The following is a 144,179-nucleotide window of genomic DNA, read 5'->3' as shown; positions in this document are numbered from 1 at the left end:
AGGGAGATCATGAGCAAGGAAGTCAGGACCGTGAGGAGTGTGTTTACCCATTGACACGGTGAGACAGATCTAACGGGAGACCACCAAGTCCAGTTGGAATGGGACTGATGGAACAGGGGACCAAACCGGACTCTCTGAATGTTTCTTCATCTTATACAAGTATTTTGCTAGTCTGAATTTTCAGATAAATAACACTATGTATTTATTGACAATGACCACTTCTTTTCAGCTTTTTAATACTTGCTCCAATGTAAAATTTATGAATATCTGCATCAGGCTTGGGATGTAAACTTAAAAGTGTACACAAAGTGGGCGAGAAATTTTACTATCATACTAGAATTACTTTAAGTGTTTATTACCAAAAGAAGTTAGTTTTGCTTTTGCTTTAAGTTTGTATAAATCAAAAGAAAAGAGGAAATCTGACAAATAAGGTGAGATACTTCAACAGGTGTGCTCTTCTGGGAAATCTTCCAGAGAAAGGAAAGAATAAAAGATGCCAAGAAAGAGAATGAGGAAGAGTGGGTTATAGGATCATAGGAAAGTTAAATCAAGATGCAGAAGAACGGCCATAAGTGATCAAAGCTGAGAAGAAAAAAGCCTGGAAAAGGAGCTATCCCATGGTGCGCTGAAGAGCTCATGGTGTGGTGAAGGCCAGGGCAGGTGCTTGACGGTCCACCCCTTGGCAACAGGGTTACCGCTGTTTCACCTCTTCCATCACAGGATCAGTGTATGCTTTGCTGTCCCTAGAAATTAAAAAGCTAGTGAAATAAGAGGGGCCTCTCCCCAGAGAGAAAAATGCTGGAGGCCAGAGAAATTAAAGAGAGGAAGGTGCCTGCGACATTGGGCTTCCATGAGGCACCACGTACCTGCAGATGAGTTTAACAGTTGGGCTCCTTAGAACGCGGACCTTGTATTTATAGGGATGCAGCTGGAGGCACAAATGCCTGGGGATCGAGAGGGTTTTAGGAATGGGAACGACACTGACAATAAGTTGGCTGGAAACCACACTTATCTTTTAGTTAATCTAACTGTCATGGATGAACCCTATTGGAAGGAAAATGGCAGAATCAACTGATGAGAAGAAAACTTGGGGAAGACCATAAGCTGTCAGCGTTCCATGGCGCAAGCCTTCCACCCCACTTCTCTCTCCAATGTCCAAAAGCCACTTTGTGGTAATTCAGCATGCCAGAAGTCTTCAGGTCCACTTGAGTTTTCCTATCCTTAATAGCCAGGAATGAACTATTAGGATCATAACTAAAATTAATATGTAGTATGGATAAGCAAGACTCTGGGGGAGTCATTATCTGTCTTCCAGATGCTGGGCTAAGGGAAGTACAGGAGTAAGTGCGCATCTTAAAATATTCATATTCTCTTGGCTCCAGTCCAGATCCTGACTAATAATTTTGAAATGCTGAGGACAGAAGTTAAACAGGCAAGTAGATCCTTGTCCACTGGGGAGCCCTTGATCAGTGCGCCGTAGACCAGCAGTGAGAAAAGCTAGGAATCTTGAAGCCAGGCCAAGAAAATAAAGCCCAGTGGATCTGAGCTTATTACAGGTACTAATGGAGGGTGAGTATAGCAACAGCAAAGGCCAGAGTATAAGAAGCACGGGTTGACTGAGATGCCCAACAACTGTGAGAATGCAAGGTGCACAAACTTAAGGTCATCACTGTTAATGGTACATCAGCCATGAAGACCAAGAGACATGACCAGAAGCCCCAAGAGTAACTCTACTGCTCCCATATAAGTGCTGAGAAAATAACGATGGGAATAAAGGTGGAGACAGAAAAATAACGGGTCAAGAGTCAACAATTTGGAGTCAACTGCTGCAATGTTCAGGCATTTGGGAAGGCAATCCATAAGACAACTAACATTCTATTTGCTTGAATCTTCAAGTCTTTTCTTAAGCCTTCTCTAAGTATCATCCATTGAGGCTTGTATATTAAATGTTCCTGCTTTGTTAAAGACTTCGTCCCCAGCTGGCAGTAATATTGGCAAGTAGTGGAAAGTTCATAAAATGGGGACTAGTTGAAATGAGGCCACTGAGAATGTGCTTCTGAGGCTCTATGCTGCCACTGGTTCCCATGCCTCTCCCTGTATATTTCCACCATTAAGTGTGCAACTGGCCCCTGGTACACACTTCTGCTGCAAGGTACTACCTCTAGGAATGGTAAAGCCAAATGACCCTGGGCTGAACTCTGGAAACTATAACCTAAAATAAGCCTTCCTTAAATGGTCGCCTCCTAAGTACTTTGTCATAGAAATAGAAATCTAGCTGGCACATCAATTGTAGTATAATTTCCCAAAGGACACTTGGTTTCTCACTTTAAAATGAACATAGTTGAATACATGTCCTTGTGGTATGATAGAGCATCCTTTCAGAATATACCCAAAAGTGGTATTGCTGGGTATTAAGGTAGTTTGTTTCCTAATTTTCTGAGAAATCGCCATACTGGTTTCGAAAGTGGCTGTACAAGTTTGCACTCCCACCAGCAAAGGAGGAGTGATCTTCTTACCCCACAACCTCTCCAGCATAAGCTGTCATCATTGCTTTTTATCTTGGCCATTCTGACAGGTGTAAGATGGAATCTCAGAGTTGTTTTGATTTGTATTTCTCTGAAAGCTAAGAATGTTGAGCATTTCCTTAAGTGTCTTTCAGCCATTTTAGATTCATCTGTTGAGAGTTCTCTATTAAGGTCTGTACCCCATTTTTATTGGACTATTTGTTCTTTTGATGTCAATTTTCTTGAGTTCTTTGTATATTTTTGAAGTAGGTCCTCTGTCTGATGTGGGGTTGGTGAAGATCTTTTCCCATTCTGTAGGCCGCCATTTTGTCTTGTTGACTGTGTCCTTTCCTTTAAGGAAGCTTCTCGGTTTCAGGAGATCCCATTTATTAACTGTTTCTTTCAGTGTCTGTGCTACCGGGGTTATATTTAGGAAGTGGTCTCTTGTGCCAATGTGTTCAAGTATACTTCCCACTTTCTTTTCTATGAGGTTCAGTGTGGTTGATTTTATGTTGAGGTGTTTGATCAATTTGGACTTGAGTTTTGTGCATGGTGATAGATATGGATCTATTTTCATTCTTTTGCATGCTGATATCCAGTTATGCCAGCACCATTGTTGAATTCACTTTTTTTTCATTTTATACTTTTAGCTTCTTTGTGCAAATTCAGGTGTTCATAGGTATGTAGATTGATATCCAGGTCTTAAATTTTATTCCATTGGTCCTCCTGTAATGTAGCAGTATACAAAATTAACTCAAAAATATCAGTAGCCCTCCTTTATACAAATGATAAATGAACTGAGAAAGAAATCAGAGACGCATTACCCTTTACAATAGCCACAAGAAACATGAAATATCTTGGGGTAACTTTAACCAAACAAGTGACAGAACTGTATGACAATAACTTTAAATCTTGGGAGAAAAAAAATTGAAGAAGACACCAGAAAATATATAGATCTCCCAGGCTCTTTGGTAGGTAGAACTAACATAGTAAAGAGGGCAATCTTACCAAAAAAAATATACATTTTCAATACAATGGCCATCAAAACCCCAGCAAAATTCTTCACAGAGTCAAACAAACAATACGTAACTTCATATGGAAAAATGAGCAACCCAAGATAACCTAAACAATAAAGCAACAATCCCATACAATAAAGGAACTTCTGGAGGCATCACAATCCCTGACTTCAAGCTCTACTATAGAGCTACAGTAAAGAAAACAGCTTGGTTATTTTTGATTATTATTAATGTTTTTAAATACTCTAAAATCAAATTATATTTTAAACATCATAAAAGAGCAAATAATACCAGAAAATACCCAAAATAATATGAAAAAAATAAAAAACAGAAAAATAAATTATTTGAATGTTCTAGAATCTTTACCTTTTTCATTTACCCTCTGTATATGTGAGATTAATTTTAGAAAGTAATATTGTGTTGAGAATACTGCCCAGAAGCTACTTTCCATTGTATGTATCTTGTGCATGTGGTTGTGCAGACATAAACACTCCTCCAGTTTTCAGAGTTCATGGCATCCCATGCAGTGCTAACCATGCCTATCAACCTGTGTTGTTTAATTTTCTAATTCTGTCATTATGTAAAAAAGGGACCACCCACTAAACTACGTTTTTCACATATCCCTGTGATGACAAATTAATGTAAAATGGCCTAAACCAAATTTCCCACCAAAACCATAAATGACTTACAATTCATAAATAAAATATCAAACTAGTCATTTTCATGCAGGAAAGGCAGTGAGCGTGTTCTACTTAATTCTCTGCGCTGTGATAAAACTTTCTGAACTAAAACAGCTTGGGGGAGGGAAGAGGACTTTACAGCTTCCACTTCCAAGTCAGAGTCTGTCATTGATGTAAGTCAGGGCAGGAACCAAAGCAAAAACAATGGAGAACCATGGTTTACTACCTTGCTCCCCTGCCTCAGGCTCAGCTAGCTTTCTTATAAACCCGCCCCCCTCCACACACACACACACACACACACACACACACACACACACACACACACTACAGTACTCTGGCCCCTCCCAAACCAATCATCAATGAAGCACATAAAAGGTGACAGGCCAGTCTGCTCTGGGCAACCTCTTAAATGAGGATCCCCTTTCCCAGGTGACTCTAGGTTGTGTCAAGTTGACAATAAAAGCTTGGTGCATTGTGTGCCTTTTGAGTCTTTTGAGAAATTGGTCAACTTTATTTCGGAATCTAAGTTCTTTCTTCTACTTAGCCTGAGTAGAAACTTACTGATTTGATTGCCCTGTTTAAAGAGTCAGCCCTTTCTTATTATGGTTTCAGCGATTTTCTTTTTAACTGATTCATTGTTTATAATTTCATTGATTTCCACTTGTTTGTTCCTTTTCGTGTGTTTGCTTTGAAATGCAATTACTCTGTTGCTTTGTTTGCTAAGGTTGGACCTTAGCTTTTCTGAGCTGGTCACCCCTCCTCCAAGTTCCAACTATCCCTGTCAAGCTCTGTTTTGATTCCTTTACTGAGGTAGGTCTGTACCCTGACTTGGGTATTCTCAATGGACCGCACTATGCCAAAGCCAGAGTGTTCCTTACACTGACTGGGCATCAGCCCCCTCTGCAAGGGATTAACTCACTCTCTTCCTCTAGGTCTGCTCCCTCTCTGCCAGTGTCACCAGTGGCTTTGGACTTAATTATCCAACGAAAGGAAAGAAACTGGGAAATAGCAAAGTCAGGAGAGAGAATGAGAGGAAACTAGGCAAGGATGAGAAAGAACAAAAATGCCATTAATTCTGCTTCAGCAAAATTTCAGACTGAATAATTTTGCTGTCAGTATGTGCTACCACATGTTTTCTGATCTCATATCCTTGGGTGATTTAATTCTAATTCATAAAACTACAACATGGTTTTTATTTTGTGGAATTCTGTAGTCATAAAAAGATTTCAAGAAAAAAAATGTGCCCAGTCATTTATGACTGATACAACAAAGAGAGAAAAATTAAATTTTGTTTTTTTAAAAAAGAAACTTGTATAAATTTGATATTGTCCTTTACATAGAGGATTCTGATAAACACCAGTTTAATTTCTGTGATATATTCACAGGTATTGAAGTTCTTTTGTACCAAAATACAAAAACTGCAACTATACAATGTGAGAAAATAGTTTTTATAATATCTATTAATGGCATACATTTTCATGTACATGTATATTATTTAACCTAAATTATAAATTTTTATTACATGTACAGCAAAAAGTTTTAAATAAAATTTCTACTCTACTTTAAGGTAAAATATCAATTTTTTCTTTTTTCTTTTTTTTTCTTTTTTTGGTTTTTCGAGACAGGGTTTCTCTGCAGCTTTTTTAGAGCCTGTCCTGGAACTAGCTCTTAAGTCAGTGCATATTTTATCTGATTGTTAATGATCAGAGATGACAAAGATACATCCACGGTAATTGACAAACTCTTGAAAATTTACACAAAAGTAAATCTTCCTTTTAATTGTGGCTTTGAGCACAAAGGAGAAACTCAGTGTTTAGGACAAGAAGATAGCTCAGGCAGTTAAGTTCTTGCCATGCAAATATGATTTCAGACACGAGAGCATATATAAAAGGCCTAGTTTGATTTCCCTCTCTGCTTCTCTATCCTTTGTGTATAGGAGGGCTACTGATTTTTTTTGAGTTGGTCTTGTATCCTGTCACATCACTGAAGGTATTTATCAGCTGTAGGAGTTCTTTGGTAGAGTTTTTTGGGTCACTGATGTACACTATCATATCATCTGCAAATAACGAAAGTTTGACTTCTTCCTTCCCAATTCGGATCCCCTTGATCTCTTTATGTTGTCTTATTGCTATTGCTAGAATGTCAAGCACTATGCTGAAGAGATATGGTGAGGGTGGACATCCTTGTCGTGTTCCTGATTTTAGTGGAATGGCTTTGAGTATCTTTCCATTTAATTTAATATTAGCTGTTATCTTGGTGTATATTGCTTTTATTATATTTAGATGTGTATATGCACATGTATAAATAAAACTGTGCCACTTGGGGCAATCCCCTCAAGATTCATAGATTATTTAATAAAATAAAAACAGTAGCAGAAATGAAAAACTTTCTTTCAAGTTTTTGGTCAGAGGAACCCAAGTAACTCTGAAAACAGTATAGGCTACTGCTGTTGCCCTTGGTTACCTAACACAAGTTAAAGGTATTTCTTTTTTTTCCTTTCTTATTTTAATAATTTATTTATTCCTATTTTATGTGCATTGGTGTTTTGCCTGTGTGTGTGTGTGTGTGTGTGTGTCAGATCTTCTGGAACTGGAGTTACAGACAGTTGTGAGCTGCCATGTAGATGCTGGTCATTAAACCCAGGGTCTTCTGGAAGAGCAGCCAGTACTCTTAATTACTCTTATGTTTTGTGAATGTGTATGTGCTTGAGTGAACATATGTGCACCACATGTGTGCATGTGCCTACAGAGGCCAGAAGAGGGCATTGGATTCTCTAGAACTACAATTTCAGGTGGCTGTAAGCCATCATGTGGCTACTAGGAACAGAATTCCAGGTCCTCTGGAAGAATAACAATGATGTTAACTAATGACCCATCTCTCCAGCCTTAATATTTATTTCTCTAAACACTGTCAGCAAAATTTCAGAACACCTCCCTAACTCACACCAAGAATTAGGTCATTGAGACATATCATTCTAAGCCTACCATGCAAAGTATGTCTATTGGAATGCAATTTAGGAACTCTCCACTGTTCGGAAAACTGGCCAGAAATGAACTTATATCTCTAAGAAAATTCCTTTTGCCGCTGCCTGCTGCTCCTCCATTACATTCATGGGCGAGATTGTCTTTGAACAGATTTAACCTATAGGGAAAAAAATGCTAAAGATGGTTGACACTTAAAAAACTAAAGTACTTAAACAAAAAGGTAATAGGGGAAATGAATTGTGTGAGTGCTAGTGTGTGAGGAAGATTTTAGTGAATAAAAATTGTACGGAACAAACTGGAAAATTATTCCTGTTGATAAAATCACAAGGATGCTCGTTCTGTGGTAAGACGTTGCATGCCACCTCAGATTACTTTCTGGGCACTCTTTTCCATACTTTGTTTTCTAAAATCTTTGTTATTCATATCAGTGTTATTCGCGCAAACATTTATAATAACGAAATAAACTGAAATGTAGCTTATAGAGCCTGCTAACCATGACAAATATATCACAAAAACATTTTGATTTGAAAAGTCAGTTTTTCTTTCCAGATTGTTGCACCTTTATTTGTTTATTTTAGTAAGCCGTGAATCATGAATGGTTGCGTTGATTTTTACTTTCTTATGTTTTTCTGTAGTGTTTAACTTCTGTAAAATGTGAGACTGTTATTGGGAAATAATAACCATTTTGTCTCCTAGTTATATTGTAAACAGCACATTTATCATGTATTTAGTAAATGTCAGGCATTTGGAGTATTTCTCTTTTTCCTTTCAACAACATTTTGTGGTCCATGTTGTTGCTATTCCCCATCTTCGCCAAACAGGAAAATTAGCTTGAGAGGAGTGACAAACTCTTTGTTTCACTGTTAGAACGTGGTGAGACCACAATTAAAACGCCAAGTGCTTGATTCCCAGCCTCATTAAAAGTACTAAAGTTTTCCTGTAACCTACATAAATGATTTCTCTGCAGGCAAAAAGGGCAATGTGTGGACTTAAGAATTCCAATAATAAGGACCATGGCTGTAGATATTCAGAATGATTACCATGACTAAGGTTCATGGTACACAGTGCCTGAAAGCATGTGTTCCGTGCATGCTTCTATACTTTCCCGCTTGCAGGGTGAGCAAGGAAGACTGTCCATGGCCCTTTGAGGCCCTTAGATGAAACTGCATCAGACAAGGGTGAGAAATTCATGGGGTGCTGGAGAGTTGAGAAGCCTCCTGCAGCCTGATCTGGTCTCAGTACTTCTGCTTCTTTTCCCTGTATTACTTCATATGTACACCATTCTCAGTACATCTGGATATGTTCTCTAAGCTGGAAAGATGGTTGACTTGGGCTTCGTAGCTCCTTATACTATTCACTAATTTCTTTTTCCAAGGGCTAAAAAAATAATTGCCTCAGTTACTGTCAATTGTTTCATGAACATAAGAAAGAGATTGTTTTTTACCTTTCACAAGGCTCATGGTAGAGATATCTGTAATAAAAGGCAAAGAAAAGTAAGCATATAAATGTGTTTAATATAAAATTACCATGCATGACACAGGAACCTTCAGAAATGAAGACACAAATAAATGGAGGATATTAAACATAAATTTGGACATAAATACAATTAAAAGGAGACAATATAAGAACAAACTTGAAGGGCTGGAGAGATGGCTCAGAGGTTAAGAGAACTGACTGCTGTTTGGGAGGTCCTGAGTTCAATTCCCAGCAACCACATGATGGCTCACACCCATCTATAATGAGATCTGGTGCCCATAACACTATATACATAATAAATAAATTAAAAAAAGAACAAACTTGAAGAAGCAGAGGCCAGTCTATTCAGAGCTCCTGTATCTCTGTGTCTTTGAAAACAAAGACACTCTTTTCCTTTTGGTAAAAGGAAGATTACTCTGGAATGGAGATTTTACGGCCTCAGAGGTCAGAGATTCATGGTCTGTTTGAGGAAAGAAATGAGAGAAGAAGTAGAGATGACTTTCCTGCTTCTACTGTTCCTCAGCTGCCAAGAGCCCTACTTTGGGTTCTATATCTTTAATTCCATGACTCTAATACGCTTTGAAACAAATATCCTTCTAAAAGTCTATTATTGATCACACACTGAACATCTCCTCTCTTCTCCCATTTCCATTACATTTTGTGTTTCCTGTTCAGAATCAAAGACGTCAACACCTCTATTTTAGAATCTAAGTGCATTGCAGATCAAAAGGAAAGACTTGGCCAGTATATATTTGGAAATGTATTTTATGTAGCCTTTCTTAACAGCACTATCATAAAAATGGTGCATGCTTCATAGGTAAATTTAAATGTCCTAATACATTCATTTAAAACTTAAGAAAGGAGTTTGATCAATAACAAGCTTTATTTAGCTCAACACATCAAAAGCATCATTTTAAATATGTGTTAATTAAAAAATAACAAATAAGATATCTTCTCTGGTTTCCATCTTATGTCTTCAAAGTCTAGTGTGCATTTTTAAATTACAAAGTTATTCCATTCACAGCAACTACATTCAAATGTTCCATAATTCATGACACTTTTGGCTTCCATATTGGAGAACATAGGTCTACATATACTTAGCTTCAATGGACTCTCTCAAGTAACTAACAAACAAAATAGAAATTTCTGATAGAACTTTTGTGTGAAACGTCCCCTACAAGTTCATCTGACTGAATGCTTGGTTCTCAAATGGTGATGTTATTTTAAGCAGCTGTAGAACTTTTGAGAAGTGGGGCCTTCCTGGTGTAAGGTGACTGCTGGAAGATGGGGCATAGCATTTACAGCCTGGTTGTGCTTCCAGTCTCTCTGCTATCTCTAAGACATGGGGAAGGTTAAGAGTCACAGGTTCAAGACTTCCCTACTCTGATAGACTCTATCCTTGAAATTATAACCCCAAATAGACTGGATCTCCCACATTATACTGATTTGTGTGACAGCAACAGTAGCATGATATAATAAAAATTTTTACTTCAAGACATGCTGAAAAAGTCTTAGAAACAAAGGAAGGCACAAAATAATACTCTATAATGATATCAAAAGTAAGTGAAAAGAATACAAAGAAAGGAAAAATAGAAGAGAGGAACCAGAAAGAAAAGAGGCCATTCAATAAGTTTTTTAAAAACAGCAAACTAAAACTAAAAAAGAAAAAAGTTTAAAGTGAAAAATTAGAAAAAAGAAACAAAAGAGAAAAAAATGATCTAATTGAAGTAAAACTTGGATCTGGTTTCCAGCACCCACAGGACAGTTCACAAAAGACCACCTGGGACTCTCTCTAATCTGATACCCTCCTCTATCCTCCACAGGGTCCCCCAGATGCATGGCACACATAAAATACACAGCCCCCCCCCCCGTACACGCGTATACACACACACACACACACACACACACACACACTAAGTAAAACTTCAAAATTTTTATATGTCAAAAAGTCTTGATAGAAAAATGAGCAAATTAGCAAACAAGCAGCATAACATCAGGGAAAAGCAAGCAAGCGAGCAAACAAGCAGAAAAGCAGACACTTCTGCTGCTGCCTCTGAGCCTTACTAAACAGCTCGGCCCTTGGGAAATAGACTTCTGTCTATTCTGTCTATGATCGCTTTGACTTTGCGGGTTTTTTTTTGGTTTTTTTTTTTTTTTTTTTTTTTTTTTTTTTTTTTTTTTTTTTTTTTGGTGAGAGCAGAGACTGTTTGGCTTTTTCCTTCTTCTTCTTTTTTTAACTTGCATTTCTTCTTAGAAAATTTCACACAGAGTTTAAAGGCTAAATAAAAAGGAAAGAAAAAGGCTCATCTATCCCGCTGTTGTAAAGTCTTGACTTTGGAGGTGGAGCGTGCTCTGTTCTTGCTTGGTCTCCCACCACCATCTCAGAAGCCTTGGACGATTTGGAATTTCTTCTCATCTCCTTCGTTCCATTCAGAATCCTTGAGGATGTTTACAACAAGTCTAACCAGACTGTGCTTAGCAATGTTCACTTCCCGAAGCTGTCCTTAGAACGGATCCTTCTTGGGGTGGGGATGCCAGGCTGCGGTTCAGAGCTAAACTGAAAGCGAAACCAGCGCCCTCTGCTGGGTCAACATTTAGCGTCCTTTTAACCTCAAGTCGGATTTTCCTGAGCTCTGAAGTGTTTTTTGACAAGCTGATAAAACAACACTGTTAATACTGAAACCAGCTTTTCAAATGGAATCTGGGTCCTAGGTTACACGAGCAACATATTTTAAATTTTACTTTAGAACAAGAGATACTACTACATATCTGTGGAATATGTTCACAAGAGTAACTCATGTATTTCCTACAGCCATGTATCTGTATGTACAATGAGTCTTGCTTTCTTTGTGATTGCTTCAGATGTTGCTATTATTAATTTAAACTCTCTTTAGCAATAATTAGTAATAACCCCTACAGTGATTGCAACTTCAAGGTTATCTTTACTGTTCCCATTTCATGTTTTATTATGTTTAGCATAGTATTTTACTTATTCTTCTTCTTCAAAAATGTATTTCTGGATATTGGAAGTAGACAAGATTGCCGGACAAAAAATGGGGGGGGATGGTATGGGGGGATGGGGGGATGGGGGATGGGGAGAGAAAAGTGTGAAGTGGAGGATGGGGAGAGCTTGGGGGAATAAATAGGATGTTTGGGATATAGGAAGGGTGGATATGGGAACAAGGAATTATATATCTTAATTAAGGGAGCCATTCTAGGGTTGGCAGAGACTTGACTCTAGAGGGGTTCCCAGGTATCCAGGAAGATGCCCCCAGCTAGTTCCTTGGGCAGCTGAGGAGAGGGAGCCATAAATGTCCAGATCATATTGTCATACTCATGAATAACTTGCATATCACCATAGAACCTTCACCTGGCGTTGGATGGAGAAAATGACAGAGCCCCACATTGGAGCACTGGACTGAGCTCCCAAGGACCTGATGAGGAGCAAAAGGAGGGAGATCATGAGCAAGGAAGTCAGGACCGTGAGGGATGCGTTCACCCATTGAGACAGTGGAACAGAACTAACGGGAGACCACCAAGTCCAGTTGGAATGGGACTGATGGAACAGGCTACCAAACCAGACTCTCTGAATGTGGCTGACGGTAGAGGAGGACTGAGAAACCAAGGACAATGGCGATGGGCTTGGACTCTTCAGCATGGATGGGCTCACTGTGAGCCTTGTCAGCTTGGTTGCTCACCTTCCTGGACTTAGGGGGAGTTGGGAGGACCTTGGACTTAACATAGTGAAGGGAACCCTGATGGCTCTTTGACCTGAAGAGGGAGGGAGTGGGGGTATGGGTGGAAGGGAGGGGAGGGAAGGGGAAGGAGGAGGGGAGGAGATGGAAATCTTTAATAAAAAAATGAGAAAAGAATAAAATAAATAAAATAAAAAACAAAAACAAAAAAATGTATTTCTGTCATTGACACTTGTTTAAGATGGAATTCATTTTCTACAGAAAAGGTGATTCCTGGAATAATAGATTTCATCACTCAGGGCAGCTACTTTTCAATTTCCTTTGGATTCTGTTAGTGACCCACAAATGGCGGTCACAATTTCTCTAGTAGAGAAATAGTGTCAATATTAGTTGAAATTTGAAAGACATGAAATTATGATTTTCCTTTTAAAAAAAGATGAAGTTATGAATCTCATAAAGGTTAATTTTAAAAGAATTTGGAAATAAATATTTTTCATTTTCAAACTAATATTAAATGAATTAGCAGAACCTATCAGAACTGACAGAACTTGTCTCTCTGAAGCATGCTGGCTTGACTTAAGTGTACAATTCCTCAAAGCTAGTGTTTTTGGGCTCCCTGTGCCTTTAGTATGGACCATGTGTGATGAGTCCCCTCACCTCTGTACTGTGGAAAACAGAGCATCCTTCCTCTCCATGACTTTACTCAGGAACTTCACTGCTAGTGCATTTTCTCAATATGGTTGTTTATTCTAATGGAAATTTGTTACAATGAAATAGTCATTTCTTAGCCAGCAGCCTTATTGATGAGCCAGAGGATGATGGATGGCCGTCAGTGACGAGGATCCACCCTTTATAGACACTCTACTCTGGCTCTCAGGATGTGAAATGTCAGGAAGCAAATCTCCCTGAACAACGAGGCTGAGTCAGGAGCATCAAGAAGAGCCCTGAGAGGCCAGGGAGTGAGACTTTAGAACCAGTTTATAGGACCTATAGGACTGATAAGGTATATGCACATGAGGAGCCTCTTCCAGGATAAGATGCCAGGGATTGAGCTGAGTAAGACATGAATATTCTCACACTTATTTTAAATGAGAAACAAAGGCAAATTTTCCACCTACTTGATAGACAGGAAAGGAAACAGAATTTAGTAACCTGAGAGGAAAGCTGGAGTTCTTAAAAGAAACTTAACAAGCTGAGAACAGAGTATTTGAGGAGAGAAGCAGCAGAACAGGAGACTGAAGGGTGGGAAGGACCTTTAAAACTTCATTATTTTACAAGTAACCTGGAACTGGAGAGATGGCTCTGTGGGGAAAGGTTCTTGCCTATGACCTGAGTTCCATCCCTAGGATCCACATGTTGGAAAGAAAGAACTTACGGCTGCAAGCTATCTTCTGACCTCCAATGTGCACCGTGGCCCATGTGCCCACGTGTGTATGCTTGCCTACACAGACATGCACTAAATAAATAAGGAAAAGAGAATAAGTGGATTGATATTAGAACATTAGTCAAAGAATCTATGCAAATGGGATTTGTCACCGAAATATCATCTATAATAGGAAAAGCAAATTATAAGAAAGACCTGACAATAAAAGCCAAGGATTCTCCTGTGGATAATGGTCCAAACTAACAATCATTCCAAATCACCATGCTGCTTGGACCAGCACTTCGTGATTCATTGAATTTGGGGAGGGGATCAATGAGCTATGCTTCCTGGAGTTTGTTTGTTTGCTTCCTTGAATTAACAGAGGGATGCTGATGTAAAGAGAAGCAAGAGCACATCCAGTGCTGGCAAGGAAGAAGAAAGAAGCTTAGTTGTTACAAGTTAGGCTGGAAGTGTTGGTGAGACACTCAAGAGTCGGGATCCCCAAGATACTTGGCAAACACAGTGAGATTCCTTAACAGGAGACATGCCTTGTAGACATGTTGTTAATACATGTTATTAAGGATCACCTGACATCCCTTCTCCAACTTGTGTGAGCCGGTTGTCACTTCTCTTTGAGAAAACACCACTACTTTTCTGTCAGTTCATGTTATTCACTGTTTCTGGTCAAATTCAAAGGCTCTCAGGGGAACACGTAAAATTAAAAAGTTCATAGATAAATTGATACGGCAAAAAGCAATCATTCTGAGTGAGGTAACTCAAACCTTTAAAGGTACAGAGAACAAGAGACTGAAAAATGTTCAGCAGTAAAGGAACAGTTATATCCCATACCCCTTTTTAGGCTCAGTGGTTTTTGTATAATAGGGAATAGAGGCAGATACAGTGGTTGACTACAAAAAAAAAGTGTCTTCTGAACACACGAGGAAAGCTGTCCTTGCAAACTCAGAGTAGTTGGGACAGAGTGTACAAAATGTGTACAAGCCCAAACCAGGCCAAATCCCAGCATGGAGTGAGCATGGGCGCACAGTCTTATTCCTATCTGTGGAACTATTGGTAACTGTTGGTTACTGACCAGTCCCTGGCAATTTGAACACCCTCCAGTGGAAGACTGACTATCTAAGAATATTTGAGTGCACACGTTGGTCTTGAAGGATTAAAAAGGGGGTGGGGACACAAAGTTGGGAAGAAAAGGAAGGAGGAGAGTTGTTGGAGGAGGGTGAATATAATCCAAAGATATCTTTGACTGTCTCAAAGAAATAATTAAAGAAGGGATTAAAAAGCCTTTAAATGTAGCAATTTAAATGATTTATTTAAAGAAAACACGCTATTTGCTGTTCATTGGTCCCCATCTGTCCCTCTCTACCCTGCAGTCTGACTCTTTTGCTTCTTCCATCAACAGTCAAAATCTTCCTCTGCCTAGGGTTCTTGTTAGTCTTGTACCTTAATTTGCCTATCAGAATGTGAAAGTGTAGAGCATCCCCTGTGTGGGTGGAATGCAGGTGCTTTGTGTATGCTACTCTGTCTACTGAAACCCTCTTACTATCATGTGGAAACCTCATACCTGACTGTAAGGCAATAAACAAACATAGAAGTGAGATCTCCTTTGTACCAAGGCTGACCATTCAAGCCCAGCTTATGGTTTATCAACTTAACAAATTTGGAGAAATGATATAATCAACAGAACATTTCAGCCAACAACCCACTGAAGAGAGCTTGGCCAAGATGAAGGAACAAGGGCATCTGGATGACCTGAAAGCACCTGCATGTGAGTTGATGTGTATAGTTTTAAGATTTCAAGTTTAGTGGTAATACACTCATTAGTCTAGGTAATTTTAACTTTTCTCTATTTGTTTTAGCCACTATAATAATCACATCAAAATATGTTAGGATATAGCATGCTTCCTAACAAACATAGATACAGCTTCGATTTCATTCAAAATAAAAAGCAGTGTTCTTATAAAAGCCCACAGTGAATGCTGGCAGGTACTTTGCTTTAGCATCTGTTACTCCAATAGTTATATTCCTGAAATGGTCCTGGACCATTTGGCACTTTCTTAGCTTATTTTCAGCTCAAAATCTGTGTTTGATGCTTCCTTTACTCATCCTTCTCTGGCAATCCTATATCTCTCCTTCATCCCCTTAACCTTTTCTTTGACTCAAATATGTTCAACGAGGTATGTTTCTACGTGTTAAAATTAGTAACATTCACCTATCCCAGCCCAACTCACTGTCTTCTCTCTCTCTTTTTTTCTCTATTTGTGTCCCCGTAACTCACCATAATCTAACACACATTTTATTTGCATACTTAAATTTTATGCATGTATCTTATTGGAAACCACTTATGTAATGGCACCAGGAATTGTTAATCAGTTCTCTTTTCCATCCTCAGTTTTAAAATAGTCCCTGTTTCAACAAGTCTTCTTTAAAATACAAACTGTTTAACAAATGGAAACAGTGAGAACCAAAATGTGCTTAAAGCTAGATTTTTTTTTCCAGAAGATAATCCAATAAATATCTGATTTTAAAATTAAGTTGTTTTTACTTGAATTGGTGTTATTCAAATATTACGTATTCCTGATCAGGCAAGAACTTTTCATCAAACAGATGGCCAAACAGGAGAACAGGATTCCTTTGGACAGTCTGCAGAGTGGGAAGAAAAATGCTCCATGAATCCTTAAGATACTTCAGGGTTTGGAGGAAGAACAGAAGCTTGCACAGGAGAAGCGAATACTCTAAGACAAGACACCCCAAATCACTCCAACTGTCCCAGGAAGTCAGATAAGATACATTTACAAATCTGAATGACCTTCCAGTTCATAATTTCTTGTTCAGTATACGATTTTTCTTTTATGAAAATTGTCTAGAGGCCTTTATTCCTCTCTACCGTATCTGTATTTTATTTTTGTTTTCTAATTAGCTGCACCCTTCCACACTGGTTATAAACCCCATCAAGAAACCTTTGATATTTTCCCTATTCTCTTCATATAATGTGCTTGAGTTGTCACATTGGTGGAATGATAGAGCCAATTACAACTTCGCCATAACCTAGCTTGCAATATGTTAGAGGCAGAGAGTAGGGAGGAGAGACTATCAATGAATAGGAATCGTTCACACCAGCCGCTTTCAAAGACTTCGGGGAAGAGTGTCTTCTTTTAGAATTTTAATAACCACAATAACCACACAAGAATTCTGTAGATGAAATCCATGAATTAAAAGGAAAGAAAACCCCTGCAGGGAGGGAGGCACTATAATGGAAAGTGTGACTTTTTAAAGATGAGCAGCTGGAATTTCCATATCAGGCAATCAGAGTTAGACCCCTGTGTATTAATGCACTAATGCATTCTAAAGATTCTCTGAAAGTGTTTTAAAGTTGGAGCCGTGCATACTCTCTCACTCTGTCTGGGAGATTTCAGGTGCATAGCTTCTAATAAAGATGAGTACGGCTCCCTCTCCCCCATACCCAAGGGGATAGTTCTGCTGAATAAAATTTCTCAGCTTATCCATCATATCTCCTTGAGGACTCTGATATGAAGGCTGCACATGTAATCAGTCTATCTTCCTAAGTGATAAATTTTATATTTCATTATGCTCCCCAAAGATAGCACCAGATCTTATGAAGGACGTCTTCAAAGTTAAGTCCGCAATAACCTGGGTCAGACTGAGACTAGGGTCCTGGCCACCACTTCTCCAGAAGTGACCACTGGAGTCCCCTTCACTCATTCGGAGATGGGCCCTGTCAGTAAGAAGGAAAAATTGTGTCCCCATAGCCCATTTCCAGGCTGAGTCTTTTTTGACGGAACAAAGACTGCCATTTGGGCCAAAGCTGAGGTCTTTACTAATACACTGGGAGCTTTCGTTCTCTGGGAATAGTGCCAAGACCACCAGACGCATTGAGCTCGCAGTTTTCCCATCACATCATCAGAATGAGCTCCAGTCCCTCTGGCCAGCGTTGGATTCTGACCAACGTGAGTCAGGTGAAAGGTTACCAACTTCAAGAATGCCTTTCCCCCGCCTCCACCTCCCTCCATCTACTTCCCATTGTCCCAGTAATTAAATTGTGTTTATCACTCCTTAATACAAGTTCACGTTACTCTGTACTGAATTTCAGGCTACTGGTTGACAAATGACTGCTCGGTACCATATGTCGATTTAACTTGAATTCTTACAGTCTCATTTAAAAGGGCTTATTTTATGAGAAACTTTCAAATTAGAATTAAATGGTAGCTCGAAAATCGAACTCCCATGTTTTACTCTATTGAACCTTGTCTTTCTGGGAAATGAAATAGACATAGTGACCTTATTACTCTAGCTAATTTCAGTAATGCTAAAGGGATTAAAATGTCTAATTGAGTTTAAAGATGCTCTAGAACAGTGGTTCTCAACCTTCCTAATGCTGCGACTCTTTAATATAGTTCCCTCATGCTGTGGTGACCCCCAATTATTAAATTATTTTCATTGCTCTTTCATAACTGTAATTATGCTACTACCATGAATTGTAATGTAAATACTTTTGTAGATAGAGATTTACCAAAGGGACCATGACCCACGGGATGAGAACCACTGCTCTAAAGTCAATAATGGCATCTGCATCTTTATGGGTATTAACACATCTCAAAATATTTTGTGTCACTATCAAATAGTCCTTTAGTGTCTTGTGAAATACTACTACTCTGTACAATGTGGTTTTTCTATAAACTAAGTGTAGGACAGGAACATCCCTCTTAGGCCTGGATTTCAATAGTAATTTTTATTGTAATAGTCCACAAATATTTATTGACAGTCTATAATTAACTGTAAGTACAGATGGAAAACAAATCATGTGAGACTGTGTCTCCTGGAAACAACAGGAAAGCTACACTCATGATATCTCAATTGTATGGCTTCCTAAACAAGACATGAACAATGATAACTTCAGTACACTTGCTAAGGGGGAAAGAGGGAAATCTCAGAGAGCCCAATCCCTAAAGAAAAACATACAGGCAACTAATGACTTCTGAGATGTGGAAGCTATCCTCTCCCAGGGATGAGCCCCACAACAGGCCATTCAATATAAAGTAGCCATCCCTGGAAATATATATACACAAGCTGCATTAAACAGTCTCAGAGGTTGCATTTGTATATTTATGCATATGTATTTATATATTTATACATTTATATATATACATGCAAAATGAATATCAGAAATGAAACCATCAATTTGAGAGGGAGGGAGGGAAGGGTAATGGGAGGGATTGGGGAGGACACAGGTGATGAGGAAAAATGATATAAATATATTTTAATTAAAAAAGAAAAATCAAATAAAAATAAATAATTGTAAAGATAAAATAGGTAAGTGCTGGAGTGGATGTGGAGTAAGGGTAAATACTAGATTTATTTACTTTATGTGTATAAGTGTATGAAGATGTAGGTTTGGGCATCTCATGTGTGCCTATTACCAGAGAACGCCAGAAGAGGGCATGAAATAGTCCAGAACTGAAGTTACTGATGGCTGTGAGCTGCCATGTGAGTTCTGGGAACTTACCTTGGGTCCTCTGCAAGAGCAGTCAGTGCTCTTAGCCACCAAGCATTTCTATTCTCTCCATATTTATTTTCTTTTTTGATTTGTTCTTTTTGTTTTGGAGGTGAGAGAGTGCGTCTGGAAACTTCTTAGGGTGACACTTTTTCCAGCTCTTGCTATTCTTTTGTATGTGTGGTTTGAATCTTGCATTCATATTTCTCTTTTCAAACACTGAGTAGAATTGTCCTTGTCCTGAGACCCACCTATGAACCACTGTGTGGGTGTCTGAAGCGGGGGTCTAAGGCAGAGCTGGTGAAGCCTGACTATGGTCCCCTCAGGAAGATCTCTCATCTATTCTCAGAGAATGCTTCCTTCCCCCGGGAAAACAAGTTGAGTGTTTTCTAGCTGGGATACATTAACAGGAGATGGGTTCTCTGGTTTCTATTCTCACTTGCATCATCAGACAGAGTCACCTTCTGTATTTCAACCCCTCTGGGACCAAGCTAATGAGAAGCAGAAAAGAGGACACATGCTTAATGCTCAGTCCAAACACCGTGACTGAAAAGCCTAAGCACTTGAAGAGAGAAAGCTCAGCACATGATGTCACTGCTTCCATCATCTATTCAAATGTCAGAAAAGGAGGCTAAGGAAAGCAGCAGGACTTGCTGGAGGGTAGTCTCCAGTACTGAAGAAGGGGTGAGCGGATAACTAGGTGGCAGACTATTTTCCTACCATAAAATACAACCTTTGCATCGTGTCATTCGGACAAGGAGGAATTTAAAAACTATTTCTAGCAAGATGGGCTGTGCATTGGGAATGTTTGATGAAAACATGGGGAAGTGATTGGGGACCTGGAAATATGGACTTGATTTGAACCCTTGGATGAAAATCCTCCTTTCTGGGCCATTTCCATGACGTGTATCATTACAGTGATGACATTTGCATTCTCCAGCCCAAGATTATCTGGAGGGGAAGAAGTACTCCGTTGAATTGCTTTAGTGAATGCATAAACCATGACATCTCCTGAAAGATAATTCTGATTAAAGGATCGTAAACCCTAAGTCCATTTGCCTCTCAGCATGGGCAACAGAATTATACACAAATGCAACATTTGCCGAAGTTGAAAGAGGAAATTCTTCTTCATCATCGTCTGCATCCTGGTTCTGGGTGGAGGGAAGCCATAATTTTCAGATGGTGATGTCACAATCATTCCCACAACAGAGATTAGACCATACCACAAACACAGATTTATGCTTTCATGGGAGAAATCTTGTGTTTTCAAACATTTGTCTTTAACAATGGGCTACCGGCAGGAAGGAAAGCTACCAGTCACACATAAAAGAATGTATTGCATTGTCAATGATGAACTGTGCACGGACACAGGTACTGGCTTCTTATGTGAAATCTGCTTTCTGTGATGTACATACATTTAGCTATTCTATTCGAATCCTAACATAAGCAGTGTTATATCTCACTTTGGTAGGCTAGTTATAAAAATGTTTCTCACAATGAATGATTAAATTATAATTAAATATAAATAAATGGAATTTCTGTCAAAAACCTTGAGGTACAATTTTTAAAATCCACATTTAATAACCGAGGGTATGTGTTGGAGCTGCTGAAAAGATAATTCAATTTTACCCCTCTCTGTAAAAATTCAGTTGGATAAAACATCAGAACTCTTTCTATCTTTAAGATTATTGTATCACACATGTTTTTCACTGTGAAAAGTTACAAATTTTTGATAGTATTATCATTAGACTTAGTTTCAGAATAAATTATCTTGGGAAGTCATTACCCCCATTTTAGCATCTGTTGATGTTTCTGTGTTTATTATTATTATTATTTCCTTTTCTTATTGTTTTGGAATGAATAAATATGGTGTGTTTTGTGTGCATCATTTAACATGTGTGCAGGTGTTATTGTACTTGTGTGCAATGCCTGGAGTCAATGTTAGGTGTCTCTCTAGTTATTGACCTTATTTGTTTGAGACAGAGTTTGCTAATTATCTTGTAAGCTCACTACCTGGATAGATTGGCTTGCCAGAAAGCCACAGGGTTCGGTCTCTGTTGTTCAGGTCTTACCCAATTCATGTTAGAGCACTCAGTTTGCAGATGTGGGTAAAATGCCAGGAATCCAAATCTCAGGTACTTATCTTGCATAGCAAACACTTCATAGACTGGGTTATTTCCTCAGACCTTGATGCTGCTTCTTTCAATCATAAATTCCATTTAACTCTAAAAAGAAGATAAGTAGACTTGTAAGTAAGTATACCATATAGTTAGATGAAATAAATGTAGAAGAAAGGAAAAAATGCAGACAGATATTAGTGAAGGTCTCATGCTCTTCTTTCCAGAAATGAGTCTCACATTTGAATCTCATCTTCCCCAAAACAGAAACAAATGAGAAAACACTATCAATGGCAAGATTTCATTTATTCATTTAAACAAAACATTTATTTATGTTTATTTATGTGTATGGGTGCTTGCCTACATGCATGTGTGTGTGTGTGTACCACATGAGAACATCAGATCCCTCGAAACTGTAATTACAGACATTTCTGAGCCGTTATGTGGGTGCTGGAAACAAAACTTGGTCCTTTGCAAAAGTAGGATGTGCTCTTAGCTCTCTCTAGCCTGATTTTATTTTCTTTAAAACTTCTAAGGTGCTCCTGAGAATACTGAGATTACTTGGATCCTCCAGGGACTATTGATTAGAAAAAAATAGGACAAAACCGTGATTGTCTTTTAATTCTCACTCCCTCGTAATTGTAGAGTGAAACTCTCCTGAAGACACACGGCATGTGGTGGTACCATAAGTCTACATGTACTTGACGTATGTGCTGGTGTCTGAACTTTTTTACAAGTTTTCTATTTCAGTAGCCAATGCAAATAAAACCACTTTGAGGGGTACAATCGGTTTTAAAATTAAACAAATAATTATCATGTGTATATAAAGATAAATGTGTGTGGATGTCAGAAGACAACTAGGAACTCTTTCTCTCCTTCCACTGTAGATTTAGAAATCAAACTTGGGTTATCGATCGTGTTTGGCAAAGGCCTTTCCCCACTAAGCAACCCTTCTATTCCCCTTAATCATCTTCGAGAGTGTAAAAGTGCTTTCCAAATGTATGAACATTTTGCTTATTTTCAATTTCTTGACAGAAAAACTTAAAGCATTACTTTCATAGAGGTTGAATATTAGGTTTAACAAAGAACACCCAGAATCCTGAAAAGAGCTCCATAGTATTTTAGACTCTGTAGGAATTGTTCACATCAGAGGTCTGAGAGCTCTTCCACGAGAAAAGGAAACATACGTGGATATCATGGTCCTGAGAATCATTTGCTTAAATTGTATTTAAACAGTTTTTAATTTTTTAAGTTTTGATGTTATAATGTGTAGTTGGACTTTCCTGGATATATATGTATATATATATATATAAGAGAGAGAAACAGAGAGAGAGAGAGAGAGAGAGAGAGAGAGAGAGAGAGAGAGAGAGAGAGAGAGAGAGAGAGAGAGAGAGAGAGTCAGGCACACACACAAACATGTAAAAGAATTAAGCTTAAAGCACCAACAAAACTGCTTTCTTACTGCCTTTCTTGGCATAAATTAAGGTAAAGCATTTCATGTAACACTGTTGGTTAGTTATTCTATGGCAGAAAGCAATGATGCTTCCAGTTACCCTCACCTGTAAAAGGCTTGGAAGGTTCATTTTTTTCTCCATTGGATCTGTGCTTGCAATAATCCCATGATATTAAAATACAGACACAAGAGTTTCACAGAAGGGTGAACTGGTGTGCAGCAGCAGAGACCCTTAGGAAAGCTGTGAAATTCCGACTACAGCTTCTAACATCACTGAAGTAGATTTATTGTTTCCTGGAGTATAGATCTGAACACTGTAGGGGTTAAATTGAGGATGACATTTGTCAGAGATTCAATAAATGTAAGATATCATTAACAGATGAAAGTAAACATTGTCTACACTTGATTTACAATGGACTTATGTATTTATGAAATCACTGTGAACTGCAAATATTATATCAAAATTTCATTTTGTACTGGAGTAAGGCTCAAAGTTCAAAGTAGGATTTTTACTGAATTTGGGCTGCTTTCATGCCTTGGTAAATCAGAACTAGCTTAAACTGAACAATAGTTAGTGAACAATACTTAGATCAAGCACAATGTGTACACGAGAAAGGACACTATGACCAAAGTAATCTTCCAGAGGGAAAAGTCTCCAGATTCTGAAACCTAAGTGAGTGCTTTCATTTACTAATGTTGCTTCAGCAGATATGTAAAATCTTATCAATTGAGCTCTCAGGAAGAGAATGTCACACATGTAATTATTGTCAGAGTTAAATGAATGCACACACACACAAAGCACGTTATAGAACAAGTACTCGGCAAATGTCACTACATCAAGAGCTGCACAATGTGCTCCCATGAGAGACAGAATATGAGCGCAGAGAGAGAAGGCTCACCGGGGTCAGCTTGGAAGAGTTTGCAGGGGAGTTAAACATTCAGCTTTGGGGCTACTAAGTGGAGTGGGAAGTTATAAAGTTCTCGGTGAACCATAAATTTAAAATCTAATGGATGAGGGAGGATCAGCCCCAACTTCTATATGCACAAGTGTCAGAAACATAGAAGGAATGCTCGGGTCTCTAGAGACGGACATCGAAGTGCTAAAATGTAGGAAAATGAGAAGTATAAGGGGGGGTGTGGGTTATTCACGTGGCCCGAGTGAGGCTAAGTACTTTGCACTACTTATGGGACCAACTTGCTCTGTTCAACCCTCCAAATTAAATCTCACTTTCCTCAGGGGAATCTTTTGAGAGTAATGTTCCAGAGGGAGGATTCGTCTTTTGTTTTATTTATTTTCTTTTTTTATAAAATATACATTATGAACATAGGAAACACACATGACTCTTTCAGACACACATACATAGATAAAAATCGCAATAACAATTTTTCAAAATTATGTCTATGTGTTTGTTAAGACATTTGTACTTTTTGCCTCCTCATTAAAAGAACCAGAAAAATTCAAGATTGTGAAAGAGAAAGGCTCACAAATACATTAATGGAAATGGGCATTAATCGCACAAAAGATTCAAGGATAATCAAATGCAGTAGCTTTCCAGTTCTCTGCATTCCTACTCTGTCTCTCACTGCAGCACACTGTACTGCTCTTGATGTAGTGACATTTGGCCAAAAATTAATAATAATTTGCTTCATTATCACACTTTTCCTGGATACAGAGCATCATTACTCTAAAATAGCATCCTTGGTTTCCATGGTGCACGATGATTCCTTATCCCCCCAAGCAGGGGAGAGGGTGAAATTTAAGGAGGCAGAAAAATAAGCATGGCTGGAGGGGCAGAAAAGAGCAAGACTGGCAGGAAGTAAGATCAGGAAGGCTGGTCAGGGTGTGCAATACGTGGAAGCCAGTTGAAAGCAATGGGAGACATCGGGGTACTGGTGGCAAAAAAATGTGACAATTCTTTCTTTTTTTTTCCAGTTTATTTATTTTTTATTAAAAATTGCCATCTCCTCCCCTCCTCCTCCCCCTTCCCTCCCCTCCCCTCCACCCACATCCCCACTCCCTCCCTCTTGAGGCCAAACAGCCATCAGGGTTCTCTACACTATGTTGAGTCCAAGGTCCTCCCAACTCCCCCCAGGTCCAGGAAGGTGAGCAACCAAACTGACAAGGCTCACACAGAGCCCGTCCATGTCGTAGAGACCAAGCCCATCACCATTGTCCTTCTTAATAATTTAAAAGGAAAACACCTGCATTGATAAAAAAAAAAAAAAGGAAAGGAAAGGAAAGGAAATTGGCATGGGGGATAACAGGTGCTGGAAGGAAATAGAACGGTAAGGGAATGCGGCTCTCTTGGCACTAATTAACATCAAGGAGAAATTCAGGGCCAGAATTTTCCTATTTTGTTTTGATTTTCTGTTTTGCTTTGTTTTGTTTTGCTTTTTCAGCACACCTAAAAATCACTATTTTATAGAATAAACATGTAGTTTCCAAACTATTGTCAAATGATACAAAGCTTCTTACAATTGGCACATAAGCCAGCACACTGTAGACAAAATTGAACATTCTTGGAGGCCAGACAGAGCCCTGGTTTTGATTATTTACCAAACCAATGAATTTTATTGTATCCTGACTTTCATAGATGGTGAAGGAGAACAATGAGAGGGGAAAGGCCGGAGACTCAGGTTTCTGTGTGGTATCAAGCAGAAGGCATGTGATAGACAGGGACACAGTGAGTGCAGTGACCACAGAACTGTTTATATGATAGGACCGTGTTTGGGAACAAGGAGCAAGGGAGAGTTGAGTTATCAGGACTGAGAATGCAGGAGGCACCACCCCTGGATCTGGATGAGCCCTTGCTGAAACCCAATCTGTTCTGAGATGGAGTACAGCTTCCACCAAACTACACAAGCCAGGGCTAAAACTCGGGGAAAGGCTTCTAAGTCCTTGCTTCTGACTCTCGGAACTTCCAGACGAAGCTCGAGGAGCAGGGAGTCCTGAACAGGAAGCAGGTGTCTCCATTAATCTCCCAGAATGCAGGAGACAAAGGTAGATAATCCACCACAATCAGATGTCTTTATTATTTCCACATTATTGTTTGTTTCAAGTATAAGTGGTTTCAAGGATACTAATGGCTTTAAAATGATGTCAATCGAATGAAGAAGAAAGAGCCTTTAGAGTTGGGACTTTTTTTTTTGTTTAATAAAATTTAATTTCTTCATTTAATTATTTTATTTGGTAGAGAGATTATTCAGTGACTTCTTTTTTTATTTAAAAAATTTCCATCTCCTCCCGTCTTCCTCCTCCTTCCCTCCCCTCCCCTCCCCCCATACCCTTCCTCCCTCCCTTTTCAGGCCAAGGAGCCATTGTGGTTCCCTACTCTATGTTAAGACTAAGGTCCTCCCAACTCCCCCTGGTCCAGGAAGGTGATCAACCAAGCTGAGAAGGCTCCCACAGAGCCCGTCCATGCAGAATAGTCAAAGATCAGCGCCTTTGTCCTTGGCTTCTCCATCAGCCTCCACCGTAGGCCACATTCAGAGAGTCTGGTTTGGTCTCATGTTCCATCAGTTGGGACTTTTTTTTCCCCTTTGGCTTTATGGGGAGGTTCTCTGTGATCCCTCATGAAATCCTGAGTTTACATCCTGAGAAAATCCCCTGCTTTATTCTCCAAACAGCCTTATATATCAAAACATAAACTGAGGGGGAAAATCATTAGCATTCTGTTTCCTAGGTAACCCGGTGAATGGCTACTAGTCACATCCAGAAACCAGCTATAAACTGGCCAAAATCAGCTTAGAGAAGTGCTCGATTAACATGCATATTCTTAGAGAAGGCCCAAGGCCTTTTTCTTTACCAAAACGGATTCTTCAAGTTTTTCCTGTCTTTGAAAAAAAAAAAAAAAACCTGCTTTTGTATACACCTTTCAGAGTCCAGTGAAAAGTAACCTTCAAATATATTTCTGAAAAATTTTAAAGTTCTAAAATTGAATGTATGTACTGTCTCTATGTGGGTGTATGTACAAATGGGTGCATGTACTCACAGTGGCCATCAGAGGGCGCCAAGCCCTCTGGTCCTGGAAGGTCCGTGTGCTCAATGGCCATCAGAGGGGTCCAGGCTCTCTGGGGCTGGAATTTATTGTAGTCCCAGCTGCCTGATGTGAGTGAGGGGACTGAACTTGGGTCCTCTGTAAGAAAGAGCACCACATGTTCTTAATCACTGAGCTATCTTTCTAGCCCCACCCACTGCTTTTAAAGAAGCATCACTGGAACTGATGAAACAGCCTCACTTCCTCTCTCTTGGGGCTGAACTGACTCTGTGTTAGTGCCTGATACTATGATACCAACAAAATGCTGAGATGAGAAATCATCAGCCTTCCAGAAATTGATGGCTTTCTGTAGTGATATTTTATTTGTATTTTTATAAATAAAGCTTGCCTGAAGATTGGAGCATAAAACAGCCACACTGATCAGCCATGCAGACTAGGCAGTGGGGGCACAAACCCTTAATCCCAGTAGCCACACCAGTTTGCCATAGAAGCCAGGCAGTAGTGATGCACACTTTTACTCCCAGCACTAGAGAGGAGAATAAATAGGAGGGGAAAGGTTTCAGGCTCATTCTCATTCTGAGAATTTCTGGAGGAAGGATTGCCATTATTAGACTAAAGTAGAGGTAAGAACCAGTGGGTGACTGCTTTGCTTTTCTGATTTCCAGGTTGAACTCCAATTTCTGTCTCTGGGTGTTTATTAATGGTGCTACATGTTTCTAACCACACTATTCAAAGGAATAGGAAACAATGATTTTAAACCATACAGAAGAGAAATTAGCCTTAGGTGAAGCATGAGTGTAGAGTCCAAGCCTTACAGGTCATAGTTAGGGTACATGTCCATCTCTGCTTTCTCCTATCCCAAGCCAGTGACCTTGTCAAGTCATTTTGTTCTGTTTCCTTCAAAGAATGGTATGATTATAATTATTTTTACTATGTTTAGCTAATTTGTGTGTTCCCTAAACAGATAGTGATCTGAAGATAGTCATAGGACAGAGAATGAGGTCAGTGGAATCTCAGACTGACTTTTGAAAAATATTGTATTTTCTGTTTTTTAAGAATTGTTTTTATTGAGCTATACCTTTTTCTATGCTCTCCTCCTTTCCCTTCCTTTCCCCTTCTTCCCTCTCCCATGGTCTCATGCTCCCAATCTACTCAGAAGATCTTGTCTTTTTCTACTTTCCATATAGATGTGATCACATATGTCTCTTTTAGGGTCCTCTTTGTTGTCTGGGTTCTCTGGGACTGTGGATTTGAAATTTTCTAAAATAATTTCAATTAATATTTTTAAATTTCAAATTTGGTTTTCTACTGAATTCTCTGTCCCACCAGCAGACTGTGGTGGGCTTGAGATTCGGTGGCTGTCAGAGTGTCTTGGCCTTAGTCTGTTCCTAGCTACATACTGTAAGTCCCATTTGAAAAGTTCCTATTTCTGTTTTTCATTAGCTTTGTGGAACTTTCAACTTTTGGAGTATCCTCCAATTGCCTTCATGTCAGTTGACTGCAAGGTGCGCAATATTAATCCCCATAGCCTGCTTTTGTTACCACTGTCCAGAATACTGACAGATGGCTCCATTTGTCCTCTGAAATGAAAGCACCAAGAAGGAGTATCTACTGGGTGATGGGAAAGAGGGAGGCATATTTACCATCATTTCAGCTATGGCTGCTCTGTTGTTGAAGAAAGCTAGAGGAGATGCTTTGGGAAACAGCGATAGTGCAGTGATTCTGATGGCCCAGGACAGCCTTCAGCGTCTGGCCCAGTGCTCACATGACTTTGCGACACCACAAAGGCCTCCTGAAAGTCCCAGTTACTTCAAGTAGAAACAGCTTATGCTACTGGTTAAGAATGAAAACCAAGGCCTCAGAGCATCATGGTTTCAAATCCTGACTCTACTTCTCTTTGCTCCAGAGTCGTTGCTGTGGAGAATCAAATGTGGTGTTGCAGATCATCCATTAACCCAGCAGTACAGTGCACAGTAAACAATCTTCGGGAACAAGGAAAAGCCAATTGTAAGCTCTAGTGTAGGGACACTCGTGTAGGGAAGAATTCTGAGGCAAAATACAAACATCTAGTAAGTGTAGGGTTACTGTCACTGCACTGTGCCTGCTTCCTACAGATGCGTCCTTAGGAACAATCCTTGTTGCTAGGAAGTTTAAATGACCACAGTAAACAGAAAGACACGTGAATTATAGCAATATTGCTAGGCAGCCCTGAAGTTACTAGATGTCCTAGAACCCCAGCCCTGGTAGCCAACGTTTCCCTGGTCTGTCGTCTTGAGCACTTCCTTCATTTGGCTTGTTCAAGATTACTGATACTTTGTCCCGATGAGGAAATTCTTCACACTTGATTAGTTTCTTGGATCACCTTTGTTTACCCTTGTGGATGGCTCACCTTTTTGGCTTGTTTTGCTATTAAACTGAGTACGTTTGCTTCGGGGCTTTTTCTTTTTTCTGTCTAAAGTATCTATTCTTTTTGTAACCTGAAAACAGTCTTATGAGTGATGTCATACTCTTAAAGAAATACCATTTACTTGTATTCTGCGTGCATGTGTGTACATGCTCATACCTCTTCATAGCCAAAGTTAAATTTTAAATCTCAAATGGAATCCCAGAGTATAGCGAAGTGTTTACTACCATGAGAATTCCAGATCCCTTGGAACATGTAAAAGAGAGTCTCTCTGAGTTTTCTTCTCAGACATCATAAAAGGATCTTGAAAACTTGCAAGGCATGAATGTGTGTTAAACCAATTGAAGATGATATTCCCTTAGACATTACTTGGTCTTACTGATGTCTAAATCAGGCTTGAGAATGGCACACAACTGGGCACCGAATCAAGGACTGTTGGAACAGAAAGAACACAGCTGGCAGAAATGACAGACAAGGTAGAAAAAGAAATGGAAGACAAAATGATCTCAATTTCAATGTTCGCCTAAAACGCTTAAGTAGGACTTCAAATATCTTACATGTGTTAGACCGACCTGATGTTCTCCATCTGTTCCAAGGCCCCAGAGGCTGACCGGCCATTAAACAACAGGACGATGACTAGTGGAACAGGTGCAGTGAAGTGGGAAGGTGTGGAGCAAATAAAACAAGTTCGTGGCATCTAGAAGAGATGGTGGCCCCCAGGAAATTTTAAAAAGTTGTGTGCTGCGGTATTCATGACGTATGTGTGAGAGGCATGATGGCAAGTGGATCTCTCACGAAAGTACTTCAGTTACTTGCATATTGTTTTATTTCTTTCAATTTCCCAGGCCCGGCACTGTGCACTTACTTAATGCTCAAAGAGAGCTATGACTTGCTTTGACAAATTGGCCTTTAATGCAATTCACTGGCCCGATGTCAATGGGAATGTTGCCTGCGCTACACCCTTTGCTAAAGTGATTTTCTAAACCTACCGCTGTGAGTCAAGCAGTCTCTCTTCGTGAGTTTTCCTTGACACCCTTTGACATCTGTATCAAATTGACATTCCTGATTAGCACCCTTCAGGAATTCCAGCCTTAGTCAAAGCGTTCCTTTTATATATCCTCACTTGAAGCTCTGCTGGGCCCATGCTCTGTCTTAGGCTTCTTGTATCCCTTTATCACCCTGCCCCTCTCACACCAGTCTATTTTCCTACCACCAGTTCTTCCGGCGTATCTAACAAACTGTTTCTTGATAATATAATCCACTCTGCAGAGAACCTTTGAAGATAGCAGGATGCCTAATACACGATTTAGTAAGGGCAGATTTCTAAGCATTTATTTCTACTGATCTAAGGCTGTTATTATATATTAAACACATAGACTATTCATATACTAAATATAGAGTAGAGAGGATTCTTTTAAGTTCCTCTTAAGAGCAGTTTTCTTCCTATATTCTTGAATATCATACAAGACTCGGAGATTCCCTTCTTTCATTAATAACTGTAATATAGACTAACAGTTAGTTCAGGTAATTCTCCATATCCAGCCACTTCTCACAAATTCCTCCTTTCCTCACTAATATAAGCAGCCATGAGATCCTGCCTCGGGGTCCTACTGTCAAACCTCTGATCAGCAGCCTGATCCTTGCAAAATATGCCAGTTTTTGCCACCCGCTTCCAAAATCATTTTCAGCTCCATCTCTTTCAAAATAAAACTGATGGTGGCAACAGAGCTCTGTACCATTTGACCCTAATCTTTCTCTTTGTTTCATTCATCTCCTCCCAGCTTGCCCCAGGCAATTGCATCCCATTGACAGAAATATGCATTTGTTCCTCTGCTTTCTCATCTTGCCTTTAGATCTTCAGCCATCTCCCCTTCAGCTCCTTTTAGTTCACTCAAGTTTGTGCAAACTTTATCCTGAGAGGCATTCGTTGACAAGGGGATTTAACATGCCAACACCAATAATTTCCCTTTTCTTTTCTCCCTTACTCTGTCTTTGTTGATAGTGCCCATTGTTGTCTCCTATATTATTAATATATTTGTTAATTAGTTTTCCCCCTACATATCTTTATATTAATTGTAATATAAAGATGAAATCATTGACTTCATTACATGGTGCCTCTATCTATTTAAAGACCTTATGGTGAAGGGCAGTTAGAGATGGCAGAGTCCCTGACAGAGTAAGTGTCCTCCGGAAGACACAGATCTCACAGTCCCTTCTGCAGGGCATAACTTCAAGGCCCTAAGGACCTCCAGCTAAGACTTACCTGATAATGGCCCACACCACCACCTTAAAGACCAAATTCCCCAACATATAATCCTCTTGGGAACACAAACCATATTTAACTACAGAACGAGCATCCCCTGAGATTTTTGGAGAATATAATTTCTGAAAATATTTTTCCAAAATATCAGTAACAGTTTTAGTTCAGAGATACGCTAATGAGCCTTACAATGATAACAAATGTAGGGTTGATGGAATGCATGTTTCAACAATATGGGCCGCTGAAAGTTCACACAGAGACGTGGAACTAAAGACGTCAGCTTGCAAGAGCTTATGGAGGCTGTGCCACTCAACAGAACCTGTGTCCATTTAAGCACTAGTTGGGCTCTGAGGATGGTAGGCATAGGAGAATAAAACACTAGTATGTTTCATACCATGGCAAATCCCTAAACTTGACCAGTCTTGTATAAAGAAAGGAATCACTTAAAGACTACACATTCTTTAAAGAAAAAAAAAAACTGTGTAGGTAGAGTCTCATGCCATGTATTCAAACATAGAGCCATCATGCTGGTTTAAAAAAGTGGCAGTTATACATTCTCCTCCAAGACCCATGACTTCACCAAACTGGATAATTGGCTAGGTTTCCAGTACCTAGCATTATTTCCCTTGTGGTGAGAAGGTCTTGAGTCTAATTAGAGAGCTGTTGGTTACTGACTGGCATGATATGTGTGCCACTATTGCATATTTGGGGTTATCATTGCTGTTATGGATATAATACTATTTATAGGTTTCATAGCAAGATAGGATGGTTGATTATTTCTGCCCTTTAGAAGCTTGCCCGGCACTTTCTAGTACCATGAGAGCTAATCTTCACAAAGACGGTTTTCAGCTCGGAGCCAGTACAGTGACAACCAAAGAATGCCAAGGGCAAAAGAAATAGTCTTCCCCAGGGAAAAGCATTGTTGATAATCCAATATCAAATGTTCATTCCTGAAAACATATACATATATGCAACATTATACAGATTGAGCAGGTTGTTTTTATGGTTTTAGGAAAATATTATATTTCATAAGATAAATAAAAATGTAATCAATACCATATATCAATTAATATGTCACAGTTACAGATACCTACTTTAGATCAGTAGGCAATTTTACAAAGTAAAAAGGAAGAATTATATTCTATGATACAAGTGCATTATCTTCAATCAATCCCATGCATCTCTACTGGGGCCTTTGAAAACTCTTAAGCTCTACACATGTTGAGTGGAATTTGACAAAGATATCAGGACTAAGATTCAAAGAACAGCTTGTTTCCAATGTGGTAACACTTTTGTCTTAGTATTTTGTGTCCTCAAAATTCATCAGACTTTTTTAAAGGCTAGCAATGCCAGATAATGAATGAATAAATCCTTGATGTCCTACTGGGTCCACAGTCATTAAGAAAACATCTTGGCCACAGCTGTTCAAGGAGTTCTGGTTGAGACACCAGGAACCCTTCAGAAGACAGAGTAATGAAGAGAAAATTTTGTTGTTAATTTGGAGATTTTAAAGTTTGGTTGTGAGTGAGTACATCCCATGTTCATCTTTTGGGGTCTGGGTTACCTCACTCAGAATAGTGTTTTCTATTTCCATCCATTTGCATGCAAAATTCAAGATGTCATTGTTTTTTACCGCTGAGTAGTATTCTAGCATGTATATATTCCACAGTTTCTTCATCCATTCTTCCACTGAAGGGCATCTAGGTTGTTTCCAGGATCTGGCTATTACAAATAATGCTGCTATGAACATAGATGAGCAAATGCTTTTGTAGTATGATTGGGCATCTCTTGGGTAGATTCCCAATAGTGGAATTGCTGGGTCCTGGGGTAGGTTGATCCCGAATTTCCTGAGAAACCGCCACACTGCTTTCCAAAGTGGTTGCACAAGTGTGCATTCCCACCAGCAATGGATGAGTGTACCCCAAAGATGAACATGGGATGTACTCACTCATAATCGGTTTCTAGCCATAATTAAAGGACATCGAGCCTATAATTTGGGATCCTTGAGAAGATAATAAGAAGGTGAACCCCCCAAAAAAGATATAGTAATCCTCCTGGATATTGGAAGTAGACACGATCGCCAGGCAAAAATTGGGAACTTGAGGGTTGGGCGAGACACGGCCAAGGGAAGATGGGGAGAGAAAAGCGTGAAGGGGAGAATGGGGGGGAGCTCGGAGGAATGGGATGCTTGGGATACAGGAAGGGTGGATATGGGAGCAGGGAAGCATATATCTTAATTTAGGGAGCCACCTGAATGTTGTCAAGAGACTTGACCCTAGAGGGGTTCCCAGGTTTCCAGGGAGACGCCCCCCAGTTAGTTCCTTGGGCAGCTGAGGAGAGGGAACCTGAAAAGGCCAGTTCCTATAGCCATATTGATGAATTTCTTGCATATCACCATAGAACCTCCACCTGGCGAAAGATGAAGAAAATGACAGAGCCCCACATTGAAGCACTGGACTGAGCTCCCAAGGTCCTGATGAGGAGCTGAAGGAGAGAGAACATGAGAAAGAAAGTCAGGACCGTGAGGGAACCTCCACCTGGTGATAGATGAAGAAAATGACTGAGCCCCACATTGGAGCACTGGACTGAGCTCCCAAGGTCCTGATGAGGAGCAGAAGGAGAGAGAACATGAGAAAGAAATTCAGGAACGTGAGGGGTGCGTTCACTCATGGAGACAGTGGGACAGAACTAATGGGAGATCACCAACTCCAGTTGGAATGGGACTGATGGATCATGCGACCAAACCCGTCTCTCTGAATGTGGCCAACAGTGGGGGCTGACTGAGAAGCAAAGGACAATGACGCTGGGCTCTGATTCTTCTGCATGGACGGGCTCTGTGGGAGCCTTCTCAGCTTGGTTGATCACCTTCCTGGACCTGGGGGGAGTTGGGAGGACCTTGGTCTTAACACAGAGTAGGGAACCCTGATGGCTCCTTGGCCTGGAGAGGGAGGGAGGGGGGTATGGGTGGAGGGGAGGGAGTAAGGGGGAAGAGGAGGGGAGGGAAGGGGGAAGAGGAGGGGAGGGAAGGGAGAGGAGGAGGGGAGGGAAGGGGGAGGAGGAGGGGAGGAGGTGGAAATTTTTAAATATAAAAAAAAACCATGAAAAAAATTTAAAAAAAACCCTAATCTATATATAGAACAAAAATGATCAAACAACTGAAAAAAAAAATAAAGTTTGGTTGTTTGGGACTCATTTTCAAAGTAAAATAATGATTGCACAATTTAACTCCTTTGAACCTCAGCTTGTTTTGACTTAGTTTAACATGCAAGATTATTTACAGTTCAGTTTTTCTCTAATGACTTAATAGAAGAGGTGCTGTATTCAAATGTGGGGTTTCTCTGCATTATCATTCTATTATTACTGAAGTACGCTTGCTCATTCTATTATTGGCTACTGAATGTGGTAGTTGTTATTTTTACTGCAAAAATAGGCTCTGTTAAATGATATGACAGACATGGTTGATATTGTAAAAAAGAAAGGGGAGTTATTCTCCAGGTTTGAAACAAACTAATCTCAGAACTGATTTAATTAACAGCTTACATCCATTCTGCAAGCTGAAAGCCCAGCAGTATAACACAAGCCTATGGTGAGGAGTCTTTCTGGTACTTTGCCTTGTGACATTGATAATAATGGTAGGTGCACATCTGGAAACAAGTTGGAGATTTGGGTCCTACTACACTTCCTGAAGGCATGCCTTCAGTGACTCATGGGTATTTCCACTACATCCATCTTTTAAAAGGTCCACACCATCAGCCAGTGCTGCCCCTCAGGCCATCAAGTTGCCTACACATGGATCCTGGATGGGAGACAAGTCATCTTCAAGCCATGGTACTGCATTGGTAGATAGCAGGGCATATTATAGTTTCATAGGAATGGTTTTATACAATGGGATGCGATAGAAGATAGTGTATTTGGTGTAGTGGTCTTGTTTTATATCTTGAAGACTCAATTACTATGGAGTCTAGTACTAATTTCTGCTTTACTTCATCGTTCATGTCTCAATATGAGTTGTTCGGTTTAGGAGAAATTTGAATAAAATTCTTGAATGAGAAATGTGTAACTCACTTAGTCCTTCCTTGTCCTTTGGTGCTAACTGTGTAAGGAAGTGTGTCATTGAGCTCAGTCTGTGCATGCTGGAAATTTGAAGGGAAAGTCCACACAGCACAGAATCATGGGGTTCAGTATAATGTGTTCGCAGTCTCACACCAATGCTTAATTTTTGTAAAGACCCTTGTCCATAGATGTATGTTATATTCTCTAATGTTAATTTTGTATACAACAGAGTACTGGCAGATTATTTGGCCCTTGGAAAGGCCTTTGTTCCTACTAGCCTGAATTTGAAGAAAGAAAAAAAAACATAATTAAATAATTGTTCCCCAAATGATAGAAGGCGGCGGTTAGGTACTTTTTGGTTAAAGAAAGAAAATGAGGACATTTGTCACTTCTCAGAGCATGTCACTTAGTGTAGTGGGAAAGAAACAGAATGTCACTCATATGATTGTTAGAGTCTAAAAATACATTTTCACAAGGAAATACAAATGGTCTCAATTTGAGGGAATGAATGACTAGGAATACCCAAAGTGGCTGATTAAAATGCTGTGGAAATTGTTCAGCCGTGCTTCAGGGATCTTTAACTCTTTCCTGTAGCCCTGGGACTATTCTGCCTTCATTAAGCTGTGAGAGCTGCGTATGCTTTCTCCCACTTTGTCAACGAATGTCTGCCTTTTGCATTTCCGCACACAATGTAACATGGACTTTTCCATCCACCCCAGTCTCATTTCCCATCCACCCCAGTCTCCTCATGCTGAGCATTGCCAGCCAAACACTCCCAACCCTTAAGGCTCAAAAAGCAGGCAAAAACCAACTTGCCAGGAAGTAGGTTTGAGTTAATCAGGCCCAAATAAATGGATTGATTTCCCTCCACAGCTGGGGCAATTTCATAGATCTTGGAAATGAACAAGTACACTAAACCTATTGGGCCTCTAGTTTGGAAAATTTCTCCCAAGAGAGAAGGTTGTAGGGACTAGGGCACCTGCCTTCAAGTGTTTTTGAAGAAGTGTGTGGAAGCCTCTTCCTTAAAGAGGGTCCTGAAGGCAATGGACAAATGAATGGGTGGAAATCACAGGTGAGACTCTGCCGGTGTTCTTTATAATAGCAATCAGAGCCATTCTGTCTTGGGAACAATAAGCTGGGCCACCCCATGATGCTGACTTTTGGGTTGCTTCCAACTCAGGTTGAAGACTCCTACCACACCCAGTTGAAACCCCAAGAACTTGGGATTCTGTGAGCTTTTACCCACATAAGGAGACACAAGGCACTTTGCATTCAATTTTTTTGAAAGAAAAAAATTTAATATATTTTATCTTATTATACATTTCCCCTAAATTACAAAGTCGACAGCTGCAAATATATTCTGCTACAAAGCTTTCTGTAAGAAACATCTCTATAAGAAAATACATCTCATTAACATTTCCTGTAAATAAATTATTTCAAATAATCATTTTTGAGAGGGTGGATATAAGGGAAATAATGTGGAAACTAGATTGTAGGTATCATTCCTATGTAGGAAATTCTGACCAAACTGTGCTGTTTTCACATCACCAAGCTCATATAACAAACGTTGGCTTTTGGATGAATTAGCTTATGATTTTTTGCACAATCCATCATCATCCTGGCAAAATGCATGCTGGAAGTTGAAACTCCTAAGGGGCTGTACGAGATTGCGTGTGGGATTTAAGTAAAACAAGAAAGTGGTGTGACTCTCTAAGATCTGGCGATGGCATGGTAACCTCTTTTTGTCTCTTATGCTCTAGACATAATACTTAGAACTGTGTTAAATTAGGAAGTAGTAAAAAATCTATAGATTAGAGATATGTTGATTTCACTTGTCGATATTTTTTTCTAACTCTCAATAGTTGCAGAAAACAGAAACTATGTCTTTGGCAGTGAAATTCCACTGAGAGGCTAGTACAGAAATTTCCGTAGATATCATCAGTCCAAAGCTTAGGGAGGACATTGGTTTCTCTTGTACCAACTGGCTTAAGAGAACCCACTCTTAAAGATCCCCTCATATTTGATTATTTTACAACCCCCAAACTATGAAACATTTTGAGGCTAGGGAGGGCAAGTTGCACTGCACCGAGTTCCTCTGCATGTTAAATATCACAAGAAGAACAAACCCTCTGGAGAGCTTGAAGCTCCTTTGTGGAGCCCCCAGGGTCAGCCATGAAAATTCAGCTTGTGCTTCAGACATGTGATTTTAGAGCCTGGACAAATGACGAGGTTTCCTCTACTTCCCTGCTGTGCTCCACTCAGTATAGATGTCACTCCAATCTCTAGTGTCAGCTTCACCCTACCGGTCTCCAGCTACGCAAAGATAAATGTATTAGCAGATTGGCTCTATCACATACAGGGCATGTCAAAGCTTTGGCCAAAGAGTGCTCACTCCATTATTCAGCTCCCCACATGTGCTGGACACCTTTAATGGTTTTGCAATCTGTGAAAGCTCTGCCCTGTGCTTGTACTACACAATGAATAGCTCTAGCTTAGGTGGGCCTCTCATTTGAGATACAGTGGCATTCCTTCACGATGCAGGGTCTGCTTTTGTCTTACAGTGGTCTTTATTAATTCAGGTGAAGAAATGAGTAGTGTGAGGAGGCACATGTTTTTTTCTTCAGATGTTTAAAAGACATGCCGGCACCTAAGGTGATATGGAAAATATTAACAGCTTTCTTCTCTTGCCTACCAAGGCCTGTATGTGAGAAGTTGAAGCTGAGTTCCAAATTCAAAGGTGATTTTTTGGGGGGCATGTAAATTAATAATGTTCCATGCTTTTACTTCCTATTTATCATCTTCCCCATGTTTTAGAGATTGTCTTATTCCAATGGACAGTGAGAATGACGTATTAAACCATTACTTTCAGTAGAAATAGGGCTTTAGGTTATTTTTATAGTCATTGCCAATCTGAAGGAACTGTTCCCTCTAACTCAAGCCAAACTCTTGGAAAATCTTACGGTATTTGTCAGTAATTTCCACGGTGTGCTTTCTTTTAATATTAGCATTTTCACAAATGTGTACATTATTTACATAAAGAAGTTGCATAATGGAAACACTGGTTGTGCTTTGGTTGTCACTGTCTCTATGTCATTCAGTCCCGCTGCTTTCCTGTGCTCCAAATCCTCATCACGTTCCATGTTCTTCCATGCTCCAAACTGGATGTTCCATCATGCCATAATGCATGAAATACACAAATTCACAGTCTGCTAGTGATAACTCTCCCAGTGTTCATCAGATCTTCTGGCACACGTGGAGTCTGGCTTTGGAGGAGTAGGTAGCATCTTTCCAAACTTTGCAGGACAGGCCCTTTGCACAGTCACACCTCTGGAAAATCTCCAGCCCGTGGGAACCTTTCTTGCGTTGTTTGGTACAAACTTCCCCCTGATGGAGCACTGGTTTGCAGATTTTGGTCCAGAAGTGGCGAGCACAGCAAAATCCATCAATGCAGTCTGATGATCGTAGACAGGGGTCACCTTCATGTCCTACAGAAAAAAAAAATACATAAAAAGGGTTACAGGAGTGCTTGAGAGAAATTTCTACTTTACAATCAGAATCACAGAAAAATGCTTTCGCTTATATTATCTTGTCACTGATAATTAAAAGTTTTGGATTCATACCAATTTGTTAGCTCTTTAGTCTCATAAGTCTGCCTATGGCATTTAATGAACAGCTAGACTATTCATCTTCAATGTGTCTTAGTCAACTTTTTTCTGTTTCTCTCTGTGTGTGTTTATTTGTGTAGTATACATATAGGCATGATTTTTACTTGCATGTGAGTGCATGTGTGGGAAGGTGTGCAAGCACATGTGTACATGTGAACATGAAGGACCAAAGGAGACGCTGGGAATCATCTTCCATCATTCTCCTACCTTATTCTTTGAGCTAAGATCTCTTGATCACACCTACAGCTAGCTGATAAGGCTAGATTTGCCAACCAGCTTGTTGTGAGGATTTCCTATTTCAGTGGCCTGAGACTGGACTCACAGACAAGCTGCCATGCCCCATGCCACATTTATAGGGACTCTGGGGATTGGAACTCCTCTTCTCATGTTTGCATGGCACGCAATTTAACCATGGAATCAACTTTCTAGTCTGTAGTCTAACTTTAGATATTTTCCTGATGATTTTCCCCCGTAGGGTGAATTGGGAGGGGGGAAGGTTGGTTTCAAGCTAATTAACTTGATGCCTTTTCAACAGGTCTCAACAAAGCTGTGAATCAAGAGAGCAGACATTTTCAGGGACTCTTGACATCATTTATCAGTTGAGTCCAGCTGTGAAAGCAGCATTATTCGCACAGGTTATTTAATGCAGAGAATTGATCGCATGTGCGGTGGTTGAATTATAAGAGGTGGAGCAGCTGCAGGAATTTACTACCACATTTAGACCCCCCAAGGATAGGTGATGTCAGTATCCAGAGGCTAGATTCACTAACTAGAACCTAATGGCCCCACCTGGAAGCAACTAGAGATCGAAAGAAACACAGTTACACCAGAATACCATTGGAGGCAGCGAGAGTAGTAAACGGTTTAAACCCAGCCAATTGCATCTGACAAGGAGTGGTAGGAATACAGCCTACCAAAAGCTGTGAGACAGAACAGAGCAGAGAGATGACAGTCAGCTGTCAGAGCCACCATGCTCAGGAGCAACCAAGCGCTTCCTTAAAAACCTGTGAAATTACAAATCTAGGTAGTGTGTGCACACACAGAAGGATTAAGTCACCAAATAACACTCTCCCCCACACATCCTTGCTGCATGCATCTGTGTTTCAGTATAAGGCAGGAGTCGTCAAACTTCTGTGTTACTTGCCTGACTGCAAATCTGTAACAGCTCCTCAGTTTTGCTGTCCTGTAATACTCAGCCGTAGAAAAGGCCTATATGAATGGGTAAGTCTGTGGTTTTATGAGTTATTATTTAGAAAATCTGGTGATGTAGATTAGGCTCAAGGTTCATCATGTGGCTACCTGTGGTCTAAAGGATTCTCTAGCATCCTAGACCTAGCGACTTCAACTGTAAAGTTTTGGTGTAACTCAGTAGTCATGCAACACAAGATCTTTTTATATTTGCACTCAGTACATTTCGAATGTAGTCGAACTGAAATAATTGGTAGATTTTGAATAGTGCTGTGACTTAGGAATCTTCTGGAATGAGGAAAGACACACATAATGGCAATTATATAGGAATTGGTTGAAATTAGTTGAAAGTATGGGAAATAATAAGAGATATGGAAAAAATTAAGGATCTTGGTAGATAAAGCAAAATGATGAGAAAAATTGTCAACATCTTTAGCATCATATATATGACCACTACCAGTCCAAGGTGCACCAATGGGGCAGTTAGTTCTCCAGGAGACTGACTGTTTAGAAGATGAAAATGTGGGTAAATGGTTTTATGGTGAGACAAGCTATGGAAATAACGTGTTTAGAAAAGGAAGCTAGTTTTATGAATCATGAATTCCCAGAGAACTGCAGTTCATCAAAAATTCCCCAAAACGGGGAGATGCTCTATTATAAATTTTTATACCACTATGGATTTTTAATCACATACATCTTGAAAGAGGAACACTTCACAGATCACATGGGAAGAGCCTCTTTTGAGTATACATGTGTTTTATGCTTTCAAAAGTTTCCTATTAGTAAAATGTTTTCACACTCTTCAGGTTTGTTGTTGGTGAGCAGGAGGGAGAAGAAGACTATAGCGATGAATAACCCCATATAAACCAGCTGTTTCTCATAGACTGGTTATGGATAACATGTTATCTGATTGCCTAGTGAAATAGACTTCCTGAATCTACAAAGCTGAGAAAAAATGGGCATGAATATCATTGCCAGCAGCAATATTTCCTCATGTATTTTCCACAACGTGTTATTCTCTGATAGGTTTGGACCATACAGGTTTTCTTAGAATATTGCTGCTCAGTTTTCACAAGAAAAGGGAGACATGCTTAGAAAATAACATGGCAGGTCAGGCTATTGCCTTTCTCATAACATATACTTTGCAATAATTTCATGAACTCTCTAACATTTTCAAAATAAATATCAATAAATCCAGTTTAAAATTGCCCATTAACAAACATTTCATTAATGGATTCATAGAACCAGAATGAATTAACTATGTTTGTGTGGTGGTTGGGAAGAAAATTGCCCCCAAATGGAGTGGCACTACTAGGAGGTATGATCTTATTGGAGTAGGTGTAAGTCTTGTTGGAGGAAGTGCATCACTGTAGAAATGAACATTTAAGTCTCATATATGCTCAAGATACCATCCAGTGTCAGGCCACTTTCTGTTGCCTGTGAACCAAGATGTAAGAACTCTCAGCTCCTTCTTCAGCACCATGTCTGCCAGCATGCTTGCATGCTGCCTTGCTTCCCACCATGATGACAATGGACTAAACCTCTGAACTGTAAGTGACCCACCACAATTGAATGTTTTCCTTTATAAGAGTTGCCATGGTCATAGTGTCTCTTCATAGCAGTAGAAACCCTAAGACACTATTTTTTTTACATTTTTAGAGAAGAAATAAAGAGTAAACAAACATGGGAATATAGATAGTCGTACCTTTTATATGTGACATCTTGGTGTGTGGCCTTCCTAGATTCTGCCATCCCAGGTCATGGTTGGAATAGTGACCATGGTTCCGCTCTCTATGCCGAGTGCCATCCAGAGCTGGAATATGAGGGGTCAGGATGCTCTCAGTGACCGGGATGCAAATGCCTGGAAATGAGGTTGTAAACAGATCACTTTTACTAGAACCTGTGATGTTCATCTTGAGCTGTGTTAGAAGACATTTGTGTGTCTGTTTCTTAAGCTACCTATTACGTATCTATTTTCCTATCCATTGGTTCAGTCCTTCATTCAATCACTAATTCATTCACTTACTTATAGAGGGTAGACTACTTTGGCTCTGCAACCAAGCTTCCTAGCTCTGAATTTTTTCCTTTTTAAGATGAAATGACACTATGCAAACCACAACAAATTAGGAATAAAAACAGAATTAACCTCATCCAATTACTGTATACAAAGTACTTAGAATGGTGACATGGTGAAGAATTAAACCAGTGTCCAGTATTTCTTACTTTAGAAGCCATCTGCTAAGTCCTTTTTGTTTATGAGCAAACCAATCTGGTCAAGCCTACACACTTCTCAAATGGTTGTGAGGTCATTCTCTCCACTTCTGGTCCTCTTTATGGTGCTCATAGCAAGTTTATGCCCAGAGCCTAGAGAAGGCATGACAATATGAGCTTGACTGTGTCATTTTCTATGGCTAAACTTATGCTTCTAACCACTTTCTGCAATTACTTAATCATATCATATCTGTGATTGTTTTCAGTACATTATTAATGCTGAATAAATGTCTGCCTGTCAGTTCGTTAGGTTTGAGTGCAGTCGTGCTACAGGTTAGAGTCCTTTGCACTTGGTAGATCAGTCATCCATTCTAGGACATCTTTAATATAATAACTATAATATAAAACTCCTGATCAAGGGACTCACAACTACACTACTTGTCTTGGTACTCATATATTCAGCAAACGGAACATTTAGCAATTTTGCACACAACTCTTCAATTTCGCAGTAGGAAATGGCCAGATCCCAGGAAGCCCAAGTTTGGAAGGTGACTCTGGTATCTCATACTACACAAAGACCCAAACCCTCCCAATCCTAAAAATCTTATAACTCAGTAGTATGGATAAAGAGGCATTGAAATCACCTTTACACAAAAACTTCTGAGAAAGAAGAGACTGTTTAGCCTTGACGAGATCTCTTACCATTATTGCAGCGGGTACCAGGGCAACACATGCCGTCTCGATGGCAGCGTTTCTTTTTCCTCCGACACACCATACAGGCTGACGATCCTTGGTGGGGACTGTGACAGTATCTTCCAACTTCACATTCCTTATCACTGCTGCAAGGGTAGGCCTGTCACCAGATAGGACAACACAGGAAGCAATGGGTGAGGTCCTTGGACACTGAGAAGGCATTGAGGGAGCAAACCTTAAGGGAAACTAAGCCACGTTTGCAGTGCTTGGATGAAATACATCTTTGTGCACTGTTCTGCACATGGGCTGACCCTTAGCTGATGACTTCTGATGGTTTACAAAGATGAAACTGGCAATAAAAGTTAAAGTGAAAGAACACCGTGGAATTAACATTTCCCATGCATTTTCATGACCACCTTTGGATTCAGGTTTTATACTTCATGTAGATAGGCACCTGCTGTAAGTGACCCTGGAGGCTCAAAGAAAGGTGACTGTCGTATTGCCACTAATTTCAGAACTCACCAGCACCCTCACCACTCCATTCCCTCCTGCTATTGAGAGACGAAGAAAGAATAAAACAGACAAGCGATTGGATTCGACGTTTAAAGTGTCATCTGCCCAATCAGGGAACAAACACTCCCAATCCCTGATGCGAAAGGTAAGGAGAGACTCTTCCAGGATGATCTGAGAAGCAACTGATATGCACACAATGCACAAAACAACAACAAACCCCCAAGACAAAGCAAAGGGCCCTGCCCTCCTTCCTGCTTCCCTCACAGAGCGACAGCAGTGTCCACATAAACAGAAGGACACCGGGCTTCAGTTACTCGAGTTCTCAGGAAGCCCAACGAGGCTCTCATCACACCATCTCCTCTCAGCATCTACAGCCACTATGCCTTCAATTTGTTCAGAAAAGACTGGTTAATGATGCATTTCTCCACCAGCAGTAAGTCCTGAAAACTTCTTGAGGTGTGTGTGAGAGTAACTCAAAAGGTAAAAGTGAGACATCATACACAGCTTGCCTTTCGGGAGATGGTGGAGCATTTAACATGTACATGTTCTGAGACTGTGATGTCGCACGGCACACTCAGGCATAGAGCATTGAGATGGGTCCTTTTTTTTCTTCTGAAACAAACTCTAACTTCAGCTTGTGTTTCTTGGAACTCACCCTAGACAACTTTGGTCTTGAACTTTGATCTTGTGACAATTCTTTTGCTTCTCTCTTTACATAGCGGGGTTTTGAGCAAGCATTACCTCATTTTATTTTTCTGATTTTTAGAGAGATGCATTCATTTTTAATAACAAATGCAAACCGTATTTTTGAAAGCTTTGGTTTTTGCTTTGAAGTTTGCATAAATGATATACGGACGAAACTGTGGATAAAATGTTTGTGTCTCTAAAATAATTATTTCGGTTTGGGTGTTTCCATTATGAAATCCCACTTGATGTTCTGACCCCACACATTGCTTATTTCCTTTCTCCTTCTGTCTCTGTCTTCTCTCTTTCTCTCTCTCTCTCTCTCTCTCTCTCTCTCTCTCTCTCTCTCTCTCTCTCCCCCTCTCTCCTTTACCCTTTATTTTTGCCATGTATGTCTGATCATCTTCAATTAGAAAAAGGAAGTAGAGATGAAGTTTATGTATGAGTCTGGGGGGAAATAGATTTTATCATCATTACAACGTCTTATTTACCCTTGAAAGAATAACCGTGGGAACCATTCACTTCACATGATTGCACAGTGGTCGGGTTCCATGTATACAGAAGATGAATTTGTATTGGTAGCTCACTTTACACGTTGTCAGTTTACCTTCAAGAATCTGAATGAAGCTGGATTCACGGTAGTAGGTTGTTTTTCAAGAACCCAAGACTGATGAAAACAAAAGAAATGTCACTTCCCGCCTTGCCACACTCCTTCCCCCAAGCAGTTCACCATCTTCCTATTTAAACTCATTAATTTTAATTGAAACACAATTCACATGTTTCTGATTCATTTACATTCATTTCATCAAATTGTTTTGCAAGAAACATTTGATGTCTTACAAGTCTTTCCTTTCTCAAAAATAGGACATGTTCTCTCAACAGAAACAAACATGTGCCATATAAAGCATCATGTGCTGTTTTCAACTCAGCAAATTCTCAAACTGTTCTGAAAAGAAGTAAGACTGGGTCCCACCCATAAAGAAAAATTTAGTTTATTTTAGAAATGCTTAGAAAAACATTGAAGAAGCAATGACACGGGCAAAGACAGTATTTAGGACATCTTTAGCATAAAATGTTTTAAATACTGTGTGCTTGGAACTGAATGCCCATACAAAAATTCAAGAAGGAATAGTTAGAAGTGATTTTAATAATTTTAAATAGAAATATGGCTTCTCTTCAGCTCGTAACACTTTTGACTATTGTACACTCTATGAAGTAAAATATATGAACACACACACATATATTTTTAAAGAAAGCATAATAAATTGAATGAAGCAAGTTTGAGGAGAAGCATGTGATATTAGGAGACAAATCTTACTTTCAAAAATTCATGTCCCCAGCCCAGATTGACTGAGGAATAAGTCCTTTTTAGCCCATTCATTATCAAGAAAACAAACATCAAATGGAGGTCTAATATATTAACAATACACATGCATCAGCTTTGATGCCTCGCATTTCAGTAAAGCATTCTGGACAAAGTATTTCGCCACCAACATGAGGGCTTGGCCACCTGTCATCTCAGTGGCGCTTTTCTGGGCTTGATGCTCTGTTGTTAAACTGTGTCATAGGACAAGAACAGGGAGAAAAAGGCAGACAGAAAAACAGGAGGCCTGAAAGACCAACAGACATAGGAATGAATGAAAGAATGTTTGGTGAGAAAAATAGACATAAATCAAACTGCCATTTGGAAAATTTCACAGACATATCTTCATTTCCCATTGGCTTTGTTCTCAAAAGGCTCTTACTTGGTTCCCACTTGAGGGAAGCCTTCTTGCCAACATAAAGTAAGCTTTCAAGCCTTAGCCAGAGTTTTTATTTAATATTAATAACATGCTCACCTGGTACCTGTTTCAGAGAGTTAAAAGTAAAAGGCTGATATGCTTCTTACTACAGAAATTAATAGCAGTGGATTTTTATGGCTTTCTTGATACGGTCTTTAAGTGAAGTCTAGATAATGATAGTACGAGGACCAGTGGGAGTTTACTAAGCCAATGGTCAAGGGAGAGACCTAGAATGCAGACATCTGCATTCTCTCTCCACTAAAAACTTCCAGAACTGATTAGAAATCCCACTTTGTCATCGTTCACAACCATTCATTACCCAGACTCAGGCATGGTTAGGATGTAAATTAATTAGGGATATCTAATAAAGGGAGATGATTAGCCATAAATTAAGAATGTATGAGAGCTGTCCAGGATCAGGCCAAAACACTAAGACATTCTTCTTGCCCCTTTCTAGTCTAAAAATAGAGTCGTTTCTACAAATAGTTACACTGGCGATTATTATAACCAACACGAGCTTAAAAAAAAAGAGTAAACACATTGAACACAGATTGAATTAAAGTCTATCAGAAACCAACATTTCTCTTTAGTACAGAGAGTTTGAAGTACATTTCCACTATGCTAGTCTGGAATATATATATTTTTTAAGTTTTAGCATTGGAATGATGGGAAAACAGCATGTAGCTTTTAGAAATACATAGTGTGATCAGTGGTAGAGACTGGGTGTCCTGAACTTGCCTTGGCATTGGGCCGCATCTCGAGGTATCAGAAGCAAGAATGGGTCACGGTGAGGATTTTACACCCATAGAGAAAGGGTTGGGTCTTGATGACCTCTGTGCTGAATACAGAGATTACAAAAGTAAACTTGTCCACATCTGTCTAATGCCAACAGCCTGTCCTGTAGCAGCTGTTGGAGAGACCGAAAATGGGAGGGAAAGGGAAGCACAGCCAAAGCTAGGACAATGATTCCAGTTCTTGACAGCAGTTCTGACTGACTGTAGAGCAGATTTATAAGCTGAATCCCACCATGCATATAACGATAAATAGAGTTCTAAGGAGCAAAGCAAAATGAAATGTACCCATTCCATCTTACTACCAAAACTTCTAGGAGAAATGGTTTATTCATTCAGTTTTATATATAGGATTGAGTTTATTACTGTTTTGTTTTGTTTTTTAAAACAATAACAACAACCACAAAAAACTCCCCATCCCTTTGAACTGTAACCACAAGATCAGTTCTCCGGGATCATGAGGAACATTGCTTCAGGTTTCTCTACAACACTGACCAATGAGTAGACCTTTGACCACAACCAAGCTTCCCACATTCTCAAAATAATGATATTTTTCCTGTTTGATGATGTGGGCTGGGGGGCAGAAGAGAAAGAAACAGAAACATCACTTGCTTATGTGGGATGGCTGGCCACCCATCCGGATTCTTGCAAGACCGACCTACTTTTGTTGTTGCCTCAATCTAGACAACCCTTTGTCCCCTTGAGCACTGTTTGCAGCAAACACGGAAGTTGGCTGGAGCCAGGAAAACATCATCAGCTGGGCAGGCAGAAGACAGCCTGTGGGGGTGGAGGGCAGGGTGGGGGACAACCCAGCTGTGTGAATGAAAAACATTTGAGTGGATAGAGGGCGTGACAGTGAAGGGCAAGGGACCGGAACATGTCTTGGGGCTCTACAGTCAAAGCATGCATGAGCAGAGCAAGGCTGGCCATAACACTTGGGAAACCATAGCCTTTTCCTGACTCCTTAGAGAAAAGGTGAATTGCCCAGGTTATGACACTCCACCTGGTAGATTTGTCTTTCCACGAGTACATAAGGTACAATACCACGAAGGCATGCATTTCAAAACTACACAGGAAAAATTGCACCATGGGAGTGTTGTGTGGACTCTACCCCAGTTTGGCTATGGGCAAAGTTCTCATCAGCATCTTTGTCCACAATGACCTCCAGGCAAGCGCCTTTGAGGACTCACGAGTCATGCTGGGAAGAATGAGCTATATTAAATTTGATAGTGTCCAGATTCTCATGGTGTACAGGATATGAACGTTTGGGTCCTTTAAAGCAGCGGTTTGGCTATGCGCTCAGCAGTCAGCTGTCACTGAGCCCTGGTGAACTAGTCAGTCCAGGTAACTGCTGGTTATCTCCCAGGTGCTTTTACGAGCTATATCTGTATTCTGCAAATGTTTGGCTGGCTACTCTAAAGATGTTTTTGACAAAAATATATATGCTCTTACACATGTAACATCTAAAAGTTGTCAACATGTGTCTGTTTGCTTTGTTAATATAGTGGTTAATATTAAATAGTTTGCAACATTAAGTTCACATCAATTCAATATGGCTCAACAAGATAGATGTAAAATAGCATATTCATCATAAAATTGATTGCAGTGTATTTTTTCCATGAACATTTTCTCTTCAGTTAAATTCTGGGGCTTGTACTCAGTTAATTTTGAAATGCAGAAGTCATCATCACAACTTTGAAGGCTTTGCTTCCAGATTTTCCATGATTTCATTTAAGAATTTAGGATAGGGGCCAGCAAGATGTCTCAGCCTGTAAGGCACTTGCCACCAAGACTGATGCGCTGGGCCATCCCTAGTGGAAGGAGACAAAGACTCCCCAAAGCTGTTCTCTGACCTCCACAGGTATGTGTATGATATGGCACATGCACCCCCATTCACACACACACACAATAAATAATACATAAATAAATGACAAACATAAGAAATATTTTTAAATCAATCAATGATAACACAAAAAATGTAAGATTTTAAGACAAAGTACTAAAAATAAAATCACTCAAATCAAAACTTCAATCAGGTGATACATGTCTGTAATTCTAGCAGTAAGGAGACAAGACAAAGGGATTCCAAATTCAAAACCGACCTTGGCTACATAATGAGTTCAAAGCCAGTCTGGACTATATGAGATCCTATAACACACACACACACAATGCAGAACATAAAAGTGTTTAAGAATTTTGCCTATATTTTGATCCATAATGTGTTAAAAGATGTGTGAACTTAGTTGTAACCCTAGGTGATTTCAAGAAGGAAGAACCACAGATGTTGAGGATCTGGAAGCAAATTTAATCAGATAGCAGTGTTGTACTTCCAACACTGCTAGGAGACACAATCTCACAGCTAAGACCCTTATTTTCTGGCTCTTATAATCTTTCTGTCCCCTCTTACACAATGTTCCTTGAGCCTTGGGTGCAGGAGCCGTTTTGTAGATATGTCTATTGGGACTGGGATATGCAATTGTGTGTTTTGCGTGGTCAGTGTTTGCTTGGTTGTAGTTTTATATAACGCTCTCTGTTAGAATGAAGAGGGTTTCCTTGATGAGGGTGGAAGGCTACACTTACAGCTAAAGATTTGGAGCTATCCTGTAAAGTCTTACCAACATAACAGCCTAAATATGAGATGAACAAGGGCAATTATAGACATGTCCAAGTGGGAGAGGGAAAACCCACAAGCCTTCAACCTTACACAAGGAGCTACAGGCAACTAAGTAGTGCTCAGAGGGTTTCCTCCAGCTAGTTACCTAACACCAAATGAGCACACTGGAAAGCATAAATACAAATAGCATTATACGAACTGAGCAGGCTATCCTTAAGAACATATATGTATGTGTGTATGTATATGCACATGCATATGTATACATCTATGCATGTACCAACAATCAATAAAAATGAGGTCATGAATTTGAAAGAGAGCAAGGAAGGTTATGTAGGGAAGTTTGGAGGAAGAAAAGGAAATGGAGGAATGGTATAATTATAATCCCCAAAAGAAAAGAAAAAAGTGAAAAACTAACCAAACAATTACAAAACAGCCACTGGATCAACATGACTGAGTCTACTTTAAATTTAGTTTCCTAAGAAAAATAAAAAATATGGTTCATCCCATTGCATATATTTTTTTTAAAAGAAAAGATAGAAAGTTGAGTTTTGCCACAAAGTTTAAAGGAGAATACCTGTTAATGTTGCCTGGGTTATTAACTAGGAATAATGGATTTCTCCTGGTAGCTTGAAAATGCATCAGTTCTCCAATCAATTCAGAAATTCCCACCAGGATCCAAGAGGACAAGTTAATTCTATGGAATAAAGGTTAGGTAATCTCTAACTTGTGTGCTCCACTCAGTCATTTCTCTAAAATTAATTTTATATTGGAGATTATAGAAAAAAATAGATTCTTTTTCCCTTCCCTTTCCTCCATTCAAACATGTCACATATCACCATCCTTGTTTTCCTTCCTTTTTCTTGTTTTTTTTCATTGATTTTTGCTACTTGTACTTATGTATATCCATATATTCCTACATACAATCTGCTCAACCTGGATAATGTGGCTCATTGATATCACCTGTCTTCAGAGATGGCAGCTGTTATTAGACAACTAATTGGTGTAATCTTCCCCGGGGAAGATTATTCTCTAGTGTTAGCGTTAGCATTCCTTAGTTACCTGTTGCTCTTTTAATCAGAGAGAGAGAGGGGGGGAGACAGAGAGAGACAGAGAGAGAGAGAGAGAGAGAGAGAGAGAGAGAGAGAGAGAGAGAGAGAGAGAGAGAGAGAGAGAGAGATTCTAAGAAACTCTGAACACATCCCGTGTTCTCATCTGTGACATTTATTTCCCATCAGGGAATGAATGGGAGAACTAACATTTCTGTCTGGTTGGAGAATTTATGGAAACCTAAAGGATGTGCTTTACCTGGCTCTTCGCTATTTTTGTATTTTGTAGGTCCTTTCTCCCCTCATGGTGTTTAGGCATTCCCCCTCATTCAGAATGTATAGAGCAAGCTGCCCATATCTGTGGCCCCAGAAGGACCTCAGCATGTGCATAGGTGACAAGGCCTGTGTGTTCGGTGTTTCTATTACCTAGTCCTTTATAACTCTCTGACTGACTGACTTAGTGTAATTATCCAAACTTAAACAGAGGAGTAAACTGCCAATTTAATGTTCTCTTCAAATGTTTAGTTGATAGCAGGAATAGAAAAATGTCATTATAGTCTTACAAATTTGCTTGATTTCATGTCTTTAGAAATATATTATGGTAAGGCAGATTTTATAACCGTACTATTTAAATTATGCCTCCAGATTAATTTGTTTTATGACTCTTGGATAAGTTGGTAAGTTTCATTGGTCCCTTGATAAAATGGACATATATTCCTACTTCAACAGTGTTTACCTGCTTACTTAACCAAAAACATTCCGTAGATTCTCTTTAAAAACTACCTACTCATGGACTCTTTTCCTGGACATTCTGTTTATATTCTCATATTGGATGGGGTCCAGGAGTGTCTTTTAATAGACTCTATTCTGATGAACACACAAAAAGGGAAGATAGAGAGACAGGGCTTCAGAGATGCTGCATGGAATAATGATACGTCTTTTGCACGTATCACACAGATGATGCAAAGCTAGACACATGATGGACCCAATACCTTTTCCAGACATCAGGGGTCCACGTGGGGATTGATTACATGGCAACAAGTGTGTCTAAGAAAGTGGTCCACTGGCAGCAACTCTTTCATTTTTATTCCTAGTACTCATCCACTGTGCTTGGGGGAGAGCTCAGTAATTTCTAGAGCTCTGTGAAAAGTAAAGGAAGAGAAACACACATACACACCACAGCGTGACTTGGGAAGAACCCACTGTGGACTCAGAGCTGTCAACACATCCATTATTGCTGCGCTGTTTCGTATCCTCATGTGGTATACACCTGTGTCATGTTGGCAACGGATAACTTTGCAGCTTTCTCTGTATCCTATATCCTGAGGGTAGACACAAAACAAAGAGCTTTCATCCCCATGCAATATATGAAAGACAGATCGTGTGAGTGTCCATTAGTTTGTGTTCTTTAGTATGGGATTTTTCATTTCTCAATGAAAGGTCTATTTATATTTAAAAGTTGATATTTAGATAGATATGAAGACATGCTTTAAAAAGACTTTTATGATGAAAAAAACAGGCCAAGGTTGGTAAGTAGTTTTGTGTTCAAAATATAAATACTTGGAAATTTAAATGTCATATGAATTGGTGATTAAATGTTTGCTTACATTATCATGAATTAGAAAATGATGACATGATATTGCAGTGTGTTTGTAATTATATACATGAACATATGTGTGTAGTAATCATATCAAATTATCTCAGGAAATGTACCAAAGAAATATGTGATAGAGTTTACCCATGGGAAAGTAGACTAGGTTAATGTTGAGAATAGATCTTCTAGAAGAACATTTAGGTTACACATAAGCCTTTAAAAGTATTTTATAATTTGCATTAGATACACGCAACCCCCCCCCCCCAAAATAATACAACTTTTTTTTTTTTTTGGTTTTTCGAGAGAGGGTTTCTCTGTGGCTTTGGAGCCTGTCCTGGAACTAGCTCTTGTAGACCAGGCTGGTCTCGAACTCACAGAGATCCATCTGCCTCTGCCTCCCGAGTGCTGGGATTAAAGGCGTGCGCCACCACCACCCGGCTAATAATACAACTTTTTAAAGAGCTAGTTTTTCAAAATTTAAAACAGAGTTTCTTACTTGTTTTTAAATTATGCCTTATGTTTTTGTTTTAGAAAAGAACAGTTTTCCTTAATCCAAAGCTTCCTACAAGAGCTTCAAGTAAAGACTCCCTAAGAAAAGTGTTCTGAATGAGTTCATAAATTTCACTCTCTTGGAACAATAAGACTATCAATTAAACATTCAAAACCAGATTATCACACACATACATAGACACACAATGCACTGCTCTAACAATTACTTGACTCAGCTAATGTTTGTTATTATCTTGGCTGATTTCACTTGCTATCGAGCAGTCAAATAGCAATATCTCTCTAATGTTGTTGAGTTCTCTTTCATTTCCTCCAGGAATTAGGTCAGACAAAGCCAAGTAGCCACTGGCTACATTTTATTCTATTTCTGAGGAAACAGCTGATACAAGCAGATAAAATTTGAAAGACTGCTCATTTCTGGTCAAAATGATGAAAAAAGAAAACCTAGAAAAATATCTCATAATGCTCCGTTTGCAACACAAGAACTTTTTCCTGCATCTGTTAAAAGTACTGAGTAAATATTGAAAATTATATACTGCTCCTTTTAGAGCTCAGAGGCTGTAAATTAGAAGATATTCAGTGTTTGTCCCTCCAGGTGTGCCGGTGTGAAGAGACACTGGCTGACTTGAGGAGAGGCTGACCCAGTGCCTATACAGGGGGTTACAACAAGACCTGTACTTTGTAGTTAGCATCAGATTGCTCTGACTAAGAAACCTTTTATTACTGGCATAGGGCAAGGCTGTGAGTCACAATTATCACAGGCAAGTCTAAGAAAAGTAATTAAACAAGAGCTATGATATCTCTAGCCAAGGTATAAGACTGTGTATGTAGATAATGTGTTCTATCAGCCACTGGGTGAAGGACTAGAATAAAGTCATTTGCCTCTTAGGAAAAGAAACAAATGATGCTATCTTGTAGTGATTAGCTGCGCAGGCGGCTTCCCGCTGCCCTGCTCTCGGCCACCAGCTAGCTTATGCCCCAAAATAACGACACACAAATTGTATTCTTTTAAATACTGCCTGGCCCATTACTTCCAGCCTCTTACTCACATCTTGACTAACCCATATCTAATAATCTGTATAGCACCACAAAGTGGTGCCTTACCAGGTAGATTCTAGCGTACGTCCATCTTGGACTGGAGCTTCATCGCGTCTGGCCTCTCTCTCTGAGGAGAGGCACGGCGGTCTGTCTAACTTAAGAGAGGCGTAGCATCTGACTGAGCCATCTACCTCACTTCCTTCTTCCTGTTCTGTCTACTCCGCCCACCTAAGAGCTGGCCAATCAAATGGGCCAGGCAGTTTCTTTATTAGCCAATGGGAACCCTCCATCATTTCCCCTTTTTCTGTTTAAAAAAAAAGAAAGGCTTTAACTTTAACATAGTAAAATTACATATAACAAAACAGTTATCAAGTAAGAATTAGTTATAATATTTACATCTACTTTATCTTTTATCATAACTAAGGAAAACTATAACTATCTATTCTTCAACTCCATCAAAGACTCCAGAAGGATATAATATTACCTAAGTAAAAAAGAAATAAGCAACTTCCAAACTCTAGAAATGACAGAGACATCTCGCTGCCTAGACAGTCACCCAAAGTTCTTTTGTACTGTTGGGGCATCCATCTTCGGCCTACAGGCCCATAAATATCCATCAGACATTTCTATGCAGCAGGAAATTTCGAAGGCAGTTCATTCACTATCTGCTGTGTCCTTCAGAATGTCTCGCAGACTCTTTCTTGAATCAGGAACCCCAAAAGATCATCTCATATTTAGTCCTCTCTCTGTGGGTTCTTCGTGTCCAGTTTATGCCAACAGTCCAGGCAAGAGCAGTTTCTTGCCCAAGTGGCTATCAAACTCCATAAGGATCCTCTTTGATGCCCATCTTCCTCTTGAAGTAGATTGGTGCTGCCAGGAGCTGACGTGTCTCATTGTCATGAAAAGCCTTAAGTTATTAAAACATCTAAAATGCGATATTCTGTAGTCTTTGAAAGATATGAAGAATGCCTATGTAACTTAAATATATCTCTATATATCTAGAAAATCTAACTAACATAACTACAAGTTTTACTAATATTGATAACTATCCATTAACAACCTCTATACATTACATTTTTTAAATGAACTACATAATCACAATACCTTAATCAGTATCAAAAATACATATACATATAACAAAATTGACCTTAAATCTCTATCAATAAAGCAAAATCTATACCAATGCAAATTATTCATATCTATATCATATCCCCCTTTAAATGTAAAAGAACATTTATAAACAATATTTGGGAACATGGGCGCAGTTATTTCTCTCCAAACTGCTTCCTGCTGAATGGGGACGCTGTTAATCAGATCTTTCATGGTGTAACCTGTGTGCCAGGTTCATCTCAGTCATCAGTTGAGCGAAGTAATTTTCTGAAGTTGTTCACAGCAACCTTTCAGGAGGCCGTGGTCTATCATACCATATTGGGATAGAAGCAATCCATAGGGTCTCATTTTCTGTAAAAATAAAATAATCTCTTTTCCAAAGTATCATATCCTTAGATCCAAATTCTGAAGTCAAAGTATTTTCAAAATATCTATCTTGGATTAGTTCAGCAGCATTTATAAACAAATATCTTTTAGCAGCTGTTGCTCCTTCCTCAGCATTCAAACAATTCAAAGAGAGCATAATAGCATACAGTATCAAGGTTCTCCGTGTATTTTCCATCTTTGTGCAGTTTTGTTTTAACCTCTATTTCGTTTATTTTTACTTTTACTTTTTGAGACAGGTTCTCTGTATATCTTCGTCCTGGAATAACTCTGTAGACCAGGCTGTCCTTGAACTCTCAGAGATCCACTTGCCTCTGCTTCCCAAGTGCTGGGATTAAAGGCGTATGCTACCACACCTTGAACTCACAGAGATCTGTCTGTCTCTGCCTCCCAGGCATTGGGATTAAAGGTGTGTGCTGCCATACCTTGAAGTCACAGAGGTCAATCTACCTCTGCCTCCCAAGTGTTGGAATTAAAGGTGTGTACCACCACAACAAACTACTTCCTTTTTTTTTTTTTTACTTTTAAGAACTTTAACCTTTAGCCTGCATATATTTTTAACACAGTGTAAACCACTTAGACATTTTCTTCAACTTTGAATTTTTCTTTTACTGTATATCTCTCTTTCTGACTACATGAGTCTTTACTTTACCAAACAATATCAGTAGGACTAAAGCCGTGACTTTGGCGGCTAGATCCAGCCCATTCCCCAGCTTTCCAGCCTCATGGCAGAGGTACCACAACTCTTTGGCGGTTCAAGGTCCCTGCCAGCAAGCAAGCTGCAACAGTGTTAAACAACACTCAAAAGCTCCATAGTCAGGACTGCCTGCTTGAAAAAGTCAGAGTTTGCCCTGGCAGGACGGTCCAGAAAGCTGGCAATTTAAAACAGCACAACTTTTTTCTTGCTACAGCTGAAAACCGAAAAACATGCATTCAGCTTTTCATCAACACCTTTTAAGTGTTTCGTGGCAAGACCTCTTAAAAAGGGCTGCAGGGTTTTGCAGCTAAAGCTGAGTCAGGAAGCCTCTCTTAGATGAGAGCACTTGCTCTAGCAAGCAAAGCCAAATCCGATAAATTGCTGCTACCGAGAAAACATGCTTTACTCTATTCTTTCCCAAGCTTTCTCAGGCTTTCTGTGGATTCAGTTATCCACGTTGGGCGCCATTCTGTAGTGATTAGCTGCGCAGGCGGCTTCCCGCTGCCCTGCTCTCGGCCACCAGCTAGCTTATGCCCCAAAATAACGACACACAAATTGTATTCTTTTAAATACTGCCTGGCCCATTACTTCCAGCCTCTTACTCACATCTTGACTAACCCATATCTAATAATCTGTATAGCACCACAAAGTGGTGCCTTACCAGGTAGATTCTAGCGTACGTCCATCTTGGACTGGAGCTTCATCGCGTCTGGCCTCTCTCTCTGAGGAGAGGCACGGCGGTCTGTCTAACTTAAGAGAGGCGTAGCATCTGACTGAGCCATCTACCTCACTTCCTTCTTCCTGTTCTGTCTACTCCGCCCACCTAAGAGCTGGCCAATCAAATGGGCCAGGCAGTTTCTTTATTAGCCAATGGGAACCCTCCATCACTATCTCGTCTGATAAGAATTTTACCAGCCTTATTCTTTGCAATTTCAGCCTGATGCCTGAATTTATGATGTCTACAGATTACATCCTGGTATCTCCATCTGTCCTGTGTACTTTGTTAAGGAAGGCTCTGGGTCCTGTTCCTGAGGTTTGTTCTCTGATGTTTGGGTTGTCCTGTTGACAGGCAGAACAGATCTCACAGAGAAATCTGTGCACAAAGTCACACCAAGTACACTTACATTGTCAATCAAATCATTTCTGAATTCCACAATCCAAGACAGCTATGAATGTTTGAAGCAATTTCAGAGTTTCAACTTTATGCTAGGGTAAACGTTTCCCCGTGGAGGCATGCTTGACTTCTGACAGATGAAATGTGATAGTGGCCAAGGTCTTTTATTTTTTTGAGACATTTAAAAGATGATTGAATGGAAAAGTCTTAGATTGGAGAATAGTTTTACGTTTAGTTTCTGATAATAGCAATAACACTACCACATGTTATTTATTAAAATAAAGCACTTTTCCAAAAAATCAGTATCTCAATATACATATGGACTTAGTTCTCAGCCTCGTACCCCTATGAACCAATTTAAATTCTTCCTATGTAGAAAAAAATGAAGGAAGGTCAGCACACAAGGGGCAAGGAGATATGTGTCTCCAGAACAATATGGTATAGAGACTCATTGAGTTAGTATCCATTTCTGTGAAAATTTTCTTGCACATGCATTGGAAAGGAAAGAAATTCTAAGCCAGATGATGGATGCTTTGAGTTTTGGTGACCCTAGTATTCAAGTATCAGCCTCAGAAATGCGGTCCATCTTGTGATGACATTTCCAATGTGTTAGTAGTCCCAAAGAGAACATGCTGAAGACATTGGTCCCCCACCACCACCCACATCCCAGGGCATCTGCTTTTGTGTGGTGACCCAAGCACTCTCAGTAGAGCGGCGGCGGGGGGGGGGGGCGGTTCAGAATATTTGTTACCAGATTAAACAACAAAAATAAATAAATAATGTTTTAGGTTTAAGTTATGCTCCTCTCATTCCATTGGCTCTTTCTGCCTGTGCAAAGAGTATGCTCCTCTGTATTTCTGCTGTTTCCATTTGTGGGCCCCTGGTCATTACTAAGGAGCCCCAGATGTGCTGGCATTGAACTCCTTTTAATACCTCCATATCTGACCTAACATTCCCACAGCCTTTACAAAAATAATGGGGTTTTAAAATGTGAGTATAGAGGAAGGCGGTGAGAAATAAAGGAAAGTGCTGCCAAGAGAGCAAGTGTTTCCACGGGGACAGAGATGGGTCTGTGTTGCCTTTATACAACCAGAGGGCTTTTCTCACCATAGGAGGGTCATGAAAAGGGCTAATGCAACTTTTAGACAACAGTGCTAGGGTCATTCTAAAAATCTTTCACTTAAAAAAATCTGAGCTGGTCAGTTGTGGCGCACACCTTTAATCCCATCTCTCAGGAAGCAGAGGCAGGGGGACCTCTTTGAGTTCGAGACAAACCTGGTCTACAAAGGCTAGTTCCAGGACAGGCTCCAAAGCTACAGAGAAACCTTATCTAAAAAACAAACAAACAAACAATCTGTACATTCAAATGTGTTCAGAGCAATATTTAAAACATTATACAAAGTCTGTCCAGTGTTGTTTGAATATTTTAAGCAAAGAAGAAAGCTATATTACAATTAAGATTACCAGAATACATTTGTTCTTTGGTGAAGAATCTATTTTCCATTCACCTCTCTAGGTTTTGTGCCATGTACTCCAGCTACATGGGATAGATGTATATCCTCTAGTCAACCTCAACTCTGTGGCCATTAGTTTAGAAACATTTTCTCTCTGCCAAGATCACACTTTCTCCATCCCAATTCATCATTAGGATATCTTTATCTCATCATTCAAAGATTACATCAACTTACTTCACTTTTGGGCAACTCTCCAGGTTGAGTAGCCACCTCCAGTTGAGATGAACTTGATGTTTATATCCCAGATATAGGGTGCTTATCTGTACTAGGACATAGAGCACACTCTGTTGAGTTCTTCGTCTACTTTCTTTATAGTCTTTGAGTAAAAACAACGTTTTAAAATCTCCATTTCGCTAGTGGTTACATAATATTTGGAATGTAGTAGCGCCCCTCAACATGTCTTCTCTTGAGTTAATGAGATTACACTGTAACTGAGGTTAAAAATGTAAACTGAGTTAAAATTCTATAGTATTAAATTGACAGAATATTATAATCAACCAGGAATGATAAATAGTAAAAGCTCAAAAATTAAGGCTGACTTTGTATTTTCATACTCGTTTTAAAAGCTGGTCAAATCTTATATAGCCATTTGTAGCCTAGAAATCTGTATATATTTAAGAAAAAAGGACTTTGGATGACGAGATATTTTCTGTCTAGGAATTTTGCTACAAGTGTCTCACCGAATTGCTGGCTCTGCTTTTCTGAGTGCTATCGTCAGCACCTTGCCTTATATTCCTTGGAGTTTTCACCTACAAATTAGCAACAGTGGAAAGACATTTCTAAGTAGCCACAGATTGTCTCTACTGTAGAGGTAATGATGGCCTGATAGTTATCCGGTGCAGTAACTCTCTTTGATCTCTTTCCTAATTGTCCTCTGGAAATGATTAAGATTTTTGCTAGGTTGGAACACTCACAGTGGATATTTCTTGGATGAGGGAGTTCGTTCCCTTTTGCTCCTAAATACTTTTTTCTACTGCTTCTTTGATTTTGTCTCTAGACATTGTCTTTTGATTATATATCAAATGTGATAGTTCCTAGTACATATATACAAATATAAATGTATGTATAATATTACACACACATATAGTGTTTATAGGTCTTGAACAAAATGCTTGCCAGCTATTGTCTATAATTCTTGTTCATATGCCCTCAATTTCCATAATCATGCCATTAAATAATTGGAATTTTAGAAAAACTCATGTAAGTGTTAGGTCCTGTTTCTAAATTTAACAACATGCAGATGTTTGCAAAATATTGTTTACAGCTTTATCTGAGTTCATATTTGGTACTTTCAGAAAGATACTATGAGACTATTTGCTGGGTGAAGGGGTGAGAAATAAAAACTCTGCCTTCTAGTTTGAATGTGTTTTACACATATTAATTACACACAGAATGTCACTCTGGTTTGAAAAGGTTGAACACTTGTAATGTTCATGTACATTCCAGTTGCATAGAGTAGACCAGAGTGTTGGCTTCTCTAACATTGTAGGAAGAGGAAAGACATTCACACCTGGGCGCAGCAGGTATCAGGCAGGCTGGATTACATCTGATTATAACATTTCCTGGGTTTAAATGTGATCACCAGAACTTCATTCACACAAATAAGTCAAGTTGTTTCCACACTAAGATTAGATGAAGTATTTTTTTTTTTTTATAAAAACCCAACACTAGCCAGGCTCCTGTCTGAGAATAGATCAAAAGCCTAACAATCTGTTTGTGAACTGGTTTTCATCTGCCCTCCTGGAGCACAGCACTGCACACACTGATCAAATGCTGCCTGGGCTTAGAAATAGGATGGATGGAAATGCCAAGAATAAGCCCCTGAAACCAGACCACCATACAGTGAGAACTGGAGCTGTCATTTCATTAGTTACACATCAGAAATCCTTACCACTTGCAAATTATGCTTCCAAGAAACAGTAAAATGTCTTTCTAGTACAGAAATATTAATAAATATCAACAAATTCAATTCTAAAAAGTCTAGCCTTGCTTTCTGGAAATTATTCCAGTACAAAATGAGAGTATTTCAAAACACAGTTCCACAGAATGATCAGTTCAAGGTGTAATCAGCCTGTTACTTATTATAAAACAACAATTAATATTTAACAGTAACTGTACATAGACCTTTTGTCTTTGAAGTTAATACTAACAAATTAATTATCTGTCACAAACTACCAGTACATGTTTGGAGAACTCCAAGAACTTTAGCATCCATGTGTGTAATTTTGTCATGTCTGCAATGGGATCCCTCCATGGTTAGATATTAAATAAACATTCTTGCATGTACACAAACAGGGTAGCAACACACCCACATCACAACATCTGGCTGGCTCAGTGCTGGATCCTCAACTCATACCCCATTCTAAGGCGAAAAACATGTTTGGAGTGATAGAGGGGTATGGTTTTCATTGAAGACAAGTTTAACTGAGAAGAATAGAGAAATTGTCTGGGAATTTGGGTGCATTACCCGGGTGTGGTAGCAATGAGCTTTTCCCATTTCTTACTAGAGTTCCACAACTCTCCATGTAACCTCAACCCAGCCACAGTTCCTGAAATTCGCCCTCTCACAGGCCAGAATGTCTCCTCCTGCTACCAGATGCCCCAGTCCCAAAGTCTCACTGCAGACTGCTCACATATCCATGAGACCTTGACAACAGCAAGTCCTAGAGACTGCAGATATTTTACAGATGTGCCTTTCACAAAATGGTTTCACAACTTCCCTGAATATTTCACCGTGTCTGTTATTTTATAAAATAATAAAGAATAATCTCTAATTTTTTTACAAATTGCAAAGTGAATTGTAATGAGTTTTCTTTGTTTCCAAACATGTGAAAATTTATTAATTCCCTTTCCTATATATGGAAGAACATGAAGGAATTATATTGCTAACTCTTAGTTTTTGTGGTGGTGTTTTGGTTATTTTTTTAATTTTGTTCTTTATAGATGTGACTGAAGTGCTTGTGGATGGAATAACATGATAGTAATGAGCTAAGAATGGTCAAAATTTTAGGAACACAATGTGAGGGTTCAAACACACTCTTTCCTCTGCTTTTGTGTTTGCAAGAAATAGCCATCAAACAAAACAAAAGAAGTTTTGTAAATATAGACAAAAGCTAAAATTAATCTAGTCACAATCAATCCCATGCATACCTCACATAATTTGATTTTTGAATACAGAGCCTGGGTAGAATCTTGGGAATATGGAATCAGAATTGTTCTTAGCCTCTTCTTCTACTTGGAGTAAAGGGAAGGTAACTTTCAAGAAACTGTGTCAGGCTAGAAAGACTTTTGATCTTATAGGAATCTTCAGAGACTCCAGAATCAGGCAAATTCACACTGTACTTGCAGAAATATCAATGCATTAACTAAACTTAGAAACTGATATTCTCAACTCTGACCAGAGCCACAGACCTGTAATTTTAGTTACTCAAAATGTTAAGGCAGGAGCATCGCATATCCAAAGTCTATGTGGGTTATATATTAAGTTTCAGGTCAGCATGGGCAACTTTGTGAGACCATGTCTCAGATCAAACAGTAAGGTTTAGAAACAGTATCAGCCTGATAAAAACAAATTTCTGGGTCCAGTCCCCTGTGCTGAGAGAGATAGAGAAAGAGAGAAAGCGAGAGCGAGAGCGAGGGAGAGGGAGAGAGAGAGAGAGAGAGAGAGAGAGAGAGAGAGAGAGAGAGAGACTGCCTTGTATTCCTCAATCCATAAAGACCAAAACACCCACATCTCTAGCCACTGGAATTCATTGATGACTTTCCTAAAGACCTAATGTCAACAGAGCTATGAATGACTAAGGGAGAGTTAGTGCCCTACAGAGGCCAATAGAGCACAACCCTACAGAGGCCAATAGAGCACAGGGAAGACTCAGGACACCACGCTTGTAAAGAGTCATGACCTAGTTACTACTGAGAAACCATTAGTACATGGGAATCCTGCTACCTTGGAGTTGGAAAAGAAGAATCGACATGACTATGCTGAGTGATCATTTTCTAAGTATATGGAGTGTCTTGTCTCTTTGTTATTGTTTCTTGGGTCTTGGAATAACTATGATGCTTATAAATAACATGTGATATGACAAGGCTAATATGACAACATGTGAACATCAAATACAGTCCCTATAGCCAGTGTTCTCCTCCCTCCAGCCTCACCATGTCATAATTTCATTATAAAAAGTGTATGCTTTCCCACGTTGCATCATTGGCAGCACGTACAGAAAATAAATAAATAAAAGCAACTAAGTATCTGTGTTCTCTGAAGAGTCATCCCCTGGAATCACAACTGCATAGCACCTCTGGGTGGCACAATTCTGTTGTGGAATTAGGATGGGGAGTTGAGTTGAAACAGTATTGATATAAAAGTCATGTAACACAAGATCAACTTTAAGATCAGTGTTCCAAGGGGCAATGTATTCACAGTTGTTCAGCCACCATATCTGATTCCAAAATGTTTCAATGCTCTACAATAAGCCCACTATGTAGTATGATGAGATACCAGAAATGTTTACTGTGGAGGTGAGGAGGCCTACCTTAGTGACTTGTGGTTAGTTCATATAAAAATCAGTAAGAGAACCCAGCTTTTCAAACTGTAAATTCCTTAGCAGACTAGAGGTTCTCAAGTATTCACCTTGACCAGACAAGTTGGATGTATCAGACACAAACTGAAGGCTCCATCTTCAAAGTCTCCAAGTCAGTAAGTCTGCAGTGGACACTTACTTTGCCAACAGATTCCCAAACAAGGCTGGTGTGGCTCTGTCTATGATGTGGAATTTCCCCTCTGTATAGAGAAGCTGTTTTGGCCTGTGGCAGGGCAGACTAGAGCTTGGCAGGAAAACTAGACTGAATGCTGGGAGAAAGGAGGCAGGGTGAAGCAGATGCCATCTAGCTGCTGAAGGAGAAAGACGCTGGAACCTTACCAGTAGGTCACAGCCCATTGGTCATACATAGATTAATAAATGGATTAATTTAAAATGTAAAAGCTAGCTAGGAATACATCTAAGCTGATGCAGGAGGGTTATCTGTCTATGTGTTACTTTCATTGGTTAATAAAGAAATTGCCTTGGCCCTTTAATAGGACAGAAAGTTAGGTAGGCGGAGTAGATAGAACAGAATTGTAGGAGAAAGAAAGCAGAGTCAGGCAGACGCCTCAGGCAGATGCTATAGTTCTCCTCTCCAAGATGGACACAGGTTAAGAATCTTCCCAGTAAGCCACCACCTCATGATGCTACACAGATTATTAAAAATGGGTTAGTCAAGATATGAGAGTTAGCCAATAAGAGGCTACAAATAACGGGCTAGGCAATGTTTAAATAAATACAGTTTCATGTAATTATTTTGGGTAAAGCTAGCCAGGTGATGGGACGCAGCCTGCCGTTCCTTCTACACTAAGCCATTGGCCACACAGTTTTGTAATTAATACAGTTTTGTGTGATTTTTTGGGTCTGGGTGGCCAGGAAGCAAAAGTACCAGTGGTCTGCTGTGAGCTATCTCAACCCTAGTTTCCTAATCATAGATTTTGCTAAATTTAACCAGAAGTTTCTATATTCAAACAAAGTAAGCGTACTGGAATTTCTTACATTCCCTGTGTTGTAAGATTTTTTTGTGTCTGCTTTTATATGCTTAAATTACCATATAGTCAAGAATCTGCAAGTAAATGTTCTTTATCAGCTTAAAAAGTTACCATTTAGATGGAATTTTCATTTCTTGATGAATACGGACTGTTCTCTAAATTCATTGAGCTTTTCTCATCCAAATGTCTGGGGGAAATATTTATAATGTATGTTTGTAGGGCAGCAGCAACCAGAGGCCCTTTCCCATGATAATCATAATGTCTGGCATACAGCAGTCACTAAATACCCAGTGAATGAACTCGCTGATGTTACAATTAAAGGTAAGCTTTTTTTTGATACTACTTGAAGTACTTCCAAGTACATGGCCACAGAGTAAACTCTGTGTTTTGTATTATGGGCAGGGATTTTTCCACTGGTTCACCCTCAGTGAAGTTTCAGGCTGGCATCACAGTCTACCAGCACTAACAGGTCTTCTTCAAGGCACTGATTACACTGTCCAAGCCACCCCTCCTCTCTCGGGTTTCTGTATATATGTGGATGCCAGTGCTTCAGCATCAACTCAAGATGACCATCACCCACGCGTGTGCATGTGTGTAGATGAACATTCCAACATCTGCCGAGCAGATCTGCCTGTGCCCTCCTGGTGAGGAAACTTGAGGTTGGGTGAGGTGGAGCATTGCAGGAGTCAACAGTGGGGCTGAGGATGTCTTGTTTCTAAAGTGCTTGGATCCTTTAATCTTTCTTCCTTTGATGTCTGAGATTTCCTTCTTTAGGCAGTGACACTGGGACCAAAGCAACACCAGGAAACCATTTTCCAGTAAACGGTATGTGTGCTGCAAACACCTGCAGCGCCCCTGGAACCAGGTGACTTGAATTACACACAGATTTCTATGTTTCTGCTGTGCGTGTGGGTGGCAATTCCAACCTTGGGCAAAAAGATGATAGCCCTGGTCACAGTGCGGTGACTTCTATTTATTGTCTTCACATATATCAAATCAAATCACAATGATCAGAGAGGGGAAACCTTTGTAGTGCTTATGAGTATAAAAATGATGGCTTGCAACCCAGTAGGAATTTTTGTACACATGGTTTGTGGATTCAAACAAGAGAGAAAATAGTTTGTGATCAAAGTCACTATGCAATTGGAAGACAGAATTTGGGGTCCAAGATATGATTGTTATCAGCTAATATGTGAACTTTTTTCACACTGCTTAATGTTTGGGGCAATTGACTTCCTTCTCATCTATAGAATCAAGTTCAGCTTTCAAAATGTAAGGTTTTGGGGGTTTTTGTTTTGTTTTTGCTTTAACAAGCAATCTCTTGCAATTTCTGGGGTGGCATCTACCACATTCCCAAGAACTAGTTATTATTCATCTTTTATTACTTGCTATTTATTTATTATTGTTTATTTATCATTATTTATTATTAATTTGAATATTCATTATTATTCTTTTGAATTACAGAAATACTATAAATTAATGCCAATATGGGCATCTAATGGCTAAGTGTAAGAGGTTCCCTAAATTGGTATAATTCTCTGTCCTCTCTGTAGCATGTCCTTTATAGATAGCCATTTCCTCTGAGCGTTAGTACATAACATCCTTGTTTCCCTCCTGTCTCAAGGGCATCCTCCACTTCCTCTCACATTCTCAGCATAGCAATCCTCATCTGTTCTAGTCTTGGGTTTCTTATAATACTATAAAACATTTCACTCTGGAATTCTAACAATGCCTCCAAATATCTTGTGCCAGTGATGTTCTAAACAAGGATGAAGAATTGTCCCTCAAAACTCTTAAGTATTTTCCATTCGCCTTCAAGTACCTGAGGTAACTCTTCTTGGACCTCACTTAGCATATGCCCACATCCACATTCATTGATTAGGATCAAAACCACCTCTCCCTCATGACGTTCTAAACAGCCTTTAAGAATTTAAAATTACTGCCGGGCAGTGGTGGTGCACGCCTTTAATCCCAGCACTCGGGAGGCAGAGGCAGGCGGATCTCTGAGTTCGAGGCCAGCCTGGTCTACAAGATCTAGTTCCAGGACAGGCTCTAGAAACTACAGGAAAACCCTGTCTCAAAAAACCAAAAAAAAAAAAAAAGATTTTAAAATTAGGGAAGTTTTCCAAGGTTTAAAAGAGAGCTACAAAGCTAGTGGCTAAGGGAGACGAACGGAACCAGCAAGGTAGAGAAACCAAATTCAGAATATTCTTAGTGAGAAAGCTGAACATAGTAAGCTCCAAACATTTTGTTTTGAATAAGTATTCCAAAATTTTAGAGGTTATTAGCTTGGGAAGAATTGTGATTTGAATATTTAAAAAGATATTTTAGCATTAAGAATTTTTAAAAATATGGCTCAAATATAGTTGACATGCCTACCATTTTTGAAAGCATTTTTATTAAGTAAAAATAACATAGTCAATGTGGTCTTTTTTAAGAGTGCCATTAAAACAAACTCATTTGGACAAGACTGTATATTTGCTTCAACATGAACTAAACAGGCTGCAGCGTCTTCACTGTCAATGAGCTTAGTCCTTTTTGTCTTCCTCTGTTACTCAGTCCTTGACATGTGGTCATCCAGTGTTGGCTTCAGGAAGGAAATCACGACTCGGAGGGGCTGTATATCTATTTCCAAGTCAAATTGTTGCTTGCTCTTCTCGGTATAACATACATAAACAAATCCTTTCAATTCCTTATTTTTTTCCACGTAAATCCAATTCAGAATAAATCTTACATTAACTTTCTATGAAGTTAAACTCTCAGGTTTTTTTTTTTTTAATGTAAAGCACAATCTCCTTGTGGTTTTGATTCTCTTCTTTAGAGGAAAACTTCCATTCTGCCGTTTTAATGTCATCTGCTGTCATACTGGGTATAGCAGTACTTCCCTCCAACTCACAAAATGGGCAGCGTCATGAACTTGCTAAGTTAACAGAGATGAAGGTCAATAATGTTCACTCTGGATCCTTGTTTATGACATTACACAAATAAACAATTGACTCTTAGTCTTTTTAACTCATGAGTAGCATCAAGGGAAAAATTCTTTATTTGTGTTTGAATTACGATTTCCAATGAGTGCTGTTTCAAAGTTAATACACTCAGTGACTCAACAAAGTAAAACAACCTTACAAAAATTTTAAAAAATGCTGGCCTCAAAGCTTAAAATATATTATCAGTATGCATCATTTCATGCATTTAAGTTAAAAGTTATTGGTCAATCACTTCCAGAGCAGGAGCCGAGTATTTTCTTATATCCAAACACTTTCTCATGCGTGGTCTAGAACTATAAAAGAACACAGCTACTACCTCGGATAGAGCTGAAAAGATGTCAACATTTTAATAGCCTAAATTCTCCAAAATTTGGTCATTACCTTTCATTGCTTACAAAAAAATAATGCAAACCATTAGCACAGAATCTTCATTTTAGAGTCTAGAATCCACATTCTCTTTTATCTGTTTTTACAATCCCTGATACACTTTTGCAAATTTCATCTAATTTCCTGTTTTAGCTTAGTTTTTTTTTTTTTTTTTTTAATAAGGATCCCTCCTAGGTAACCACTTTTATTTTGTGGTATTCCCATTTGTGTTTCAACTCCTTGTTTGCATTTTCTGTGGATAACCAGCTGTTAAGCTTAAGAATACCAGATGTTAGTGTAAGATTTGAGATGCTGTTTCCAGGACAACCAGCACAGAGCACTGGACCCTCTTCATCACTCTGTCTGCTACTCTAAAAGGGATCTAGAGCTCATCTTTCTCTATGGAACTGAAACAGATGAAAACGCTCCATTAGTGCACAGTGAAGTGGCTGCAACATCTACTGCAGCGTGGTTTCCACCGTCTTTCATTTTTCCACTCTGAGTAAGAATCAACTATTGAGAGCTTGATAGTATGAAGGGTAGAGAATGTTTTAATCATTACCACTTGAAGGACCAATTACATTTGCATAATTTCAAGGTGGCGGGTAATTGCCTCCCTATGCACATGCAAAGGGGAAGCTTTGGAACTTCCTACCTGTCCTTTTTTCAGCATTCATGGGGTAAGCTGTTCAGGCTTGTGATGTTCCCTGGGGAAAAGTCAATACCTTAACATCTTTCTGCCATTCTGAAGCCACAAATACAGGACACAGAGCCTCTCCTCATGTACCTTATGGTGTTAATCATTGCTGTGCTCTTGACATCCGGTGTGGTGATTTTTACAGTAAGGATTGAACATGTTAGCCTCAAGCCTCAAAAGGTTAACCACTTAATTCCAACCCTCTTTTTAAACTTTTTTTTTTATTTCCTAAATAAGGTGCCCCTGAGTTTTCCAGGTTAGTCAGGAGCTCTGTGACCCATGCTGGCCTTGTACCTGTGATCCTCCTGTCTCAGCCTCCACAGTAGTGAGAATTACAGGCTTATGCCACCAGAAACCCACACACGTGTACACATGCACACATTAAGGTAGAAAAGTCCTGTTGTGCAATGTGATGAGGAAAACCCAGGTCTTGGTTTAATAATAACTGTTGTCTATTGCAAATTACTGATAAACATCATATTTTCACAAACATAAAATGAGTTCGATAATTGTTGTTCTATGTTTTGTACCATCCAGTCATCAACTGAGCTATATTATTTATAGTGTGTTGTAAATGAGTAACAATTCCAATTGATTTATGAGCTTTACTGTACTCAAATTAGCTTCAATACAGAAACGTTGCCTCTTCTTCCAGACATGATTGTTGTCACTGAGACACCATCAAATGTGTCATGAGCAAGACAGATCATAGGCAAGCTGATATCTTAGGGTTCTAGGACTGAAGTTCCAGGTTTGGGGGTACAGTTTTGTTTTTTAATTCATTTTGCCTGGTCTGATATTATTGTCCCTTGTCTTCCATTATACATTTAGTCTCCCTGTTTATTCTCTCATAAAAAAACAAGAGACAAGAGAGATGATTGTTAATATTTCATTTTCAAGAGCTATTCTTTAAGCATCACTTTATTATTTCAAATAGCAGTCTACATCAGATTTGAAAATTGGTCATTATTGTGTGTCAAAAAAAAATGGGTCCTCCTGGAATCCCTGATCCTGTGCCCTGACAGTCCATCTGAACTGGTGAGTGAATGCGGACCCTGGGGCAACCTGCCCTGGAAGAGAGCACAGACCCCCCCTACCCCCACTTCCCTCTGCAGGCTTGTGTAGGTTCTCTGGTCCCTGTGTCTCCCAAGTTTTCCTTAGTGTTCTCAGGTGTCCTGCTCCTGTTCTAAGGCCATCCACCCAAAGGGGTCAGACTCTGGCCCCCAGGCAGGTCTGAGGATTCCTGCGGAGGGGTGCGGGCTCCTTCAGATTGTGCTGCCGGGTTCGCTGTGTGGTATTCCATCCCGCCCTGCCCCCACCTTGGCCCTTTTGTCTGGGCTGCGACCCTGGGCTGCCTGGGATCCCTGATCCTGTGCCCTGACATTCCATCTGAACTGGTGAGTGAATGCGGACCCTGGGGCAACCTGCCCTGGAAGAGAGCACAGACCCTCCTACCCCCACTTCCCTCTGCAGGCTTGTGTAGGTTCTCCGGTCCCTGTGTCTCCCAAGTTTTCCTTAGTGTTCTCAGGTGTCCTGCTCCTGTTCTAAGGCCATCCACCCAAAGGGGTCAGACTCTGGCCTCCAGGCAGGTCTGAGGATTCCTGCGGAGGGGTGCGGGCTCCTTCAGATTGTGCTGCCGGGTTCGCTGTGTGGTATTCCATCCCGCCCTGCCCCCACCTTGGCCCTTTTGTCTGGGCTGCGACCCTGGGCTGCCTGGGATCCCTGATCCTGTGCCCTGACATTCCATCTGAACTGGTGAGTGAATGCGGACCCTGGGGCAACCTGCCCTGGAAGAGAGCACAGACCCCCCTACCCCCACTTCCCTCTGCAGGCTTGTGTAGGTTCTCTGGTCCCTGTGTCTCCCAAGTTTTCCTTAGTGTTCTCAGGTGTCCTGCTCCTGTTCTAAGGCCATCCACCCAAAGGGGTCAGACTCTGGCCTCCAGGCAGGTCTGAGGATTCCTGCGGAGGGGTGCGGGCTCCTTCAGATTGTGCTGCCGGGTTCGCTGTGTGGTATTCCATCCCGCCCTGCCCCCACCTTGGCCCTTTTGTCTGGGCTGCGACCCTGGGCTGCCTGGAATCCCTGATCCTGTGCCCTGACATTCCATCTGAACTGGTGAGTGAATGCGGACCCTGGGGCAACCTGCCCTGGAAGAGAGCACAGACCCCCCTACCCCCACTTCCCTCTGCAGGCTTGTGTAGGTTCTCTGGTCCCTGTGTCTCCCAAGTTTTCCTTAGTGTTCTCAGGTGTCCTGCTCCTGTTCTAAGGCCATCCACCCAAAGGGGTCAGACTCTGGCCCCCAGGCAGGTCTGAGGACTCCTGCGGAGGGGTGCGGGCTCCTTCATATTGTGCTGCCGGGTTCGCTGTGTGGTATTCCATCCCGCCCTGCCCCCACCTTGGCCCTTTTGTCTGGGCTGCGACCCTGGGCTGCCTGGGATCCCTGATCCTGTGCCCTGACATTCCATCTGAACTGGTGAGTGAATGCGGACCCTGGGGCAACCTGCCCTGGAAGAGAGCACAGACCCCCCTACCCCCACTTCCCTCTGCAGGCTTGTGTAGGTTCTCCGGTCCCTGTGTCTCCCAAGTTTTCCTTAGTGTTCTCAGGTGTCCTGCTCCTGTTCTAAGGCCATCCACCCAAAGGGGTCAGACACTGGCCTCCAGGCAGGTCTGAGGATTCCTTTAAGGGAGTGCGGGCTTCTTCAGATTGTGACGCAAGGAATAGGTCCTCCTCTGGTACTGGGGAGATCCAACCAGTTTCAGTCACAGCAAAGATTGGTCTAGGACACCAAACGCCTCCGGGCTCCTTTTGAAGGAAGAGATGGGCAGACGCCAATGCAGGAGCTCCTCCAACAACATGAGAGGCAATATGACATCACCACAAGCCAGACATCCCGAAACAACAAGAATTGAACACCCTACCCCAGAAGATATAGAAGAAACCGACCTTAAACAGTACTTTATGAAAATAGTAGAGGACCTTAAACAGGAGGTAAAAAACTGCCATAAAGAAATGGAGATGACAAACAAAAAGGTAGACGAAATAAATAAATCGCTCAAAGATACCCAAGAAAAACAAGAAAAAGCAATCAAACAGGTAAGGGAAACAGTACAAGACCTGATAAATGAAATGGAGGTACTGAAGAAAACACAATCTGAGGGACGACTGGAAATGGAAACTCTGAGTAAACGAACAGAAACTTCAGAGACAAGTATTTCCAACCGAATACAAGAGATGGAAGAAAGAATCTCGGACTCTGAAGATACTATAGAGGAAATAAACTCACAGATTAAAGAATTAAACAAATCTAACAAATTCTTAACACAAAACATTCAGGAAATCTGGGACACCATGAAAAGACCAAACCTAAGAATAATTGGGGTAGAAGAAGGAGAAGAATTACAACTCAAAGGCCCAGAAAACATATTCAACAAAATTATAGAAGAAAACTTCCCCAACCTAAAGAAGGATGTTCCTATGAAGGTACAAGAAGCCTACAGAACACCAAATAGACTGGATCAAAAGAAAGCATCCCCACGCCATATAATAATCAAAACACAAAACATACAGAATAAAGAACAGATATTAAGAGCTGCAAAGGAAAAAGGTCAAGTAACATATAAAGGGAAACCTATCAGAATTACACCTGATTTCTCAATGGAAACCATGAAAGCCAGAAGAGCTTGGATAGATGTGCTACAGACACTAAGGGAACATGGATGCAAGCCTAGACTATTATACCCAGCAAAGCTTGCATTCACCATTGATGGAGAAAACAAGATATTCCAGGACAAAAACAGATTTAAACAATACGCAGCCACAAATCCAGCCTTGCAGAAAGTAATAGAAGGAAAATCACAAACCAAGGAGTCCAACAATGCCCACAATAACTCAGGCATCTAGCGACCCTTCACCAGCACAACTAGAAGAAGGGAAACACACAAACTCTACTACTAAAAATGACTGAAGTTAACAACCACTGGTCATTAATATCACTTAATATCAATGGACTCAATTCACCTATAAAAAGGCACAGGCTAAGAGACTGGATACGAAAACAGAATCCAACATTTTGCTGTTTACAAGAAACACACCTCAACCACAAAGACAGACACCTACTCAGAGTAAAGGGTTGGGAAAAGGTTTATCAAGCAAATGGCCCTAAGAAACAAGCGGGTGTGGCCATACTAATTTCCAACAAAGTTGACTTCAAACTAAAATCAATCAGAAGAGATGGAAAGGGACACTTTATACTCATAACAGGAAAAATCCATCAGAATGAAGTCTCAATCCTGAATATCTATGCCCCTAATATAAAAGCTCCCACTTATGTAAAAGAAACACTTCTAGAACTCAAGGCAGCCATCAAACCACACACACTAATAGTTGGAGACTTCAACACTCCTCTCTCACCAATGGACAGGTCAATCAGACAGAAACCTAACAGAGAATTGAAAGACTTAATGGAGGTAATGAACCAAATGGACTTAACAGACATCTATAGAACATTCCACCCAAATAGGAAAGAATATACCTTCTTCTCCGCGGCTCATGGAACCTTTTCGAAAATTGACCATATACTTGGTAACAAAGCAAACTTCCACAGTTACAAAAAAATATTAGTAACCACCTGTGTCTTATCGGATCACCATGGATTAAAATTAGAATTCAACAACAATGCTACCCCCAGAAAGCCCACAAACTCATGGAAACTGAACAGTCAACTACTGACCCACACCTGGGTCAAGGAAGAAATAAAGAAAGAAATTAAAGTCTTTCTTGAATTTAATGAAAACAAAGACACAACATACTCAAACCTATGGGACACAATGAAAGCAGTGCTAAGAGGAAAGTTCATAGCCCTAAGTGCCCACTTAAAGAAAACGGAGAAAGCGCTCATTGGTGACTTAACAGCACACCTGAAAGCTCTGGAAAAAAAAGAAGCAGACTCACCTAGGAGAAGTAGAAGACTGGAAATAATCAAATTGAGGGCAGAAATTAACAAAATAGAAACACAGAAAACAATCCAAAGAATCAATGAAACAAGAAGCTGGTTCTTGGAGAAAATCAACAAGATTGACAAACCCTTAGCCAAACTAATCAAACAGCAGAGGGAGAACACGCAAATTAATAAGATCAGAAATGAAAAGGGGGACATAACCACAGACACAGAGGAAATTCAGAGAATCATTAGATCTTACTACAAAAGCCTGTATGCCACAAAATTGGAAAATGTAAAAGAAATGGACAGTTTTTTAGATAAATACCATATACCAAAGTTAAACCAGGACCAGGTAAATGCTCTAAATCGTCCTGTAAGTCGCGAAGAATTAGAAACTGTTATCAGAAACCTCCCTACCAAAAAGAGCCCAGGACCAGATGGTTTCAATGCGGAATTCTACCAGAACTTCCAAGAAGACCTAATACCTATACTCCTTAAGGTATTTCATAATATAGAAACGCAAGAGTCACTGCCAAATTCCTTCTATGAAGCTACAGTTACCCTGATACCTAAACCACACAAAGACTCAACCAAGAAAGAGAATTACAGGCCAATCTCACTCATGAACATTGATGCAAAAATTCTCAATAAAATACTGGCAAACCGAATCCAAGAACACATTAGAAAAATTATCCATTACGATCAAGTAGGCTTCATCCCAGAGATGCAGGGCTGGTTCAACATACGAAAATCTATCAATGTAATCCATCATATAAATAAACTGAAGGAAAAAAACCATATGGTCATCTCATTAGATGCTGAAAAAGCATTTGACAAAATTCAGCACCCTTTTATGATAAAGGTCTTGGAGAGATTAGGGATACAAGGGTCATTCCTAAATATAATAAAAGCTATTTACAGCAAGCCGACAGCTAACATCAAATTAAATGGAGAGAAACTCAAGGCTATCCCACTAAATTCAGGAACACGACAAGGCTGTCCACTCTCTCCTTATCTCTTCAATATAGTGCTTGAAGTTCTAGCATTAGCAATAAGACAACATAAGGGAATCAAGGGGATTCAATTTGGAAAGGAAGAAGTTAAACTTTCATTATTTGCAGATGATATGATAGTATACATAAGCGACCCCAAAAACTCCACCAAAGAACTCCTACAGCTGATAAACTCCTTCAGTAACGTGGCAGGTTACAAGATCAACTCCAAAAAATCAGTCGCCCTTTTATACACAAAGGATAAGGAAGCAGAGAGGGAAATCAGAGAAGTATCACCTTTCACAATAGCCACAAATAGCATAAGATATCTGGGAGTATCGCTAACCAAGGAAGTGAAGGATTTATTTGACAAGAACTTTAAGTCTTTGAAGAAAGAAATTGAAGAGGATACCAGAAAATGGAAGGATCTCCCCTGCTCGTGGATTGGGAGGATCAACATAGTAAAAATGGCAATTCTTCCAAAAGCAATCTATAGATTCAATGCAATCCCAATCAAGGTCCCATTAAAATTCTTCACAGAGATTGAGAGGACAATAATCAACTTTATATGGAAAAACAAGAAACCCAGGATAGCCAAAAAAATCTTATACAATAAAGGTTCTTCTGGAGGCATTACCACCCCTGACTTCAAACTCTATTACAAAGCTACAGTATTGAAAACAGCTTGGTATTGGCATAAAAACAGAGAAGTTGACCAATGGAATCGTATAGAAGATCCGGATCTTAAACCACAAACCTATGAACACCTGATTTTTGATAAAGGAGCCAAAAGTACACAATGGAAGAAAGAGGGCATCTTCAACAAATGGTGCTGGCATAACTGGATGTCAACCTGTAGAAGAATGAAAGTAGATCCATATCTATCACCATGCACAAAACTCAAGTCCAAATGGATTAAAGACCTCAATATTAATTTGAACACATTGAGCTTGATAGAGGAGAAAGTGGGAAGTACTCTACAACAAATGGGCACAGGGAACCGTTTCCTATGCATAACCCCAGCTGCACAGACTTTAAGGGCAACATTGAATAAATGGGACCTCCTGAAGTTGAGCAGCTTCTGTAAAGCAAAGGACATTGTCACTAAGACACAAAGGCAGCCTACTGACTGGGAAAAGATCTTCACCAACCCTGCAACTGACAAAGGTCTGATCTCTAAAATATATAAGGAACTCAAGAGACTAGACGGCAAAATGCCAATTAACCCAATTAAAAAATGGGGTGCTGAATTGAACAGAGAATTCTCAACAGAAGAAGTTCGAATGGCCAAAAGACACTTAAGGTCATGCTCAACCTCCCTAGCTATCAGGGAAATGCAAATCAAAACAACTTTGAGATATCATCTTACACCTGTCAGATTGGCTAAAATCCAAAACACCAATAATAACCTTTGCTGGAGAGGTTGTGGGGTAAGGGGTACACTCATCCATTGCTGGTGGGAATGCAAACTTGTGCAACCACTTTGGAAAGCAGTGTGGCGGTTTCTCAGGAAATTCGGGATCAACCTACCCCAGGACCCAGCAATTCCACTCTTGGGAATCTACCCAAGAGATGCCCAATCATACAACAAAAGCATATGCTCATCTATCTTCATAGCAGCATTATTTGTAATAGCCAGATCCTGGAAACAACCTAGATGCCCTTCAGTGGAAGAATGGATGAAGAAACTGTGGAATATATACATGCTAGAATACTACTCAGCGGTAAAAAACAATGACATCTTGAATTTTGCAGGCAAATGGATGGAAATAGAAAACACTATTCTGAGTGAGGTAACCCAGACCCATAAAGATGAACATGGGATGTACTCACTCATAGTCGGTTTCTAGCCATAATTAAAGGACATTGAGCCTATAAATTTGGGATCCTTGAGAAGATAATAAGAAGGTGAACTCCCAAAAAAAGATATAGTAATCCTCCTGGATATTGGAAGTAGACACGATCGCCAGGCAAAATTGGGAACTTGAGGGTTGGGCAAGACTGGGCCAAGGGAAGATGGGGAGAGAAAAGTGTGAAGGGGAGAACGGGGGGAGCTCGGAGGAATGGGGTGCTTGGGATATAGGAAGGGTAGATATGGGAGCAGGGAAGCATATATCTTAATTTAAGGAGCTACCTGAGGGTTGTCAAGAGACTTGACCCTAGAGGGGATCCCAGGTTTCCAGGGAGACGCCCCCAGTTAGTTCCTTGGGCAGCTGAGGAGAGGGAGCCTGAAAAGGCCAGTTCCTATAGCCATACTGATGAATTTCTTGCATATCACCATAGAACCTCCATCTGACGATAGATGAAGAAAATGACAGAGCCCCACATTGGAGCACCGGACTGAGCCCCCAAGGTCCGGATGAGGAGCAGAAGGAGAGAGAACATGAGAAAGAAAGTCAGGACCGTGAGGGAACCTCCATCTGGCGACAGATGGGGAAGGTGACTGAGCCCCACATTGGCGCACTGGACTGGGCTCCCAAGGTCCTGATGAGGAGCAGAAGGAGCGAGAACATGAGGGAGAAAGTCAGGAACGAGAGGGGAAAGAAGAAGAAGCAATGAAGCCAACGAGATTTCACTTGGCTATTGGAAGGTTGAGAATGTTGCTGAATTTCCCAGGAGTCTGTGCACACGACCAAGTTGCCAGTGTCTTAACTACTGGAATTGTCAGGTTCACCCCAGTCGTGTTCATTGTGAAGGCACCAGGCTATTGGTGAATCTCAGCATCAGCATCATTTGTTGACAGAGTTCCTACTGATTGTGCCACGTATTTGAAGAACCTCCACCTGACGATAGATGAAGAAAATGACAGAGCCCCACATTGGAGCACTGAACTGAGCTCCCAAGGTCCTGATGAGGAGCAGAAGGAGAGAGAACATGAGAAAGAAAGTCAGGACCGTGAGGGGTGCGTTCACTCATGGAGACGGTGGGACAGAACTAATGGGAGATCACCAACTCCAGTTGGAATGGGACTGATGGATCATGCGACCAAACCCGTCCTTCTGAATGTGGCCAACAGCGGGGGCTGACTGAGAAGCAAAGGACAATGGCTCTGGGCTCTGATTCTTCTGCATGGACGGGCTCTGTGGGAGCCTTCTCAGCTTGGCCGATCACCTTCCTGGACCTGGGGGGAGTTGGGAGGACCTTGGTCTTAGCATAGAGTGGGGAACCCTGATGGCTCCTTGGACTTGAGAGGGAGGGAGGGGAGGTATGGGTGGAGGGGAGGGGAGGGAAGGGGGAGAAGGAGGGGAGGGAAGGGGGAGGAGGAGGGGAGGAGATGGAAATTTTTAAATATAAAAAAAATAAACCATGAGGAAAAAAAAAATGGGTCCTCTGGCTGGTTGTGGTATGCACAAAGCTGCTGCCAGTGTTAAACAGAAGACCATGTCAGCAGAATGGAGGCATTTCTGGACAATGTGGAAGGATGCCACTCACTGAAGACCATCCCACACATTCATAATTAAGAACACTACTCTGTTTCTACTGAAGAACCCTGGGAAACTGTTAATTGAGGCAACTTAACAAGTCTTCTCAATGGAAATTTGTTTTATTCATAAACCAAGTAATAAGAACAAGACATAGTGTACTAGGTTTTAATACTAATTATCTTAAAAATAACAACTTATTGGAAATGTGATGGACTGTTATTTTCTCTTCTAATGTAATACTGTCCCTCCCCTCAAAGAATTGAAGGATAAATAGTTTTTGATGTCACTTCTTTTCTTACCTAAATTCTCAACCTGCCCTTCTGAAGTATCTCATAGTGAAGTTTTTGTTGTTGTTGTTGTTTTTGGGTTTTTTTTTAGCAGGCTTTTTTGTTGGGTCCATTTGCTAGGCTAAGGCATGCCCTGGGGCTGAGAAGTCATAGGATTGCCCATGGCTTATTCACAAGAGTGTGACTTGGATAAATGCTCCCATCTAATAGACTTACATCCAGTAGAGACAACATACCACCCATGAATTCGCCACAATTAGTCTTTTTACACCAAGAAGCATAAAAGAATAACAAATGTATTACTATTTCCTAACAATGCTCCCAAGTATATGACATCTCATAGGAGCCTTTGGCAAAATTGTAATGAAACCTAGATTTACTAATGGTTTTGTTTTCCATAATTAGAAATATAGAAAGAAAATGAAAACATTTCTCAGAAGTGAGATGTTTTCCTAGAATGCTGATTAAGACAAAACCCTGCATTTAAGCAACAACACAGGCCAGTGAAGACTTGAGCCACTGTCACTGGATGGTTGACAGTCAGTTTGATGAGATCAAGAATCACCCAGGAAACAAATGTCCAGACATGCCAGTGGGGGATTTTTGTAGATTTGATTAATTGATTAAGACTCACTAAGAGTGTGGACGTCATCATTCCATGGACCTGAGAGTCCTAGGATGACTGAAAAGGAGAGGGCTACCTGAAGTCCAGACTCATCCTCCCAACTGGGTGTGCAGATTGGCTGCCTTGGGATCCTGCTACCATGATTTCCCTGTTATGATAGAATATATCCCCAAATAATGAGTCAAAAGAGCACTTGTTGTCATAACAACAAGAAAATGAATACAATTGCCCTTCTATGAAGTCCTCTCTTCTATGGCTCTCTCCATACTTCAGCCCCAGAAACAGGGCTCCTATCCATGTTCCCATCTAACTGCTTACCCATTGCTGCAGCATTTGACATAGTGTACTAAAACAATTGAAAAATTCTGCTCAGTAGCTAAAGTGTTTGCCTCTGTAAGTGCCCAACACAATTTCACTGCACATGGGTGGCTCAGTACATAATTACTGAATTTATATGGGAATCCTGAGCCTGAAAGATAATTTGGCCAGAAGTAAGAAAATATGATCCATGTTGCTACTCACATGTCAAAGGAGGTCGAAAATTTAGATGAAAACATGAGATTAAAATCAAAAAATATATAATTCATTCAGTATTGTCTGCCTTACAAATTTTTGCAGCATCCTATGACCAGAATAGAAGTGATTATCTATGTCATAATTAGTTTTAAAAGGTACATTAGGTATACAGGTAAGAGAAGGACTGTATTAGAGAACCCTGAAGTGCATGGTTTTGTTTATTAGCAAACTGTTAACTGTTCAAAGCTCAAATACAAGCTTAACCACATCCTTTTCCAGAAATAGCAATCAAAAGTAGATGCAAACTTGAACTCTGTAAGAATGTTCTTGCACTACACATCACCTATATCTTTGAAATTTGAACCTGTATTCAAGAAGCAGATTATAATGCGATAATTAATCTCTATTCATAGATACCAGATAATAATCCCACCACAATGAATATATGGCAAGCACCATGAACTCTAAATGCACAGATACATGCCTAGCAAAATTTTTAAATGATATAGTTAGTAAGATCTTAGCAATGGAATTTACTTAGACACAACTGCTTCTAATATTTGACATCCACTCAACCAATTGCCCTAATTCCTAATAGAGTCCACTTTCTTAGTATTTGCTCTGATCCCTTAAATAAAACTTAGAAACAAAGCCATTCAGAATCTCAGAGAACCCACAACGGTAGATCAGCTGGTAAAGATACTATTTCTGCAAGCATGAACACCTGAGTTTGAAACCCCGGGACTCACATAAAAACTGAAACTTGGAAATAGGTTTCTTATCTGTAACCACAGTACTGGGGAAGCCGAGACCACTGACCCTAGGAACCCTGGTCAGCCAGTCTAGCTACCAACAGAAAGCTATGGACTTACTGAGAGACAGTGTTTCAAAACGATAAGTTAGAGAGTAAGAGAACACCCAGTAAACACCTCTGACCTTAGCATGTACATACTGGGTGAGCACACCTGTCACTCACACCACACAGAATTTTTAAAAAAAAGAACCTAAGAGCCAAAACAACATTAAACCCAAACACAAACACTGAATACTTAGAGCCTACCAAAAAGACAGACTTGGGAAAACTGAACTAAACCATACAGTCAGTTGCTGTATTTGACTCTGAAATAAAAAAAAAAAAATCCCAGAGATTTTATTTGCCTGTACGAGAAAATATTTTAGACATATAAAATGGTTTTCCTAGCGGATTAGGAATGAAATATCTTAAGTCTCCACATCACAAAAATTCTGTTTATTACACTATTTTTTTATGAGAGTCTGGTTATCTTGCAGAAGTTTATGTTCTGATTGGCCCCATTCTTCCTACTCAGGGACCTTAGAAAGCTGGTCTCCATTCCATCAACACAGTTGGCTGCTGCATTCCATGCAAGGAAGTTATGCCTTTCTGCTTCATGAAAATCTGTTCATTTATCTGAGAAATAAACCTAGTTCTTTCCATATATTTATTTATTTTGCATTTCCTAAGAGGCTATAGAGTCGAAGCAGGCCTTAGACTCTCGGTTTTTAAAATTCCCACAAGGAACTACGTCTGAACCAGAATGATCAGACTTTAATAGGAATTTTGAAAGTTTTGTTTCTGTTTGTAGTATGGACTATGCTTGATAATGACCAGAGCAAATGTTCAACATATGAGCAAGTCTCTAACTATAAAGGTTTGCAAACTTTAAGGATATTGAAAAAAGTGAGGAATGGCAGAAGCTCCCTTCTCTCCTTCGTGACTTGTTCTCCAGAGTTTTGCCTGAGGACACCTGTAGCCTTTTTGCTACAGAGAAATTACATGGACAGGTGGGTGCTCTGTTACGGGATCAACACTTACTGCAGCCATGTTTTAGACACTCTGTCTGAACTTGCTTCACGTGTCGTTGACTCTCTCACATGCTAATTTGAGGGTACAAACTTAATCCCCTATCAACCAAACTGTGAGGAAAGAAAGCCGTGGATGTGTAGCTGGACATCATAAAATCATTATCAACAATGATGCATGTGTCCCTAAATCAGAGCCCAGCTAACTCAGACAGCGGCTGGCGTTTCCAGGATGTTTCCCATCACAGCCATAGTGATACATACTGAGTCATAGTGTCACATACTGAGTGAACATGCCTTTGCGGTAGTCACAGTTTATAATAAGAGGAAATCATTATAATTAATTAAATTCCCTTTTCCTGCTAATTCAGTCTCTAACATCAGTTAGTAATTAAACTGTAAATGAACAATGAAGTGGGCAGTCTTCACTGCTTTTGTTCTCTTTCATTGGGTTCTTCGTCCTCCTGTGACAGGCCCATTCTGGCTGAGGAGAATAGTTTAATTTCATGGTCACTACGTATGTCTACTATTCCCTGTGAGTATACACATTTAGGGGTTTGTGTCTCTTTAAATACCTTTTTTTTTTTAAGTTAACACATGAGGAAATTCAGTTTTTAAAAGAATCCTTCAATTTCTTTGATGTTTAATATATTGGTAAATTAAATGTTTATGTATCAATATCAGATAATAACTTTGTGAGACATGATAAAGGAATGCTCTTGACATCTCGGGCTTTCCCTTTCTCTAGAAATTCAAGAATCACTAATTTTCTGTGTGTTCTAAAATAGTAATTTTGCACTTATTAAATCTTTCAGGATAAATGCTCTAACTCTGTTGAAAAGTTGGTACATTTAGTGGACTGTGTACTTTGTAAAGGTCTTTAGAGTTGAAGAATATTTAATATTTAATTATAATAACCATGTCTTAACACCATGTTAATTTTTAATCTTATTAAAATTTATTAAAACCCTGACATTTTCACAGCAAAATGCTATTAGAAATCCGAAAGAGTCCAATAACCATCTGACAATAAATTTTAAAATGTTTTAGCTTTATAAATGCAGCCATGAACAGACTGTTCAAAATAAAAAGTCTGGTAATGGTTAGGAGTCCCAGATACCCTTTGCAAGCACAGGGTTGTGGATGTTCTCTTTCTGGTGTTACTGACATTATCAGTTCAGTTATTATAGCCCTGCCTAAGTTAGGCAAACAATCATAACCAGCTCACATAATTTCACAGATATTCAAAATATACTTCATACGCTTTTCTACTAAAATTATGCTCACAGAAGCCTCTTGGCATATAATATGCTGCACAAGTGAGACAAATCAAAGAAGCCAGCTGTACACTGTAAAATCACAGACAACAGCGTTATTCCAGTCTCCATCTCTTACAGAACTGCGCGGCTTTGAACTAGTCACTGCTCCTCTCTGTGCATTTAGAAGCCTTACTCCGTGGAGCTTTTGAGAAGGAGGTGATGTAATAGGTGTGATCCATGTTGATAAATGGTCTTGAAGAAGCCTGGCGTCAGCTCTTGCTGCTATTGTTATCGTCCTGGCACATGTGAGAAACACGCTAGCAGCTGACTCGCGGGTCTCAGCTGGGCGCGACAAACCTCAGATTGATTCTTGAGCTGGAGCCTCTGAACTTGGCTGAAGCTGACAGCTTTATTTCTGCTATCCTCGAATTCTGTGCTCTTTACATTTGAACCCACAAAACGGGTGACCGCTGTGTTAGTGACAGCTGACGCTGTCGGCAAAAGGGATGGTGAGTGTCTGTATTATGTCAAACATCTTCTTGAATCTTTTTGTAGACTGTGAAATCTTCCATACTTTTATTTTATATTGGCATAGCAAATTACTGACAAAGGTATATCACAAAGCTTCCTCTGTCAGTTTAGCCCAGCACTTACACAAATCCCTGAATTAATCTTAAAGCTTTGTTATTAAATGTACATATGTCTAAATTTTTCTTCAACCTGGAGAATTATTCCTTTTATCTTTTAGTAATGATTTCTTTCTCTCATCACTATTTAAAAACACGGTGTTTATTAACCTTCTTTACGGGTATACTGATGAAGTTTCCATTAGACTACTTCTGTGCAAATATTACAGTTCACACAGCATCACCAGACTGTTGATCTCTTGTACAGAACTACTGACCTTTCTTTGTTATCTTTTCTAATTAATCAGACAATAGCTGACAACCAATGGAAGAAAAATTGCAATCTCCAGAAGTAGTATAATGGTCTATCTGTTCTGGTATAGAATCTAAATGAATACCCGGATTTGGAGGGGCCACTGAGGACAAATCATTTAAAAACCTGGAGACTACTTTATTTTAAACCCAATAAAGTATCACTTTCTTTCTCTTTCCACATTTTAGTGTTCTCACATTCTCACTTTATATCTTACAAATATTTTTTGTTTCGTATAGATAGACCAGAGACGTATGGGAAAACCAAATACTATTGTTCTGCTAAGGGATCGTGGCAATCAGATGGCTCCTCCGCTATACCCACAGACTCATGCCTTGTTGAATGACTGTCAGGGAAGCTTCCTTCTGCAACAGGCAAGAACAAATACAGAGACCCACAGCCAGACACTATGCAGAGAGTGAGAGGCCTTGGAAACTTAATCTTACATCTCTATCAAATGCCCCCCTTTGGGGCTCAGCAACTGTTACAGAGTGGGCAGAAAGAGGCTGAGAGCTAGAGGGGATGGAGGAGAACAAGGAATGAAGGCCTACTGGACACCAAAGGGCTGGCACACACACAGACTCACAGAGACTGAAGCAGCATGCCCAGGGACTGCATATGTCTGTCCGAGACAGGGCCATAGAGTTGAAACGAGAAGTGGACACAGCTCCATCCCTACCCCTAAAGCTATCTCCAATTGAAATCCACTTGTAAATGAAAAAAATAGTGTTTTGTGAGGGAGTCTCAGTATGGAAAGAAACTACTCTTTAGGATAGGCCAAATGCCCAGCAGAAAATTAACTCAATGGCACTTTTGGAGGGTCTTTGGCTCACAGTGGTAAGTCACAGCCCTTCTTTTCTTTAACTGTATAGGGACTTTGCATTTTACCATGGCTCCTCTTTTTGGGTTTTATGGGATTTTTGTGTGAGTGAACATGCGTATCTTTGCATCTATCTGAATTCCATGTGCTTCCTCTTTGACGCTTTTTTCCCCCTTTGGTCATATTCTGATTTGTTTCTTTTTTATTTATCATGTTATATTCATTGTGGTTATGTAGAGGCCTTTGTTTTCTAATGAGTGACAGACAGAGCGTGGATCTGGATGGATGAAGAGATGGAAAGGCACTGGGAGGAGTGGGGGAGGGGAAGCCATAATCAGAAGATATTTTATTTAAAAAGTCCACTTTCTTTTAAGGAAAGAGAAAAAAGGAGCCAAGTTTTACACAAGTCTTCTCAATGAAAAGGCAGCAAAAATTTAAGCATCCCACAAGAAGGAAGATTGAATAAAAAACCCATGTCATTTATTTTTAATCTTTCATGGAATTCTTTAGTTTTCTTCTGGACAAAGTCTGTGGGGGAAAAAGGCTTTGATTGGTTTTGAAGTCCAGTGAAATCCAAGTGTATTTAGTAATGTAAGATTTGAAATTAATCTTTGAACTTATAACAGTTTTTTTAGTTCATAATTTCAGATGGACTGAGGTTTGGATTTCTGCACTGCTTCTTAGCGCAGTTAATTTGCACCCAGTGGATAATGGGAATTATTAGAAAGAGATTCAGCAGTAGTCAACACAGTGCTTCTAGCAAAACGTTGGTTCTGGTGAGTTAATATTCCTTAATTGAAGGGCAAACACATGTGTGTCATTTCAGATCCAGACCCTGCTATTTCGAGAAAAGCATGCAATCCAGGAACCTGTTCTTGGACTTTTCACACAGGGAAATTTATGTAAAAATAAGTCGATAGGTCAAAACCTATGTAGCATCAACTGTGAACTCTTGTCACCGACGCTGCTGCTGCTGCTGCTGCTGCTGTTGCTGCTGCTGCTGCTGCACACCAGCTTGCTCAATCGCCTAAGCGTTTTCTCATCTGTCCAAACTCTCCATCCAGCCTACATTTTTAACAATTCTAATTTTCCCAAGAATGTACTTGTGTTTTTTATTTAACTCTCATCTGTTAGGAAGAACACAGATGCCTTGCCCTTTGTTTGCAAATAGTCGTGTTTGAAAGGGGCAGATTGTAAGCCTCTGGGTTCTTCCTTTCTTTAAACAACATGCATCATAAGGGGAGGCCTGGAAATCATCAGTCTTCGAAGGCAGCGCATGCCTACCCGCATTTGCAGCCGTAGGTCTCTGATTTATAACAGTGTATAAGTAGAAGGACGGTCACAAGAAACTGCCTTCAAAGAACTACCTTCATTGTTAGACTCTAAGTACTACATATAATATATTATAGAATAATATAATATTCTATAATAATTCTATAAAGCTGTTATTTTTTAATTTTAATTGAAAGGAAATAACTGCTTTATAGAATCATTCATAATTACCGATCAGAAAATGAGCTGGGGTAATAAAGGCCCTCAGTGGTTCCATTCATCCATCCAGTTCCGTGTTTATTCGTTAGTCAACTAGCAAACACTGAGAGATGACCACTGGCCAGGAGTTGAGTTAGGCATGGGCTACACAGTAGAGGGACAAGCACGTTTGGTCCTATGCCAATCACCATTTTGAAGCCTAAATGGTTAATCATAAGATAAATCTGACATGTTTAGATATAATGTTCTGAGTAAATCTGACACAGTGCTGAGCCTGTGCAGAGCAAAGGGATCTACTGTAGGCAGAGTCAGAGAAAATAAACCTTGAGTGTAATTTGAGCCAAGATCTGAAGGCTGGCTAGCGTTTGACTGTCTGAAGAAGAGTCACACTGAGGAAAAGCTTAAGGAAGTGGAAATAGCATGTATGATCTTCTCATGTCTTATACCCCAAAACAGCAAAGTAATCTGGCACAGGAGATCAAGGTGCAGACACTGTGTGGAGGCTTGTTTCGTCATCACAAAAGGATTATAAAGAGGTCCAGGGTCTGTGTTCTTCACAGGGAGCTTTGCTAACCCTGGTACCTAGCACATGATGCCTGACACAGTGATTGATAAATATCTGTCAGATGGGGGGAAAGGAACAAAGAAAAATGGTAGAAAAGAACGGAGGGGGTGACAAAAGTCCTTCCCTTTGAGTATAAGATAAAGGGACCTAAGATCCGAAAAGGTCTAAATCTAATATAATCCAGTCTGGTGCTGGAAGCACAGACATTTTGCCGAACTCCCTAGGAAGACCCATGTAAGTTGTTATTATTCTTTTATACTTGGGAATAATAAACACAAGTTAATTAAGGAACTTGCTTGAGGAGGCACAGTTCCTTCTCTCTGAGCAGTCTCTGCACTAGAATGGAAGCTTGCAGACGAACATGCATATCACACACAGAGAGGGCGGCAGTGTCTTGTCTCTTTCCACTGAGGTTCATGATTAAGATCTTAAAAGGAGTCAAAATGACGATACGCTGCCTCACATACTCTTCAGAGTATCACAAATATCACTTAACTTCCAGCCAAGTTGCCGTGGAAGCATATCTATTAGATAGTAGAGATTCTATTGGTACATAAGAAGCCCGTCAGGGAAGTGACTGAGGCTTCATTTTCCTGATGGTTGTAAATTTCACAAAACGTCTGAGTTGCTAGGACTTGCTAAGAATTGAAGAATGGCAAACCTTTCATGTCAGAAGGAGGGGGTCACTATCACTGACTACCCCACCCAGAGTAGGTCAAAGGACAGTGCTTCAAACATATAGCCCTCCTCCTCCCCTCCACATTCCCCACGTGGATTTTCCAGAAGCATTATTGTTCGACTTTGAGAAATGCCCACATTCAAACAAAACTATTCACGGTGACATCTTCAAGCTTGACCTAAAGAAGTCCTGATTCCTTTTTGGAATTGAGTGTGTGATTCCTGGAGGATACAGCTGATTTATGTTTCCTCCTTTGTTTTTAATTTAAGAGGCCGTTGCCTCAACTAAGCAGTTTTATGATCTCTGCTCAGAATCAAATCCGGGATTCCTGTATATTCTGCTTTTGCTCAAGTTTCAGGCTTTAGCTAGGGACTCTAGTGGTTTCCCCATTTCACATAGCTTCTCTCAGGGACCACCAATTCTCTTGATCTGTAACTGTGTTTCAGGGTCCCCGCCCCCACTGTCTAAAGCAATTCACCTTGGAGTGCCCAGCCTTCTCTGTCATGCTTGCTCTGTCACGTGTTATCCTTCCTGGCCCTCCACCCCAAAATTCAGTTTCATCGCAACTCCAGAATCACATGAAATGTTTTATTCTGAAAATCAGCAAGTTATTTGAGCCCAGGGTCATGTTTAAATAGAGATCAGACCAGAAACTCAGTACTAAAATAGGAGATCGGTATGTTTTCCCCTTTTGGTAGACGTTCATCCTGTTACTTCTTTTATTTTCTTACTACATAAACTTTGGAATCTTTGATACTCACATTGAGTGATTGTTTCAGGTGCAATGTCACTTCTGGAGTTCAACGGGAGGAAGAAAAATCATCGTGCAATTGACTGGTATGAGAGAGAGGAAAGAACAGCCAAGCGGAAAGCATGGAACCCCCAAGGGCACAGAAAGTGCCAGGATATCCAACAGGTCGCAATCTCCTTCTCACAGCTGCAGTTTCTCTCTCAGTTCAATGCTGAGAGACTCATCCTTCAGCAGTTGGAGACCCGAAAAACCCATAGTAGGTGAGGAGCAAAGGGGCCGGAGTCTTTGTTAGTCTCCGGAACTGATGTGAGCTGAATAGACCTTTATGAAACCCAACTACAGGCTTTTTAAGATAGGATTTTCCTCCCCTGCTCAGGTCCACCTCCAAAGCGCTATCCTCCTGCCTGAGCTAACATTCCAGGCCTGCACTACTATATTTAGCTTCGCCATTGTTACTTTAATTAGACGTTGTGATCTTGAGTCAAACTGCAGTGCACTCAAACCAGAGAGTCTGGATTTAACTCCCAGCCCTATCATTTAGAAGTTGCATAATCCTTATCATTTATTGGACTTCAGTTTTTCACGTATATAAAAAAAAGAGACACTGGCCATCTACTTCACAAGGCTATTTAGAAGACTGAATCAATTAGTGTAAAGAACTGAAAACATTTTCTAGTATTATAAGGGATTGTCTAAACATAAAAGGAAAACATATTTATAAGTTTTATGAAGGGCATGTGTGTGCACGTGTGTGCACGTGTTTGTGTGTGTGTATGTGTGTGTGTGCACCATGTATCAAGTACACTCTGTCTAGAAGTAAGTAATGGCTACCTATTTTTGCCATTATTGTTCTCATCTGATAGGATGATGTGTCAGGGACCTCCTGTTTGGCATAGAGCAGATCCTCAACCACAGCTGTAATTAGCACTCTCATCATTGTGATGATCTTGTGACTGCTGTCTTTCCCCATGCATAGGCATCAGTAGATCTCCCCAAAAAACCCCTTTGCTCATACAGAGCCTCTCAAATAATAGGCCCACGCGGTGCTCACTGTCTTTCAACTACTATGTTGGCCTAGCTTGTGACCTCCTCATAGTGGATACAAGGATATATTTGACTCAACCTGTGGAATTAAAAAAATTCCAGCAGTTACTGGGGAAATCTTCCAGGCAACGAAGTTATAAAATCTAGGTTCATAGCTTTTATATCTCCCTTGATCCTAAGGAGAGGGAAACTAGCGGCCACCATTCACATTTGCCCGTGTTTCTTATGAAATCTTGCTGCTAAATGTAAGTGAACACCTCTTTGAAAAGGACCAGAAAGGAAATTTCCAAAATGTCAAAGCAATTATCTGGAAACAGAAATGAGAATCAAATAACTACTGTTGTTGTGTTTTAAATGTTTCAAATATAACAAATTAAATTGTGTTTGGCCTTGTTTTGCTGTACTGATGTAAATATTTATTTGGCGGCCATCTTACAATTGCTCCCAGGACTGATTTTTGTCACAGTCCAGAACTGTTTCCTTGTTTGATGTTCTTTCTGGGGAAAAATATAGAGAATGAGATCTACAGGATCCACTAGTCAAGACAAATTATGACACTAGCTTTCGTAAAGATAGTGAGCAATTCCTTCTCAAATCGATACCTTTGGAACACCTGTCCTTTAAAAATTGTTATATCCTTCATAGTTCATGTATTATCAAAGTCATGTTAGTCACCTAATTTCATTCAATGAATTTAAAGATGAATTACTTAGACTCTTACATCTTCCCTTTGCCAATATGGGAAGGATAAAGGACAGTAGAGTAAATGGGACGCTGATGGAATAGAGCAGAGGACTATCCCTGTGAGATCACAAATAAAAGAAGCATACACCACGACCTCTATCATAGGCCAGAGCACATAAACTCCACAAATCTGAAAACTATTGCCTTAAATACACTAATTCCTCTCCATGTAGACATGGAGAGTCAACATCGCATGACGGTTGCGATTACTAATTATCTCTACTGTCTTCCATCTCTTTTTATAGCATTGTTTGATCCATTCTTTGAATTCCTGTTGTCTGAAAGTAATAATCTTGATATACTTAATAAGAGACCCCTTCCTGTGCTCCTAGATGCCCTGGCTGCCGATCAGCAAAAGCCATGGACACACTCGGTTCTCTCGGCTTGGCATCACATCAGTCTGGAAGCGGTTTGCATGCAGAGCCCTTGTAGTAAATACTCATTAGAGGTTCCGTTGGCTCATTTGGTCACCCACGTTTTGCAGTGGGTGGCCCAGTTGGTATCCTTGTTATTTTATTTTCCACCACTGCAAGTTCTCCAGATGGAGTGACCTGACCCTGCCTGCTTTCCACTCTTAGCGTGGAGATACGGGCACACCCATTTCTCTCTAACACTGGTTAGCTAATTAGTCCAGGTAAGAAGAAGCACACGTGATGACCCCTTCTTCCTAAAACACCTTTCATAGTGAAACTTGCTCAAGTGAAATCGGATTGTTTCAAGGGCAACTCGCAACCAGCTCCTCACATCTGAAACTGAGAAGCGGTTTCTCTCCCTTCCCCTTCCCTCCTCTTTCCTCCTCGCCCACAGCTTTACACAAACAAACAGACCAATTCGCAGAAACACAATTTCCGAAGTCATTCATGAATTACAAAGGAAACCTCTTGCTTTGCTTTCTTACCTAAACAAATCTTTGCTACCAAGAACTGGTGAGTGCTTTGATGAGAGAAGCAGCATCTGCAGAATGTCATTGTCTTTCTAGGCTTAGCAAGAAAAACCTCAACAAAAACAAAAGAGCAAGAATGGCTGATGTGCCCAGACTGCCTGCTAAGTGCAGAGTAAGTCACCATTAAGGTATAAGGACTCTACGACAATGCTTGCCTCTCACAGGGCAAACATTCTGATCAATCAGTCGTTATAAAGCAAGTGCAAGTACGTTGATACTTACCGGCCCTCTTACTATATTATATCTCTAAAAATGCCTTTAATGATATTCACCAGCTAACATTCCTGTTAGTGTAAACTAAAATCACAGTACATATGCAAAGCTCTTACAACAGCCATCTTTTCTGTACTTCCTTAAACATGAGAAGTTGTTGGGAGCTGTAAATTAACATCAATTTTTCACACTTTAGAGTTTGTGAGACTCTTATTTTGCTGTTGTTGACATCTCTGTGCATGAACAGGATTGAGAAGAGATGTAGCACTGGAGGATAACAGACAGTAACCATGGACGAGATGTAGGCACTATATATATATATATATATATATATATATATATATATATATATATATATATATTTCATCCATTGTTCCATTTAATACTAAAGTGATGATGCGAGGTACATATTGCTAAGTCTGCTGAGTAAAAACTAAAACATACATTCGCAAACGTTCAATAAGGAGCCAGAATTTGAAGGCGAATTCGTCTGATTTAAAATACGCATTCTTCCCATTCCCCACGTGCTAGGCAGTCTAGTTGAGCTCCCTGTTTTCAGACAGGAAGAGCGTAGGAAGCACCCTGTCAGCTTACACAGAGTCATTCTGCATCCTGGATTCTAACTGCCGCTAAGATTTAATAGCTGTGGGGGGAAAAACAGCAAGGTATCCTCCGGTGGACCATAAATAGGCCACTCCATGGTAAATTACACACTCAGAGCGCATCCTGAAAGGAACCCCATATCATGGCTGGACAGCAATGCTGACTGAGGCCAAAATCGTGAGGGCCTGCACGTGCTCAGGATTGGAGTCTGAGTGTGCAATCCACACGCAGATGTCAGCCTCACTACTGACTTCCTCCAGCTCACTGCACTCCTGCATAAATCCAACTTCTGTCTTTTCTCATATATCATGGTATCCAGGTGTTTGTTTGTGCAGCCTTGACCTTTAGCCACCTAAGACTTTTGTCAGCGGTTCCATTGATTAATCCAAAACAATCCATAATAATGGTTATGTGTAAAAGTTTACTATCGTAAGTCTTAAATTACTCATCTGTAACCCTAGGCATAGAAATTTCATCTTGGTGGAAGGATTATGATCATTGATTCACCAATCTATAAAACAGAAAGCTTCTTTCAAGGATGTTACAAGAGCTCTGGGGTGGGTGGGGGGGACTTTCATTTAAAGAAGGATAATTCTGCAGAATTAGACAAGTCTCTTATTGTGTTTTGCTTTACTATCAGTGCGGTTTGAATCTCAAGACATTCTTATTAATATTGAGTTTGTGTTTTCATTTCAACACAAAATGTACAAATTGGTGGTTCATCTGAAACACACATACCTTTCTTTTATCCTTCCAACAGCACTGTGAAACAAAAATTACTGTCCGCCACTGTACAAATGCAGGTGACATGAGCAAGGATTCCAGAGATAGGAGGACACCAGCATCGGCACTGCAGCCCAACTAAATAAAAAGAACTTCCTCTTAATTTCATATATTCAGTATTTGTGATAGCCTCTGGTTTATATTAATCTGACTTGCTGTCTTTCAGTCTTAAAATGGTACGAAGCACCTGTGGTACCATGGCACCTTTGGAAGGCAGCATACTTGGAAGAGTGATGGTTTCCTGGCTCTCTAGTAGGAGAGACTCTCCTAGTACTGGCCATCAGGAGTCATGTGATCTCCTCGGAGACAGCAGGTGCTCTGGGGCACTGTGCAGCCAAGCTCTGTGTCTTAGGAAGCTAGGTGTTCTCTATGCATTGTCTGCTCTGATAATCTCGGCTAACAGTAGGCTTATCAGCTTGTAACTCCAGTATGAACACAGCAATATCTGTAAAAGCCCTTTAAAATTATTTGAAATATTGATTGTCCCTATGTAATTATCAGGGGCCAGGCTATTTGAGAAAAAAAATGAAAAGACAAGCAAAAATGTGCCCTATGGACACCTGAGGATAGTCTAAATTTAAGGAGAAAACGAATTAATAATAGTCACGGTTTCATGCTGATGCATTAGTAAATAAATATTTCTAGCCAATGTTTGACATGATACAAACATCACATTTTATCTATGCTCCAGTCTAAGATTTTAGAAAGGAAGCTACACATGTGGAAAAGGCATGATTTCTTTCCCTAATGAAGACAGCATCTCTCTCCTGTTTTAGATTTGCTGTGAAGTCCATCTTTCAGATAGTGCTTAATAGTGCTCTACATGATCACTTCAGAGAGAAGAGATTTTCTTTCCTCTGTTGGGAGCAACTCTTATTTTCATTTATGATTCATCTTTCTAATATGATACTTATATAATAAATACATAATTATACATAATATCTCTAGATAAATTATAAATTCCTAAAGAGAAGAAATTGTAATATTTAGGGTCATAGTTTTTAGTAGCTCCTAGTACAATTCCATACATATTACTGTATTAAATAATTATTGGATAAATCGATATAAGAATATTATTCAGTTTCAACCAACATCACTACAATGTTCTATTTTGTAATTCTGTTATAGCAGTTGCAATGAATTCTCCCAACTAAGCAATATTTCCATGTATGCAATGATAAAACCTTGTGAAATAATTCTCTAGTCTATGGTTGTTTCATTTATCTATCTATTTTCTTCCTCTTTCATTAGACTAGTATACAGTCTCTTTTCTCAATGTTTATTCTCAGGTTGTTTATTTACTTTTATTAATGAATTAATTAATTTACTTTGAAGAATGAAGGAGGGAGACAATAACAGAAAAAGAGGAAAGGGAGAAACGAAGGGGGAAGGAAGAGACAAAGAAAACAAGCATAGAATTTGATGGCAGAAGAATTGCTTCATCAATAGTGCTGGTAATTGCTGTGTCACCAGTGGCTTTAATCTCTAATTTGCAGGATTGCAAGAAAACAGAATCAAATTCTGATAAACAAGGCTGCTGATCCTAAGTATATTGTACAACAAAGAGGATCAGAAGCATTTTATTTATTTCAATTTCTCTGGTATTCATTCATCAGTTAACATGACCATCATGAAAACCTACAACTTGGCCAGTGAAATGCCAGTTTAGTTGTTGTGCAAACACATAGGCAAAAGAAATCCATAGGGCATATTCATACCAAGTACCATCTCAGCATGGAGGTGCTGAAAGCAAGCTATGTAGAGCTAAAAGTAGACTTGGTGAAGATAGTTCTGAACATGTAAGGCAACGAACAGAGAGAATGTTTACATAGAAAACATAGCAGAGAGGAAAGAGGGAAATTACATTGCCTTAGTGACATTTATTTCAATGTAAAAGAGGATGCTCTTCACTATAGATTGGAAATCTTGTGGAATAAGTTTATCAAAAAACGTATTCCTAATACGTTAATGGGCTAGGAAAATTTTCCAGATTTTCTATGTACACACAACTCAAATAATTACTCACATACACACATCATTGTCATAGTCGTCAATTGACTCGTGTCAGAAGTGTCTACAGTCTTCCTAATTGGAAGCAGCTGGTTCATTCTAAATATGGAGAACCCAGGCTTCTAAAACCATCATTAAGAATCAGAAACCTTGATTTAAAGGTTCCTTATCATTCTCTCAGTAAGCGGATTTCTTATCACATAGCTGTTAGCTCTTCTGTTATTATTCCCAGACAATTGTGCATAAAATCAAGCGTGTATTTCATTTCGGCTCTAAAATTAAATCCTTTATCCCACAATTAGACATAATCATGACCACATATGCCTATGATTTACCATAACTAAAATAGATGGTGTGAGATTTATTGTTGGCTTATGTTCGAAATAGCAAAGGCAGATTCTTGAATTAAATAATTGCATGCTAACTGTGTGGAACATGATTATTGCTCATTTTGTTTTCCAGATACCTTCCTTTAGCAATCGAATTGTTAAAATGTCTTGTTAAGAAATTTTTTAAAGTTGTATCCAAGATCACTCTCTCTACTGGTTTTTTCATGTACATCCAAAGTATTTTTTCATATACACTTACAAACATGTGTGTAGAATGAGCTCTTTGAAAATATGGTCAGTGTTAGAGAAGAATAGATGGGATGATGAGAGCTTTCTAATATATATTAAAATTATCTTTGTTAGCAACTTGGTCTTGTCACTGTGTGTGTCTAAGTCAATTATCCCTTTTGAACATCTTAATCACTCCAAGTAAGGAGTCTGGCAAATGTTTCTGTTTGTTTTGCTTATCCAGAATCCTTTTCCTTGCTTATATCACCTGATATTATCTTTAAAAACTTGGCCTCAAGCCTTGACTTAAATCTAATATCATTATCAATAGAGCATCCTATATTTTCAAGCCCTGACCAAGGAGAGACACATATGACTCCCAACGAGGCACTAGGACTCTGGAGAGTTTGTGTAGTGAATAGGGAGGAAGGGATTGTAATTGCACCCCAATAATGCCAATATGTTTTTGGTCTTTGTAATCCTAAAGCTCCATGAATTCATGTCCTTTCCTTTCAAAGGCAAGTTCTAATCTCGACTTGGATTTTATCCTGTAGCTACCTTATATCCTTACAACCAATTCTCCTTGACCAGAATACTGATCACTTAAGAATTGATCTCTCTTACCTATAACTCAAAACCTAACCGACATGAAGTTTCCCTTCTTGTAAGTGGTGAGCAGAAAGAAAGTAGACCACATTCAACCAGCTCAACTCAAATCAGTCTGAGTTGAAGCCTTGTTCTTAAATTCAATGTGGCGTTGTCTGTTTCAGAAGAGCTTCAGAGTGAGCACATCTAGGTAGCTATAGAGGAAATATTAGACTAGTTGGAAACATAAAGTGCACACAATAAAAATCACTTCTTGCTTTGTTATATTCAATTAGACAGTCAGTATTTATTATGTACGCAAAGGATTCCTTGCAATAAATTAAGACTGCTAAACCATGACAAATTTTGCAATGACCCTAGAGGCTCTTGTCACTCTTCTTTCAGTGTTTAATGTCACACAGCTGTGCATAGTTCCAGAATTAACATGGGTTCAATTGCAGAGCCTACCTGCATTTAAAAGTATATTTTATTGCCAACTCATTTAGCAAGGGATACACAAAGTCTAGTGCAAAGAACATTAGCATGTGTGCAAACTTCATTTTAAAACTCCCATGAAAAGTCACACGGGTGGTAAGTCAGAGCCAAATTCAGAAGGGTCACATCATGTCTAGATTGAAAGTAAGACTAGAAAGCACACTGTGAAAGTCCTTAACCCTCAGGTCTAGGGCCTCCATCCCACTTGTAACTTGGGTACTGTTTGCATTCGTGACCTGCTGTTTTCATTCTAGACCAATGGCTTTCAAAGAAAACAATACTCACTAGTGGGATTAAAGGTAGAAGATGGGATTGGATAAAATTGCAGTTAGGTTTGGGACTAGGTCAGTTGCAGGCAGCACGCTGGAGCTGTTGGATGGATTCCCAGTCAGCCTCTGCCTCCCCTTCCTGGATCTGACCTGACAAGCCACCCTGGAAGCAGCTTCTAGTGGAAGTGTGGTGAGCTCTGGCCTTTCCAGGTCTGTTTCTAAGTGGTTACGCCTGGAGTCAAGGAAGAAATGGAATGTAGTCTGAAGCACCGGTGTAGGAGGGAGAGGACATGCTGAGGACCACCTACTCTTCAAGAAAGTTTCAGAATCAAAGTCAAATAAATTCAACAAGCCTCCCCATAAATTTTGTTTAAGATGCCTCGGAGTGGGGATATTTATTGTGTAGTGTGCCAGAACGATCATGGACAATGGAAATGAGCAAGCCTGGTTTTGATCCGGGCGTCTATGTTTACCAGCTGTGGGGCTTCAGTCAAGAAATTTCTCTGTGCCTCAGTTTCTTGGTTTACAGAATGAAAAGGTACCAAAGCACTTCCTTCCCTTGGGAGTATAGAGCAAGCTGAATAGGGTATTCAGAATGCACTGGTGTCTAATAACTACTTCACTATAGTAATATTTCCTGCCTTCTCGAGAAATATTTGAGACTATTCCATTAGATCACATTCTAAAAATCTGACCGATTGTTTTGGAACTATCACCAGAAGCCAAGTATTGCCGAGCTAATAATACCCACTGAATAAGGCTCCTGTAAAATAAACCCTCTTTTCTTTAAGAACAGAGTTATAATTTAACTCACAAGAAATAAAATGGCCTTGTTAAAGTAGATTGAGGAAGTTCTTTTGGTTGTTGAGTGTGTGTGTGTGTGTGTGTGTGTGTGTGTTATCATTAGGGCCTCAATACAATAAAGACAGTAGGTCCCAGAATGTGTGTGTGTGTGTGTGTGTGTGTGTGTGTGTTATCATTAGGGCCTCAATACAATAAAGACAGTAGGTCCCAGAATGTGTGTGTGTGTGTGTGTGTGTGTGTGTGTTATCATTAGAGCCTCAATACAATAAAGACAGTAGGTCCCGGTTGTGGGTCAGAGCGAAGCTTAGTAATCATTATAAAGAGCTACTTACATAGCGTAGGCAAAGCCTAAAGCTGGACATAGCAGAAACCACACAGTAATTTCAATTTGTCTAGTTTTTTTTTTAAAAAGTTATTCTGATTTTAATGGTAAATCTAGCTTAATCCAGTATAGCCTAAACATTATTTGAAGAGTAATTGAATACAAAAAGTTATCTAGTAAGATGGTTTTCATTTTTTTCACATTAACTTTAAGAAATCTGGTGTGTGTATTTTGCATTTCTAGTCCACCTCTGTTCAAGCGGTAAAACTTGAACAAAAGGTAGATCTGCCAGAACAATAAATTTGTATTTAACGGAAAAATACTGTGTACTTTTTGTAGAAGAAAACATGTTAGGTTTTTTTTTTATTTAAATTTAAGTTAATTAATCTTTGCTAAATCAAAGACAAACCCCAGCTCCTAGATGACAATATGGTAACAGTTAAAAAGTTCCTAACAGGCAAGAGATAGACACTGGGGGTTCTATCTTTCTTTTTGCTTCCTGCACACATGAAAAAAAAAATGACTGACATTTGGAAGCTGAAATCAGTGACATCAACTATGATGTCAAGATGTCACCTGGAGTAGACATCAGACTTTTGACAGCTTCGGTGAAAACATTTTGTTCTGTCAGCATAGAATATTCGTAAAAGAAGAAAGCTACTCTGTTACAGAACTTTTGTGAAAATAATTCTGGAAAATGCCGAACTTTGCATGCCCTTTGGAGCTAGTTTACTTATCTGAAGTGCCCATATTTGAGAAGCTGGCAAAACTAATGGACTACACATATAAAATCTCACTTGCCAATCATCCCCATTTCTGCTTCTAGATGCTGGAACTCCTGAGTTCAAACACTGTCTTCCCCTCCATACGGCAGTCTTTCCAATCCTTCTTTTTGGTTCCACCCCACTACTGCAAAACCCTAGATTTTCACAGGCTGTTCTGTGTGCTCATCTGTACCACGAAGCCCTCTGGGTCCTCTGTCCTTTCGAGTATCCCACACAGTGTCTTCCTACTTCTCAAGAGCTTTCAAGGACTCCCTTCCATTAACAAAACCAGTTCAAACTCAGCCTGGCCTTCAGAAAACTCCATAATTTGAATTTAACTTTTATTTCTGAAATCTCAAGTAAGCAATAGCCAGGTAATGAAGCCAAATTAAAACTGCATGAAGACCTCAGGCTCAATGTACTGTAAGGCTTTATTTCATTTTGTGGCCTCTGACACTCCCCCAATCCACACATTTATGGGCGCACACATGCACGCATGTGCGTACACACAGATGCATGTGTACATGTCAAAATGATACTTTTCTGTGCCTGCGATTTTCTGAAGAAGGACACTTAAAAGAAATCTCACACCAACTCATAATTGAGAATAAACAGAGGGTTATTTATTTAGGGGTAGACTCACAGATCACAGTCATCTGCTAGAATGGGAAACAGCAACCAAAACTTGCAGCCGGAAAAGAGGCCTGGCACGTGTTTTACATCGGCATAAATAGTATAAGAGGCCACGCCCAAGTGGGCTGGTAACTTAGAGGCTACTGGCAGTAAGAATTCCTACAGCAATTTTCTAAACTTCTGGGTTATTGAGATTCAAACCCCAGCTCTCTGAAGCTCTAACAAGCAAACGGCCTTATTGAATGCCAGCTGCACACTTCAACCACCAGGGAAAGTCAATGGCAACTCATTCTCCTCTCACATCCTTATTCCATTTGCTTCCAAGGCTTCCCCACATCACTCCTTTTGGTTTCCATCCAATCAAGAAGCGCTAAAATTGATCCCGTTTACTAGAAGATAGTTAGGTCTTTGAATGAAAGTCATTTGTTTAGGTTGCAAGGGAAGAAGCAGGGTAGGAAAGAGCACCACTTGAGTAAGGTAACATATATCCTTCCTGCTTGCACAGATTTATCCTGTCAGTAGAGGCTACACACGAGCATCTTCCCTTCCGAACTCCTAAAATAACCCACTAATAGATGCCCTGGGAATTATACTATGATGTTAAGGCTCTGAGTTTATGTGTTCTAACATATTGCTCCCTCACGATCTTTGCCCTCCCCAACTTCTCCCGGCCATTGAAATTTCACTTGTGGATTCGAGTTATTATTGAAAGTCTTAACTGATCTCACTGTGTTTCTGGAGATGTTGACATTCCTAAGTGAAATAGCAGCTGTGTATGAAAGCAAGCTTCAGATATACTGCCCAAAGCAAAGATAGGCTTACGTACTATAGAGCTTTGCAGAGCCTTTGTTAAATCAGACAAAAGACAGCACGGTAGGCAGCATTGACATATCTGAATAAAGAAAGTTCCTCAACTACACCCAGCATCCAGAGCATTAGAACATGAGCCCAGTCATGTGAGTGATTATGTGGCAAGCACTCCAGTGTCTAGAAGAATGATTATTGTTCTATTTGTGGTTTGTTTGGTTTTTTTGCTGTTATTTATTTATTTATTTATTTATTTATTACTCTTTGAGGTCCTGCCACCCAGCTTTCAAATAAATACAAGAAGACTTTATTCTTACTTCTGGATACCTGGCCTTAGCTCGGCTTGTTTCTAGCTAGTTTTTCTAACTAAAATTATTCTGTTTATCTTTAACTATGATTTGCCTCTGGTCTTTTACCTTTATTTTCATTTATTTATTTAATTGTTTATTTTATTTATTTATTTTTGTTACCAGGTATTAGCATTTTGATACTTTGGGGTTTTGTGTGTGTGTGTGTGTTTTGAGGTGTTTCAAGACTGGGTTTACTCACTTTGTAGACCAGATTTGTATAGAACTCACAGAGATCTGCCTGCCTCTCCTCAGGCAAAACATGCCCAGCTAACTTACCTTTTTCTATATATCTTCCTTTCCTTCTTACTCCATTACTTTTTCTATATATTTCTTTCCTTTTTACTCCATTTCTGGCTGTATGGGTGGCCGGCCCCTGGCATCATCCTCTCCTTTTCCTTTTCACATTCCTACCCCTTTCTGTTTGTTGAAGCCTAGATTTCTCCTCCTATTTGTTATCTCTGCCTGCCAACCCCACCTACCCCCCTCTCCTGTCTGGCTACTGGCCTTTCAGCTGTTTATTAGACCAAACCGGTGTTTTATGCAAACAAAATAACAGTTTTACAGAGTTAAACAAATGCAACACAAAAGAAGGCAACACATCTTAGCATCATTAAACAAATATTCCACAGTGTAAACAAATGTAGCACATCTTAAACTAATATTAAACAACAAATGAAGCTTTTTAGGCTTGTTCCTATCATTTTCATCAGATAGTTATCTAACTGGTACATATCATGTGATCCTGTGTCCTCTAGGAATAAAACCAAACATATATATGAATTCAAAAGGCCTTTCCTTAAGAGTATGTGGCTATTTCACAGAGCAAGAACAACCTTTTCTAAGGTCATTTGTGTCAGAAAGTATGCCCAGTGCAGCTGTCCAATGATAAAAGACAACCTCTACTGTCCTGCTTAAGTCTTGGGGTTCCATGAGTGGCCATATGTCTTTGAGAAAGCCTATAACTCTGTGAAATTTGATTAATTTTATTAGCTTACTGAATTGTTATCAGGAGTTAAAAAGATGCTACAGATTAAGTATTTGTCTTTATACTTGGTACATGATGAAATGTTGAATGCATCTAACTACCTCTCATTCAAACTATGAAATACCAATTGACTTTACCTATGAAGATATTGCCACTATATCCCAGAAAACCAATCAAGTTCACAACTAATACATAGTAACTATGTTGGCCACTTGAATAATGAGCTGGATGGTATTCTCTTTGCCACTATGAACTTAAGGAGAAGGTCACCCAGACTTTTGAGGGCTACTCTTCTGGGAATCCAAAACAGAAACAGAAATTTCACAATTATCACAAGGCAATCTCTAAAGGAACACATATTCCTTTATTTTTCTAAACCTTTCTAAAGATTTCTAATATAATGCACAAAACTTTGATTCCTACTTAAAACTAAAAGTTTCCCCAAGTTCATTGCTTTGAATGTAAATGTTATGAATAGTTCTGAAGTTATTTATGATCCAGGGATTGGAAGCTGTGGAAAAATAATCTCAATTTTTGATGGTTCACAGCAACCCTTTGGTTCACACAACCCTTCTAATGTTGTCTATACTGCCTGGGCAGGGAGAAAACCAACAGGGCTGGTGAGATGGGGAATTTGTATGAGTTAATGGGAATGCTGTGGCTGACCAACAAAGAAACTCCCCCAGCCAAAACCAACACAATGATATCAACTTGGAGGAAGAGAAGCCTGAAGCATAATAATGTCACGCATTATAACCTTATCAAGTGGTTGAAGTAACTCGATTTGAAGGACTTAAAATGCATTTGTGGCTTCTTTGGGTGTAGCAGGATCTCCATGATGAAGTTCATTATACAGCTTTTCCCCATCTTCCTTCATCTCATCAAAAGAAGGTCTCTCTCTCCCTCTCCTCTCTCTCTCTTTCTTTCTCTCTCTCTCTCCCTTCTTTCTTCTTCCTCTTTCTCCCTCTCTCTCACTCTTCTCCCTCTTTTTCTCTCCCCCTCAGATGCTACCAATATTCAGAAGACAAAATCCATGTCCTCAAGCACGCAAAATGCCAATACATTGCTATTCATTTCCAAAGGTATGCCCCTGTTCGCTTGCTATATTTGCTCAGGGTGTACTTACCTGTCAGTCTCAGAACCATTTCTCTCTCTTCCAGGAAGGTCTATCAAAACAATTGCACATGTGCACAGCAATACTCACAGTAATTCACAGTTTAAGTTTACGGTAAAGATACATTAAAAACTTCAAGAGTGGTTACAATCAGATTTTCTACTGAAGAAGATAGATGCAAGAAAGTAGTAAGTGGTTTTCATTTCTGTGTTAGGATTCAGTCCCATGACTTTGTGTAGATCACAGGACAGTGACCAGAGGAGAACAAGAGGCCCTTGCTAAGGAACGTAAGATGAGCTCTTTCACAGTTGACTGCCAGTTCTTCCTGCTCTCTCTGGAATCCTGACACCCCTGGTGGCACGCCCTGCACACTGGTACTAGAGGAGAACTGACACTCTTAGCCATCACAGATGTGCTCATGTGCCCATGTGCTGCCACAGCACCTTCTAGAACATGCTGGGACTTAGATCCTCACTTAAATTTCTGCTGAATTCAACTGTCATTCTACTGTATAGTAATATTATAAAAATATAACTTTGTCACTTCTAGACAGCAATGTAACCATAATGTGTGTATGCACATATATTAAAACGATTGCCTAAGATATTAGCTTTCTACAATCCAATTTCTTAGTAATTTTTCTGGTAATTAATATTATTAAATATTGTATTAGAATTAGTAAGTACACATCTGTGATCCAGTCACTTAGGGGCTTGAGGCAGGAGAATGACTAGTTGAAGACCAGGCTGGAATGCAGACAAAACTTTGCTTCCACAAGGAAAAAATAATAGTAATACATCTAATGCCACTTTCTATGGCAAGTCTTGAGAACTGAGCCCAAATTTAAAGTAGGTAATACATTCATCAATCTGTTCTTTTTCCTATTAACTGTAGACAGTATAAGAATAGTATGGATTTGCCTGGCGGTGGTGGCGCATGCCTTTAATCCCAGCACTCGGGAGGCAGAGGCAGGCGGATCTCTGTGAGTTCGAGACCAGCCTGGTCTACAAGAGCTAGTTCCAGGACAGGCTCCAAAGCCACAGAGAAACCCTGTCTTGAAAAACCAAAAAAAAAAAAAAAAAAAAAAAAAAGTATGGATTTGAGCACAGAAGTTCATTTCCCTATTAGGGGTGCATTATATAAGAATAACAAATTGAATTAAAATCTTGTATGTGGAAATACCACCAATGTTTTATATGTTACCCCTTACTCTTTGTTTTTTTTTTCAGATTAAAGTTCCAGTGGGTATTCTGTTGCTTCACGAGAACAAAAAATTCAGAAAATAAATCCACCAAAATGAATTTGCACAGTTTTTCATAATATAACTGAGAAAACAAAACAGTTTCATGTAAGAATGAGGCCACCAAGGCCAGGATTTACAGAACTTTCCATTTAAAGGATCCAAAAGAATTTTACTTCCACTGTTTAATTTTAATGAGCATGTAAATTTTTATCCTAAATTTTTAGTTTTGTGTTGTTGAGAAGCTTGAGGGGTGAAAATTATCTAAAGAATTTTAGATTATTTTTAAAAATATATTTTCAAGTACGTGTTTGGGAGGAGTTAATGTGCACATGACTGCAGGTGCAGAGTCTGGAGCATCAGCTTCTCCTGAAGATGTCAGTACAGGTCATTGTTAGATTCCTGATGTTGGTGCTGGACATCAAACTTGGGTCCTCTGCAAGAGGTTTATTCACTAGTAACCTTAGCCATCTCTCCAGCCCAACGATTACTTTATTTAAGTCTGTTTCCAAAGGATTTCATTTGTCATGAAACAAAGATAGTGTATATTAGTAGATAGTGTATATTAGTAATGTCTATTTGTCAATTTTGCATCTTGATACCCATGAATTGTCCCATGCATGTAATATGCAATTCAGTTTAAAATAATATGAGGTTTAACCTATGCAAGAATCAGCTCAAAGGAAAAAATGAAACAAACTGGGAGAATTTCTAATTCCAATTGTTCTGACCAGGATTCCATTCTATTTCCAGGAAGGTGCCTGGAATACATCTAGTGTAGTCAGACACTCCCAGTAGACAGACATCAGGCTGTGAGAGCAGTGTGCTGTAGGGAATGGTTGCTATATGAAACCCCTTTGATCCTGTAATTCGAAGGTAAATTTTATGACATCACATAGATTTCAATTTGACAGACCTTGGGAGCCACATCCACTCTGGGCCCTAGGCTTCAAAGAAAGGGTAAGATGTGGTGATTAACCTCATGTACAAAATTGCAGGGTCAAGCCACAGAGACAGTTTTCCATAGTTCCTCGGTGACCTGCTTTCTTGCCTAAAGAGTAAGAAAGAATAAGCAGCTGCATGAAATTGGCATTGTCCCTCGTTAGGGAGTTGGGACAGGAGTGCAACCAATGAGTTTGTTTTCAGACTCTGAAAACTCTGCCATATACCTGTCATAGCCCACCACTGGAGGACAAGAGTTACTAGACAATCTAGTTTTAATTTAGCTCGAAAATAATTATTGAAAATAATCACTAAAATGAGTGGAATCTAGAATATTTCCCCCACCATTTTCATACACTCCCAGAACTTTGTATGACTAAAAATAGCCTGTTTGTTTTTTAATAAAATCTGTGATATTTACAAATTTTTACTTATGCAAAGTTGAAATTGGATTCTTGTAATGTCCATCACTAACTGTAGTTCTTCTGTGTAAAAAAATAACGATTTCAATTAACCTTATAAAGCAAAGTGGAACCCCTCCTATAAGTTTGGCACCCAGTACAGGACTCAACAGATAGCAGACTCCCTGTAAATGCTTATTCAGTAAGTGCTGGGTGAGGAGTTACTTCCTATGGAGACTTTAAATTCTGTCAGACATTCTTTCCTGGTTAAGAGATTCAATTGTTTGTACAACTTGTGGATGACTTTTTGAATTCTTAATGAACCATGGCTATGGAATAAAGACCAAGCAGATATGCAAAGAGATTAAATCTCTCCCTAGATGTAGATCACCTAGAGTGTCAACAAGACAGTCTGGAGTCAAACAGCGATGTGGGCACCTGAGAGCTATATTTAGAGATTTCCTCAGAGTTCAACTCTTCTTTTAACCAATCCACTGGAAACTTGTTTACAGTTTCATCTGGAAAAAAAATTAACTGGGACAGGAACATAGACTACAAGCAACAACAGCCATGATAATGCTTAAGGTAACCTAAATCAAATCTTTATTCTCAAAAATCTCCAAGACTTCCGGTATACTGAAATAAACATTTAGGTCTACAATTACGAATGAATTTGAAATCAGGCGCTCTAAACTGTTTTAACAGCCTTACACTTGCCGTTCTTGTTTTAAATAGCTTCTTTCTTTTCTCTTTTATGGTCTACCAAATTACAGCTGCCTAACTGTACCTATTTAATGAAAGTGGATTCCGTTAGAGTGTAATCTTACCCAGCTATTGTTTTCTTCTGGAGGATATAATGAAGAACACATGCCCGTGCTTAGCGGCAGACTCCTGTTGCTAGAATTACGGTCTTAAAGCTGTCAGAACTGCTCAAGAGCAGGAGGATCCAGAGCTCGCTGGGCATATGAACTTGGTGAACACTTAAGTAGGCAAGCAGAATAATGCTGAGCAACTGGCATAGAGGATAGAAAATATGTGAGCAAAGGAGCTTTCTCTTTGCTTCTCTGGTGACAAGTCGTTTTGTCTCCCCCCCCCACACAAAATAAATGGATAATATTCTTCTAATCTATTTTTAAAGGCACAGTATTTTCAAATCAATTTGGTTTCAATTTCAAAAGGTGGTGTGTGTTGGTATGTTCTGAAAAGCAAGGTGTCATGTGACTTGGTCTAATAAGTGTGAGTGTATGAATGTGTTCCATGAGTGTGCACGAACTTGTGCCCATAATGAAAGTGGAAAGACCATTGAGGGAAGAAAGAAATCTATCAGGAGGGAGGAAGGGGTGAAAAAGATAGGGTGGTGGAATTCGTGGTGCGAGAGCAAAGAAAGTAAGGAAGAGAGAGAGGGGGGGGGGGGGGGGGGGGGGGCTAGGGAGGGAAGAAGAGAAAGAGAAAAGAAAGAACTTTTGGGGTTAAGAGAGAAACTGAGCCAGATAGCAATGGGGAAGATGAGTGAGGGCAATGGAGAGAGAGAGACAAACGAGAACAAACCGTAAAGGCACAGATGTATGAAAACGACATGTGTACTGTGCATCACCTTGCATCTTATCTTAAAATTTGTTTAGGACAATAGTCTTAAAAGACGATATCCTCACATTTTGTTCCCAAGTAAGCAATTTTGGATTAAATTCTTCCGGGGGGGGGGGGAAGTAGGTAACCTGCACATTGATAATACCAGTTGATAGGCCAACAGGGAAGTCACGTAAGGCTCTAACCCTAGGTGAAAAGCTACTGGTAATTGATGACAGGTGAGAAAGAGAATCAGTCATATCCAGGGACAAGCTCCCTTCAAAGGTCATAGGATACTCAATCTCAAGTGGTCAGCCCTAAACACATACAGATAAACAGCACTAAGTGGATTCAGCAGTGTGAGGGGGAGGTGGGGACAGGGGAGGAGTTGAGGGACAAAAGAAGGGCTAGAAATCATGTAAATACAGTACTCATGTATAAAAACTGCAAAACATTGTTAAAAGATATAAACAAAAAAGTATATCAGACCAGGCATGGCAATGCATGCCTTTTATCCTAGTATTTGGATGCAGAAGCAGGTGGATCTCTATGCTGGAAGACAGTCTGGTCTTCTTGAGAGTTCTGGGTCAGCCAGTGCTATGTAGTGAGACCCTGTTAATAAAAGTAATACATCCATATTTCTTTATCAAAGTAGTAATTGCTCATCCCCAAAGTGCATAGTCAGTCAATGTGTTGTCATAGCCATGAGGATGGCGTGTATTGGAACAGGTGTAGTTGCATAGTCAGTAAGAGACACCTTTTTTTTGAAAGAAAGATGCCTGTTTATTTGTGCAAATACAGGAGACCATTCTAAAATGTTCATATTTGAGGCAATAAATTCCCAATTAATTTAATACTACCTCACAAGCTGGTCATCTTAGAAGTACATGATTTTATAGCTGATAAAAATGGGTTTCAGAATCTTCCGAGAAATCTCTCAAAAGAACATCTCAGGTACTAAGACCTGGAACCACAAAGCCATGCTGTATCATCGGTCCTCAGAAGCAGAAGCAGGAAAAACTATGAGCTGGAGGCCAGCCTGTGTTTCCTAGCAAATTCTCTATTTAAAAAAAATGTGTCAAAACAGCAACCTCAAAAATAAATAAATACAAAACTACATTAAAAATGTAAAATGTGACATCAATGACTCAGCCACTGCCATGCGATAGGCATCTTCTTAGATTCAGGTGCTCTGAGTTTCTTTTGGAAAGTACACGAAAAGAATTGGCTTCAAAGCAAGTGTATAGACCTGGATCAATACCCTAATTCTGCCGCTTAGTTTTGTGTTCACCAACACCGCACTTTATCTCCTCTCTGTGCCTCCCTCCTAGGACGATGAGGATGTCAGCTGAAGCAGGAAGGTCGCCCAGCATGAGTTGCCCCATCACGGGCTATAGAGTCCTCAGAATGGACTTGGATAACCCATACCTTATGAAGGAAATTTTATTTGAAATAATATAAATGTGCATATGTGCATCTGTCATTTTAACTAAAGTTTATTTATGATTTGATATTCTTTCTTTAATTAGAAGTGATAAAGCTGTGTAATGAAACAAATAGCTAGTTGAAATCATCTGAGTCCACTTTCTGTCTTTTCTCATTACTTTCAAAATGTGATATTCTACAAACACATTTGTGATTTTCAATACCGACTAGAGTATTTAAGGTCTGTTTAAGATTTCAGCCCTACTGTGTTGAGAATGGAAGGAGACTGTTTTGAGATTTTATCACTCTGGGAATAAATAAATGTGACAAGGAAATACGTAGTGTGAGAAGAAATACATAAAGAGATGAAAAGAGCATGTACCCAAAGGAAAATGTGTGAGTGTGATAAAAACAGGAACAGCAACAGCCCCAACAACTGCAAACAATGCAGTCTTACCAGGAGCCAGAATAAAAGCACATTTTATACTCTTTGCTGGATTTACGACTGGCTGTACACATAATGCATTATTACTTTAAAGGAAACAGGTCCTGATTAGTGGCAAGTTTTTGCTTTACTGTGTATTCTTTTTTGCTGGTATTATGGGTTTGAAAACCACAGGTACTAGTTTTGAGATGATATTAGTGACTGGAGATTAACCTGCAGTATTTTTGATTAATTCATCAATAGTATAGTATTTATATAAATTATAGTAAAGAATGTTGTTTAGAGTACTTGTCCAAATTAATTGTGAGTTTATAACCTAAACAAATATATGCTATCAAAGTTTGTTGTCCATTAGACCCTAAAACTCTTTAACCACCATTACTGATACTGGAGTCTTCTACTTTGGTGGCTAAAAAACAACTTAACCTGCATATTTCAACTGGTCAGAAACACTTGGTAACTACTTAGTACCTTTTTGGTCTGTTACACGCTAATCTTTTTCATTTTCCTGCTTTTCCTGTCTTATATTTGTCTTGAGATTCCTAAATGGTGACCTCTTAGATGTAGCGCACCCATCTAAACCAAAACACAAAGGGGACAGATTTCTATGGTCCATTGTGTGCCAGGGATGACATCAGACTGTATGCATCATCCCATAAAATTTCACACAAGGTTTATATCTCTATTTTACACATGGGGCTGAAATGTGAATAATTCTTGTCCATGACCACACAGCTGGGAAGTTGAGATCTCACTCCCTTCAATCCCCTGAAATGAGATAAATATTCTCAACTCCATAGTTACATGAACTATCCTAATGGTAACTGGTTGTTATGTCATAGAGTTGATACTTCCTGGGAAAATTTGATGTGACTAGCTTAAAATCTCTCTCTCTCTCTCTCTCTCTCTCTCTCTCTCTCTCTCTCTCTCTCTCTCTCTCTCCCTCCCTCCCTCCCTCCCTCCCTCCCTCTCTCCTTCCCCCCTCTCTCTCCCCCTCCCTCCCTCTCCCTCTCCCTCTCTCTCCTCTTTCATGTTAAGCCTCACTTAGGAAGGCACTATGACTTCCCTGCATCACAAACCCACAAAGCTGAAAAAGAACATCAAATGCTAATAATTACTTACGGCCACGAGAAGGTGGGCAGAATCAAGCAAAGATCCTGTCCCATAACTTGCAGAAAGAGCAAGGTTATAATGCCTCTTTGATGTCAGGCATCTCTGAGCTATACCGATTGGAGAATACATACCCTAGTGAATTAAATCTTATGAAGTTCACAGGGACTTGGATAATCCTAAAGATTTCACTTTTCTACAAGAATTTCTTTTCTTACATTTTTTCAGATTCTTTTATTTACCATCTATATATGAGTGTTTAGCCTGCATGTATATATGTTTGCCACATATGTTCTCCCTGCCTGTGGAGGTCAGAAATGGGAGTCAGATCCTCTGAATCTGTAGTTATGGATGGTTGTATTCCACCATGCGAATAAATACTAGGAACTAAATGTCGTTCTGCTTCATGAGTAAAATGTAGTCTTAAATTCTGAACTATCTTTTTAAACATAAAGCAAAGAAAACCAGCCTACAAACCACAATCCCAGAGAACTTAGACAACAATGAGGACACTAAGAGAGACATACTTAGATCTAATCTACATGGGAAATAGAAAAAGACAAGATCTGAGTAAATTGGGAGCATGGAAACCTTAGGGGAGGGTTGAAGTGGAGAGGGTAGAGCCAGGGAGGGGAGCAGAGAAAAATGTAGAGCTCAATAAAAATTAATAAAAATAGATAAAGTGAAAAATATAATATCTCTCTCTCTCTCTCCCTCCCTCCCTCCCTCCCTCCCTCTCTCCTTCCCCCCTCTCTCTCCCCCTCCCTCCCTCTCCCTCTCCCTCTCCCTCTCTCTCCTCTTTCATGTTAAGCCTCACTTAGGAAGGCACTATGACTTCCCTGCATCACAAACCCTGCCCCTCTAATATAGAATTTCTTTATTAACAATTTAGTTCTGATATGACAGTATTCCTCCTTTCATGGCTGAACAAAAATCGTTCTGGAGCAGCATAATTTGAGTTCATGTTATTTACTTTCTCATCATTGTGAAAAAATTCCTAACAGAAACACCTTGAGTGAGAAAAGGCTTATTTGGTTCAAAGTTTCAGAGGGTACAACTCATCATGGTTTCAGAAAGTACAGGTTATCATTCCAGGGAAACCAAGGCAGGGTGGCTTTGTAGTGGTTGAAGTGTAGAACTCTTGCTTCTCACATGGGCAGCCAGACTAGACCCGAGCAGAGAGCACTAGACCAGAGCCTATGCTGAGTGTAACTGTCAGAGGACTGAGAGCCCCAGCAGCCAGCTAGACAGGTTCGAAAACCTGCTAAAACAGCACCAGGAGCTGAAGTCCAAGCATTCCAGCAGAGGCACCTCTGGGGATACATGCTTCACAGGCAAATGACGGCAGGGCTTATCTCAGCCAAGTGTTGGTTGTTGGGTAAAATACGCTAGCATCCATAAGGTCCTAGCACCAATTTTGCCTGGGGCATGGCATTTGTATTTCCTGTCTGTTATGTCCTAGCTGCAGGTTTTAGAGTCACAGAAGGCTAGATCATCACTTACCACCCATGATAGTCTATCCAGTTTTCAAAAGATAATGAACATTCAATCGTTGTCTGCGAGAAAATGCACGCAATAATGCCCCAAAGACCTTTTCTAAGATAATTAAAAAACAAGTATTACAGAATTAAGGCAAAAATACATAATTTCCCTTCAAATGAGATCGTTGTCATTCCAGTTTCTCCATCCATCTGACTACTGTAAACGTCAGCCCTGGAAAACTCCCTGTCTCTATTGACAAGAGAGGCAGTCACTCAAAGTCAAGCAGGATGTGAGATGCCGCATTCCGTGAAAAACTTAGTCTGATCTTAATTTTTTGCACTTGGTACATAATGACTTTTCCATCTTCCTTCAAAGAAAAGAAATCTTCGATTTCAAAACCATGTGTTAGGGAGTAGGGCTGGGGGAATCTGTCCCGAATTAGATCTCTCTGAACTAGTTGCAAGATTCTTCCTTCACGGCACCGGATTTCACAGAGTAGAGATACCTGAACAAATTGCTCAGCCCCGGTAAGCCCTTAGTTTAGTAGCGTTGAACTCCTCAGCTCCATCCCATTGCTCCACGGTTAGCAGGGCCTACTGATTGTCTCATCCACTTACTTGCTTTTTTCCATAAGCTGGATCTAATTTCCAAATGAAAGGCCTCTTGACTGAACATTTATTTTTACGAAGGAAGGAATGGCTTTACAGTGTCTGCCATCTCATTCTTTTTTTCCCTCCTTAATTTGGCTTTTTTATTCTCTGAAAGATGCGAATGGAAAATGTTTATCTGCTGGAGGGCTTCACATGCTTTTGCTTTACTGGCTGCATGAGTTCTCATGCCAGAAAGCAAAAGAAAAAGAGCGAGAAGAGTAAACGAATGGTCTCTGAAGAAACGTTGAGTCAAAAGCAAATTACAAATAGCATACCACATTTAAAACGAATCTTATCTACTATTCTACCTACTGCCCCAGAGTTTTGACAGTACTTTCCATCAAAATAACCACTATTACTGATTAACAACACAGGTTCTGAAATATATAGATATGTTTTAATTCAGTTAAGTGTATGGTCTTGGATCATTTGATTTCACCTTTACCTCCTGTTCTGCAAAATGGAGATGATGTTCACCCTGTGCTGCTATCATTGGGCATTAAATTAGATAACATGCACGAAGCATATCAAAGATCACCAGATCACCACATTCTAGAGGGAGTGATGATACCTAATTTGTGGAAGTTATTACAGGATTGTGGGTAGGCAGAAAAGGAGAGTCTTCTTAGCTCAAATTCAGTAGAACCTTGTTAATTAAAAAGTTGTGGCAATGTTGGTTCCTTCTGATGGGCCTGAGGGAAGATCTGTCCTGTGGCTTTACTGTAGTTGCTGGTGGTCTGTTAATAATCTTTGGTGGCCATTGGCTTATCAGTTTCTGCCTTCATTTTTCTTTTTCTCCCTCCACAGGATATGTGTATATATATATTTATAATATATATGTGTGTGTGTATATATATATGTATGTATATAATTTTTTTATTTTACATCCCAATTCCAGTTTCCATTCCCTCCCCTCCTCCAATTCCCTCCACCTATACCCCAACTCCATACCCCATCCATTCACTCCTCAGAGAGGGTAAGGCACATTGCTTTGGGGAGGGTCCAAGGCCCTCCGTACTCTATCTGGACTGAGCAAGGTATCCATCCAAAGAGAATGGGTTCCCAAAAAGCCAGTACAAGCAGTAAGGATAAATCCTGGTGCCACTGCCAGTGGCCTCTCAGTCTCCCCCATCCATGCAACTGTCAACCACATCCAGAGAGACTAATTTGGTCCTATGCTTGTTCCTTCCCTGTCTGTCTGGAGTTGGTGGGCTCCCATTAGCTCAGGGACACTATTTTAAAGAGTTTCCCCATCACATGGTCTTGATTTCTTTGCTCATATTCTGACTCTTCTCATTTTTCAGTCAGCTGGATTTTGGGAGCTCAGCCCATTGCTCCGCTGCAGGTCTCTGCCCCTCTTTCCATCAGTTGCTGGATGAAAGTTCTATGGTAACATTTAAGATATCCATCAGTCTGACAACAGGGCAAGGTTAGTTTGCTGCCTTCACATTTTCATAGCATTCTCTTTGTGCTGCCCAACACCGTGAAGGGTATTAAGTGAGAGAGCTAGCTACTAGCTACAAAAAGACTCAGTCTTTGGGACAGATCTAACGGGAGACCACCAAGTCCAGTTGGAATGGGACTGATGGAACAGGGGACCAAACTGGACTCTCTGAATGTGGCTGACGGTGGAGGAGGACTGAGAAACCAAGGACAATGGCAATGAACATGAACTCTACAGCATGGACGGGCTCACTGTGAGCCTTGTCAGTTTGGTTGCTCACCTTCCTGGACTTAGGGGGAGCTGGGAGGACCTTGGACTTAACATAGTGAAGGGAACCCTGATGGCTCTTTGTCTTGGAGAGGGGTGGAGTGGGAGTATGGGTGGAAGGGAGGGGAGGGAAGGGGGAGGAGATGGAAATCTTTAATAAAAAAATGAGAAAAAAAAAGTATTCAACTCTTGTTCTTTCAGAAAAAAAAAGACTCAGTCTTTCATTCAACACTCAGCTTAAATGACTGAGCATCAGAACTACTACAGATGTCTACCAGTTTCTTTCTGCTTCCCCTTGCTCAGGAACAACTCACTACCTTTTGTCTCAGTTCCAAACCTCATTGTAAATCAGCACTTCAAATCAACTCATCTATATTTCACAGACAGATTATCATTCTGGTAATCTATCTTAGATGTCTGTGTTGGCTGTTATTATTAGATAATGAATTGTTCCCAATCAATGTTCAGTTGTGATTGTGAATTCCAATTAAGAGTGTTCATCATGTATTGTACCATAAATCAACCTAATCCTGCTAACTCGCTGTATGTGATTGCTAAAAAATATTCTAAGAATAAAACCTTTATATTTATCCAGTTCCATAATTTACTTTTCTTTGAAATTATAGAAAATGAATTAAATAAAATAAAAAGTATAATGTCTTCCAAAGATGTTCGTAACCTGACTGCTGAATATTTTGAATGTGTTAACTTATATGGCACAATGGATTTTGCTGATCGGTGTCGTGACTTTAGTGGAGTACATGAATGGGTCCAATCTAGTCACAAGAGGCTTTAAAACTAGAAAAACTTTCCAAGCTAGAGTCAAAAGAAGATCTTACTAAGATACAGTGTTACGGGAATGAAGTTTGGAGAGTCCCCGATCTGCTTTTGCTAGCTTTGAAGGAGAAGGAAGAGGTTTCTGGAGTCCAGCACTTTGAGCAGCCTTTCGCTTTGAATAAAGCAAGAAACTGGACCATGATCATCCAGCTGCTGAAGAGCTCTGTGAAGGATTTTCCTTCACAGATTGAGCTACCCCGCTGGGATGACTTTATTCAACTCCTCATCAAACAATACTATTTACCTAGAGCAATGGGTCCCCAGCTCTGGCCACAGTCTAGCAGAGAGATTCTTAAGACAAGATTAATGTCTTATTTTAAAACAACTTATATGTAAAAGCTAAAATTGCAATGACATTGAGAATTTAAAATAGATGTCATCCATGACTGCCACAGTCAGGAGCAGCATCTAATAAAACATCAAAAGTAAAAATAGATTTTGGCAGGAGACCAAAGACCCAAAGTGTAGCTAATGAGTTAAAAGGCAAATATTAGAAAGATCCAGAAAATTATAGTTTTAATCAGAATTATTCTAAAATGACTTTTACAAGCACAAATAGTCTTCCCTGTATTGTTAATGGTAATTGTGTTTTCATGTATGATTTTGGTAATAGGGGTAACATGATTTAGTTGGAAGAATTTCAACATCTCAAAGAAAGTTAAAAACAGGTGTGTGTGTGTGTGTGTGTGTGTGTTTGTGTGTGTGTGTGTGTGTTTTAATTCTTCACTAAGTTCCGTGGAAGAAGCCCTCTCTGGCCTCAGAGCCTCTCTTTGTACTTAATAGCACCTGACTATGTGTGTGGGGAGTGAGAAGGGCGGTAGTGCTAGGGGACCTTCAACAAGCAATCTTTTATCTGGGTCAAATTTCTAGGAGTTGGTTGAAATCTTCAATGATTCCAAGATCATGTTAATTGCACCTATTTGTCAAGTTAAAATTCTATATGAGTCTCATAGTAACTGAATTGAGTGTAGCTATGTTTTCTTTTTAATGTTTTCTTCTAGCCCCTTGACCAACTGCTTCATATAACCATGCTCAAGCAAAGGACAAAGGAAAAGGCAGCCGATAATTTGTGACTTTGTGTACTGTGTGGTTACAAGACAACTCAAATGAAAATTGAAGAAATATTGTTGAGTGAGAGTCAAAATGCTGCTCCCAAATTTTGCCTAGAGAGTACAGCATCTTTTTCATGCTCTACTTAAATGAAAGCTTAAAAACCCTTACTGAGAAATGCAACTTTTTAAAAAGTGGGGTAGTCAAGTAAACTAGATTACTATAATGGCTATGTCAAACGTGGATAGATAGAGCAACCTTTCTCGGCTTCAATGTTTCAGATGTACAGAGGAGAGATATCCTTTAAAATAAAATTTCATTTTCAGGGTTAATAGATGATCACTTAGATCAGGGACCACAAGCAACAGTTCTGAGAACGTCCCTGCTCAAGGAAGATCGTACAGGGAGAGAGTTCTGATTCCTGGGTCCTTGTTATCTCTTCCAAATGAGTTCCCCCACCTGGAAGTTATACAAGAGAATATGAGGATGAAGACATGACCAAAATCAAATGGAAGAAGCTGGCCGTCTTAGGGGTGGACCAACTTGACTGACTTCATGCATTACCAGTGTGGGGACACAGTACTGCTATGCAGGGGCTCTGCCTTCAGTCATTCTCTTTAAGCTCTTCAAGTTCAGGACACAGGAACTCAGAAGTCATGGACTCGAGTGAAGTATTGGGGAACCATGAGCATTCAGCATTCTAACTTCCCAAAGGCTGAGGAGAAAACACTTCCATTGACTTTCCCACTGGACTCTCTGAATGTGGCTGAAAATGGGGGCTGACTGAGAAGACATTGATAAAGGCACTGGGACTTGTTTCTGCTGCATGTACTGGTTTTTGGGGATCCTAGTCTATTTGGATGCAAAGCTTCCTGGGCCTGGATATGGGGGAGGGGCTTGGACTTCCCACAGGACAGGGTTCCCTGCCCTCTCTTAAGGAGGGAGGAGGAGGAAGGAGGGTGAGTGGGGGAGTAGGAGGGAAATGGGAGGAGGGGAAGAAGTAAAATTTTTGAATGGAAAAATAAAAAAAGAAAGAATTCCCCACTTTTTCCCACAATTCATTTAGGACAACATGTGTGGCCAAGTTTTCACTCTTTAACATCTAAAAAAAAGTCATGTCAAATAAAACTATTTGCATAGTAATAAAAGAGAAGGTGTGATTTTATTATTCAGAAATCTACATATGAGGGCACATAAATAAATAGCAATAAATAAACAATATTGGATTATCTAACAGAAATAGCAATTCTTTTTCAGTGTCAGAAATACTTGATAATTAGAAATTCTTTTTAGGACTGGCCAAACAAGAAGACCGAAAATCTAATAAATTAATGAAAACAATCATAAACATTGTGCATTATTATAGGCGAAGCCGAATATATCCTTCTGGCACCTAAAATGTTTACAAGCACATGAAATGACAAATAACTAAGCAATAATTCAAAAGATAAACTCCGCTGTTATATTCAAAAGATAAACTCTGCTTTTATATTCAAGCACAGAAAAAAAATAGTTCCCATCATTTCACAAGGAGGTTTAACACGCCCTTCCTTGACTGGTGCCGATTTTGCCATGTTTTTTTTTTTTTTTTTTAAGGTCTGGTTAAAAAAAAAACAGTGAGATTCAAAAGTAATGCTGCAAGTGAGGAGGGGCCTGAGATCATGGCCACTGGCTGCTGTCAGAACCACTGAGACTTGGCACAGCAGTGTGGGACTGGAAAGTGGGACGGGAGAATCTGGACCGGGTTATATTTTTGAAATAATATTGCAAACAAAAAAACTTCTTAAAATCCATTAAAAAATGCTAGAACTGTGCAGCTGGTAGGAGCAAGGGGGAGATGTGCTCTTATTTTAAGCATATGTATTAATTATTGAACAAAGCTGGGAAGGAGCTTGCAGCTGGGAAGCGCAGGAAACTGGAATTTTAGTTCAGGATAAATTCATGAAATTGCACTTCAACAGGGGAACTTGCAGCTGGGTGAGGGCAAAGGGACAGTGATATTTTTTTTAACTAAAATAAAGTATCTGAGCCCTTACTTTGACACAGTATTGGACAGGACATTCTGGAGTTCAGATCAAAGTAGAATCAGGCATTCTGTTGAACACAAAGTAATCTTTGGCTTCTTGGCTGAGCTGAAGTTTTCCTTTAAATGGCTGTTTGCTGTCTATTTTCTAGATCTCTGTAATGTGTGAGAATTCTCCTAGAAGTATAGAGTAATAACATTTTACCCCATAGTGACTCTTTTCTACTACTCAAATTTGAATTTCTAAAGGATTTTTTTCCCCTTGGGAGTCCCAAACCATTTTGCCATCTGTGACATTTGCTATTACCTTAAAAACTCAAATCATCTGTGTGTGTGTGTGTGTGTGTGTGTGTGTGAGATGTGTTATTACTCTCATTAAAAATAGTTGATCTACCTACCAGTAAACTGCATTCTTAAAAAGCAGGATACAGTAATACTTAAATATATGTACACAATGGATTAACTTTTATATAAATTATAATCATATTTCTTGAGTAAATCCCTGTCTAACAAAAATTAAATGTCTCTGTGGTTCCTTTTCGAGGTACAGTTAACCTTTAACAAAGCAGCTAACTGTGAAAACCATGGGACAATAGACAATTTTTATTGCTATTTTTTAGAGCAAAGTAACCTACCAAGTATTTATACCAGTGCTTTTTTCTTCTCTGTTCTTTCCTTTTCTTTTCTTTTCTTTTCTTTCCCTTTGTTGTCTTCCTTTTAATTAGACAGTGTCTCACAATGTGGTCCTGACTAACTAGGAACTTGTAATTTCATCCTTGCTTGCCTCAAACCCACAGAAATTCACCTGCTCCTGCTTCCCGAATGCCTACCCTGTATCGCTAAGCTAATCATGGTTATTTTGGGAAAGGAAGAGTTTTGTTTTGTTTTTTAAAGACTTAAAAAAATAAAAATGTTTTTGGTTAATTGAAAAAAAAACAAAACCTTTCACTGTTATGAGTTTAGAAGAACCCTGTATTGTGTTCAAGCTTATTTAAGGGACATTTGTGTCTTCTTTATGTTGCTGGTTCTTGGACAATCTTTGTGTCAAAATTTCTAAATAGATATCAAAGGAATACATGTAAGTAAAATCTTATTCCCCACAATTATGTATCTTTTTGTAGGCATCTGCTGATCATTCACAAAATATTGGTTCATATGATTTTGTAGAGCCTGAAAGCCCAAATCAAGAAACCAAACCTGTGAGTTATTTTCTTTGAGGTGGTAGATTTGCTTTATTCCTTTCTCAGGGACTACTCTCTTTTCACTCCAGTCAAGACACTGTAAATGTATTTCCCTCCCCATCACAGGTAACCTTTGATGTCCATGAAGTTAAGTTCCAGTTCCAAGTATTCCCCCTGAAATACCTCATATACTATGATATTCAAACTGTAAAGTTAACCTAACAATATTTTAACTTTTTTGCTGCAACTTAAGAATACTACCCTCTGCATAAAAGAAAGAAACAGGTTTAGTAACATTCACAGTACAACCTCTCAGGAGTATATTATTTGAAAGCATGTTTAATAGGCTTCATCATGCTTAGGTCAGTGTCAGAGTCAGGAGCTCAGAACTCTTCCCTGCCCTCATTCATTATAGGTCATTTCATAGTTTTATACTTTCCTTGGAAGCAGCAGCAAAAGGGTAGTGACATGCCTTACAGAAGGGGTTGCTTCTGGGAGCCATGAATGATTTTCTGGGGGAAAAAAGGCTGTTTCCAGGGTAGGTGGAAAAAACTCAGGACATAATTTTGACTGAGATGGTGAAGAATCAGAGGAATACAAGATTTATATGTCGGGGGAATGTTCCGGAGGGTGGGTGGAGTGTGTGGGAGTGGGAAAGGGATTCATCACTAGCCAGGGAGGAGACTCATAAAAACTTGAAGCATATTCTCTAAGATCCCAGTTCTTTCACTCAACTTTCCCTAACACTGATTATCATGATGCTTTCAACATATGGCCTCTAAAAATACTTTTATAATGATCCCACTCTATTTTTTCCAACCTAATATTTTATTCATTATATGGGAATTTCACACAATGCAATCTGATAGATTATAAACTCATTCCAGGCTTCCCAGGTCCACCCTCTACCCTTGTGCCCTCCCCACAAAACAAGAAAAACATGTATGTATATACCAAGTCCAATTGGTGTTGTGCATATACTCATTGGCGAATGGACAAAATCCCAGTGGCCAGCCCCTTAAGGAAAACTGAGTCCTTCCCCATCCCTCATCACACACTAGAAGCCATCTCCTCTAAAGATCTACACTTCAGCATTCCTATGTGCCCAAAGATATTTGCCTCTTGCTCTCATCCACACATATCACACATGAGTGGAAGGTGCCCATATTGGCTAGTGGGCTTCAGATGCTTTCTTTGTGTGAATTTTTTATCATAAGACTATCCTTAAATGTTTTGAGTTGTCAAATATGACTGTGAAGCCACCATTGAACCCAAGAACTGGGATGTTCCTGTACCTTGTTTCTATTTATAAATACCTTCCTCTTTCCAACTCCCTTCACTCCACCTAAAATTAACACTATTTAGTAAGCAATTTGGAAAATTAATGTGCCATATATAATGCTGCAACTGCTGTATTTATGATTCTCATTATATTCCTCTCTACCTGCTCTACCTGTGATTCACATATACATCTTCTATCCTCCCTAACACATCATGGTGTGATATACCTGTGCAGACATCCTCTCATTGCAGACAATAAACTTTTAGGTTGTTTCCTTTCTTGATGTTACAAATGGTACTTCCATAATCAGCCTTAGGCATGGTTTCTGAACATGCTCCTGTTACGCTTAGAAGAACTCTACCTAGGTCGTCATGTATGCAAGTAAGTGTTTCAGTGTCTAGGGTTACAAGATATAACCAACTGACCAAAAAGATTTCATCCTCATGGACCATTAGAGTTTCACACATATACCTACTTACTTCATATTGCAAGTCTTAATTTTTGAAAGGCTAATGTTATAAATTGAAGGATCTATATGTAAATTTTCATTTCTTATGTTAAACTAAAAAATTAAGGCTCTATTCTAATACTTATTAGATACTCTTACTGGTCTGATAAATGCTTATTAATGGGCCTTACCCAGTTTTACAAGATTATTTATCTTCCTAATATTGCCTAGGAGAAATACATAGGGATTTGCCGAAATGTACTGTATATTCAGAACACTAATTTCTAGTCATACAAAAGTTTGCTTGGCTATTTGCACTAAATACAAATCCAAGTTTATGCCAATTTTCTGCATTCTCTGTGATACATTCTTGTTTTCAAAGGAGCTATGTTTGATTTTATATATAGTAAAATTATGAGAAAGTGTTCCAGTATGATTTTTCTCTCATAGCCATCCAATGTTTTCATCATCCTTTTCAAACGGTGCCTTATTCCCTCAGTGATCTATGCGTCAGTTTAGATCTAAGTCCTCTAGTTTGTTTTATTGGTCAGTGTTAATGGCGCAGTGCTAGCTAATGAGCTGTGCTTTTATCATCTAGGCACACAGATTCTGGTTCCTCTAAATCGATGGGAGATTAACTTGAGATTCTGAGACAACAGAAAGTAGTTTTAATTGACTTGAGATTTTGAGACACAAGAAAGTAGTTTTATTAATTCAGATGACATACAATATTCTTCAAATGTCTGTGAACTATTATAGTGGGCAAATAGACATTGATAATATGAATAAAATTAAAAGGAGCCTCAATACTTATGAGACTAATTGTTATCAATAACAAGGAATGTGATGAAGATGCCCTGATGCTTCCTAAGTGACATAATTTTCCTTAATCCTAGACAAGGCTTGCCCATTAATTGAGTCAAATTAGAACAAAGGTTTGAAAATCTTTGTGTAAGGTCTGAGTCAGATATTATCATAAACACTTCATGATGTTAACCTACCAAAACACACTCACCATTGTTTAGCTGCTAATATTAGCTGGATGCATGTCCAGGATACAGAGAAACTGACACACACACAGAAAACTAAAGGCTAATTTGAGAAAACATCAAGAACACAGTTGTGTATGAGTTTTGATGTTGGTCTGTCATGAAGGCCATGTTTCACACCCCCGTTCCTCACTACCACAGAACAGGCTCTTCGCATTCCTTTCTTTTTATAGGGTATGGTTAACAAATAATATTTCAGTAATTTTTTTGCTTTGCAGTGGTGAAGTTGATGATTTAATTGGTTTCTAGGATATCCATTTTTAAATGTTATAAATGTAAACAGATAGAACAGATGCAGTACTGTAAAATAAAGATGTTTTTCATATTCATATGAGATTATTTTCTTAGAAAGATCTGCTTTGACCTGTGTGTATATCATTCTGCCTAACTTAAATCCCTAGGATACCTCCCTGTGGCCTACAGTGATGTCATACCTTAATACATAATGGTTCTTTTGAATCTAAGAATGCATTTTGAAGATACAGATAAGAGACTTTATTAACTCTTAGCTAAGGAACTTTCCTAATGGGCTTCAATATAGATGATGGGTACAGATGAATCTACAATCATTGTAGAACAATTACCAAAGCAGATCTTCCATCAGTTGGGACAGAAATCAAGGCATGGAATTGAAAAGGAGAAAGACGGATTTTTGGATGGACTTGGAAGGGATTATCGATTCCTGTAGCTATGATGTGGCTACTTGAATGCAAGAGAGAGGGGCTAAGCCTAGAGACACAACTGTGAGAGCCATTGGGATATACAGGTATTTAAATAGAAATTATCATTAAATCCCAACACCTGATACATTTGATGAGTTTGTCCTTGTTCATTCTGAGCAAGCCAGTGTTGCTTTCTTAGTCATCCATTTCCCTTAATGCTCAGCTTTTCAAACAAACCATGCTCTGTAATGTGGTTCAGAATGAACACCAAGCTCATAATTCTATTCAACAACCCCCACTTTTTCAGAAACAGGATTGCCCTTCAATAGTAAATGATTCTTACAGAATAATGAGGGGGCAGGATTAAAGCACTTAGAGATGATAAACTTGCTGTTCCCTGTGCATCTGATTATCTGCCCCTATTAGTGAAAGTGGAAGCACTTGATTCTGCGTGACATAATTGAATGAAGATAGGGAGGTTTAAGTAATGAGATGTAGTTTTCAAATTTGTGTTTTTGTGCACACGAGAGAACCATAAGGACATAAGCACAATCTGAAAGTTCGGGTTGCGGTTCATACCACTCCCCTTGTGCATCTCCAAATTATTTTCTCCTACTTGGCTATACTCGTTATTGACAGCTCTTACAAAGATGGGAAGGAATGGGAAAGTTCTTAAATACTGCTTTCTAAAAAAAAAAAAAAAGAAAGAAAAGAAAAGAAAAGCCAAAGTTCAAAACATCTGGGCTCTGCACTAGGAAATACTTTTGGTGAGACTGAAGTGGTTATGTAACAGATTATGCAGAAAGGGCAGACAGTGGGTCTCTTTGTTGTTCTATTTATGAAACCTTTTACTTTCACAGTAGCGTTTATCAAGTGCTCTGAAATGTTTAACAAACCTGTCCTGTTTTCCTCGCTGGAAAAAAAAAAAATTGAGTCTTATTTGAAACCCTTGAAGGCTTCCTAAACTGGGCAAGGGATTGCTCAATCATCACCCATGATTACAAAAGCCACCCATTCCAGTGCAATTTTTAGCTCGGTCTGTTTGCTTGTTTGCTGTTTTGAGTGCTGCAGTATTGTTTCTCTCAGAGCAACAGCCCCACCCTTTTGAGAAGTACCCTCAAATTCTGAGAGGTGAAGGGATCAGCCGCGATGGACAAACAGAATATAAACGAGGAAATTAAAACCAAACACTTGGCCCAGGTCTTAGACCAAAACCATCTACATCCTCTATCCAAGCTCCACCTAAGTCAGAGAGCTGCAGTATCACCCAGCTCGGTCCCTTCTGACTTGGTTAGAGAGGTAAAGCAGTTGTTCCGGGAAAATAGCATCGTCAAGCCGTACTTCCCTATGGAGGGGAGAGTGGTGTCAGAATTGCAAGAAGGTCCAAATCAGAACACCTGTGTGCCAGATCCGCCCAGCTGCACCCGAGGGCCGGCCAGCGCTGCCTGGCGCCATCTGCTCAGCACATGAAATGCCAGTTTCTTGCTGAAGATGGGTTGGAAGGATGAGCGTCTTTAAAGGAAAAGCTCACAGCTCGCCTATGACATCCTTAAACTTTCTCACATTTTAAAATAAACAATTTTAGGAAGAGGGGATTAAAGGCTTATGTTGGAGAGATGACAAGGAGGGTATATTGTGAGCTCCAGAAGCATTGCCTCAGAAGTCCTCCTTCAGATCAGCATTTGGCTTTTCACTCTGGTGACGGATGAAGTATGACCCTACTTTCGGAAAATTCCAGGTGTTAAGCATGTGCACATTCCAAACATGCTCTCTGTTCCTGTGTCTGGGTTTGCAACAATCAGACCAGCAAGCAAATAGCTCTCTTCTCTAGCTCATCAGACACATAACAAGACTCCTAGCACACACCTTCACTTCCGGTTCAGAATAAAAACATGGCAGATAACTCAGACTCCATAGAACCCTTAGTACTCACTGCCCTTCTCCACCACACACAACAGTAACACCAAGAACAGTATACTTCTTTGAAATTAAGGGTTAATTTCCTACAACCCATCAGCGTATCCCTATATAATGATCATCTTCCATTAACTATGAGTAATTATTATGTGTTTGAAATACTGTTTTTTTTCTTTCACTTAGCCTTTGGGAGTGTTTTGTTTTGTTTGTTCTAATTTTTATGGAGATTTAGAACATGCATCCTTTTTAGAATTATCTTCCAGGGACGGAAGACAAGAACTTTAATAATCTTCATTTTTTACAGGCAAAATTATATAAAGTTATTTAAATTTCTAAATCGAATTAAAGATTCAATATATTCAAAACAGCGTTTTCTACTTTTACAAAAATGAGAAAAAAAGAGGTCTCCCCACTTAACCCAAGAAGGCAAAAGCATTTTATATTTTAATGGAAAAAAAATAATTCTGACCCTAAGATTAAGGTTGCATAGAACCACAGACACCAAATACTATGCTTGTCTGTCACCTACAAGGTCTCTTTCTATACCACCTTTCTTCCCTCCTTCCTCACACTTTTAGTGCGTGCTTTCCAGGACACCCAGAAGCTGATAGGATACAGAGAGATTAAGCCAAATATAAAGAAAAGCCCTGGGAACCTGGAGGTGTTCAACCAATGCTAATTGTGTGCAGCTTCTAGAAGCAAGACACCATCTACTTCTCAGATATCTGATGACACTAACACTAGACGGAAGACGTTGCTAAAAATATACAGGACTTTTCTAGTGAAACCACATTTGATGCCAGGCTGCTTTATGCATGGATAAACAATTACTATGGCTTGCATTTACTCTATTTGATTTGTGTGTGCTTGAGTCACAAGCAGCTGTCTGTGGTTTTGTTCCTTCCCCTTTCATGTATCTTAGCTGCAGACCACCACTCCTTCGGATCCCTGCACTCAAGCCCACTGTGATGACTACTACTACAGGCACTTTGCTAGATCTGATAGCGTGGATTAGAAAGCAGTCATCTGTACACTGCTTTGGCCGTGCACTTTCTTAAGGTATTTTAAACAGTCCTTGAATCTTCTGAAATTCCTCCTCCCACCGTCAAAGCATCCTCTGCATCCAGTCTTTGGTTTTCCCAGAAGTGAACTTTGTTTTTTCAAATAGAATTATTGGTGTGGTAGAGCCACATGATTCTTTTTTGATGTCTCCTATGAACCACTGTTGTATTATTTTGTCCTTCATATTTTAAGCTCTAGGGCATCAAATATAGATGCACTTTTGTGTTGAAAGCTTGCAGTTTCTGAAAAGAAAATATCAGAGTGTGCACTCCAATGCAATTTGTAATCAATGAGTGGGTGACCTGAACCCTAAGACCTGCACATCGGCGCCTCGTGTTTTCAACAACGAATAGACACTAAAATTCAGCTACAGTGCCCTGCAGCTGCTGTGGCTAGGGATCCCTTGGAAATGTCACTTCAAGAAGATTTTTCGTGCTAAAAGCTATTTCCTCCTAAAATATGTTGGAGAAGATATCCGTGGAGCAAATCGGCAAGCCAGGAAGTCTACAAGGATTTCCAATGTATTTTGGAAGTCTTGTATTAGTTAAGCAATTCCAAAGACCTTTTACAGAGTTAAGAAGTTCAGATTTTCTCTGAAATTTTATGTTTATGTTAAAAAACAAAAACAAACAAACAAAAAACAAATACCTCCTTACATACATTGTTTTCTTGTCTTGGTGCATTCATTTTAATTAAAAAGTTACATGTCCAGAATCCTGTGTCACCAGATCGGACTCCTGGGAGTTATACTGAGTGTGACCTCTTTCTGCCTCTTGCAGGGAGAGTGGGCTTGGGGTGGGGAGCATACTTCTAGCCTACGCTGGAACATGGTGGTTCTCTCAGAGGTGGGAACTGTCTTATAAAAATTCTTCTCAGGTTTTGTAATGGAGACCAGTTTACAAGATAATGCTAGAGATCTTCTTTTTCAAGTTTAAGATTTTATAATTCCAAATGAGGGTTTCCATGTTAAACTGGCATTGAAAGGATTACAGTTAAAATACTGCCTTGACTCAGAAGGACTTGGGGGACGCTTTGGAATTGTTTTTGGAAACAATTCTGTATTTTGTTTTTTGACAACTTCACTGAGTATGGGCACTGAGTTTAAGAAAACAACAAAGAGCCAAGTATTTTAAATGTGATATACCAATTAATATACATGATATTATAGTCACAAATTAGGACCAAGAAGAAATAAACACGTGGGTTACTTCGAAAGTCAGTTTCAGAACAAATGTCTATATTCTAATGCCACAGGAAAGAAATTTCATAGTGGCTAGTTTGGAAAAACATATGTTTATGTGCTTTTTAAAATCTATGTCTTTCAAAATATGTCTTCTATCACATTGGTTTCTCTGCTGTATTTCAGCCCATGCTCTGCTACTGGGCTTCCCAGTGGTGAGGTCTTGGGTACTTTCCTTGTCATTGCCTTCATTGGCGAATGCTGAGGGCCCCACCAATTCCACACTCCATTTTTTTTTATTTCTTCCCATACTTCTAATTCCTTGTAAGCTGCCTCTTCCCACTACAGAAGTTTCTTTGGTATTTTGCAAATCATAAAATTAAAATCAGACTTTCTTGGGGAACAGCAAAACATTTACAAACAGGAAGATAGTTAAACTTTAACTCCCGCTAAAATGTTTGGGAAATTAAAGGCTGATCTCACCCCTTTATTTATCACTGTGGTATTCGGCACCGTCAAATCTTTCCTGGCTGTTTATAGGACAGTCTCATTCCTACAGGTCATTCTGACTGTCCATTTATGCACCTGCAGTGCAGTCTGTCAAGAATGGCTAAAATGACTTCGTTGCTTTTTACATTAATAAGTAACAATTTTTTTTCACTCTGGCTAATACCCAGATTTGTGTCATTCATGTATAACAGAAAGGATAATAGCTTTAGTTTTATATAATTGAAGTGAGCTAGATAACTAGGAGATTCAGTTTTAGTGTCCATCCTTAGAAAGCTTGATGAAAACTCATCAAGCTGTTTCAGCCCACTTCTTACTACATGAACCTGGGAACCTCTCTCAACCTCAACATTTGAATGGATTCCTCAAGAACAACTACATTGCTTTCATTGCTACATATACAAAGGACCTAGTATAACATATGTGTCTAATAAGTGCTGGTTGACTGGGAACACAGTGTCTAAGACACTTAAAAAGGAAACAATTAGAAATTTGATTGATTTACCTAAAGAGTTTAATTACATCCGAATTTTTAGGTGTATCACTGCAAAGCTCTTTAGCTGGTTTCGTGTGTGTGTGTGTGTGTGTGTGTGTGTGTGTGTGTGTGTGTGTGTATGAAGTGGAACAATATAACAATAAACTATACAGACTCAAGCAAGACAAGTTGGTTTGATATTATTTTGTTTAATTGTTGCTTGACCTTAAACTCCAGTTCTGCCTCTCATCCTATATAATTTGAGGGACTACGTGGGGGGAAATAATATAACCACATGAAATATTAAGGTTAGCTTTTATGCTTTAGAAATGGACAGATTATGGAGATAGGTTAAACATATTCTAACTTTAGAAAACTCACTTCAGAGATGGTGTGGAAGACATCTTGCAGAAGTATTAAACATTGATATATTTTATAGAGATTGATACTGAATTTCTGTGGATTGAGGCAGCAACTAGATGACAGTAAAGCAGCAAATATTGACCAGGAATAGACAGAACAATCTTCGTTAGAGGAGAATCCCTAGCGTGTTTCTAGATTTAATGATTGTTGGATATGAACACTAATGACTTTTGAAGAAATAAATACTATTTAGTTTTTAATATGTTTGATTTAAGTCATCTATCAACTGTCCAAACATATATAACTCTTGAGAAAATAAATACATAGACCTGTGCCTGAAAATCTAAACATGTAACCTAATAGCCTATATTGGTTTCCTTTACTTTTGCCAGTGTAGAGTCTCATTTTATGGTTTTTCAGTAGATTATAATCATTTTATTTTCTTCATTTTATTGAAGAATGCTTGTGTTTATAAAAGTCATTACATGTCCTCATTTAAGGAGGAAACCAGAAATAGTAAATTATGCCTGCAGTAAACGAAATTAGGACTGTTTACTTATTTTTGGAGAACAATTTATCTTACAAAAACACCATAAAAAGCCATGGGAGAAACTGAAATGCACGTTGCTAGGTTTAAAAAAATGGGCAGCATACTCTCTGATTCCACCTGAGTGCGATTCCAGAAAGCACAAAGTTAGCAGCAGTTGGCAGGGGACAGGGAAGAATGAGAAACACACTGTCTTGGGGAGAGCAGAGGCTAAGGGTTGGCTGTCTGTCATCTTACTTTCTGCTCCATTGTCCTGTAACACTAAAATTATTCTGAAGGCGAGGACCATTAAATTAATAATAATTCTTTAAAGAATCACATTAATTTTCTGAAAGGAAGTTTAATGTTTTCATGTGTGTGCCCATTGTATTTAAGAATCCGAGATTTGATTCCTGCCCATGGATAATCAGTTACTATGGTATTGATACCATAACATTCATACTTAATAGAGTATTATATTTTCAACAGCTTTGGAAAAGAACCCCTTCCTGTTTCCAGTCTTCTCTGGGGTCATGGACTATAAGTTGTTTATCCTTTGTTTTATGTCTAATATCCATTTATGAGTGAGGCTGTACTGTGTCTTTCTGGATATGGGCTTTCTCACTCAGGATGGTTTTTTTCCAGTTCCATCCAATTTCAAGATGTCATTTTTTTTACCACTGAGTACTACTCCGTTGTTTAATTACCACATTTTCTTTATCCATTGTTCACTTGAAGGGCATCTAGGTTGTTTCCAGGTTCTGGCTACTACAAATAATGCTGTTATAAATATAGTTAACCAAACAGTTGTGTGGCATGGGGCAGTTTGAGGGGCCACTAGCAGTGGAACCAGTATTTATCACTAGTGCCTGAACTGGCTCTTTAGAGCCCATTTCCTATGGAGGGATACCTTACCCAGTCAAGATTCAGTGGGGAGGGCCCTGATCCTGCCTCAAGTGATGTGACAGACTTTGTTGACTCCCCATGAGAAGCCTCACCCTCTCTGAGGATTAGATGTGGGGTGAGGTAGGGTGGGGAGAAGGTGGGAGGACAGAAAGGAGAGGGAATTTGGATTGGTATGTGAAATAAAATTGTTTTAAAGATTTAAAAAGAACCTCTTTCCAGTCCACCCACTTTTCTTCTGTCCTGGCCGATGCTGTTTCACATTAATGAAGCTCAACTTTACAAGAACTCGTCTCCCTGAACTTTTATGCATCCTAAACTATGTGATCCACTATGTGTTCAAAACATGGAACTCAAGGAACACAACTTAGGTATAACATGGAGAAAAGTGGGGCTATTCTTGAAAGTCATTAGCCAAACATTGTAGTGGCAGGCAGGGAGGCTGTGCTCGTAGGATACAAGAATAAGATCAATGAGTGTTTATCAGAACTGTGAAAATATTAGCAGAATACTGAGGGTTTCAAAAGAAAATTCAGGAAAACCCAAACCAATAGGCCATAATGAAATGTTTTTAAACTGAAAACATTTTCCACTCTCAATCTCTTATACCTAAACCTTTTTTTCGCCACAAAAAACAGTGTTAATATATCAACATGGAAACTAGTCATGATTTCATAATCACAATTTACTTGAGTTGATTGTGTGACTCACAATTGACATTCACAAATTTAAGATAAAAGTCTAAGTTTTTCTGTAAAGCAATGTTTAATGATATTAACTGCGATAGGCAACACTTTCTGATTTACAAAGACAGGACAGAAAACTACTCGAGATGCAATAATAAAAAAGCATTGGGTGATAACTGATGTCCTGGAGGAAATCCACAAAGATGGGTAATTCTGACTACTCCACATGTGTCTAATCTTCTTTCAGGGCCACCTGGTATCCCAGGTGGAAATTGTAGCCGTCTTCAATAGCAAATTCTGGGAAACGGTGTATGATAGTGTAGATGGCATGTGCATAGAAATAAGATGTTAATACAGGGTTTACAGACGCCAGAAATATCAACTTAGCAACGGCCCACAACTATTGCTCAATCTACCAGTAGTGAGAGAGAAAGACATGAAACATATCAGCAACTGAAGAGATCCAGCCTATCTGGGCTCATGGCTGGCAGAGAGCAAAGAGAGTGAAAGAAGTTGGAGAGATGAATGCCGCTCTCTCTTCAGCACCACCAGCGTGGATTCTGAATGTCTTCAGAAAATGAGGCTGACTGCCAGGAAGAGTACCTGAGATCCCGTTGAGCACAGCTAACAACTCATTGGCTCAATGTTATTCAAGCTGCAGGTTTTAGTCATTAATTAAAGCAGGGATGACCAGCGTTTCCAAAGGACGTGGGTGAGGGAGAAGGAGGAAGAAGAAGAAGAAGAAGAAGAAGAAGAAGAAGAAGAAGAAGAAGAAGAAGAAGAAGAAGAAGAAGAAGAAGAAGAAGAAGAAGAAGAAGAGGAGATGATGACAATACTGGGCAGAAAAGAAAATCAATGAAATTTTAAAACGTGCTTCACTGGCAATCATAATAGAATTTATACTTGAAGCATTTTTTTTTTTTTTTTGCGGGGAGTGTGACAGTAGAAAGTCATACTGGATCACAACATAAAATACATTTCTGACTCGGGAAGAAAAGTTTTAAAGCCATTGGCCCCTATCCTAGAGAGGCTTGGACCGAGGTCAAGCAATTCGCATCCTCTGCATCCTCCATCCTTGGTTCCTTTGTGATGCCAGTTATTGCAGGGAAGGTCAGCCGGCTGCTTGCTAATCACATCACTGAAGTGTCTGGCCCGAGAAAGTAAGTGAGGACAGTGTAATCACAGCCGTTTCCCTTCATTAATTTTGCTTAAGAGCCACGGATACAGTTGTCATCACGGCACTGTAACCCTTGATAACACATTTGAATGTGTACTAACTTAACAACGGTTACAAAGAACTGTGCGTAATTTATCCCCCACCAGTATTTTCTCGATTAACTCAAGACAACAAATTTAATTCTTACACAGAGCAAAGATGGCACAGAATAAACCGAAAACAGGGTTTTTACTTATTTAAACGGATTGTATTCGATTCGGAAAACCCAGGTTCTAGTGAGAATTCTTTTACCATGGATACCATCTCTGCTGCATTGCTCTCAGCCTCAGTCCCGCAAATATAAGATGCGAAAGTAAAACTAAGTGATTGCCAGTGTGCCCTTCCGATATTAATTTAATCTCTTGTATGAGTTCTTAAAATATTTAAATTTGTAGGTGATGAAATTTATTTTGATTTTTTTTTCTATAAAGACATCCACCTTAAATGGTTAAACACATAGCAATGACCTTATTTAGTTAGCAAACTCAGGCATTTTTTTGTGAGTCAGTCTTTTGAAAAGAAAGTTAAGTTTCTTTTCTTAACTTAAGTTTCTTAACCCTGAAAATAACAGCTGATCTTTTAGGACATCGCAAAAATTATAGCTGTCCTTTACTATCTCATTCGCGTTATACAGAAAAAATCATGTCATTTAACGATTTTTGTACATTTTATCATATGTAGCACTTTATAAGCAGAAATCATTGCTGTGTGTGCATTCTAATCAAATGCTTCAACACCAAATACACCACAAAGCAAAGTTAAAAATCATGTAAGTCCCAAGATTTTAAAAACAACAGAGATTTTTAAAAAGACAAAAGCAAAGTCCCTGTCTTGCTAGGTTCCCTGTAGCTTTCTCTCATCATCAGGAGAGAGACAGTTACACAGAGGTTAGGTGCTTGGTTGCCTAAGTGCTGACAATTTTTTTGTTTTGGTTTTTGGGTGACAGCGTTTTTCTGTAGCTTTGGAGCCTGTCCTGGAACTAGCTCTTGTAGACAGGCTGGCCTTGAACTCATAGAGATCTGTCTCCCTCTGCCTCCCGAGTGCTTGGATTAAAGGCATGCGCCACAACAGCTTGTCTAGTTCTGACAATTTGATATTAGGCGTGAAAGGTCTGCATTTTGTTACTGAGGGCTCATATGCTGTTGCAGTTATTTCTTCTGTGGTTTCTAAAACCAGTGTGGGAAACTTGTGGGGTTCATCATCTTAAAGGTAGATATGAGTAGTAAATAGTCTTAAAAATGGAAAATCCTATCTTTCATTGAGTGAAAATAGGAGAAGGAAAGAAACAAAGAGAACGGGACTGTGAGAAGTGCCCAGGTTTGCAGGTAGATGACTACAGTCCCTAATCAGCAGAGGAAAGAAAGAAAACAGACACAGCACAATGTCAGAGACAGAGGGAAAATCTAGGCATAAGGAATTAACAGCAGACCATAAAGTGTAAAGATTAATACTGGGGAGACAAGGACTTTAGGTTTCAAGAGAACACCTCAATGCAGGTCAAGTCACTCTTAAAGACTGTGTAAGAGGACACCCCTGTTTACAGATAACTACAGTTTCAGATGATTTGAAACTGAAAATTTCCTCAGTGCTCCCATTTGGAGGAAGGCTTATATTTCATCCGGATAAAAATACTATCAGCAGAGACTATTGTTTCTAACAGCCCTGTTAAAGAAATTTATTTATTGCACACTTCTGTGAGATGAATTTAATTCTCAATATTATTAAAAATTACTTCTAATTTGTGTGAATTATGAAAACATCATTCAAGGGAAAACTGTCAAAACTAGAGGAGATGGCATGAAAATAATACACCTCCAATTTATGGATCCTCTTCAAAGAGACAGCTGATACAGAAACAAAAACAAAAGCACCCCGAATTCTGAGCACAGGATGCGAGTCTAGACACTCAAAAGCAGTCCAGAGTTTTGCTCTTGAGGGACGGTTTTAATAGCGTCCGATTGATTTTGTTGGAGCAGACTCGAAGAGTATGCTCAATTATTTTTGGTTCCTGTGGTTGAGTAACTAATATTGCCTTGGGTATTAAGACCCCAGCTTATTATGACTGTATCCTTGAAGTCTGAGCTATCCTTGCTTCCATTTTCAACATATAATTTTGCCAGTTAACCAGTAATGAGCCAGCTTCCCTTTTATGACAGTGATGTCATTCTTAATGTCAGCATTCGGCGAGAAAAGTGTGACAGTATCTATGTTACTTAGTTGGTCTATTTTGTGGTTTTCGGGGCTCGTATGAGTTCGAGTCTTCCCTCCATTCACACCACATGGTTCAGTCACTACTCCCTCGCTTTTTAGGGAAGACTAAGCAGATCCCTCTTTGGTATGTGTATAGTCAATTGTACCTGTTTCTGTACAGGCTAACGTAATGACATCAGCATACTAAGTGGGTGTGCTTTCCAAGACTTCTCATACATGTTAGGCTGTATGGTTCTCAGTCTTGCTCATTCATGTTAATTATTATTGTTATCATGATTCAGACTGTACCTATTTAAAAAGAGCTACAGACATTAAACGACAGTTTCCAAAATATTCAGATAGGCGGTGGTGAGCTGCCACTCAAACCCAGGAAACTGTAGGGCCATCTGATACTATAACAGGAGGCTAGGGGAGAGAAATGCAAGTGGGAAACAAAGGCAATGAAAAGTCTAAACACAGACAGTTGCTTCCATGTGTGGTGAGAATAGGGATGCCCTATAAGAAACACCACGAAGGAGGCCTGGCCTGATCTCATGGATGTATTCACATTCACAATCTGAGACATATGTATGGAGCATGTGCTGTTGGCATGAGAACATAAGACTGACTTAAGAACATCCCACTCTACTGATAACGCTACTGTAATGAGGTGGGAAAGGGGTGGGTATGTGTGTGCCTTCTGTGTGCGGGGGTGGCTGTGTGTGGGCATTGGGGCACCCATGAATTATCCTTACTAGTGGAGTCTGTGATAGGGAGGTATGTAGAGGTGGAGATGAAATATACTGTTGTGCTCTATGCCTTTATAGTCCCAAGCTCTGGAATACTTCAAGCAGCAGTTGGCAGCCACAGACGGCTTGTTTCCTTGTGTGCTTTAACACAGCTATGGGTAAACCCACATCACTGTACAATATTAGAAAGACTAGAAAAACAAAGGACTACATACTCTTCTTAAGTAAATACAGAATAAGAATAAACTTATCATACTAATATCAGAACCTGGTAATTATATATACTAGCTCAAATATCAGACAGTCTAGGGCCAGGATTTTTGTTTTCTGCCCTTACCACTTTATGAATTGTACAAATTGCATCATCTCTAACTCAGGAAAATAATTGTTTTTATTTATTTGTTTGTTTGTTTGTTTTGTGTGTGTGTGTGTGTTTGTGTGTGTCTGTGACCTGTGTGCAGACATTCAAAGAGGCCATAAGAGGGCATCAGATCCCCTGGAGTGTTGCTAAAGGCAAATGTGAGCCACCTGACTTGGGTTTTAGGAACTAAACTCGGGTCTCTAAAGAGCACCAAGCACTCTTAACTGCTGAACCATCTCTCCAGCCCTACCTTTTCAAATACTTCATTATTTAGAAAAGTAAGGATATTACAGTTAGCTTCAAGGTATCTAGAAGATTAAAAGAGTTACCACAATTGGGGGTTTGGAGTAAAGTCTGACACCAAGTAGATAGTAAGTCAATTGTACCTCTTAGTAAAATTTAGTATGTGCTTTAAGGATTTGCAAGCTTGTTTAAAGAAGCCATACATTTGATGATAACTAATTCTTCTTGTCATCAGAAGATAGAATATATACTTTATCTTATCCACATGGTAAATCATAATATTGAAATTTGCTATCTCTTCTTGTTGTGAGGCCTTGATTCATCTCATCATGCAATGTACTTATTCATTCATTGATTTTTCAAAGTTTTGTTTTACACAGGATAGGGCCATTTAATGGGTAATTTTAAGGTACTTGAATTTAAACTATTATGTGTACCAAGTTACAATATATTAACAAATAAATTAAAGGTTTGAAAGAAGTGATGTACATTGGTCCCATTTCTTTATTATGTGAATGAGTTAGCTGGTGATCTCTTAAAATTTTACTGTTTCCATGTGGTCTTATTGACTTGACTTCTGCTTTTCTAATGCAGCTAAATCAAAACTAATTTTAAGGTCTCAAAAATAATCTGCCATATAGATTCAATGGGTTGAATTAATGCTACTATACCTTAAACAAATTCCTTAATTAACAGCACAATAATTTCAACATCAGATTGAAATCACCAATCTTAAAGATCTCTCTGATTCAATTTACCATTTACCAGAAAACAATTCATGGCAAACATTCTCCAGAATGAATCTGACTAGATATTGGTGTTATTTGTGGCCTCCCTGTTATTGACTTGGAACCGAAGCAGGCAGTGACCCAAAGTTGTCATCATGAAACACTCATTGAAAAGCCATTATTTTAAATATTTGGATGGTGACTTTCTATTCTGTGGACAGATGTTCCTATTTTTTTATGAAAGAAAAAAATAACTTCCCAAACTTTATATCAACTGACCTCTTTGTTTGAGAGAACAGTTTAGATTTGCTTTAACAAAACCAAACCAACAATGAGGGAAAACATAATGTCCCTTTCCAGTTTCTATCCAAAGTCAATAGAAAAAGAAGAAAATATTGATAACTTATCTGAAATACTGATATGAAATTTCATTGTGCATTATATATTAAATGTTTCTATGCAACCTTAAAAAAGCAATGCCAAGGAATCAAAAAACAAATCCATGAATTATAACTAATTACAGTTTTTTTTGAATTTCAGATATTAGGGGAGGGTTGATAAAGAGAGAGAAAGAACACCGAGTTGGGTGGATAGGAGGTGAGGAGAATCTTGGGAGAACTGGAGAAAGGGGAGGAATAAGATTAAAATATATAAAAACTTTTTAGTAAAAATGTCTAAGAGACTTATGCAGACATTATATGTCATAAATCTTACCAATGATCAGATAAATAACATGAGGTGGGTTTATCTTTTTTATAGATTAATACCAACAACTAGAGGTATAATGAGGCAAATCAACTTTAATATGTGTTCAGGGAGTCACAGGGAGAAATAAGATTGTAATTCACCTTGATATTATCTTTATATTAAAGGATAACTACCCTTGAGAGGGCTGATTTCAAATGGTAAATTATTAATTATGATAAATCTCTTGTAAAACTCCACAGACAACTTTAACACACAATTTAAACGATTGCATGTGTAAAAAGAGCAGGCACAACTATTCTCCTAAAACGGAGTATACCGTTCCTCTTCTAAGACATTGCTGTAACTTTAACCATCAATTTGAAACAGTCGGGAAAGGAGAGAAGAGGGCAGAAATCTGTATCCGAGGGAATAATAAAAAAGTCTACACTCGGTCAGAGTCACAGCTGGAGTGAATTTAAGTCACCTTGTCCTCTTGCTCACTCTAGTCCAGCACAAAAGCAGAATGATGGATGCTTATACTTAGATTATCATTAAAATGGTTCTCCTGCTAGTCATGGGCAACCTTCCACTTGTATCAGCAGCCCATTCTGCAGGACTTACCATGAATGTAACGGAATATCCATGCAGATTCTTTCAAAAGAGTTTTAAATGATTTTTTGAAAGCTTAATTATAAAATGATATATTTGTATTGCGATATCCAACAAGTGTTTGCAGGTTATTTATTCCTTAGCAGGGAGAAGTTGGGCTAGGGTTAAAGGAAACCTTGGATAATTTCAGAAAGCAAAGCGAGCCGCTATGAAGAAACTACAGCATAGTTTATTTTAGTGGGTGCTCTCATGAATTCTCACAAGTGCAAATAAATACCGTGTTTTTATTAAACAAAACGAAATCTACCAATATTAGTGATCTCCAACTAGGTCTCTCAATTCTAACCAAGTTCAGTAAATTTCAGTAATTCTTTCCTCAAAACAGTTCTTAGTTCTAACAACTGTTCTTCCAGCTCTATCCAACTGTCTATTCAAAAGTCATAGAATTGGGATTACACTAAACAGATGTGTAAAAAAAATGCTTGTCAACTTCTTAAATATAACTGTTTGTCACCGACCAATAATCTACCTGTCACTTTTTTTTTGAAGTTGCTCTATAGCTCGCTTTCAAGTTAAATATATCTATCAAGAGCAAATGAGATGAGACAGAAATGCGTAGAAACATTTTTCATTTGCACACAAAATACTGTGAACTGCACATAATAAAATGATTGTTTAATTGTTTAAAAACTGGTATATTTTTTAAGTTTATTTTGAAGGTGGCCCATAATGTTCAATATGGAAACTGTAGAGGCACTATCAGGCAACGGCATAAAAATATATATATATTCCCATGATTTTGAAGATAGTATTTAAAATTATCTTTGGTTTCAAATATGTCAAATACTCCCCCTAAGAACTGAAATACATAAATATCATATATATATATATATATATATATATATATATATATAAATTGTGGAATACGATTTGTCCTGTATACATATACAGGACGCGCTATTTTTTAAAACCCGTTAGCAATGCCAGAAGTGAAAGCTAAATTAAAATTTCTGAATAAATGATCAAAACCACCTTTCCTACTTAATTTTGTACCAACTAATGAAACAGCACTAATGAAACAACTAATGAAACCCTGGACTTTCTTTGTCAGTTCCCACTGTAAGTCTTCATGGTGTCCTGGAAAGGATGCTGATGTATTTTCTATGTTGCTTCGCACCAAAAGTGAAAATAGTGCCCTACAACACCTCTCGCCAGCAATGTGATTTTTCTCTGTGCTCTTTCTTTCTGAAAATCCAAGGGTGTATTTTCGGAATAACTTACAACCCACCCACATTTACTACAGAAGAGGAAAAACCTATATATTAAGAACACTTCTCTTCCATGAAATCAGGATTAACCAATTCTGAGAAATCATGGAGCTTCCTACTCCTATTTTCTCTTTTGTGGATTAACAAATCGTTACATCTCTTCAAAAGAGAAAACTTGCAATGGCAGTAAAGTTTGTATTTTAGCTCCCTATTATGAATTTTTAAAATGGATGACTTTTAAATTTCAGTTTACTAAGTAAGGAAGGTCAAAGACTAAGTTTCTGATCTCCCGATGGGAGTGGGGTTATGTCCTAGAGATTTCCGCCTGTCTTTAAAGACGGATTCCCATGTCATCAGTCACCACTAAAGGCAATGGACAGAACTGAACGTCTTAGGCCTTGAGTGGTAACATAGAAAGAGCTGCTGTCAGTCTTCTCAACTGGACTTTGTTATTATGGTGGGCAAAAAAAAATCTGGGAACCAACATTGCTGTTCTAGAGATCACCCTACTTGAAAAAGCAGCACCATTTCTCTTGAGCTGGTTTTCAAATTTATATCCTAGTTGTGGAAAAACAACTACTAATATTTAGGAGACAGCGTGTCCCGTGGAATAAAGAAGGTAGAATAATAAATGTTGAAATAATTTATTTCTCTTCTTCAAAGAAAGAATCATTTCTCTTTTGATGAGAACACGTGCTTTAGACAAAACCGTAAATGAGATGACAGAATAGATACAATATAGTTCTCCTAGACAGCGACTCTCCTCCTGCCACCCACCCCGACATTTTGTTTTACTTACTCTTAATTCCATCAGGTTAGACTTTTTCACAACCCCCCTTCTGCATTTTAAGAATCTGTTAATTATAGTTAAGGACCTATAATGAAATATATTTTATACACTAAGTTCTGAAGGGCAAATCAAGAATTCAACTTATTTGGAAAGTTAATAATTAGATATTCAATTTGAGGAGTTGAAGTGTGGCTGCAAACGCTTTAAAAACATAATTAAGGAGGTCTTTGAGGGAAAGAAACAATAATGCATAGCTATCTGTCTACAGGCATGTTAGCAATATGTAAAGGGTAAGTTAGACTCAGATATATACTCTTCAGTCCAGTCTGTAAAGCACTCATGGCTTCTGGCTTAACAGGTTACTTGACAGAGGAACATGAGGGACCAGGACCCGAAGTAATGTCAGAAGTAAAGGCGCAGTGCAGAAACACCCAAGATATACACTAATTAAAACAGTGAGCCCAGAGAGATGCTATGTCCTTCTGTTCTTGGGAGAACTAAAGCTCTCTCAAACTAAGAAGATGGAGTGAGGCGTGGGCGTTCTGTAGTAGGCTATCTGCTAATGTCCTCCCAGGCCAGGACCCCAGCTCATGATGGTCCCAGCTCATGATAAACTTCCAAAGAGAAGGTTGGGTTAATTGCTGTTGAAAATGTTGGGGTGTTTCTCATGGAAAAAGCAATAGTAAGAGAGATGTGTGTGAGAGAGAGGATATGCGAATATCATGTATGTATGTACCCATGTGCATATATGTATCATTTTTTGTTACTTTCCTTAAATTCTTTTGAAGTCCTGGGATTGTAGACTTTGCAGTTCTTTGAGAGTGGAACTGAAATGTTTGGTATTTCAAAATCCTGGGAAATATTCTCAAATTACAAAAGCAATGCAACACACACACACACACACACACACACACACACACACACACACACACACACACACATTCAGGCACGCAAGCAGGCAGGCAGGCAGGCACGCACCAGACATGCAGACCATAAGAGGGCAGTAGGGGACCAAGCTCAGGCAGACTTCCCTGGCTGTCCAGCCTTAGCTGCCAGTCTTCCCTCTGCCTCCTGGGCTGTGGGCAGCTGCAGCTGATGACAACGCGCTGAAAGCGGGTGCAGCCGCAACTCTGAGGAATCAGGAAAACCCGCATCTGCTGAGCTTGGACCTCCCCCTCTGGTTGACACTTGTGTGATGTCCGTGTGCCTGTGCTGTTTGGCAAACTGGCTTCGATTTTGGCTTTCCACAAAAGGAGCAGAAGGTGGAGCTGTGGTGGTTCGCAATGCCCACAGAGCCCCCTCGCCTGGCCTCTGCACGCTGACCACACTTGGTGCCCAGTGCGTCTGCTTGCTTTGCTCTGGTGTGTGTAACCCTTCACAATTGACTGTCAATCAAACTGCCTGTGTGACAGACACCAAGACACCCCTGGGAAGTTCCCTCTCTCAAAATCGGGTTGTTTTCCCTGCTGTGTTGCAGGCACCTCAGAAGCTGTCACTGTCGCCTCATTATTTTCTTCCTCCCAGTTGATTTATGCGCAGTTCTACTTGAGGGGGCACTGCCAGTCTATTGGAGGTCTTGCCTGCCAGTGCAAAGAATTTGGCAGAGAAAGAGAACTGTGAAAGAGAGCAAGTCTGCTTTTCGGCAGCGTAAAATGTTTTGAGTGCCGGAATTCCCGCTTCGCTGTTACACCCCGCGCTGTCACTTATACCAGCTGTGAGTTTGGGGCACATATGAACATTTCATTTGAAGACGGGAAAGTAGCAGGCCCTATCTTCCAGAGTTTTGAAGATTAAACAAGCAAACACCCCAAGCGCTTAGAACCGAGGCTAGCAAACACATCTCAGTTTTTTTTGTCAGCTGCTGCTTCCATCCTTTGCATCCGCCTATTAGATGGAAGGACCATTCTGGCCAGTTCTCCCAAAAAACTCACTAGATCTTGAAAAGTATCTCGACGTAAATATTCCGCCCCTGCTCTAAACAAGCATCCCAGAGACAAGTAAAATATCGCCCAAGTCTTAATGCCCATGCAGACCCAGTTTCAGGAGCCCCCTCTCAAGTAGCCCTAAGCGCCACACCTGGTCTGAGTAAGGTTTTGACTCTTTCAGGGCGCAAAGGCGAACTGCAGGCACAGAAGCTCTGGTCCCTACCTCTCCTGGCTGAAGAGTGTGTTTGAGGGGGTTTCCTACCTGCCCCAGGCTTTTGCCCTTCTTACTGCCGCCGAAAGCCAGTCCTTGGTTCATGCCCGCAGATCGATTGGCAGCCTGAGCAGGAGTCTCCCCTCCCAGAGAGGATTTGATGGAGTTGAGTTTGGCCCGCGAGCTGCCAAGCTGGGAGCTCTCCACCATCAGCACCGCGGCCAGTAGGAGTAGGCATCGGGATGATTCCTTGCCCCACATCAGCGCGGCCATCTCCTGACTAGGGGTTCCCGCGGTGGGGTGGAGCCCCAAGAGATGTGAATGTCAGGAGAGGGAGGACGCCGACACTCAACCCCTCAGGTGGGGCGCGTGGGCTCCTCACAGACACGGTTCCCCCAGCCCTTCCTGGACTCAGTCTCGAGCCTCCAGGCCTGAGCAAACGCGACCCCAGAGAGACCCGCTCCTCTGGCGGGCAGGAAGTTCTGCAGTCCCTGGAAGCAATCAAAGACCAGGCGCCTTCTCGCCAAGGAGGCGTGACCCAAGGTGCTGGAAGACCCAGCCCTGCAGATCGCAACGCGAGCGTAGCTCTGTGTTCTGCACTTCTGAGCTCTTGCCCGATTTTCCGCGATTGAATCCTTCCCCTTAATAGCTCACGGAGCGGGATTCTTCCCAACTTTTTTTCCTTCGGCCTCGGTTGCTCTTCTTTCCTTTCCTGCGCCTTAGCTCTCAACTTTTGCCCCACTCAAGTCCCTCTTTTCCAAGTCAGCTTTGCAACTGGTGGTTAAGAGTCGCCTCCCCCGACCGGACTCCGGAGAGCTGAAGCTAGCTGAGGTTCCTGCAAGCGCACTCCCACCAGTATGGTGAAGAGTTGTCGCTTGGTTCACACCGGCCACCAAGCACGGCCAGCGATGCAGTGATGCGCTGCGCAGAGGGCCAGAGCTCTCTTTCTGCTCTCCCCCGCCCTCCTCTCTTTTTATAGCTTTCACAGTGGATTTTTCCTCCGCCCCCAATTCAAGAGTGACAAAGAGTGAAAACGTTTCTCTCACCCCCCCCCCCCACCCGGGCAAGCTCCTGCCTCCCCTTCCCACAGCAGGCGCCCTTACTGGGTCTGTCCCTCCTTCTTTCTCCCTTTCCTACCCTCCCACCCCTCCTTCACCCTTCAACGGAAAACCTGGGGTTCACCTCCAGAGCAACATGGGAGGAGATATTTGTGACTGATCACATTTCTGGAAGTGATTGGGAATTTGGAAACAGGCAAAAATGAAGAGGAAAAGTTGTCCCCATTTGTGACCACTGCCACCAATGGCTGTTTCTTAGTTCTCCCACCAACTTCCAGCCTCCAACTAGGAGCACTGGAAAAGCCCTGTGGGACATTTGTAAGTTAACTTAGGGGGTTGTGTGCAGCCTAGTTTGATTTTAGCCGGTGCCTCTCGGTTAACGAGCTATATGAGGCTGACTCGCCTTAGGTATATCATGGTGGTGCACATCGGATTCTGAGGGTGAAGGGGGGGGGAGCTGTAGAATTGGAAACGAGCTTCCCCCTTTGAAGTGCTTGGATCTTTTTGGTTTCTATATCCCCCACCCATTCCCACGCACATAGTACATATTCATCTATCGAAGGAGTGGGAAGAAGGGGTATAATATATCCCTGGGTGTGCGACCTCGCCACTTGACAGAGGCACCTTTAGGATGCCAACGCGTCCGCTTTGCAAAGAGGAAATCCCAGGCAGGAATAAAAAGCCTAATGGGGAACCGGGTGAATGGCAAAATGGGCCGGAAGCTTTGGGTGCTGACTCCTGCGCAGCTCTCCCCCTCCCAGTCCTTGGATAGCCTTTTGGGTCAGCCCTTAAGGCTCCCAGTTCAACAGTTTTCTAAAAAGTCACCCAGCAGCTCAGTGAGCAACCAGGACGCGCCTACTGGCTTGCAGCACTTGGGGGCGCCAGCGGCAGCGGTCAGATAGACGCACAAACACTGCAGGAGACAAGCATTGCCAGCAAACTCTGGGTTTGGAGAAGTTTGGTCGCCCAGGGCAACCAGAGCAAAGGTTGTTACGTGTTTCCTTAGCTGGAGCTCCTTCACGCAAACACTAACAGTGTCCTTGAGGCGCAACATGGAGACAGACAGGGGCGTCCTGCTGTGAGAAGCTCACTCAAGCAACACACTCTAGAATTTTTGGATGTAACTCTCCACTTTCACACCTGATTCTGGCATATATCAGCCAGTCTAGGAGCCGAATTTAGCATGTCAGTAAGGGAAGGGTTAGTGACTCCTGTATTTTCCCCCAAATCTAAGGTGTTCATACAGAACTGGGATGTCCTGGGCAGAGTTAGTTATGCGTTTTGCTTTCCTGACCTGGGAGTCATCCTGTCCTGACACTTTTTATGAAGACAAGGTGGTGGCCATGATTTTTTTTTGTTTTTAGAATATACAACCAAACAGGAAATAAAACACGTCTTGTCTTTGGATGTCTTGTGACTGCAAGGTAAAATTTATTTGTTTGTTTGTTTGTTTATGAGAACATGTTCTGGTTATATTGCTCAAAATTATTCTAATCTAGTAATTCTCCTGGCTCCTCCTCCTCTCCTCCTTCTCCAAAGTACTGAGATTACAGACAACTATCATCACTATGTGATGTCTTCATAGTTAATGGTTGTTTCACTTTTTAAAATGCATAAGAATAGCATGTTTGACTCTTGAAGGAAAGATGCAGTAGAAAGCACCGGCCACACATGTTCAAGATGAAGAGTGAACAGCCGTTATCAAGGGCTCGGAGAAAGGAAGAGTCAGGAGTTACTACCTCGATAGGCACAAAATCTTTATCCATCAAAATTAAAAAAAAAACCTGGATATTTGTTAAATCACAGTGTCTAGAGTAAATGATAATGAAATGAACATCTAATATTGTCTAAAGAGAGGAAATATCTCATGGCAAATGTCCTTACTAAAATAAATAACATACATGGATATATAGTTTTATGCAGCAAGCGGCATGTGTTCGTGTGTAAACTGAAGAATAAATTTATATATTTTTAAGGATAAGCAAGGCTAATGAAAGACAGGCAGAAAAATGGTCTGTATGTTGTGAATAAGCCCTTAGTCTTTACAAGTAGGTAGTTTCTTTTGCTGTTGTTTTTATTTGATTTGCCAATCAGTAAACTACAAAAATGCAGGAAGTTAATTTAGGAATGTATCAATTCAGATATTGTGAAGAGTATTTTATTAGTTTTTTACAACTTTTATTTGTTATCAGTGCGTGGAGGTCGTACAAGACCTTGATGCAGTTAGTCCACTCTTTCTGTCTTTGCGCGGCCTCCAAGAATCAAACTCCAGTCATAAGACTCACACAAAAGTTTCTTTTATTAGCTGAGTCACCTCTGACAAATATTTTGAAACAAAAGAAGAAACACAAGGTAGTTAAATATATATGCAATACATTGTCATACATTCATTTGAAAGGAAATAGAATTTGACCCTAGCTGAAGAAAAAAATCGAGTTAAAAGAGAAAAATATAAAGACTCTTTGCCTATTTTGGTCACTTCACACTTTATATCCAATCAAAATTGAATCACACACGAACATACATACACCTCCCATATGCACTCTGATCAGAAAATTAATATCAATTACAGTGTAGTTACTGAATAAATCTCTCTGGTCTGAGGACCCTGATGATGAGTCCATCTAGAATCTAATGCAACACAAACTTCAGGAACAAACTTAAGAACACTGTTAAACGAGGTTCACACGGCAGCACAAGCACCCCGGAAACAGAGGCAGGTGATCATTATGAGTTCAAGGCCAGCCTGATCTACATAGTGACTTCCAGGCCAGTCAAGGATACCCAGTGAGACTCTGACAAAAAAAAATTCACATAAAATTTGTTTTTGCAAATATTCTACATTAAATGAAATCAAATATATGGAATGAAACAAATGTAAACAATCACATCTGAGACGAAAAAGAAAGCAAAAATTTATGCCATTGATGATCCAAATGCTGTCTATATAATTATATGGCACACACAAACACACATAACTTATACACAAAGAGATACAACCATACAGAACCAATAACTGAATAAACACATTCCTTGAGCAGCTGTCATAAATCCACGCGTGTGTTCTTAAATAGGAAGAAACACCATCACATTTCACTTGGAAAGACTGGCTTTAGATCACTGGCAATAACATAGTTGGAGAGAAAATACATAAAAAGAAGACTGTACATAAGGAGAGTCAAATCTCTCCATCCATAAGAAAGTATGTGGGCATTAAGAATAAAGTATTAGATCTTGGCCAAATTGGGAAGGAAGACTACTGTGCTGCAGGCAAACGGGATTCCAAATCACCTTGTATACACCAAAAGGATATGAAGGACGTCTGTGACATAGATGAATCCTGGTAGTTGTTAAGGATCTGGAAAATATGGTTATGATTTTCCTTCCTGTATAGGGAACCAAACTACTAGATCCTGTTACTCAGTGGTCCTCCCCATTTAGTTCTTAACCTATGGGAATTTGAAGTTACGCATCCTGCCTAAAGAACAACAATAGCATATGTGTCTATCAACAGCGTTTAAACTGATTTTAATAGATGTTAATGAGCACGAAAATCTTTGGGAATAAATTCAGATATGAGAGAAAAAAACAC

General features: G+C 39.6%; 1 protein-coding gene across 1 annotated transcript; it reads right to left on the bottom strand.

The window, feature by feature from the left end:
* Positions 1–38,764: 38,764 nt before the first annotated feature.
* Positions 38,765–139,802, bottom strand: Dkk2 (dickkopf WNT signaling pathway inhibitor 2). The gene is made up of 4 exons (XM_038312110.1): positions 139,581–139,802; positions 43,297–43,447; positions 42,089–42,244; positions 38,765–39,015 (listed from the first exon to the last, which is right to left on the bottom strand). Exons 1-4 carry the CDS (start codon positions 139,800–139,802, stop codon positions 38,765–38,767), a joined length of 780 nt encoding a protein of 259 aa, XP_038168038.1.
* Positions 139,803–144,179: the final 4,377 nt, after the last annotated feature.

Source organism: Arvicola amphibius, chromosome 14 (assembly GCF_903992535.2).
Source record: "Arvicola amphibius chromosome 14, mArvAmp1.2, whole genome shotgun sequence".
Lineage (NCBI taxonomy): Eukaryota > Metazoa > Chordata > Mammalia > Rodentia > Cricetidae > Arvicola > Arvicola amphibius.
Note: the sequence above shows the minus strand (reverse complement) of the source record. Positions and strands in the feature narration are given on the sequence as shown.

What these genes read in the sequence shown, in the direction of transcription:
- Dkk2 (XM_038312110.1), bottom strand. Translation starts at nt 139,802, where the DNA reads ATGGCCGCGCTGATGTGGGGCAAGGAATCATCCCGATGCCTACTCCTA. An exon ending in TGGTACCCGCTGCAATAATG is followed by an intron (nt 42,245 to 43,296) that starts GTAAGAGATCTC and finishes CCTCATTTCCAG; the next exon opens with GCATTTGCATCCCGGTCACT. An exon ending in CAAGATGTCACATATAAAAG is followed by an intron (nt 39,016 to 42,088) that starts GTACGACTATCT and finishes TTTTTTCTGTAG; the next exon opens with GACATGAAGGTGACCCCTGT.